Source organism: Canis lupus, chromosome 18 (genome assembly GCF_011100685.1).
Source record: "Canis lupus familiaris isolate Mischka breed German Shepherd chromosome 18, alternate assembly UU_Cfam_GSD_1.0, whole genome shotgun sequence".
NCBI classification, from domain to species: domain Eukaryota; kingdom Metazoa; phylum Chordata; class Mammalia; order Carnivora; family Canidae; genus Canis; species Canis lupus.
Genome location: NC_049239.1, coordinates 33,734,839 through 33,856,734, shown reverse-complemented (window position 1 = coordinate 33,856,734; position 121,896 = coordinate 33,734,839). Strand labels below are relative to the sequence as shown.

The 121,896-nt window shown below is 44.6% G+C and overlaps 2 protein-coding genes and 1 long non-coding RNA gene across 10 annotated transcripts; 1 reads left to right on the top strand and 2 right to left on the bottom strand.

Annotated features, from left to right (window-relative positions):
- Positions 1 to 2,245: 2,245 nt before the first annotated feature.
- Positions 2,246 to 53,344, bottom strand: LOC119864211. Of its 7 annotated transcripts, XR_005373380.1 has the most exons (7): positions 53,289 to 53,344; positions 48,864 to 48,932; positions 38,557 to 38,637; positions 33,646 to 33,737; positions 21,726 to 21,870; positions 17,162 to 18,946; positions 2,246 to 2,817 (listed from the first exon to the last, which is right to left on the bottom strand). It is a non-coding gene; the product is annotated as an uncharacterized LOC119864211 (long non-coding RNA). The 7 variants fall into 7 exon arrangements; XR_005373379.1 differs by lacking the exon at positions 2,246 to 2,817 and having other exon boundaries at positions 16,639 to 18,946; XR_005373383.1 differs by lacking the exon at positions 2,246 to 2,817 and having other exon boundaries at positions 16,639 to 18,946; positions 38,557 to 38,630; positions 53,289 to 53,312.
- On the top strand, positions 36,106 to 76,090 carry CAT (catalase). The gene is given in 13 exon segments (NM_001002984.1): positions 36,106 to 36,177; positions 54,628 to 54,799; positions 55,181 to 55,291; positions 56,434 to 56,564; positions 57,028 to 57,132; positions 57,735 to 57,860; positions 60,627 to 60,818; positions 61,496 to 61,648; positions 64,766 to 64,904; positions 67,718 to 67,848; positions 73,402 to 73,509; positions 74,986 to 75,069; positions 75,394 to 76,090. Coding segments are annotated over 13 exon segments (1,584 nt in total). The 5' UTR covers positions 36,106 to 36,111; the 3' UTR covers positions 75,460 to 76,090.
- A 6,981-nt stretch (positions 76,091 to 83,071) lies between these two features.
- On the bottom strand, positions 83,072 to 116,099 carry ELF5 (E74 like ETS transcription factor 5). 2 transcript variants are annotated; one of them, XM_038563046.1, is made up of 8 exons: positions 115,947 to 116,076; positions 113,567 to 113,696; positions 108,721 to 108,845; positions 98,303 to 98,536; positions 94,786 to 94,836; positions 86,803 to 86,871; positions 84,916 to 85,111; positions 83,072 to 84,457 (listed from the first exon to the last, which is right to left on the bottom strand). In XM_038563046.1, the coding sequence occupies exons 3-8, from the start codon at positions 108,839 to 108,841 to the stop codon at positions 84,361 to 84,363; spliced, it is 768 nt and encodes a 255-aa protein (XP_038418974.1). In that variant the 5' UTR covers positions 108,842 to 108,845; positions 113,567 to 113,696; positions 115,947 to 116,076; the 3' UTR covers positions 83,072 to 84,360. The 2 variants fall into 2 exon arrangements, with proteins under 2 accessions (XP_038418974.1, XP_038418973.1); XM_038563045.1 differs by lacking the exon at positions 113,567 to 113,696 and having other exon boundaries at positions 115,947 to 116,099.
- Positions 116,100 to 121,896: the final 5,797 nt, after the last annotated feature.

The window sequence follows — 121,896 nt, the reverse complement described above, 5'->3', positions numbered from 1 at the left end:
AAAGATGTTCACCAAGAAGACTGGATGAACACATTGCAAACTACAACAAAGAGATGGGAAATATAAGAGAGTAGCAAATAGAAGTCACAGAGCTGAAAAATATAATAAACCAAACTGAAAAATACACTAGAGGGGTTCAATAGTAGACTGGATGAAGCAGAAGAAAGAATCAGTGAACTCAAAGATATAGCAGTGGAACTCAGCCAATCAGAGCAACAAAAAGAAAAAAATAATGAAAAAGTTAAGATAGCTTAAGGGACCTAAGGGACATATCAAACAGATTAACATTCATATCGGAAAGAAGAGTGACAGAAAGTGGCTTATATGAATAAACAATGGCTGAAAGCTTTTCTAACTTGGGGAAGGGAGCAGATATCCTGATCCAGGAGGCCCACAGAGTTGTAAATAGAGAAACCCAAAGAAACCCATACCAAGACACATAATTAAAATACCAAAGTCAAGAACAAGCAGAGAATAGTAAAAGCAGCAAGAGAAAAACAACTTGCTACATACAAGGGAATCTTATAAGACTTTTGACAGATTTTTTTCAACAGAAACTTTGCAGACCAGAAGAGAGTGGTATGAATATTCAAAATGCTTAAGAAAAAAACTTCCAACCAAGAATGACAGCAACATTACCATTCAGAAGTAAAGGAGAGATAAAGAATTTTTCAGACAAGCAAAAACTAAAGGAATTCATCACCACTAAATTGGCCTTAGCAGAAATGTTAACAAGACTTTTTTAAGCTGAAAAGAAAGGGTGCTAAATAGTAACAAATACATGGAAAAATAAATATCATTGGAAAAGTAAATATATAGTAAAGTTAACAGATTAATCTCTTGTAAAACTAGTATAAATGTTAAAAGACAAAAGTAATAAAAATAACCATAATTACAATAATTAGTTAAGGGAGACACAAGATAAGAACGTGTAAAACGTGACATCAAAACCATAAAACGTGTGTGTGTGTGTGTGTGTGTGTGTGTGTGAAAATTATACAGTTGAACCCCTATTTTAAAATTGATAACTTGAAAAGGTGTGGGTGGTTCCTTCCAGCCTAGTCAATTGCCCTCTCGGAACAGCTGATTTCCTAATTCCTAGAACAGTGATATTGCTAACTGGAGAAAGAGTAGATGTTAAGGTCTGTTGGGCAGAGACCATGACTGTTTACTAACTGTTGAACCTGCATTGCCTGCATATGTAGATGTCCAATAAAAGCCTTTAGGCTCCAACAGAGGACAGGCTAGCCAGCAGATTTTGATTTTCAATTCAGAGCTAGCTCTACTTAACAGCACTTAGGCTATGAATTGAAAGGTTCATGACCAGTGTACATTTGGAGAAACTACAAAGAAAACAAAATTTTTGAATAACAGCTTCCATTGGTGTAAGGGGTGAGGATTCTAACACCCCAGCCTAGTATAAAGTGACAGGTTAGGTCACTTTATGACCTACCCAAAGAGCATGACTTACACTGAAAGTTCCATATGTTAAACAAAGGTCTTTTCTCAATGGAACAGATGTGTATTGTATTGATGTTGCCCTATCTAACAAAATCGGACTTCCCCAGTGGATCCTGACATTCTTTCTTCCCCCATCCCCCTGGTATCTACCATCATCCCTCTTTGCATGTGCCAGTGGCAGTTTTCTGTGGGTCCAGATATAAGATCGAACCCCAGGAAAAATTAGGGAAAAGTGGGGATTGTGTTATTGGCACACATTGCTCTCACATTGACAAAGTGCAACCTCAGCTCCACCCCCAGAGATCCAGTTTAACTGGATGTTCCATAACAAGGCTGCTCAATGGGCTGGACACATCCCAGAAAGGGTGGGGAGAGTTACAAAAGCCATCTCTGTCCTTTGTCCAACCCAGGCAGTAAGTAGCAGAGGAGATTGTTTTTCCTGAACTTCGGTTCTTAAAATACGAGAATGTCTACCCTCAGAATTTAATAATATTGTTTTGCCCATAATTACTTTTTTTTTTTTACAGCTTCAAACATTTATGCCAAGTATCTTTGAGGTTGGCCACATGTTTGCCACTTAATTCTTTAAGTTCCTAGTTCATGGGAAGTTGGAAATCATTGTTGTAATTTTTCCAGGACGCTTTAACATGTCTCATCATAACCACATTGTATCTTAAATGATTGTTTGGCAATGTTGAGATTGAGAGTTTCTAATATGCGTTTCTCAACAGAACAAATCTAATTAGATATAAATTTTTTCCTTCTTTATTTTTCTAATCCTGTCTTCAAAAATAAAGCTCAACACCGTGGCACTTGACTTCCATTAACATTTGGATGAACCATACTGACATCTCATTAGGTAACTTCCAAAGTGGCTCAAAGACAGCCAATGTTGCTTTTAGTAAACATTAAATTATAAATTGAAGAATTAAAGAATTTTAGCATTAGTAATATTCTAAGTTCTTCTGTTTGGATGCTTCACTTAGTAGGTGTGGAAACTATGTTTTAAAAAAGTTAAATAATTTCTTGCAGACCACATTGCTAGAAGAAGCCAGAATTATGACCAAAACCTAGGGATCTTGATTCCCAAATCAGTCTATTTCTCTACGCCAGTGATTCTCAAAGTGTGGTTCAGAAAACCCTGTACATTCCTAAGGCCCTTTCAGGGGGTCAATGAGGTAAAAATTATCTTAATAATACTAAGATGTTATTTGCCTTTTTTTCCACTTTCATTCTCTCACGAGTGTACCATGGAGTTTTCCAAGAGTTACATGACATGATATTGCAACAGATGGAATGCCAAGACAGGTATGAGAATCCAATTGTCCTTTGTTATGTCAGACATGAAACGATTCCCTGAAATGTAAAACAATGTCATATTATCCTCACTAATTGTTTTGAAAATATACTTATTTTCATAACACTATCATTTATGTTTAACATATATTGGGCTTATTGTTTTTATTTTAAAATAAATTTCTAAAATTTCTCAGTTGTAATTTTTATCCATATGTATACATGGATATGTGTGTGTATATATACATGTGTATATATATGTATATGTGTGTGTAATATTACAACATTGATAAAATTCTTCAGAATCCTCAATAATTTTTAAGAGTGTAAATGGATTCTAAGTCCAAAATTTTGAGAACTGCTGCCCTATACCATGTTGGTTGGAAATAAATATTAATCAAGATAGGCCTGTAATAGCTCCAGAAACTGTCCCTTAAAATGCGTCACATTATTTTGTTCTTTACAAGTTGTATCAGTCAGGATCACAGCAGGAGACAGCACACTCTGAAGAGATCACTGAGGGAATTTTCATGAAGGGACTGTACAAAAAGCGTGATTAGAGTTAAAGGAAACCAACAGGGGAGAGTGAAGCATTTGTGATTATCAGGTAGGCTTTACCACCCCTGGGGTCAAGACGCAAAGACAAAAGGTGGTTCCTGGAAACAATTTCACCTGTGGCTGTAGGAAAGGGCTGCACTGAGGAACTGTGAGCCTGGTAGGGGTGGGTCCAGATTTTCAGGGGTCTAACATTTACATAATTTGCAGTACCTCATGGGAAAAGAACACAAAACAACCTTTATTTTTTTAAAAGAAATCACAACTTAAAAACTTGAACAATTTAGTAAGTACCATACACATCATAAAGTCCTAGAGAATGGCATATTTTATATGATAATATAAAACATACTTTTGATAATGAAATTTAAAATTTATGAATTGTGAAGCTTGAGGAAAGCAACACCAACTTTCTTTTATATGAGACTTGCAAGATTTCAGGACATTTCAAATTTTCTTGTGTTGTGGCTAATCCCAAATACTCCTTGAAGTGATGATGTGTATTAACCATTCTTGCTGTGACATTGCATTATGAATTTTATATCATCTTCAAATTAGCAAGAAATTAATTAGAACCGAAATGACCGTGATTGGGGAAGACTATTTCAGGCTAAGGGAAGACATGGGCAATACAAGCAAGTTTCAGCAAAGGCAAAAATTCTAGCTTGGTAAAACTACAGCTAAGGCAGTAGTGGGAGATAAGACCCAGTACCAAGACCACAAAAGTGTGCTGGAGTCTGAAGGGAGGTGAGAAAAAGTGTCAAATCTTGGCAAAAGACTGAGGAATCAAAGGCTCGTTAATGATCACCAGACATGGGAAAGGCGATACAGATCCTTAGTATTAGAATCAGACAGAACTCTGCCACTTTCTAGCCTGTGAAACCTTATGAACAATAACTTAACCAAACATGGAAGAGACTATGAACCCCCATAGTTGAATTCCACTAAACCCAACTAAATGAATCTCCAACTCAAGTGTCTCCTTAGCCAGATGCTAAAAATAACCACAGCCACTCCAACGACACCTGATAAAAACATAGTGCGATGGAGGAGAATTCAGAGTGGAAAGAAACAATAGTTATTTTCAATTGTGATTAAAACATCTTACTTTTTCTACTTTGATGGAAAGTACATTACATGTAAACACATTGCGAGGACTCCTCACAGAAGTTTGGCAGGAACAAGCACAGGTGAGGAACTCTCCTCCTTTAAGCTTCGTTAGCTTTAGCTTTGAAGAACATCTCCGCCTTTTCTCCTCCTAACCTCTCAACTCATGCCAACCACCCCATTGGCTGAACCCAACAAGAAGCCAGGGTTATCATGGGGCGAAGTGGATGATGAAGTCAAGATTCCTGAGTATAGATAAAGATAAAGAAGGGTGGAGAGTGGATCTGGAGGAGCAAACAGAGAATGTCTACTTTTCAAGTGAAACAGAGAAGTTAATAGATGACCTGGAGAGATATTGCAATTGATCCCATTCACAGTGGGAACTAGAAAGAATCAAAAGTCCTGCCATTGAACAGCAGAGCCCTGGGAAAACAAGGGGCTTTAAAATAAGGAGACATATGCAGGAGATGAGGATTTGAACGACTGGAGAAACCATTGGATACTTGACAGTTCTTTATGGGCACTGTTTTTCTCTTTCTTCTTTAGGTTCTCGAACAGGTCTGGTGACCACTGTGACTTGGCAAAAATCTCTGGTAGCTTTCATTTACATGAACTTAAAATATTTATTCTCTTGAAAATAACATTATAAATAGTGGTTAGATGTCCAGATCTATCCACAAAAATCCTTTTTCATACAAATATGTCTAAACTAGAACGCTAACAGTATGCCAACATTTCAAAGACCATCTCAAGCACAAATAGTGAGAGACACCGGAAGTAAAAGAGTTAACAGTCCATCTGGAATAAGGTGATCCTTGACCATAGAAGAAGGATGGAAACAACTGAGGAGAAGGGAAGACCCAAAGAATAAATGTGATGCCCTACAAGAGGGAGGCTCACAAAGTGGAAGATCCATAGTATGGCCTGAGTAAGACAAGTTGTAGGAGTGAGACCCCTGTGGAGGTGCAGGTGTCCTCAGCCTTATCATGCCAACAAAATAGTCTCAAAATTTGCAGACCACCTTTCTAGCTGGAGACCAGCAGGTCTTCCTTTCATATTGCTTCTAATCAAGTATCTTGCCATGGGAAAAAGAAAAGTATCTTGCCATGAGTAAAACACCAACTGAAAATTATTTTGCCATAGAACTTGTTTGGATTTTTGAACTCTTTGGCGATTTTCTTCTGGAATATCACAGAACATGTTCAGCCTACTTCACTTAAAATGCACAGCCCAAATCCCTCAAACGTTATCCCTGCTAACTTGTTGAAGACATTTTCGACATTCTATGCCAGCATTTCTATTAATAAGTAGTGGCTTTGAGCATCTTAGTTCTACATCAGAAGCAAGCCAATATCTTGAAGCTTGTTTATATTCTTTCATGGTAGGGAGATTTCATTGAACTTTACTGACTTTTTGTGCTCTGTGCTGACAACATAAAGGTGAAGGAGACTTTCTCATGACATCTATTTATGTTATTGTTTTGGCCAAAAGCTGAAAAGCTTGCAAGGAGCCCAGGAGAAATGAGAGACAACTTGAGGGAGAAAAGGAAAAGTAGAGAAATGAAAAGAGAGGGGCAGACAGCAATAAGGAGCAGTCATTGCATGGATCAGACATTATCAGTGTGTTTTTATGAACAACACTGGGCTCAGGTGGTGGTAAACCAGTGGCAACAGTGGTACAACAGGGCGTAGAACCACTTTGTAACATGAGAACCACTTGAGCCATATATTACACTATAATCCTCCATCATCTATGGTAGTTTAGACTCAAATGGCAGAGCAGAATATTGCCTTCAAGAAACAAATCATCCTGAGAAATGGATTCAAAATTTCCTCTCTCGAAAAGTGAGTCAGGGGATCCCTGGGTGGCTCAGCGGTTTAGTGCCTACCTTCGGCCCAGGGCGTGATCTTGGATTCCCGGGACTGAGTCCCACATTGGGCTCCCTGCATGGAGCCTGCTTCTCCCTCTGCCTGTGTCTCTACCTCTCTCTATATATATCTCTCTCTATCTCTCTGTGTGTGTGTGTCTCATGAATGAATGAATAAAATCTTTTTTTTTAAAGAGAGGTGAGTCAGAAGTATTAAAAATAAAATTTGCGCCAAATCTTAGAAGGCAAAATGTACTTGAAAAAGAAAGCATAGGTCATTCAGTTCATTTGTATTCAACATCACCCTGTCACATAAGACATATCAGTGAATCAAGTATCCCTGGGTTTATGCTACAAGATGATGGGGTTTCAGGACACTTGGGTGGCTCAGAGGTTGAGCCTCTGCCTTCAGCTCAGGGTGTGACCCCGGAGTCCCTAGAACGAGTCACACATCGGAATCGTTGCATGGAAACTGCTTCTCCCTCTGCCTATGTCTCTGCCTCTTTCTGTGTGTCTCTCATGAATAAATATAATCTTTAAAAAAAGATCATGGTGTTCCCCCCCCCCATGTATGCACATTAATGCTACTGATGTTGAAAAGATGGATAAAATGGAATACCTGGTGGGACCAGTGGTGTTTGTTTTTAAGACAGTGAAATGTCATTTAAAAGATGCTACCAGTATCTGTTTTCAGAAGTGAAAATTTTCATTTACTTTGGGGTAAGTGTTTTGGAAAGGTTTATAAAGTCCTTTATATCTTCTTGTCTAAACTGATAGGCGATTAAACCCAATTAAGGACCTGAGACAAAACTACATGAGGACAGGCATGCAGTCTGATTGTCTCTGACTCATACTGGAGAAAAGACCATAGTAAAGACCTGGCTATCTTTGAAAGCTCACCTTACACTGAATAAAAGGTATCCTACATGGAATATTATGAATAACTGACTTTGGGAAATCCACTATGGCTTATTATTGTTTCTTGCCTGAGTCAGAAGTTAGCTTATACTCCTTGTGGGAAGGAGGAAATGACTTTCCCCCTTCAGGAAATATTTTTTTTTCCCACCATTAGTTATCCTGGAGTAGAAAAGGAGCCTTCTGGATCATTAGAAGGAAGAATTTTTCTTCCCTTTTAGGGAAGCTGAGACATCAAGAAGAAAAGAGATAATTCTCATGTAGGTTGAATGGTCTTTTTGATACAGGGAGGACTTTTGGGGTAGTAGGTAGGACCAGTAGGTCTATTTTAGATCTGTGATTCCATCTTGGAGCCATATTTGAAATTACTGTCACCAGTGTATGAACCAGGGTATAATAGTAAAAGCAACGTTGCTTTTGTTTCTCTAATCTAAGGGTAGTCAGTCCCTACTGCTGGATGAAAACTTGAACAGTCAATAGAGATAATAAAATGTTATGGTCGCTTTAAGTTGCAAATTCAGTCTCAAAATAGTATTTAAGTTTTCTCTCTTCTCTCAGCTAGGGCCTACTGCAGATAAGAACATACCATCTGGGAAAGAGAGATATGAGTTTATTCTCTCTTTCTCCCTCCTCTATTCCCCAACTGTTCTATTAACCCTATTTGTATTGAAGCAGGAGGAGTGAGGACGGGTCATGGGGATCAGAAAGGTCTTCCTTGCCAGTACTATTATAAGATTGCTTTGGGCATTCTGGACTTGGCAGATATTTTAATGCAGATCTTTCTCCCATGGATATTTTTATAGGTTCTTCAGGGGCTTGCCTTCTAGATCCCTTTAATTTTTGCTCCATTGACATAGCTATCCCAGATTCCCATCCCGTCCCTAGCATTTATGCAGTCTGCTCTATGGTTGAAGGTGAGTACATTACTCCCCAGACATAGCTTCTGCTCTGTTACCACAGACTGTTTTCTCAAATGTGAGTCAGGTATCTGTGCTTTGTGTCCCTGAACTTGAGGGAACATACATCATGTTCTCTGCTGGGGCCCCCTGGAGTCTCTCTCACAGGCTTTACTTATCTATGGTAATCCTCCCCAGCCCTCCTCCTCTCTCATTACTTAGTATGCACTTTAAAAAATATATTTATTTATTTATCTTAGAGAAATAGAGAGAAAGTGCAGGGGGTAGGGGCAGAGGGAGAGGGATGGAGAAAATCCCAAGCAGACTCCCTGCTAAGTGTGGAGCCTGATGCGGGGCTCGATCTCATGACCCCAAGATCATAATCTGAGTTGAAATCAAAAGAGTTGGATGCTCAACTGACTAAGCCACCCAGGCACCCCACTTAATATGTACTTTAAAAAAAAAAGATTTTATTTATTTATTCATGAGAGACACAGAGAGAGGCAGAGACATAGGCAGAGGGAGAAGCGGGCCCCCTGTGGGGAGCCTGATGCAGGACTTCATCACAGGACCCGAGGATCACGACCTGAGCCAAAGGCAGCCGCTCAACCAATGAGCCACTCAGGTACCCCTAATATGCACTTAAAAAAAAAATCTAAAAACTAACATTTTTCTTCCATTATTGACCCTTTACCATTCTCTCTATTCCATCCTATTTCTAAAGCCTGAAAAATGTGTATTAAAGCCTTTAATCTAGCCTCTATGTCTCTTAGTTTTCCATTCGTGTTTTAATACCATTATTGGTCTGTGTTATACTGTCAGTTGAATTCTTGTACTAGCTTCCAATATTCGTGAATTCTTTCTTTGACTTTGTCTGCCTAGGGTCTAGGCCATCATTACCTTGCATGATAGCATGTTAAGAAATCTGTGCATATCTGTGTCCTCAATGATCATAGAATGGTGCAAGGACACAGTTCTGATGTGCATGAGTTGGGATAATTCTACATTGTGCAAAGTGAAGACTGCCTGTATATCCAGTTCACCATGTTTTTATTTCCAGGACTATATTTTTTATCTGCAGAATTTCTAGTTGGTTCTTTTCCATACACACTGGTTCTTAGTTTAAGCTCTTTTTCCTTATATTTTCTGTCTTTTTTATTTTTTAAATGATTTGAATTTATTTATTCATGAGAGACACATAGAGAGAGGCAGAGACACAAGCTGAGGGAGAAGCAGGCTCCATGCAGGGAGCCCGATGTGGGACTCAATCCTGGGACTCCAGGATCATGCCCTGTGCTGAAAGGCGGACACTTAACCCCTGAGCTACCCAGGTGTCCCAACATTCTCTGTTTTTTTTAAAGCACATTATTGCTTAATTTATTTCCTTGAATTTCTGAAATGTATTTAAAAAAAGATTTTATTTATTTATTTGAGAGAGAGAGAGAGAGCACAAGCAGGCAGAGGGGCAAAGGGAGAGAGGGAAACAGACTCCCCATGGAGCAGAAAGCCTGATATGGGACGTGATTCCACTCTGCAATCATGACCTGAGCATCAGGGAGATGCTTAACTGATTGAACCACTCAGGCACCCCTGAAATGTGCTTATTTCAAAGTAATTTTGAGGGCAGTATACCAATTGCATTTTGTGAGCAGTGAAATAAATTCTCCATTATTGAGCTCATTGGCTGGTTATTTCTGTTCATTTTCATTATATGCCTGAAAATTTTATTTGACTATTTATCTTGAGTGGAAGTTTCTTCTCTCTTATGCTCTGTCCTAAGTCTATCTTGCACAGGCATTTTTGAAATGCTTTCCACCCATTTCAGGACCTGTAATCAAGAACTAGGTGTGCAACTGTATGTTGAGGCTCCTGTCCTATAGTGATATTGGAGACAACAGATTCAAACTTAAGAGACCATCAACTTATTATAGACTGTTTTCTACACAAAAACAGCAGTAAAACAATAAAATAGCAGTAATATGTACCTACTAATAATTATTTTGAATGTAAATGAACTAAACACTCCAACCAAAAGACATGGGGTGGGATGTATGGGTGGCTCAGTAGTTGAGCATCTGCCTTTGGCTCAGGGCATGATGCTGGGGTTGGGATCGAGTCCCACACTGGGCTCCTTGCTGGGAGCCTGCTTCTCCCTCTCTCTGTGTCTCTGCCTATATCTCTCTGTGTCTATCATTGATAAATAAATAAAATCTTTAAAAAACAAAAAGACATGGGGTAATGGCATGGATAAAAAAGCAAAGCCCATCTATTTGCTGCCTGTAAGAGATATGTTTCAGACCTGAAGACACATGAAGATTGAAAGTGAAGGAATGGGAAAATATTTATCATGAATATGGAGGTGAAAAGAAATCCAGGGTAGCAATACTTATGTTGGACAAAATAGACTTTATAACAAACACTGTAACAAGAGACAAAGAAGGATACAACATAATCACAAAGAGAACAATCCAATAAGAAGATATAACTGTAAAAATTTATGTGCCTGACATTGGAGCACCCAATACATAAAACACCTACTAACAAACATAAACAAAGTAAATGATGGTATAACAATAACAGTAGGGAACATAAACAACCCCCTTACATCAATGGATAGATCCTCCAAACAGAAAATCAGTAAGGAAATAGTGGCTTTGAATGACATGTTGGACTAGGTGCATCTAACAGACATATTCAGAACATTCCAACCTGAAACAGCAGAATATGCATTCTTTTCAAGTGCATATGGAATATTCTCTAGAATAGATCATACATTAGGCCACAAAACAAGTCTCAACAAATTAAAAAAGACCAGAGTCATACCATGCATCTTTTCTGACCACAGCACTATGAAACTAGAAATCAACCACAAAAATAGAATCTGAAAAGAACACAAATACACGGAGCTTAAATAATATGCTACTAAACAAGGAATGGGCCAACCAAGAAATCAAAGAGGAAATTAAAAAAATACATGGAGACAAGTGAAAATGAAAGCACACACACAAAAAAATAAAAATAAAAAAAAGAAAGCACAACTGTCCAAAATCTTTGGGATGCTGCAAAAGCTGATTTAAGAGGGAAATTTATAGCATACATGCCTACCTCAAGAAACAAGGAAAATCTCAAATAAAGAACATAACTTTATACCTAAAGGAGCTAAAAAAAGAACAAACAAAACCCCAAACCAGTAGAAGGAATGAAATAATAAATATTAGAGCAGAAATACAAAATAGTTACTAAAAAAATAACAGAACAGATCAATGAAACCAGGAGCTGGGTCTTTGAAAACCAATAAAATTCATAAACTTTTATCCAGACTCATAAAAGAAAAAGAGAGGGGGCACCTGGGTGGCTTAGTTGATTAAGAGTCTGACTCTTGATTTCAGTTCAGGTCATGATCTCAGGGTCGTGAGATTGAGATGAGAAGGGCTCCACACTCAGTGCAATCTGCTTGGGATTCTCTTTCTCCCTCTTCCAGACCCCTGCTCACACTCTCTCACTAAAATAAATAAATAAATAAATAAATAAATAAATAAATAAATAAATAAATAAATAAATAAAGTCTTTAAATAAAAAGGTAAAAGGATTCAAAATAAAATAAAAAATGGAGGCGAAATAACAATGGACACCTCAGAAAGACACCTCAGAAATATACAAAGAGAATATTATGAAAAATTATATGTCAAAAAATTGGACAATCTAGAAGACAAATGGATAAATTCCTAGAAACATATAACCTCCCAAAGCTGAATCAGGAAAAAAAAAAAAAAGAAAAATTGAACAGACCAATTACTGGCAATGTAATTGAATCAGTAATAAAAAAATTCCCAACAAACAAAAGTCCAAGACCAGATGGCTTCACAGGTGAGTTCTACCAAATATTTATTTATTATTTTTTTTAAAGATTTATTTACTTGAGAGAGAAAGAGAGAGAGAGCATGTGCACATGAGAGTGCGGGGAGCAGGGGCAGGGGGCCCGCAAAGTGAGAGGGAGAAGCAGACTCCCTGCTGAGCAGGGAGCCTGATGCAGGCCTCAATCCCAGGACCTTGAGATCATGACCTGAGTTGAAGGCAAATGCTTAGCTGACTGAGCCACCCAGATGCCCTGAATTCTACCAAACATTTAAAGAAGAGTTAATACCTATTCTTCTCAAACTATTCCAAAAAACAAGACAAAGGAAAGCCCACAAATTCATTCTAGGAAGCCGCCACTACCCTAATACCAAAACCAGGTAAAGACACTACAGAAAAGAGAGAACTACAGGCCAATATTTCTGATGAACATAGATGCAAAAATCCTCGACAAAGTATTAGCAAACCAAATCCAACAATACATTAAAAAAAAACCCATTCAGGGATGCTTGGGTGGCTCAACAGTTGATCATCTGCCTTCGGCTCAGTCGTGATCTCTAAGTCCCAGGATGGAGTCCCACAGGACTCCCAGCAGGGAGCCTGCTTCTCCCTCTACCTGTGACTCTGCCTCTCTCTGTCTCTCATGAAAAAAATAAATAAAAACTTAAAAAAAAAAAAAAACACCCATTTACCATGATCAAGTAGGATTTATTCCTGGGATGTAAGTGTGGCTCAGTATTTGAAAATCAATGTGAGGCATCACATCAACAAGAGAAAGGATAAAAATCATATGATCATTTCAATAGATGCAAAAAAAGCATTTGACAAAGTATAACATCCATTCATGATAAAAATCCACAACAAGGGAGGTTTAGAAGGACATAACTCAACATAATAAAGACCAGATACAAAAAGCCCAGGGCTAATGTCACCCTTAATGATGAAAAACTGAAAGCGTTTCCCCAAAGATCTGGAACAAGACAAGGATGTCCTTTCTCACCACTTTCATTCAGCATAGTACTGGAAGGCCTAGCCTCAGCAACAAGATAAGAAAAAGAAAAGCATCTAAATTGGCAAGGAAGAAGCAACACTTTCACTATTTGCAGATGGCATGATACCATATATAGAAAGCCCTAATGACCCCACCAAAAACCTACTAGAACTGACTCTCGCTTTTTGTGCATTTTTATTTTGTTGCATCCTGTTTTATAAGAAAGACAAAGACTTGTACTCTGAAAACAATAAAATACTGATGAAAGAAATTATAGGTGACACAAACAAATGGAAAGGTATTCCTTGCTCATGAATTGGGAGAGCAAATACTATTTAAATGTCCATACTACCCAAAACAATTGACAAATTTAATGCAATCTCTATCAAAATACCAATAGCATTTTTCTCAGAACTAGAACATTAAATCCTGAAATTTGTATGGAACCACAAAAGACCCCAAATAGCAAATAAATCTTGAAAAAGAAAAAAAACTGGAGGTATCACAGATTTCAAGATATACTACAAAGCTGTAGCAATCAAAACAATATGGTACTGGCACAAAAATAGACAACACAGATCAAGAGAACAGAATAGATAGCTTAGAAATAAACCCACGATCATTTCATCAACTAATCTTCAACAAAGGAGGCAAGAATATGCAATGGGAAAAAGACAGTCTCTTCAACAAATGGTATTGGGGAAACTGGACAGCCTACATGCAAAAGAATAAAACTGAGCCACTTTCTTATACCATCCACAAAAATTAAGTCAGAATGGATTAAAGACCTAAATGTGAGACCTGAAGCCATAAAAATCTCAGAAAAGACCATAGGCAGTCATGTCTCTGACATTAGCCATAACAACATTTTTCTAGATATGTCTTCTGAGGCAAGGGAAACAGAAGCAAAAATAAATTATTGGGACTACATGAGAATGAAAAGGTTCTGCACAGCAAAGGAAATCATTGACAAGACAAAAAGATGGCCTACGGAATGGCAGAAAATATTTGCAAATGATATATCCAGTAAGTGGTTACTATCTAAAATATATAAAGAACTTACACAACTCAACACCAAAAAGCCAAATAAACCAATTAAACAATGGGCAGGAACCATGAACCGACATTTCTCCAAAGAAGACATACAGATGGCCAACAGACACACGAAAAGATGCTCAAAATCACTAATCATCAGAGAAATGCAAATCAAAACCACAATGAGATATCACCTCACATCTGTCAGAAGAGCTAAAATAAAAAACACAAGAAACAGTAAGTGTTGGTGAAGAGATGGAGAAAAAAAACTCTTGTGCGCTGTTGGTGGCAATGCAAACTGGTAACAGCCATTGTGAAAAACAGTATGGAGGTTCCTCAAAAAATTAAAAATAAAATTACCACATAATCCGGTAATTCCACTACTGGGTATTCACCCAAAGAATATAAAAACACGAATTTGAAAAGGTATATACACTTCTATATTTATTGCAGCATTATTTACAATAGCTGAAGTATAGGAGGAACCCAAATGTCCACTGATAGATGAATACAGAAGATGTGGAGTATTACATAGATATTGGCATATTATTCAGCCATAAAAAGAACAAAATCTTTCCATTTGCAACAACATGAATAGATCTAGAGGGTAAACATCAATTGAGATAAGTCAGTCGGAGAAAGACAAATACCATACAATTTCACTCATATGTGGAAACAAAACAAATGAACAACAACAAAAAAGAGGCAAAAAAACAGACTTTCAAATATAGAGAACAAACTGGTGGTTGCCAGAGGGGAGGTGGGTGGGGGGTTGGGTGAAACAGATAAAAGGGATTAAGAGTACACTTATGATGAGCACTGAGTAATGTATAGAATTGCTGAATAACTATATTGTACATCTGAAACTAATATAGCACTGTACCTTAATTATACTGGAATTAATAATAATAAATTTTTAAAATATTAAAAAAATAAAAGGGCTTCAGGGAGAAAGCTCTTGGCCTATATTAATTACAAGATCATTTTATAGCTCATGGGTTTGAGAGCCTCTGGATTGTCTTAATGGCTAAATAATCACAGGCTCTTACTGTTTGCGAGGCATGAATTTCTCTGGAAATACACATTTCTTAAAAAAATAAGTTCTAATCTATTTCCATTTGCTTAACTCAAAGGTCAAGTAACCAAAGATTAATCATTCTTCAACATTATGAGCCAGTCTGAGAATTTCTTTTTCCTTTTTTTTTTTAAAGATTTATTTATTTATTTATCATAGACAGAGAGAGAGAGGGAACAGGAGGAGGGAGAGGCAGGCTCCATGCCGGAAGCCCGACACGGGACTCGATCCCAGGACTCCAGGATCGCGCGCTGGGCCAAAGGCAGGCACCAAACCGCTGAGCCACCCAGGGATCCCTGAATTTCTTTTTCCTAAAAATAGGTGGTGCTTTGCCCATCCCTCAGTCCTCAGTTGAACTTGGGTTCCGCCTTCATGTTCTATCACATGTTGTAAGGAGTAAAGGACTTTTAGAGACTAAGTTGTATTTTACTCAGTCTCTGCTGTCCAACCCAGCAGAAACAATGATTTTCTCTTCTTATTCTAGCGAGGGGGTGCACTTGTGCAAGGAGGTCACCTAACCACTTGTCTGGAGAGAATGGTCTGGAGTAAGACTATGACCAAGTTTCTCAAAGACTGAAAGAAACGTGAGCTTCGGAGTAAGGGTGACCTGTCTCAGAACCCTAGACCTCACTCACTAGGTGGGTAAGTCACCTCATCATTGCTGAGCCCCTGTCATAACCTCTACCCCTCCCAGGATGGTTGTGGGGATTAAATGACATGTGGTTTGCAAAGGAACCTTGCAACATGCATTGCCAACGGTCGGCACCAGCCTGTCTGCTTCTCCTTGCACAAGTTGCCTAATGAAGGAGCTATTAGTTAGAAAAGAGAATCTACTAAAATATTTAGAAATTCTTTCTACCCAGCACTGAGACAAGGAGTCAAAACTAAGAACGAAGTCCCCATTAGGGGACTCTAAGAATATGTTCAGTCTACTTTATGACCTCAGAGTACCCACTTTCTTATCCATTATTTCTCAGTAGGCTCTTTTTCAGACTAAGCTTGTTCTATATTTATGACACTAATTTTTGCTTCTTATTGCTTGGCCGAATCCCCTGAGCATAAAACAAATGGTTTGTCTCCAGTGGCTAGTGGCAGTGTGTAGATGAAAGTTGGGAATGGATGCGAGTGGGGGAGGAGAGACAGTGGATGCCTGACTTTGAAGGCTGGTGTGACGGATATTTGGCTAGTGCAGGAGTGTTGTGGATAGGAGAGAGGGGTTTTGTCATCCAGCTTCTAAGAATTCATCCTACAGGAAGACTTATCAAGGTATACAAAACTGTACAGTCAAGTACAGATTTATGACACTATTGTTTGTAAAAATGAACATTGGAGACTACCTAATGTCTGTTACTGGGAGAGTGGTTACACACCTCACGGTGTGCACATCCTATAGAACATCACGTAGGGATCTGAAGGAACAAGGTGTAGTTACGTATGTTAACAGGAAAGCATAGTCTTAAGGTATTTTTCAGTAACATAAGCAATTTTCAGATCAGTTTGTACCGAATGATGAGAGAAAGGGAGAGGGAGAGAGAGAAGACAAGCTTGGCATTAAGAGTGGGTCATGATGGGGAAGGACTCTCGCTTTTTGTGCATTTTTATTTTGTTGCATCCTGTTTTATAAGAAGCATGGGTTGTTCTTCTAAAACACCCAAGTAAACAAACAAACAAACAAACAAACAACAAACAAAAAACCCTCTTGGCTAAAGTATAAATGTATTACTCTTAAAGTTCAAAGAAGTTAAAAGAGTTGTCCCCTCCTCCACCTTGCCACACGCTCTTCATACTCACACATGATAATCATGGGACACAGGTTAGGGGGCGCTGGATTGGCAAGTGGGCATGAGCCATTCAGTTAAGATTCAATGGTTTCTTTTCAACAGAAGAGGAGTCGCTGGAATGGGGTCATTACTGGAGAGGCCACTTTCTCCTTCATCTCTTTTGGAATCACTTAGAATAGACCAATCAATGTATAAATCATTTTCTCTAAACTGGGGACACAATCTTTTCAAAACAGAGCTCATGGCTCTCTTGTTAGGAAAATGCTAGGCCTGCCCTTCACTTGTAGCCTCCTGTGTCACAGCCAGCACATAAAATAGTGTCCTTACCTGCAGCGCTGTGGGACAGTGGTCCTGACCGCAGATTATGTCTGGTAGGCATGTGAGCAGAGACCCACCTGAGACCTCACTCAAAGCCCCAACATGCGCAATCTGGATGGAGACAGGACACTTGAAGTCTGGCTTCTCAGATTCTTTAGAATAAAGCACAGCATAATTTTCAGATTTCTCTTCACACGACCAGGCTAACAATCTGAAGGTCTGGAAAATGACATGCTCATCTCTCTCCTTCTAAGATGTTTGTTCTTTTAAATAAATAAAAAGGGGGAAATATAGGATATATGTGAAGAATATGTGTATGTGTTAGAGCTGTCGTACTGTAGTTACAGCAACACTGACAATTCCACAGTGACATATTTTCTAGGTATCCTTGTGGCTTTACATCCAAAGGCATTAAACTTCAGCAAGTTTCATACATAGTTGACTTGCATAGTATAGCATGATTTGCAAACATCACTTAATGATGTGTCGGGTGAAGTGCCCAGGCCTCATCAATTCTACCTCACAGTTGCTCTAGAATCTGTCCCATGGCCACTATTCTTCAATTTATCCAGACTCTTCTTATGACTGCTTTTCCGATCTCCACTTTCTCCATTTTATGACCTCTTTTTATCTTGCTGACCAATTGATATTCCTAAAACACAGTGTTGAGCATGCCACTGTGTGTTAAAACATTTTCAGCAGGACTCAGTAAGCCTTAGCAGTCTACACCCCTTAGCTTGGCTTTCCAGGTCCCAAAGAACTTGAGAGAAACCTAGTTTTCCAGACATCCTCCAGTAACTTCCAGAGATCCTAAGTTCCAGGCAAACTGAATTGTCCCTGGATTCCCCACGCGGTACCCTACTTCTACCTGGGATTACCTGCTAACGTGGTTATAACTTGAAATTTCCTCAGACCTCACCAGCCTGAGGATGAATAGGAGGCACATTAGCATCAGTACCCCAATTTCACTAGCTTCTCAGACACAGGAAGTCCAAGCCCTTACCAACTTTTCTTTCAAATATTTTGAGAATTTCAGTAGAGTGTCCCCATATATTGAAATGATATCTGAGTTGACAGCCAGGCACGCTGCTACTCCACCCTGCTAGGTGTCAGGGAAGATGTCTGTGTTTCTGGTGGTGCCAGTGGCTTCACCATGTCCTCCTGCCAGTGCATCTTAAGCCCTCCTGAGGCCAAGGTTGACCTTGGCAGAGTGAGGAAGAAGGACTCTCTCCCCTTTAGGTTCCAGTCTGTTGATGGCATGTTAAAGCAGTGTTGTCTGGGCTCTAGTGTGTTAAGAATACACAGAAAGAATAATCTTTTATTTTGCAGTACTGTTGGAATTAAATTTGCACTCCAAATCTGCATCACAGCTCCCAGGGTGCATTTAGAATCACTTCTCTTTGGTAATTTAGGTTTTGTTCTGGATCCCGAAGTTGATGCCTGGATTTTCTTCTTGTAGGATGGGTTGTTCTGTAGTAGGTTGCATTGTTTCTTGCTACCAGTTTAGTAGACTTGTCCAGGAAACTCTTATTTCCTTTTTTTTGGCTGATGTTTGATAGTGCACTTTAAGTTCTTAATAGGAGACATTTTGGCCTTCAGGCAGGGAGACTTTTCTTTGGCCTTCCCCATTACTTCATCAGACATATCCACACACCCTACCTCCTACAGATGGACTCTGCTGAGGCAGATTTCATGTTTACAAAAGAACAAACAATGTGATAGCATTTACGTGAAGGTCAAAAATATGTAGACTTTGTTCTCCAAATATTTATAGAACATTTGTGTTTGGCTGACCTATAAAGGCAGGCAAGAGGGAGAGAGGAAAGTGTCAGGGAGGGATACATAAAAGACATTACCTATATTAGTAATGTTTAATTTTTTAGGCTGAGTGGTGTGTCCATGGTGTTTGATTTTATTATTACTTATAATAGACGTATACTCATTACATATATATGAATTACATCACATCCAAAATTTTAAATATGAAATGTGTCATAATTAGAAGTTTTTTTCCGATTTAAGAAAACACAGTTTTCTTAATTTTATTTATTTATTCATGAGAGACACAGAGAGAGAGAGAGGGGGGCAGAGGGAGAAGCAGGCTCCATGCAGGAAGCCTGACATGGGACTCGATCCCAGGTCTCCAGGATCACTCTCCAGGCTGAAGGCGGCACCAAACTGCTGAGCCACTGGGGCTGCCCAAAAACACGTAAGTATTGATTTGTACTTTGCTCTGCTTTCTGAAACCTTTGCTTTTTAGTGCTCTTCCTCTTTATTGTTTACTGTAATCTTCAAGTTCTGGAGAGTCCTTTTCATATTTGCCTTCTTTTTCTTATCTTAGGGGCTGTCCTGTGTTCCTTTTTGGTTTTTACCTCTGCTCCCTTCATGACTGCTAGCTTCTTTAGCTCTTGTAAATTTGTCTTTCACCTCCCAGGCTTATACTGCCAGTAGTCAGCAACTGAGCTCCTTTTGCCTCTTTTTGTTTTCAGGAATGGTTTTCTGTGTACATTGCAGATGCACTGTCTATTAGACCAGACCTTTGGGTTTTCTATTTCCTTTTTTTTTGGCTGATGTTTGATAAAGATGCACTTTTAGATATTTTATTTTATTTTATTTTATTTTATTTTATTTTTATTTTATGGACACTCTGTAAACTTTTTTGGGAATTGCAGTTAGGGCAGATTTTTAAGAGGTGCCAACACTGTGATGAATGGAGATAGACCCTAAGAAAAATGCTTTCTTAACAGTTTCTCCTTGGGAAGTTTCTGCTGCCCTTACTTCCAGTAAAGAACACTTAGTGTAAACATCTGCAGGATACCATACAGCCATTAAAAATTATCATGTGAGTTATTATTTATTGATATGGAAAGATGTGCATGATATATTAATAAATGAAAAGGTATATAGTATGCATATATGCACAATATTTATACATAATGTATATATTATATGATTTTATTTTTATTTAAAGCCTTCTATATCTAAGAACATATATATGCATAGATAAAACTAGAAGGACAAGGATCCCTGGGTGGCTCAGCGGTTTGGCGCCTGCCTTCGGCCCAGGGCATGGTCCTGAGGTCCCAGGATGGAGTTCCACATCGGGCTCCCTGCATGGAGCCTGCTTCTCCCTCTGCCTCTCTCTCTCTCTCTCTCTCTCTCTCTCTCTCTCTGTGTCTCTCATGAATAAATAAGATCTTTAAAAAAAACTAGAAGGACATACACAATATTGGTTTTATCTAATTGATAAAAAATATTAACAGTGGTTATCTTGGAATGGTAGGATTTGGGATATTTTTGGTTAAGTTTATATGATTTTCTCTGTTTTCTAAAGCACTTGAAATAAGCATATGTGGCTTTTATAAAAGCTAGCAAATTGGGGTGCCTGGTTGGCATAGTCAGTTAAGTACCTGCCTTTGGTTCAGGTCATGATCCCAGGATTCTGAGATTGAGCCCCAGGTCAGGCTCTTTGCTCAGTGGGGAGCCTGCTTCTCCCTCTCCCTCTGCCTGCCGCTACCCCTGCTTGTGCTCTCCCTCTGTCAAATAAATAAACAAGAATTTTTTTTTTAAACCAGCAAATTAATTTCCATTTTGATTAAAAAAAAGTTTTTGGTGAGATTAAGAAATTTCTCCTCAAAAGATTTCAGAGTTTTTTTTGGGAGAAAAAAAAATCTGCAAGTATACTTATCTGGAAGTATCCCTTACCTTTTAGCATTTAGCATAACATATTAGCAGATTTTAAAGTAAAAAAAAAATGGGAGAAATCCACACAGTATCTCACTGCACACATATTAAAAATCACAGTAAATTATAAATACGGGCCATATCGCTGTGGTGGTGAGGGTAGGTCCTCCCCTAAGATAAAAGCATTGGGGAGAGTGGGATGGACACAGAGTGTCACAGGGTGGACTGCAGAGAGGAAATGCAGCTTCCTAGGGTTGCTTAGTTCCATCTAAGGAAATGGAGGTGTGTGAGTTTCTCCAGGGTATCCAGTGGAGTGCCCTCAAGGCAGAGGAAAAAGCAATCTCAGTAGTTTTTCTTAGGACATGAGCATGCTTTTGATTCCACTGTCCCCACCTTGAATTCTAAGACACAGGTCAGCAGTGACAGTTGTAACCACTGTGGTGGCAGGATGCCAGTCTCTTCTGGTTTGCCTGGCACTTTACCATTTTAGCACTGAAAAGTCCTATATCCCTGGAAGCCCCTCAGTCTCAGACAAAATTGGATGTTGGTCTTCCTTATATGATGGGCACATCAGCAGGGGCCAGGAGAGGTACTTGGCTGAGCAGTAAAAGATTGTTGAAGGCCATGCCTATCAAACAAGAGGAGGTGGCAGTTACCCTGGTGACTGCGATAGGGTCTACTAGAAGCAATGCCAAGATATGGCCCTGCTGTTGGCAGCAGGGATCTGAGTTGTAAGAGAAGAGCTGTGTTGACAGCTCCAGCAGGAAGGGAGGGGTTTCCAGTTGTCCACTGTTGTGATAATGAGGAAACCAAAGGCGTTGGGATGGAGGTGCAGGACCAGCAGGGGTGGCAAGGATCCAAGAACTGCACTGACAAAGACCACACTTACCATTCTCTTCAGTCGCCCTGCCCCCACATCAGAACTAGGAAACATGAGCGGGTTCTTTTTCAGACTTCATCCAGTTTTGGGGACGAGAGTCACCTTTAGCTCATTTACACATCAGTACTTAATCATTCTTGTTCACATTCCTCAGCTAAAAAAACAACAACAACAACAAAAAAAAACAACAGTGCTTAAATAAAGTCAAGTATTTCTTAACTCACCAGGCAAGGGAATGTAGATCACAGAGGAAATTTACTGAGTGGTTTTGCCAAGGGGAAAAAGTCCAGAGTTGTTCACTGCTCCAAATCAAGGACTGAAAACTAACACTTGGATAGGAAAGGACAAGTCCACAAACCTGTGTGCTGGTTAAACAGGACCTGCAGTCCATTGGTCAAGAAATACTTCGAAGTTCGATTCCCTGAGGTCAGGCATGCCTGGGGTGCTCAGGGTTTACAGTCCTAACCAGTTGCAGCTGCTAAGAACCAGTTATGATGAAACACAATGTTTTCCTCTGCGGTCTCCTAGGCAAGTGCTGCTCTAAGTAGGAAGTTTTCTAAGTGGAAAGGTCTCTTGTAGCCAGACTTTGCTTCCTCCACCTCTCTATTTTGATCCCTGCATCAGCCACTATTCCCTGGACTTCGCTGGAGCAAATTCCATCTTTTTATTCCGGACAAATAGAACTTTCCTTAACGTTTTCAAGTTGAGTTTTGATCACTGTTTATTTACCCACATTTTCTTTCTTCCCCTCTCCCTCCCTTCCTTCCTTTATTTTTTCTCTGATGAGGGCAGACGATTTACTCTCCATCAACTCAACCTTATCTCTTTAGTTCCTCCAAAGCCTTCCTTTGCAGCCAGGTTCCCACAGCTACATTTGTCCTCAGTCCAACTGTGTGGCTTGGGCTCCCAGGGAGGCACTAGCTTTGACCCCCAGGTCATCTTTCTTTTAGATCCACAAGAGCATTAAATAATAGCACATCTGCATTTAATTATGATTCAGGCTTCCTGGCCCCACGACCACAAATTTCTAATGCTTTGGAGGGAAGGAGTGTTTGCTATAGTTATTGGCTGTAGTGACATTGTATTCGATCTACCTTTCATTTCCTAGATGTAGTCATGAATACATAGAAAGAGTGGCTAAAATGGTTTGGAGTGGAGTGTTTGGATGATCTGACATGGTTTATTTATTTTTTTAATTTTTTAAAAGATTTATTTATTTATTCGTGATAGACATAGAGAGAGAGAGAGAGAGAGAGAGAGAGAGAGAGAGAAAGGCAGAGACACAGGAGGAGGGAGAAGCAGGTTCCATGCCGGGAGCCTGACGTGGGACTGGATCCCGGGACTCCAGGATCACACCCTGGGCCAAAGGCAGACGCTAAACCGCTGAGCCACCCAGGGATCCCCTCTGACATGGTTTAGATGGGGTTCCTCACATGGCTGCACATGCAATACTTTGTTTTTTTAGTTTCTTTCTTTACAAATATGCTTCCCATCTTGATCCCCTCCCCCTTTTCCCTTAAACACTGGTATAGAACTGTAACTTTGACTTTGGTTTCACAATTTATGTGGCTGATTTCATAGACTGTTGTGTTTCAGGTTATATCTCTGACAGTTATAAATACTTTTTTTTTTTTTCACTTTAGAGCATAGGGCTTTCGTATTGGTAGTTTGGAAGGGACAAAAAGTAATAACAACAGAATTCATTATAAGGAGGACATATACTTTTCTTAGTACAAACCACATACCTCCTCTGTCCCTAGCCCAGTGCAATGCTTCTGTCCATAGTTGATGTTGAATTCCCCATCCACGCAGCCTGTGGTTAGCCACTGCTAGACATTTCTTTCAAATGTGATGCTCCCTGTGGAATTCACTGTGGCATGAAGAGGAGCCTTGGTGACTGACATTTTTGGCACCTTTTGCTTGCTGTGGGCTTCAGGTGCCTTAACCCCTTTCCAATATCATGATATTTTCCTTTGCTCAAGATTTACTTTATGGTTGATTTTTACTATGGACACCTGGACATCAGAAGTTAGACTGTTTAAGGAATGCATGTTGTCATAAGTAGGGTGAGTCTCCCACACTTAAGACATCAGGGTTTGTATCATCAGGGTTCCTGTTAATGGGATAGTATGCAGAAAAATCTCTAAACCTGACAGTATGATCGATCACATAGCAATACAGGTCATATTCTTTTTTTTTTTTTTTTTAACGATTTTATTTATTTATTCATGAGAGACACAGAGAGAGAGAGGCAGAGACACAGGCAGAGGGAGAAGCAGGCTCCATACAGGGAGCCCGATGTGGGACTCGATCCGGGGTCTCCAGGATCATACCCCAGGCCACAGGCGGCGCCAAACTGCTGCACCACCGGGGCTGCCCAATACAGGTCATATTCTAAACACTACCAAAGGGGCCCATAAGATCAGGACCTGTTTTGAAGATAATAGGTGATATTTACTAAACTAATCAACTAATTATACAGTAATGAAGGGTAACAAACAAATGCTCATTGGCAAGTAATTCCTTCCTTATCTCAGGATAATAATACAAGGTTAGCTTATCATACTTTTGGTCAGATGACCTCAGGTTTAAGTATTAATACATTATATAATAATATATATAAGAATTAAGAAAATCATATGGTCATTTGTCTATGTAGCCTAATTGTGTTTATATTTTCTTCCTTTTTTAATTATTTATTTATTTTTTATTTATTTTCTTCCTTTTTAACTTATGTCTTTGTGTATTAAATTGTTGCTACAAACACAATAAAAAAAAAAAATCACTAGGTCCAAGGAAAAATGTGACATAGGTAAAGTTTGAATTCAATGGCTTCCACTTCCTTCTCATTTTCCTTTCTCTTGCTACTTTTTTCTCTTCTACTCTTGCTACTTCTCTTGCTACTTCTTCACTCCCACATAAGGCCTAAACTGGACCTCATTTTGGGTCTCAATCAGCTACTACACAATTTATAATTAAGGTATTACCTGAGGAAATATTTATATATGACCTCTGTATTTATATTTTTTTGGTAAATGTTTACTTTGCTATGTTAAAATTGCAGAAAGTTACAAAGATAATACAAATAACCCCAGTTTACCCTTTACCCAGATTCAGTAATTGTTTACATTTCCCCTATTTGTTTTATCATTTGCTTGCTCCCTTCATTTGTAGGTATATATGTATTTTTTTCTGAACCATTTGATAGTGAGTTGCAGACAACATGCCTCCTTACCATTAAATACTTCAATATGTATTTTCTAAGAACAAAATATCCTCTTATATAACCACAGTGGAATGATCAAGACCAGGAAATTTAACACTGATTCATATTAAATTTATAGTCTATATTAAATTTCATAAGTTATCCCAATAATATTCTTTAAACCTTTCCCCTCATTCTAGATCCAATCCAGGAACACACATTATACTTAGTTGTCATGTTTCTTTAGTCTCCTTTTTTTTTTTTTTTTAAGATTTTATATATTTATTAGAGAGAGAAGAGAAAGCATGACCTGGGTGTGGGGGGGGAAGGGCAGAGGTACATGGAGAAGCAGACTCCCCACTGAGCAGGGAGCCCTATATAGGGCTGGATCCCAGGACCTTAAGATCATGACCTGAGTCGAAGGCAGATGCTTAACCAACTGAACCACCCAGGCACCCCTCTTTAGTCTTTTTAGAATTGGGACAGTTCTTTCGTCTTTTTCATTTTCCTGATACTTAAAAAAAAGTGCTGGCCACTGATTTTGCAGAACATCCTTAAGTTTGAGTTCGTCTGATGTTTCCTCATGATGAGATTCAGGTTATGCATGTTTGATAGAAATGCCACAGAAGTGATGTGTTCTTTTTGGTACAGCATATTAGAAGGCTCACGATGGTTGGAATACATTACTTTTTTATTTTTTATTTTATTTTTTTTAAAGATTTTATTTATTCATGAGAGACAGAGAGAGAGAGAGACAGAGAGAGAGGCAGAGACACAGGCAGAGGGAGAAGCAGGCTCCATGCAGGGAGCCTCACGTGGGACTCGATCCCGGGTCTCCAGGATGACACCCTGGGCTGAAGGCAGCGCTAAACTGCTGAGCCACCCGGGCTGCCCTCATTACTGTTTTAAAACAGCACTCAAATATGAGAAAGCTTTCATGTCCTAAAGGAAAATATATTTAAAAATGAAATGAGAGGGCATAATGTATTTCAATAATACATCTTATCAAATCCCTTAAGGGATTTTGTTTGTCACATGGTATGTCCTACTATTATTAGTTCACCCATTAATTCATTTATTTGTTCATTTATTTAGTCCATGTTGGTCAAACACCTATTGAGTGGTAGAATACCACTCCAGGTGCTGAGGATAAGCAGAAAGAACAAAAACAAAACCACATCTTCCTCCTGAAGCCTCTATATTCTAGGGTGGAGAAATACATATTGAACAATTTAGGTTGTTACATAGTATGTTAGGAGGTAAGAAGTGCTGTGGGGAAGATATAAAGCAGGAAGGTATGATTGGGAACACTGCAGGAGGCTGTAACACTAAGAGAGGTGATGAGGAAGGCCTTCCTGAGAAGGGAACCTTCTGGCCCAGTGGTTGAGCAATGTGACTTCTTTACATGCAGTGAAAGAACTGTACCTCTGAAAATTTTATTAGTGAATTATCTATAATTTATCCATCAAGTAGTTGAAATGTCAGAGGCTGGGGAGGAGGCAAGTAACAGTGACTACTGTTCACTGGAATTTAGAATATTGTGTGAGTTGGAACTGGGAAAGATGTAATCCTGGTACAAGGTTTCAGAGAATTAACCTAGTTGCTGCTAAGTGGAATAATAAAAGATAAGGCAAGGGACAAAGATGGAGGGCTAAGGGGGATAAATGGGGCAAAATTTGAATAAGAGCTGGCACAAAGTAAGCTAGACAATAACGTACAATGCATATATTATATGCTGTATTTTAAGATATTGTATTCTAATAAAGTAAATAGACTCAGAAAGTCTATTTCTAATTCTAAGAAAGTAAATTTGTTTTCAGATTGCATGAAGCAATGTTTTTGACACTTGAGACCATAGGAAGAATTTTGCTTAATTATACAATGTCTCAGAAATGAATCTGCTTACGTCCACATAGCCTACAGTGAGAGTTTCATGTAAGCGATAATACAGGTCAATGGATCCTCTTGCCTGGTGGAAAGGGAGTCTTTTAATGAATATGTTTTCTCAGTGAATGTCCATTCTACTATCTTCAAAGTTTGAGGTTCCAGCTGCTGTTTGCTGTTGGGATGGGGAGATGCCTAAGGGTCTTCCTTCTCCCCTTTCATCTCACTGTTCCTATAAGTCCCATCTTCTCTGCTGCTCTTTTCACCTCCTTTGGCTACCCCTCAATCCCATATGGTTCCCCAGGCCTGTAATGCTCTTGATCACAACTACTTCCCATTCTTTCTTTCAAAGACACTCTGTAATGTCATTCTCTTGTGGTCTTTCTCAATTATGTGGGGTTCACAATTGGTTTTCATCAGTGTGCTTCTCAGAAAGCAAGGTCTGCAAGTGGGCAGGAGGTGGTATGATGATTCAGTTGTGTTCTAAGAATGTGGGACACTTACTCCAGAGCTTCCTGTATTCCTGCTTGCTATGTGGCAGACAGGACAGTGTCGAAGTTGAGATGTGACCTCCGGGGCCTGGTTTCAATTTTGGCCTCACCACTAACGAGCTATGTGACTTTGGGAGGTTAGTTTATCTTTCTGTGTCTCAGGATCTTCATATGTAGAATGAAGATAATAAGAGTTCATACTTCATGGGGTTGTGGTAAGGTTAGATAGGTTAATATTGGGAAATGCTTTTTAGAATAGAGCCTGAGCCATAGTGGGAATGGTATAAATGCTGATTAAATAAATATTAAAATAGGTTTGAGGTGACTGTTGTGTGGAACAGGAAGGTCTGGTTTAGGGCAGTGGCTGGTCCTTGTTCACCATAACAAGGACTCGGAGCTATACTTGCAGTAGCCAGAGGCAGTCTCTTCACTCCAGCACATTCTATAAGGGTAGTTGTAATATAATACCCTATGCCAGGTTTGCTGTGTTTTCTCAACAGCTGTATCAGTTCATGAAAGAGCTGTGTGTGGCTCAAGAGCAATACCGGGAAATGCTAGTCACTAAGGCCTACTGTGTGCTCCACCTCTCTTGATTCTCCCAACAACCCAACAACATCAGTGTGGCAGATGCTGCCAGTTGACCATCAATATCCATTTTCCCTTTCTTCTTTTATTACAGAATGCCTGGGTATTGCCGAGCACATGGTTGCACAGCTAGTGACTATATTCCCCAGCCTCCTATACAGCTGGGGGCATGGCCATGTGACCAAGTTCCGGCCAAAGGAATGTGAGCAGAAATCAAGTGTGCCATTTCCAGGTTGTGCCTTCAAAAGGAACAAATGTATGCTCCCTTTGCTCCTTTGTCCCCTTGTCATTGGTTGGCATGCAGTTACGGCCAAGGGAGGGGGAACAGCCATCTTGGACTCAGAGACGAAAGCCTCATATTGAGGCTGGCTGAACTGGACAGTCAAGCCACCTAGCTCTGAGGTGTTTTGTGTGAAAGAAATAAATTTTTATATTGTTTAAGTCATGGTATTTTGGGGGGCTTCTTTTCATTATAGCAGCTTAGATTATGGATAATGTGGAAGATATTAATATCTCTATCTTACAAAAGAGAAATGGAAGCTTAGAAAGATTAAGTAACTTGCCAGAGGTCACAAAGTTCATAAGAAGCCATAGTGGGATTCAAACCCAGGTGCTCTGATGCTGGAGCTGAGACTTTTTTTTTTTTTAATTTTTATTTATTTATGATAGAGAGAGAGAGAGAGGCAGAGACACAGGCAGAGGGAGAAGCAGGCTCCATGCACCAGGAGCCCGACGTGGGATTCGATCCCGGGTCTCCAGGATCACACCCTGGGCCAAAGGCAGGTGCCAAACCGCTGCGCCACCCAGAGATCCCCTGGAGCTGAGACTTTTAACTGGGCATCATGTTATGTTGTTTTGCCCCTTGAAGCCCTGCTGGTCTATGATCTGGGTTTATGGGAAAGAAAGGGGGAAAGAGATACCTGTGCCAGTCCTCCTGGTCTACATCCTCAGCTACAACAACCGATACTTCTACTCAGCGTGTATAATTTATAGCGATTTGTTTCTTCACAGGTACATAATTGTGTGGTCTCAATCCATATTGAATGTATTAATTTATTTATGGGTTTTTGTCATTTTTTTGAATTGTCAGTGTTTAAGGATCTAAGTCTGGTTTCTGCACACAGGTTTATTAAGCCCAGAGTCAATCACAAATGCAACACTTAACAGCATACTCAAAGGAGACCATCAAAATACCTCAAAGACAGCAGCCTTGGAAAACAACTCAAGCCAGGCAGAGCAATCCCAGTAGATAACAAGACAAACTTGCAGAGGCCTTGCGAGATCCCAGATGAGGAGGCAAAGTAGGTGAACAGCAGGAGCCAAAGCCAGTCTGAGTCAGATACAGGGGCAAACTTGATAAAGGCTGAACTCCAGCCGCAAATGTTTGCTTGCTCTTCTTGTCCTACTCAAGGTATCACAATACCATCACTGATGAAGTCAGACTTTCATGAAAGAATGGAAGAAATCTCTTCAGATTTCTGTGGCCACAGTGGGGCTAACATAATGCCTGTTCTTGGCACTATTCCTAACACTTGTTCATCCTTCAAGATTCATTTGGCCATTGTTTCCTGAAGGAAGCCTCCCATGGCCTTTCAAGTTCAGGTTAGGTGACTTTCTTTGGTACCACTGTGGCAGCTGTACTTCCTTTCTCAGAACGTTCTTCACACTGTGTCATTTCCTGGTGGGTTTTTTTTTTTTTGTTGCTGTTGTTTTGTTTTTTGGCCTATACCCATCTCCATTGGTGCTCTGTTCCGAAAGACAAGTATACAAACCACAGAGGACAGTATAGACATCTACTGGATGGATGGAATGAATCCCATGGGGGGGTGCATAATAGTTGAAAATAACATGAGAACTGTTGTTCTTTTTGAACAATCTAATAAGACATGCAATTTGTAGGCATCTAGAATCCAACTCTTTACCTATCTTTAAAATTTTATTTCCAGTCCTCACTCTCAAGCATTGATGAGTGTCAACTGGCTCAAGTTTTGCAGAAAATAAAAAAAAAAAAAAAAAAAAAAAAAAAAGGTTTTGCAGAAAATGATTGACAATATGTCACAAGGGACTTCAAATGTTCATATGATTTGATCTAAAAATTATTTCTAGAAATAGGTCCTAAGGAATAAATACAAATACCGAAGAAGGATGTTCACTATACTGTTTTTTATACTGGAAAAAAAATTAAATGTTTCCAGGAAGGGAATGTGTAAATAAGGGATTAGTTCTTTCATTGCACATTGTGTAACCATGAGAAAAAAAATTACACTTTCGAAGAATTTTTAATAACTCAGGGAGAATTTCATCTCATAAGATTAAGTAAAAAATAGCAGGACATAGGACAGGGTTGTCATGCCATGGTGCCAGAGAGGCTGGCAGCAAGGTGGCAGACAGGGAGTTTTGGGATGCATGGCAAAGGAGTTTCTGATCAGATTCAGGAATAAGAAATTTAAACAAAAGATGTGGTGACCTAACAATTTTGGGGGAGACCTAACCATTTTGTTCTTGATGGGCATGCTTTGCATTTCAAGAAAGCGGAAGATTCAGCAAAATTACAAGAGGTTGCTATGGAAGGAAAAGAAGGTTCAAACCTTATAGGAATCCCTATTCAAAGATGGATGACCTGATAATTTGCTGAAAAGGAAAGGCTCAGGAAGCAATTTTGAAAAGTTAACTAGCCTTTGTCGGAAGAAGAAGTTGTTCAGCCATTGCCAGAAGAACAAGATAGCACTGACCAGATTTCATCTGAAGGACACTGCAGAGTTGACCAGCCTCAGCCAGCGCAGTGTAGCAAAGTGTAAACTTCATTACTATTCCAAAGAAATATAAATCATCGGGTGAAAAAGCACAAGGAAAATGTGAACGAGTAAAAGCTAAGTGTACTGCTAAGAAACAAGAATCTGAATGGAGAAAATGAGAGAGACAAAGCTCTACAAAATGAAAAAAATGGAAGCACTCAAAAGTTGGGCAAAAAGCCTAAAAAAAAGGACCAACCAAACTTGAATTCACCAATGGAGCATCTTTTAAAATATATATATATTAAAAAACTGTCAGATGTTTTGTCCTTAATCTAGGGTTAAACGATCTGCTGTCTATTGAGTTCTTTTGTACGTGTGATGTACCTCCCAACAATTAACTAGATTTCTCAACATAAACTGCAATGCTAAGCTATACTAAATATCACATGTCTAAATATTTTTGTCCTTGTAAGGGAACATTTTCCATACATGATCTACAGAATATGATTTTTTTTCTTATTTATTTGCCTCTGAGGAAAGTTGGCCTAAAGAATGGAAAGAGCCTTTTGTTTGGGTGACAGGTTTAAGCAGGTAATACTTTTGTGTCATGTGAAATTCAGGTGAAATGAAATTTTTTGAAAGTTTAAAAAAAAAAGCAGCTTGTGGGCAAAGGCAGTGCCATTTTTGTGGTCCTGCAAATTTCCATTGTGGCCTAGCGGGTGGGTTGGTGGGGGTCTTCACACCAAAGATGTCTTGACTCTGCTCCTTGCCCGTTAGCCACTCCACCCTCTCCCCAAACAACTCAGCTTTCTGTGTCCAGGCCAGTGAGGGGAGGGCCCTCCCCTAGCATTAGGAAGGAGAGGTCCTCTTTGCCACGGTCTTTTGCGGGGAGGGGGTGGCAGTTACACTTCAAGTCTCATCTCCCTCAGGGGCAAGGTGGTGGAGGAGCACCCAGGGTCTTCTCTGCGTGTGGGGAAGGGCTCTGAGTGCTTGCAGTGCCTCCCTGTCTCTGATGCTGTGTCAGACTGTTGTAAACTGTTGTTCTGTATGAGCAAAACTGTCTCTACTAAACAGATTTAACAGTTGAAAAAAAAAGCGGCACACAAAATTATATATTCTGTATGACCCATTGCTAGTGTCTCTCTCTCACACACACAAACACACACATTACATATATAAGAGAAAATATTAGTAAGAAAGATATCTATTTATTACCACCCATGGATAATTGTTTATTTTACATATTTTTAGTATTTCCAAGCCCCCATTAGTAGGCATTCGTTACTTTTAAAATCAGAAAAAAGGAGTTAGGGTAATAACAAATTCCAAATCCTCACTTCTGTGTTTCCTTTTTCACAAACACCCAGATCAATACATGGAACATGTGGCCTGGAGGAGAAAAAGCATATGGATTTTTTTTTTCTCCCTTAGGACAGTTCCAACGATGGCCATTACCAGACGCCAAGGGACATGTGGGCCACCTCCTTCTAAGTAATTGTTCTTATTAAAGCAGGCATAAGGTGTGGCAAAACAAAATAGGCAGAGTAGAGGGTACATGACACTACCACATATAAAACCACTGGCACTTTTTCAAATTCTGCTTCCTTCTCCTGTCTTGCAGGCCTAGCCCACAGCGGACTGGAAACATACAGCTGTGGTAGTGTTCACCGTCCTTCCCTCTCAGGGCATTCTGGATTGCAACACACCTCTTTTCTTTTATACCCTGTTCCTTTTTTCTACCCCTCTCTCAATCCCCAAGTGACTCCAAAAGGCCACTGTGAAAAGAATGAAAAAAAAAAAAATACGTGGAACATTCTCAGCCCCTCAGAGGGTGGGTGGAATCAGAACAGAAATAACTGGGGATCCCTGGGTGGCTCAGTGGCTTAGTGCTTGCCTTCGGCCCAGGGCATGATCCTGGAGACCCGGGATCGAGCCCTGCATGGAGCCTGCTTCTCCCTCTGCCTGTATCTCTGCCTCTCATTCTCTCTCTCTGTGTCTCTCATGAATAGATAAATAAAATCTTTTTTTTTAATTTTATTTATTTATTTATTCATAGAGATGCAGAGAGAGAGAGAGACAGAGACACAGGCAGAGGGAGAAGCAGGCTCCATGCAGAGAGCCTGACGTGGGACTCGATCCCGGGACTCCAGGATCATGCCCTCGGCTGCAGGCGGCGCTAAACCGCTGCGCCACCGGGGCTGCCCTTTTTTTTTTTTTAAAGAAAGAAATAATTATCTCGGTTTCTCATTACTGCTCATGCTGCTCTGTATACATGTCATCCAACAAAACAGAATTCATCCTCTCCATTCTTTTCTTTCAAATAGTGATGAAAGAAAATTTGGTCAATAAAGGTTCCTTGTCGAGTGCCCAGATTTTTCTCTTCAGCATTAATTGTATGGCCTACTTTGTATGGTCGGTTGTGGGTTTGGTGACATCAGGATTCATGACACTATATTTTGTGCCAGTACATTTAACTTCATTGGGTTCTGAATAATCAGAGAATAGCATTTTCTAAATAACAATTTTATTCAATACCAATGAAAATACTCATGTGTTTATATCAATAAAATATAAAAATCTGGGACCAAATTTGTTTACTGAAGCAATCTCCTGGAGTTACCTTTAGGAATCAGATAGATAGATAGATAGATTTATTTATTTATTTATTTATTTATTTATTTATTTATTTATTCATTCATTCATTCATTCATTCATTCATTCGAGACAGAGAGACAGAGAGAGGCAGAGACACAGGCAGAGGGAGAAGCAGGCTCCATGCAGGAAGCCCGATGGGGGACTCGATCCCGGGACTCCAGGATCATGCCCTGGGCTGAACGAAGGCAGGTGCTAAACCGCTGAGCCACCCAGAGATCCCCGTATCAGATAGATTTAATGTGTTTTTTAACTAGGGCTGATTTTTAGAAGTGTTTTCACTTAAACTATAATAAAATTATAGTTATGAAGTCAATGAATATAATATTACATACGTAGTCAATATAAATTCATTGTCATTACTTGTAAGCACATACCTTATTTTAATGTACAAGATATGACATGATCTGAAGTGTCTTGTTTCTCCATTTCTATTTCACTGGAAATTCCTTAGGTATCCAAACCAACACTGAAGGAAACATAGAAAAAAAGAAACAGGACAATGTTCATGTAAAGGACAAAGGTTAACACATGACACCAGGTCTTTTTTTATTTACTTCGTTGAAATTTACCTTAGTCGATGAAAAAAATGATTAGTTTGAGTTTTTCAACATTTATTTATTCAATAGGCCATGAGCTCGGGAGATGGTCAGGGCTAGAATCCTGGCTCTATGCCTTAATAATGGTGTAATCTTGGAAAAGTTACTTATTTAACCTCTCTATGCCTCAGTTTCCTAATCTGTAAAATGAGGATAATATTAGTACCTGTACTAATATTAACTCATAGGGTTATTGGGAGGGTCAACTAAGAAACTACATGCAATAAACTTTTTATTTTTTTTTTGTACACAAAAATCTTAGAATACTCCTTGGCACAGAGTAAATACTCAATAATTCTAGGTGCACCAGATCCAACACAGAGCAAATCAAATATGGCCCTTGCCCTCATGGAGTTTACACTCTAGTGGCAGTATGGATGGAGTGGGTAGCAAAAAACATCACACAAATCACACAGCTAATAGCATCTTCACAGCTGTGTTAAGTGAAATGAAGCAAAAATACAGGGCACTGAAGATCAATTTTGGGGCTGCTTTCTCAATGAACTGCAAAAGAGAAACTTTTATGACTTTGAGTCCTGATAGCACACTTTTGTAAAATTAAGAACACCTGAAATTTTTTATTGTCATATGTCTGCCCATTATTTGTAGCTTTATTGGAAAAAGTAAAATTTAAAAGTTGAGCACTCTTATTTTGAAGATCATGCTATGTTTATATGTATTAAGTAAGGTGTTTAAAGGGAAATCCTAGCACCTCAAGGAGGAAAATCATTCGGTCCATTTGATTACGACAAACCAATCCATGACTTACTAAACATTTAATTTTCCAACATGACTCTTGAAAAACAGAGTTCCAAAAGTTTTAGAATTTTTCAAAATTCTTATTCTGAGAGAGGTAGGATGGCACAGTGGCACAGGGCCCAGGGTTTGAAATCAGAAGGCCAAGGATCTAGGCTCTGACATTTTGCTAGTTTTTAAGCTTAAGGCAAGTTCCTCCACCTCTCTTCAGCCTCAGATTCTTCATATTTAAAGTGGGGAATTCAAACAAAGGATTGCAGAAGGGGAAGTAGGTTGGGGATGGGGTAACCGAGTGACGGGCATCAAGGAGGGCACATGATGAGATGAGCACTGAGTGTTATACTATCGGCAAATTTAATTTAAATAAAATAAAAAAAATAAAGTGGGGGGACAACCAACCTTCCACCACGCATTGTAAAGATTAAATGCTATTGTCTGGCAAACATCTAGCAGCATCTAGCACAAGGTAGACACTCTGAAGAGGGGAGCTGCTAACCAAAAGGGAACCTAAAAGACTGAACGTCCTTCATTATGGGTTTGAGACTCTTAAGATCATTAAGAACCTGTCAATGTTTCACTGTCTTGTTTTTATTTTTTTATTATTTGTTTTTTAAAGGTTTATTTATTTATTCGTGAGAGACCCACATAGAGAGAGAGAGGCAGAGACACAGGCAGAGGGAGAAGCAGGCTCCATGGAGGGAGCCCGACGTGGGATTTGAACCCAGGCCTCCAGGATCACGCCCTGGGCTGAAGGCGGAGCTAAACCGCTGGGCCACCCGGGCGGCCCATCCTCATTTTTTTTTTTTTTAAAGGCAGTTTTCCTGTGTATGTAGTCTACGATCCGATTAAACTAACATGACATTTGAGAATAAACTAACGCGTTAAAAGCTTAGCTGTTTGCATTTATTGCAACTTCCCATCAATCCCTCAGCTGCAAAGGACACTAACATTAGGGTATGTCAAAAATCCATTTTGCACCGAGGAATTCAAGCCAGGATTTCTGACTTCTTGAGAGCGGAGATCGCGTTTAGGGTGCAAAGCCCCACCCAGCAGCACCTTAGCTTTCCTTCTGCAAAACCGGCAGCCCCTCCCCCGCCCCCCCAACCCCGACCTTCGCGTCTGGGCGGGTTCCAGAAGGATGCACTGGAGGCGGGAGGGAGTCAGGGCCCGGAAGGCGGGGCCCAGACCTGAGTTCAGAAATCGCGGGGTTTGGGGGGCAGAGGGGCGGGGCTCCCCCTCCCCCGACACACCTCCTTCCCCGCAGCCCTCCCGCCTCTCCCAGCCTCCCCGGGGCCGCAGCGCCTCGCCCCTCTCCTCCAATCCCATCCTGCCTGGCGCCCGGGCGGCCAATCAGGAGGCGGCCTTCCGCGGGGGGCGGGGCGAGGGGCGGGGCTGACCGGCGCAGGCCGAGGTCGCCTACTTGAGCCGCGCGGCGGAACACGGGCTGGGCGGCGGCGGTGGGGACGCGGGGCCGGCGGGGCGGGCACCATGGCGGACAGCCGGGACCCAGCCAGCGACCAGATGAAGCTCTGGAAGGAGCAGCGCGCCGCGCAGGTAGAGCCCGAAGCTTGGCGCAGGGCGCTGGGCGTCGGCGAGTAACGGCCCGGGCATCGCCTGCGCTGCGGCGCCCCGGGGGTGGGGGTGCGGTGGGGGCGGGGAGGGCGCTGCCTCTGTGCCCGGGGAGGGGGGGAGTCTGTCCTGCGGGTCGCAGCCCGGGGAGGGCGCTGCCTCTGTGCCCGGGGAGGGGGGGAGTCTGTCCTGCAGGTCGCAGCCCGGGGAGGGCGCTGCCTCTGTGCCCGGGGCGGGGGGGGGGAGTCTGTCCTGCAGGTCGCAGCCCGGGGAGGGCGCTGCCTCTGTGCCCGGGGCGGGGGGGGGGGGGGGGGCGGGAGTCTGTCCTGCAGGTCGCAGCCCGGGGAGGGCGCTGCCTCTGTGCCCGGGGCGGTGGGGGGGGGGGGAGTCTGTCCTGCAGGTCGCAGCCCGGGGGGGGCGCTGCCTCTGTGCCCGGGGCGGGGGGGGGGGGGGGGAGTCTGTCCTGCAGGTCGCAGCCCGGGGAGGGCGCTGCCTCTGTGCCCGGGGCGGGGGGGGGGAGTCTGTCCTGCAGGTCGCAGCCCGGGGAGGGCGCTGCCTCTGTGCCCGGGGCGGTGGGGGGGGGGGGGAGTCTGTCCTGCAGGTCGCAGCCCGGGGAGGGCGCTGCCTCTGTGCCCGGGGCGGTGGGGGGGGGGGGGGGGTCTGTCCTGCAGGTCGCAGCCCGGGGAGGGCGCTGCCTCTGTGCCCGGGGCGGGGGGGGGGGGAGTCTGTCCTGCAGGTCGCAGCCCGGGGAGGGCGCTGCCTCTGTGCCCAGGGGGCGGGGGGGGGGGGAGGGGGGCTGTCCTGCAGATCGCGGGCCGGGTGGGAGCTGCCTCTGTGCGGGGTGGGGGGGGCGCTGTCCTGCAGGTCGCAGCCGGGGGTGGGCGCTGCCTCTGTGCCCCGGGGGTGGGCGCTGCCTCTGTGCCCGGGGGGTGGGGGGGTGGGGGGGGTGCTGTCCTGCAGATCGCGGGCGGGGTAGGCGCTGCCTCTGTGCCCCGGGCGGGGGGCAGGGGGTGCTGTCCCGGCCGGAGCGCCCTCCTGCAGGTTTACTTTCGGCCGCCGCGGGCGTGGGTGGTTGGCTCCCAATTCTGCAGTTTTGCCAGCTGGGACAGAGGTCGCAGCTCCAGGGAGCAAGGAAGGCTCCTTCGGAAAGAGGCAGAGAGCTGCAGCTGCAGAAAAGGAAGTTGTGGGGGGGGGGGGTGCGGGGGAAGTGGCAACGGGGCTCTAGCCTGGGCCTTGCTCAAGCATTAACTACAAGCTTCCATTTTTGCGGGGTGACAATGCTGTATCATCTCGGGGTCCCCCAGCACCAGTCGCGAGGACGGATCGCCGAAATAAAGAAGTTTCACATCCGTGATGCCATTTGCATTTAAACCCCCCCTTCCTGGGGGTCCCTGGGTGGCGCAGAGGTTTGGCGCCTGCCTTTGGCCCAGGGCGCCATCCTGGAGACCCGGGATCCAGTCCCACGTCGGGCTGCCTCTCTCTCTCTCTCTCTCTCTCTGTGACTATCATAAACAAACAAACAAACAAACAAACAAGAAAAACCCTGCCTGACATTGGAGAGCTAGGAACCCTGGTAGGGACAGGCTACAGCGTTTATTCACAGGTTGGCGCTGAGGGCCTGACCTGCTGGCCGTGCTGGTCGCTGTGCTGAGTACCAGGTGTACACCTGCCAGGAACTGCGGCGTTGAGAAGCGCAAAGGCTAGGCAGGGAGACAACATGAGTAAACAGGTGATCACCCTGATCACCCTGCAGCAGGGTGAGGGCTCTAATGTAGGTTATCTGTAAGGTGTAAAGGGAGTGATGGGACTTGGCTGGAAAGCTGCCCAAAGCACATGACAGCTGAACAAGAACTTTAAAGGTGAGAAAGGAGCTCAGCTCGGTGGTGGTGGTGGTGGGTGAGGCGTTCTTGCCCTGTAATCCTGGGATGCAGAGCCTTAAAGAGCATCCTTGAGCAGGTTGGATTAGTTGAGAGTGCTTCTGATCTGAGTCTTCTTTTGTCATCTTGGCCCAGAGAGTCTTGAGGGACTTGGCCTGTTCCCATGGCAGCTGGTTAGTGGCAGAGAGAGGACGAGAGCTACGCTTTTCCTCGTCTTAATGCTCTTTCTCAAAACTGGGTTAGTATTCATGAACTGGAGTATTAATGCTAAGTGTCCGTGGGTTACTTAATAGTTCCCTGCTCTTGAGAAGGCTGTCATGCCACCACCCTATGGCCCTGGCGCATCTCTCTTCTCGTTGTGTCCTTTAATATAGGCCAGGAGGGTTAGTTCAGTTTTTCATGAATTCCTAAAGTGAACCAGAGCGACACGGAGTCTTTAATCAAGGACAGGCAACTCGTGAGTGGCAGAGTCAAGATGAGAACTTACCAGTTGGGGCCCAGGATTCTTCCCATATCCAGTAGTTGCCAAATCCTGATTCACATTGAAGTTCTCATGATACCCTGTGAACTGCAAACAATACACATACTGTAGTGAGTTTTGCATAAACCACAATTAATTCATTTTTAAATGACCACCCCTCCCCCACACTTTGTTCTGAGACTAGCTTGCCTCTTCATTTTGAGAATCAGTAACTGTTGTTAAATCATTACAGTGCTAGTGGTGATTTACCCTCCATGGTTGCCTGCTCACCAAAACACATCTATAGTTGGGGGGGACTCGTAGTGGCAATACTGTCGTCTCCTCTGCCTCTGGCAGGTCTTTGCACTGTGTACATGGTCCTGATTGGCAGTCACTTTAATGTCTTGTTGTTCTTCATTTTTACCTGCTCTCAGTAAACCTGCTCATTTCTTTGAGGTGACCACTCCCTCCCATGCCCAGTCCTCCAAAAGGAATTTTGCATATGTCTCATAGGCCTTATAATTTTCCAGTGAAATTTCAAACATTCAGAAAAGTTGAAAGAATTATGCATTCAATACTTATATATTCACTACATTTTGCTATGTATTTTTTATTACATGTTATTCTATGTCCATCACTTCGTATATCCATTAACCTCCCCTTTTCTCACAGCTACTTTTCAGTTCAGTGTTTGATTATGTGTTTAAGATAATAGGGCAGTGAAATACACAAATATGACGTGTACCATCCCATGATATTTTGACACCTGTGAATCCTATTCCCTTATCAAGATATATAGACAATTAGTGTCGCCCTGGAAAGTTCCCTCATGCTGTTTCCACCACTGTTTTGCTATCTTTTTAACCATTGACCTACGTACTTTTTTGTGTTAACACTTCTTTCATACAGCAAAAATGTTTTAAGACTTAAAAAAAGTTTTAAAGGGATGCCTGGGTGGCTCAGTGGTTAAAGCGCCTGCCTTTGGCTCGGGGCATGATCCTGGGGTCCCGGGATCGAGTCCCACATCGGGCTCCCTGCGTGGAGGCTGCTTCTCCCTCTGCCTGGGTCTCTGCCTCTCTCTCTCTCTCTCTGTGTCTCTCATCAATAAATAAATAAAAATCTTTAAAAAAAAGTTTTAAGATTCCTTCATGATGTTGTTTGTATCAGCAGTTTATTATTTTTATTGCTGCGTAACAGTCCATTGAATGAATACAGCACCATGTGTGTATCTCGTTGCCGGACATGTGGGCTATTTGCGTGATTTGGCTGTTCTGAATAAAGCTGCAATGATAAGTCTTACACAAGTATTTTCGTGCACAAATGCTTTCATTTCTCTTAGGAAATACCTAGCAGTAGAATTGCTGGGTACAAGTGAATATTTTATGAGAAACTGCTAAACCTTTTTCCTAAGTTTTGTTTGTTTGTTTGTTTTTACCATTTTACACTTCCATCAACATTATATGAGAGTTCCATTGCTCCACATTCTGTCAACCTTGCTGTTGTCATTTAATTTTAGCCATTCTTGTGGGTATGAAGTGATGGTCTCACTGATAATTTGCATTGATCTGATGACCAGTGGGAACTGAGCATCTTTTCACATGCTTATTGACATTGGTATATGTTCTTTGACATATCTGTTCAAGTCTTTTGTGCTTTAAAATATTAGATTGTCTTTTTATTATTGATTTGTATGGCTCATATTTTAAATCATATGTGGGCTAAGTGCTGTAATAATTCCAAAATATGTAATAGGATAAACATATTAGAAATTTATTTCTCTCTTACATGATGGGCCAAAGTTTGGGTGAGTACTCTACTGCCCATAGTTATTGAGGGCTCCAGGCAGACAGAGGCTCCCCCTTTGACAACACTTACCTCTAAAGGTTGTCCTGGGTATCACCATCCAGCCATAGGAGGTTAAGAACGTGGAGGAGGGTGTGTGGGATGTTTAGGGACCAGGCTGGAAGTGATGTGGGTCACCTCTGCTCATCTTCCATTGACTACATTGGCTCCAATGGGCCACACCTAACAGTAAGGGCAGTTGGGAAATGCAGTCTTCTCCTTTCCAGGTAGCTGACCCTACTATGCTGTCCAAACCATATGATCCATAGGAAAATCTGCTTAGCCATTTCTTGTAATGTGGGGATGGGCAAACAGATACAGTCTTCTTTAAAAAGATTGTGTCATTTTGGGCAGCCCAGGTGGCTCAGCGGTTTGGCACTGCCTTCAGTCCAGGGCGTGATCCCGGAGACCCAGAATCGAGTCCCATGTCGGGCTCCCTGCATGGAGCCTGCTTCTCCCTCTGCCTGTGTCTCTGCCTCTTTCTCTCTCTCTCTGTCTCTATGAATAAATAAATAAAATCTTAAAAAAAAAAGATATCATTTTTACTTTCTGTTACTAAAATATTCTTTCTGTTAGAAAATTATGATAATGATGATGATGATGTGTGTGCGGGTGTATTTTGTTTTTTTAAATCTCCCTGTACTTGGCAAATGCCTCCATATAAATGGGCAACTCTGTATCAACATCCTCCCTCTTATTCTCTGGGTTTTTCTTCCCTTTTTCCTCCCTCCCTCCCTCCCTCCCTCCCTCCCTCCCTCCCTCCCTCCCTCCCTTCCTTCCTCCTTCCTTCCTTCCTTCCTTCCTTCCTGTCTCTCTGTCTTTTTTTCTTAGAGCCCAATGCAGGGCCCATACTCACAATCCTGAAATCAAGACCCAAGTTGAGATCGAGAGTCGAATGCTCAACTGACTGAGCCACCAGGTGTGCCTTTATTTTTAATTTTAGTTTTTTAAAGTAGTCACCATGCCCAGAGTGGAGCCCAACACTGGGCTTGAACTCAAGACCTGAGGGTAAATTAAGAGTTGGACACTTAAACTATTGAGCCATCCAGGTGCCCCCTGGTTTTTACATCTATTGCTAGACTGTGAGAACTTTCTGGAACTACTATAGGAGGGCACCCTGTTGTCTCCTTCCTCAAGCACCAGGTGCAGAATGCCAAGCTAGGTGTATCCTTTGGAGCCAGGATGTCAACCAATGTAAAAGCAGTTTTTTGAGAATCTCTCCTGTAGTCAGAGTTTGTTGCTGGCAAGTGAATTGGGAGCTTTGTAAATTTTAATAAGCGATCATTGAATCAAATATGTTCATAGGTATGACTTAGATCTTCTGAAAAATCTTTCTCTTTCTCTCGAAATACACTGAAGGGAAGGAATTAGTTCTCCAGCTATTCCCAGTCACGTTGGATGGAACTTAAATAGGAACATTCTTGCTCATCAGTTAGAATGCTCTTCCTTTTGGATGCTTAGGCTTAGTTATTAGCCTCTGATCCCTTAAAAATTAGAGAATTTGAACACTTCAAGCTTCTTGTTTTTTTTAACAGTTCCTTTATTACCTGGGAGAGAGATTGGGTCTTGGTCCATCCATTCCCGTCACTGAGTCATAAGACAGAACACATGAGGATTTATGTATCTTTTAGGGTGATTTGATAATACCTGCGTTGTTATCATACTGCCAACATTTGGGATGGAGAAGGGGTGACTGGGAGCTCCTTATGAACATATGCCTTTTTTTTTTTTTTCACTTGGGGACTACCTGGGTCATAGTGTGGCAATGAGAGAGACAGAGAAGTGGAATCAAAATTTCTAAACTTTCATTTGTTTTAGCCAATATTTAGACCACTCCGTATTTTTCTCTAGATAAAAAAGATCAGGCTGATTGCAAAATGTAAAAGCAGATCTTTATTTTTGTTTACTTTCTTCTTGTTTTTATTCTTTACTTTCTTCCTGAGTACTGTGATTGCTGTAGTTTCTAATAAAAAGAGCCAAGGAATCTTTCACATTTGTGGATCTACTGTCCTTCATATTTTGAGTCTTTCTTTCTCATTTCCTCTTATTCCCTACTGTTTAAAGATTTTATTTATTTATTTATTCATGAGAGACACAGAGAGAGAGGCAGAGACACAGGCAGAGGGAGAAGCAGGGTCCATGCAGGGAGCCCGATGTGGGACTCGCTCCCAGGTCTCCAGGATCAGGCCCTGAGCTAAAGGCGGTGCTAAACTGCTGAGCCACCTGGGCTGCCCCTATTCCCTACTGTTTTGAAAGATTGAAGGACTAGGCTAATTCTCAGTCCTCCCAGACTTATTTAAGATCATTTCAAGGCAGAGAAAACCTCTTGCAATAGCTATTATTTTGTGTATTTTAAAGGTTTTATTCATGATAGGATTGTTCTAAATATTTACTAACGATTGAATACCATTCCACCGTTCGCAATGTTTTGATCATTTCTTGCCAGAAGCATTGATAGCTCACCAAGAAGGGAGAAGAAAACATTAGAATTGTGCCACTTTTCCTATTAACACATACTAACGTGAAACAGCCTGGCTTGGAAAGCAAACATTTCCCATTTGGGTGAAGGAGGAGGTGTGCTCAGTTTGTGTGTGCTCAGAGATCCCACCATGTGGCCTTTAAGTCTGACATTTATCTTTTTTGTAAAAGGCAACTTTTATTTTTTCTCTGATATTAAAACCACCCACTAGTTCTCTTTCTTGGGATTTTTAATTTTCTTGTGTCATTTGCATGATTGTCATTGCATTTCCTGTCCCCCACTGTGTGAAACACACAGGACAGGCAATTCTTTGTGTGCCTGATAGATCTTATTGTTCCTTGCTCAATGGGCTGTGGTTTGTCTAAGACCATAAAGGTTGCACGTATGGTAGCAGTTAGCACACTGCTGAAGTGGTCTCTCTAGAAGCTTTCAATATACCTTGTTTCGTACCAACAGGATCCATTTGTGTTGTTTATTAAGAACAGAGTTTGGGGCAGCCTGGATGGCTCAGTGGTTTAGCGTTGCCTTCAGCCCAGGATGTGGTCCTGGAGACCGGGGATCGAGTCCCACGTCAGGCTCCCTGCATGGAGCCTGCTTCTCCCTCTGCCTGTGTTTGTGCCCCTCTCTCTCTCTCTCTGTGTGTCTCTCATGAATAAATAAATCTTTTAAAAAAAAAAAAAGAACAGAGTTTGAATATTATAGTAATGCTGCAGGGTGGCAGATGGTGACTGCACTTACCATGGTGAGCACTGAGTAATGTATAGAATTGTAGACTCAATATGTTGTATGTGCGCATTCATCATACTTTAAAAAAAAGGCTTGATTTTTTTTACTTACCCTTTTTGAAAAGATTTCACATTTTCCATGATTACGTTATGAAATATGTGTGATATTTTTTTGAGTGGCCATACCTTAGGTGGAGGGTACTGGATAACGTTCACAATGAGTAAAGTGAAATGAAAATCAGTCTTCCTTCTTGAGCTGAGAATGACCTACTGGTATTGACTTCTACAAGGCACTTGGTGGCTTGACCAGGATGGTCCACTTAGAAGACAAAGCACGTCCTGATGATGAAGTCTCCACGTATAGCCCAGGAAGCATAGTTTTTGGTCATTAAGGCAATCAGAAACATTTCCCAATGTTACCACTTCATGTATTTTAATCTTGTGAATCACCCTGGTGTGATGTGGCCTTAAGGTGGGGCACCTTCTGATGCTGAGGATGTCTTGAGGTTTAAAAAAAAAAAAAAAAAAACAAGCAAAGCCCATCAGACAGCATCTGGAATTTAGGATTAAATGGCCTATGTGGTAGTTAGGGTTTTCCCCATCTTCTAGTGATGATAAGCCCTCTCTGGGCAGGAGCCGGTATTAACCATCTGGTCAGTTGTCTAGTGTGTATTTTGTGTGTGGTGCTGAATTATGCCCTTTGTCTTGATGGAACGAGTTGCCAAAGGAAAGGATTCAGTATGGAGCGAGGTCAGAATGAGCAGAGTTCTTGAGGCAGCTCTTCCTTCCTCTCACTTCACCTCCTCTTATTTCTTTTATTAGACAGTTCTCCTTGATTCTTGATATGAGAAAACCCAGAACCTTTCTTTATATTGTGGAAAGTTTCAAGCCAGAACTGAGGTAGAGAGGGTTGTGCAATGAACCTTCCAAGTGCCTGTATCGCCAGAAGATGAGGACTTTAAGAATAGCATTGTCACATCTAGAACGGGAGCAGTGATGTCTACCTTCCTCAGCTGGCCAGTGTGTTCACTTTCCCTGATTGTCTCTGTGCAGAAATGATTTCATCTACAGACCTGAGACGACTGTCTTTGCAGAGGCCTCCGTGCAAGGGTAGCCAGCCCTTGGCTGGTGTCTGGAAGTTGCATTTCAGGAGGGCTCCTCCCACCTGAGCTGATAAGAGCAGCTGACTGTGCAAGAGCCGTGCAAACAGTGTGGTGTTTACTGAACGTGTGCTTTCCTGCTGGGAGCCAGAGGCCACCTCCACCGTCAGCTCCTTGTGTAAACCCTGCGCGCTGAGTCTCTAATGAGCTTCCCTGCTAGACCATATTTCACACGTGTTACCACAATTCGCTGGGGGATTAATCGTGTCCTGCGTGATCCCCCCTGGGAGAGGACTCTGGAGGCTTGTGCTAGTTTTCTGGACTTCACTCCACATGCCTTTCTCCTTGCTGGGGTTCTGCTTTGTATTAAAATGCTATAATATGAGTATGACTCATGACCCCCTGACTGTGACTAGGTGCTGAGTCTCCTAACTCCTCCTAGGGAATCACCTGGAGGTGGGTGGTCTTGGGGACCCTTGACACATCTGTCTGTCTCCTTTGTAATGCTTTGTTCAAGCCCAAATCTGAAAAGGTTCACACATTGCGATGGTTGGTGTGTCTTTTAAGCTCCTCTTTATCTTCTGGTGGTTATCAACACAGTTTATAGTGGTTTAGTGAAGCAATGAAGGGTCAGGGTTTATACTCAGATAGGATTCAAATTGTGGCTTGACTACTGGGCAGGTACTTCACCTTTCTCCCCCTTGGTTTCTCCATATTAAAAATGGGATAACAGTTCTTATCTTGAAGGACTGTTGAGGACTCATTTATGTAATATACATTTATAAATTAATGTAGGTCGATCACCTAGCGTATAGAATGTGTACAGGACATGCTAGCTCTGTTGTTCTAAGGAATGCGTTAGTGTTGTGGTTAAGGAGTTTGGGTTTTTGAGCTAGTTTGCTTGGGTTCAAATTCTGATTCTGACTTTTTTTGAGTGAATGACCTGGTGCAAGTTGCATAACCTCCCTGTGGCTCTTCTGTGTAACAGGGATTATACTATTACTTACTTCAGACAGTTGGATTAAATGTGATAACCCAAGTAGAGTTTAGAACAGTACCTACTTACCGAGCTGTTATTATTGTTGTTTTGAGATAAGTAAGACCTCTCATACACACTCCATTCCCAAGCTGAATCAAGAGTGAGTGGGATGAGGGAGTGCCAAGTGTTACCTTTAATACTGGTAGAGGCTTGATTGGAGGAAGCAGCTTAGGTGTTTTGGCCAAGAGAGCTTGCTGAGATTGCACCCCTGTGTTGAATTTACTCCCTTGCATCTAGGCAGTGGAGATTACCAGGCCTGCCCCTGGGAGAGCGGGATGTGCGCTGAAGGACGCGTACTGCCTGTGGCCACTGGCTTGCAAGGTGAAGAAGGGTGGGTGCCCTGTGCAGGCTTGGGTTCTTTTCCCAAACTGCCCGGTCTCCCCCTTGGAATGAGCCAGGAGGCCTGGAGCACTCTGGTTTCTCCTCTCTCCCCCAAAGAAATTTGAGGGCCATGACAGTGCTTGGTTTTCTGTACATGAATGTGCACATTGTAGGTACTTGATGAATCTTGTTGAATAAATGTAAAGTGTTAAGCAATAACTTGATAGAAAATGTCAGGTATATTCTGTATTGATCTCTGAGAATGAGAAGCTGTCATTATGACTCTTTGGGATTGAAAGTTAGGGACGGGCTGTATTACCAATCTTTGTCAATTAAAAAATGGAAGAATGATGTTTGATAAGTTCTTGGAGCTCCTGTAAGCAGAGGACACTAGTAGAAGTGGAAACTGTTGATAGAATATTTTATCAGAGAAAGCCAACCTTATTCCTCCCAGGAAAATTTCTTCGTTCGTGTCTTAACTCCAGCCAAAAAATAGAAAGAGCAAAGCCAAAATGGAATTTTACTTTGAGTCTGTCCTTTGAATCATGATGTCAGTTTTTAGCCAAGCCAAAATATTCCTTTGCCAATTTCTGCAGCAGTTTTCATAAACATTTGTCTAAAGGTGTTTGATCAGAATTTGAAGTTATAATTTAAGATATTTCCCATTTATTTTTGGGAATGGAGATACAGGAAGACGGATAGACTTGTTGCTTCCTCCTCCTACTTAGAAATAATCTTTCTTGGCCATTTTGTGTTGGTCCATAGTTTAATTTATTCACATGTTGAATCCACAAGCATTTTTTAAAAGAGATTTTATGTATTTGAGAGAGAGAGAGAGAGAGTACAAGGAGAGGAGCAGAGGGAGAGGGACAAGCAGACTCCGTGCTAAGCATGGAACCTGAAGCAGGGCTTGATCCCATAACCCCAAGATCATGACCTGCCTGAGCCAAAATCAAGAGTCGGATGCTTAACCGACACAGCCATGCAGGCATCCCACAGAAGCATTTTTGTGTGTACTTGTAGATAACGGCATCATGTCAGATGTCAGGGTTATAGATCTATAATGAGTATATCACCTAGAGAGGAAAACAGTGAAGCATATAGGAAATTATAAATATTTTGTTCTGTGGAGTGCAAGAAGATGCCCAGCTCGAGGGATGGCACGGGGCAGGGGCAGGAAGAGCCGTTCAGGTGGAGCATGTATGAATGTTGTGGGTAGTTGTCAGCCAGAAAGATGTAAACGAATGCCGCTTTTCCTGAGAGGGAGAGTGTGTGCTCTTAGAATTTTCCAGCAATAAAAAGCTTTTCTGTCATTAAAAAATTCTAGTTCTAAAATGATCTGAGTTTAAAAATAACAATAACATAATAATCAGCAAGTTGGAGGAAATCTCTTGGCCCATCATATTTGTTATTTATAACAAGCAAACCTGTGCCCCAATATTGAAATCTGTGTAAAATCAGCAAAATTCTCTGATCATACAGCCATCACCCATTGAATGGGAATAATCACATGTGTCTTCCTGGATTATTGGAGGCTTAAGTGAGGTGACTTATGTCAAGGTAGCCAGGAGAAAGCCTTGGATATGGCAGGTGCTTCAGAAATGGTAGTCATGAAGGGAAATTGGAAATCCTGTACAGCTTTGTCAACTGCACTGATCCTCTGTCCTTGGTTAGCTCTGGACCAGAACAGCCACCCTCCATCCTATTACTAGAGAAAGCTCAGAGCTGGCATCCTGGGATGTTGTTTCTTTGGTCTGGTGCTTGCAAGGACCAAGGGCACCGATGGCAGGGCCTGGCTCTGGTTTGGCCCACCTCCGTCCGCCGGGCCCTCTGGCCTCCCTCCTCCAGGACCTGCAGCCTGTCCCGTTTGTGCGGAACATAGAGGCTCCCCTTGCGGGGCAGGCTGTGGTCCGTGGGGGTGGGAGGAGGGGAGGGGACGATGCCAGTGGAATGAATGAATGAGTGTTGAACTGAGTGTGACCGAGGGGCCCGTGTTCTTAATGCTGCGCCCTCCGGATGGCATCACGAGGGGTCCAGGTTGGGATGGCTGAGCTTCTCTGATGTGACCAGGTGCCCTGTGGCTGCTTTTTGTGTCCTCGACCCGCAGACAAGCCCTGACTTCCTTCCGCCTCCTGCCGTGTCTCCCTAGCACCTGTACAAAGCCTGCCACCCTGTGCTCCCCTCAACCTTCTCAGATGGCTGCAGGGGGCCCTGCCACTGGTGGGCTTCGTGTTCCCCCTCCCTCTCTCCTGTCGTCCTCTGCTGACCCTCTGCCCCTCTCAGCTGGTGCAGGGGGTGGCTTCAGCTGACTGTGCTCAGCTAATCAGGCCCCCTCTTCCAAGCCTGGCTGTTTTTGTGGTGGTTTGTAGCCCTGGCTGGCTTTCGCTGCTCTGCACCTGCTAGTTCGAAAGTCTTCTAAAGGGGATGCCTGGGAGGGCTCAGTGGTTGAGCGCCTGCCTTCGGCCCAGGGCCTGATCCTGGAGTCCCGGGATCGAGTCCCACATCGGGCTCCCTGCATGGAGCCTGCTTCTGCCTCTGCCTCTACCTGTCTCTCTCTGTCTCTCATGAATAAATAAAACCTTTAAAAAAACAAACAACAACAAAAACCTCCCCAAACCCAAAAGTCTTCTAAATGCTGGAGCCTGCTGGAAGTTTGCCCTTAAACCAGCACAAAATCAAACTATACTTACAGTGGGGTGGGTCACAGAGCCCAGCACACGGCGCTGACCGTGGAACTGGACACGGGGCGCCCACTGCCTTCTTTCTGAGGCACCACCTCTCCCCCCTTCCTTTTCTCCCCGCCGTGCTGGGGACGCTGCATTCCTCACCTCCGCTTCCTTCCTTCCTCTGCATTCGTTGGCCTGCTCCATGGAACGTGGGCCTCCAGCGTCACTGACCTGCAGCCAAACACAATGGTCACAATCCCTTATTATATTTACCCACTAAATATAGCTGCTTTGGGGTGCCGGGGTGTCTCAGTTGGTTAAGCATCTGCCTTCGGCTCATGTCCTGATCCCGGGGTTCTGGGATCGAGCCCCGCATCAGGTTCCCTGCTCAATGGGGAGTCTACTTCTCCCTCTCTCTCTCTACCCCTACCCCCTGCTTGTGCTCTCTCTCCCTCTCTCTCTCTCTCTCTCGGATAAATAAATAAATAACATCTTAAACAAAATAAAAATAGCTGCTTTTGAGTTGGATTTTAAGACCACACTTTCCCAGCTTTGAGCGAACATCTATTTTCATTGAATCTGAGATGCTGTGTACCGTGAAATGTGCCAGTATTCTATACACTACTTAGGAAGACAAAAAACCTCGCCTGTCCCAACCCGGACTCATTGCTAAGATGCCACAGATAGCAAGACATACCCCAGTTTTAAAGATCTTAAAACTATTAAAAAATTGCGTATGTTTATCATTAATGCACTAACAGTAGTTAACATTAAAGAGCCTGTGCTCAGCAGCAGCCCATTCTCTGAGTTATCATTATTTCTCTGGAGAAAGAAACTGGAGAAGAGGAGTCTTCTTTAGGGACTTTCCTCATAAAAATGATTTGCATCTATCATGTTTCCTTGTTTTTAGAAGTAGTTATTTTAAGCTGATGATGTGGTACGTTAACTCCAAATGAAAATTTCAGTTTTTAAATTTTACCCGAGCAAGTGAAAACTAAGCATAATTTAAGGACTTTTTAGAAAGTAATTAGAAAGGTGATTAGAAGTGGATACTTGTGGTGATACAGTCCCTTCATTAAAAATGTTTTTTATGACGTGAAGGTGTATCACATTGCCTTCATTAAGTCAATACAAAATGTAGATAATTTGAAAAACTTCTGATATTTGATTAGATGTAGGCAAGGAATTTCTGACTTAAAAATTAATTTAGGAAAGAAAAAAGAAATCTAAAGAAAATTTAAATGACCTGTAATTATATCCCCTAAATTCTACGATCATTTCACTGTTATTGAAGTTTTTCTGTGGGTAAAATTCTTAATGGTGGCATAATATTTCATTAATTAACCCTTCCTTTATTTTTACATATTTAAGCTACCCATCAGCTTTTGCTGCAGTAAATAATATAACATTTAACACCGCCGTAGACTGTGAGCTCCACGAGAGCAGGAATGTTGATGTTTGCTGCTGTAATGTAATCCCCAGCACCTAACACAGGGTAGGGACTCCCTAAACACTTTTGGAATGCTGTTGGGTGAATTTACTCTAAATCTTAATGTGCACATTTTTCCTGACTCTAAATCCACCTGGAGAATAGAAAAGGGAAGCTAGAGTGGTGATTTAATTTCTTATTTTGTAGTATTTTTGAAGATGTAGTTGGAATATAGCATCCCTCAAGGTAAGCACATGCATTAAATAACTGCTTTTCATTCCTTTTTGTCTTGGGTTCTGTGAGAGGGGACCCTTAACTTCAGGTTGTCCATTTTTACTTCCCTATGACATAAAGATGAGAAAAGAGGGCATTATGAGGTAAGACCGCTGCTTACACCAAGATATTATCTTCTAGATTTCCCTAAAGCCTTGCACTTTTTTTTCCCCCAGAAATTATGTTTAAAAATTTGCTTTCCATGTTCCATTCCCCCACTCTTCGTTTTATTTAATACAGCTTCATTGCATTAACTTTTTTCTTCTCAGCAAATATATGACATTCTTCTCCTCACCTTCTAATAAATACTCTCTTCTGTTTGGTTCACGTGGGTTTCTCTCATCAAATGTTGCCCTAAACAGCCCTTGAAGTTGGGGATCTTTTTATTCTAGTCTTTGTCCTCCTGTTGGACTCCCGTGTTGCTCACCCTGTTGAAGCTCTTCCTGCCATACTTGTTTTGAAGGCAGATCACATGTACATTAGTGTGTATGAGGAAGGCTGTTAAAAATTAGGACTGTTGATCTGTTAGAGCAAGGAGGAGAGGCCGGATGCTACATTTGTAAGGTAGAAAGCCAGGTTCACCTAATGGAGGACATTCTTGTGTTGGGTGGGAGGGAGGCCCCATGACGGCATAATTCCAGCATTCTCACTCCCAACTTTCCTGGAGTCCGGCCCATGAGGTGAGACCACTTCATTCTTTAGTTCTCCACCCAGCCATTTTCGTCTACCTTGCTGCGCATGTGCCTTCTCTGGGCATGGTTTTTATTCTTGACCATACCACTCTGACCTGGTCGTGCGGAGAGGGCATGTGATATGCTTTTATTGCTTTCCTGAGTGATGTAAATGATCACTCTGACCTGTTTACCTTTCCTTCTCCCAAACTTCTTGGTATCCTGTGTCCTACTTCTCTCCTTTATGCGATGTCTTATCTATCTATCTATCTATCTATCTATCTATCTATCTATCTATCTATCTATCTATTTATTTCCTCTAGTGCTGTGTTAATATGTTCAAAAAGGGCATGGTAAGGTGTGGACAGATTGTTTGCTCAGACTCTTTTATTCTAATTGTGGATCATTCCAAAGCTTTAAGTCAGTTGCACTTAATCCTGGCTTCACTTAGGAATCACCTGGGGAGCTCAAAAAAATCCCAATGCCCAGGCCTCACCCAGACTAATTGTATTGGAAATCTCCAGGGGGATGACCCAGCTAAGTCTATGAATTAAAAAGCTCCTCCGGTGATTCCAGTGACAGCCAACATGGAAACTCAAGGTTTTAGGTTTAAACTAAAAGGGAAGTTCTACAATTTTCTCTTTCCTTATTCTGATTCATTTTCTCCTTTTTTTAAAAATAAATTTATTTTTTATTGGTGTTCAATTTACCAACATACAGAATAACACCCAGTGCTCATCCCGTCAAGTGCCCCCCTCAGTGCCCGTCACCCATTCACCCCCACCCCCCGCCCCCCTCCCCTTCCACCACCCCTAGTTCGTTTCCCAGAGTTAGGAGTCTCTCATGTTCTGTCTCCCTCTCTGATATTTCCCACTCATTTTTCTCCTTTCTCCTTTATTCCCTTTCACTATTTTTATATTCCCCAAATGAATGAGACCATATGATGTTTGTCCTTCTCCGATTGACTTACTTCACTCAGCATAATACCCTCCAGTTCCATCCACGTCGAAGCAAATGGTGGGTATTTGTCGTTTCTAATGGCTGAGGAATATTCCATTGTATACGTAAACCACATCTTCTTTATCCATTGACACCGAGGCTCCTTCCACAGTTTGGCTATTGTGGACATTGCTGCTATAAACATTGGGGTGCAGGTGTCCGGGCGTTTCACTGCATCTGTATCTTTGGGGTAAATCCCCAGCAGAGCAATTGCTGGGTCGTAGGGCAGATCTAGTTTTAACTCTTTAAGGAACCTCCACACTGCATTCCAGAGTGGCTGCACCAGTTCCCATTCCCACCAACAGTGTAAGAGGGTTCCCCTTTCTCCACATCTCTCCAACATTTGCTGTTTCCTGTCTTGTTAATTTTCCCCATTCTCACTGGTGTGAGGTGGTATCTCATTGTGGTTTTGATTTATATTTCCCTGATGGCCAGTGATGTGGAGCATTTTCTCATGTGCATGTTGGCCATGTCTGTGTCTTCCTCTGTGAGATTTCTGTTCATGTCTTTTGCCCATTTCATGATTGGATTGTTTCTTTGCTGTTGAGTTTCATAAGTTCTTTATAGATCTTGGATACTAGCCCTTTATCTGATACGTCATTTGCAAATATCTTCTCCCATTCTGGAGGTTGTCTTTTAGTTTTGTTGACTGTTTCTTTTGCTGTGCAAAAGCTTCTTATCTTGATGAAGTCCCAATAGTTCATTTTTGCTTTTGTTTCTCTTGCCTTCATGGATGTATCTTGCAAGAGGTTACTGTGGCCGAGTTCAAAAAGGGTGTTGCCTGTGTTCTCCTCTAGGATTTTGATGGATTCTTGTCTCACAGTTAGATCTTTCATCCATTTTGAGTTTATCTTTGTGTATGGTGAAAGAGAGTGGTCTAGTTTCATTCTTCTGCATGTGGATGTCCAATTTTCCCAGCACCATTTATTGAAGAGACTGTCTTTTTTCCAGTGGATAGTCTTTCCTCCTTTGTCAAGTATTAGTTGACCATAAAGTTGAGGGTCCACTTCTGGATTCTCTATTCTGTTCCATTGATCTATGTGTCTGTTTTTGTGCCAGTACCACACTGTCTTGATGACCAAGCCACGTATTAATTCTGAGAGATAGTTGTTTCTGGTCTATTTTGCAGATGAAGAATTGAGATTCAGAAATAGTAAGTAATATTGATTGGCAGAGCTCTAAGTCAGACCCAGGCTCTGGGATGCCAGCACTCACGGTTTCTCTGAGGTTCCATGTTGGCCTCTTCTCATTTCAATGTGAACAGAACTCTAGTGGGTGGGGGGAGGGGTTCCTACTGTGTGTAGGAATCTTATTTATTCATTCTGAAGATTCCAAGATCTCTTTTCAGTGCCTTTTCCCAAAGAGCTCATGGTATTTTTATAGTTTTTAAAGTGATCCCCTCCTATCAATATCCCCTTCTAGGGAAGAAGAGATAAGTATTGACTTTATTTTAATATTCAGAACAGGTGTACCTGGAGAGGAAGAGTTAACACTCCGTTCCAAGTTTGTGAAACTTCCGTGCATAATCCTTTTCTGGGCACATGTGAAGTTAGACTTTCATCACTAGACCTTTTTGAGTTGTTCTCCCAGAATGGAGCTATCTTAGCTTTGCTTCACCCACACATCTCCCTTAGGTTTCCCAGTAGCCAGGGGAAGACATTGGAGAGGCAGTTGTCCCTGGTCACGAGTAGAGGGTATGACCAAGATAATGAGCCAAGATCATGTGAAAGGCTGCTTAGGATCATTAATTTAAAAATGTTGCTGCTCCCATCCTAGAGAAGGGACAGCTGATAGGCTGATACTAGAGAATTGGGTGGATTAAAAAACTAATTCTTTGTTACAGTAAAATAACCTATCCCATTTCAGGGACATTTGACATCTTTAGAAAGTTAATACTATAATCCATTTTACCAGTAACTATTTTCAGTGACAATAAAAGCTATTGACTTTTTCGGTTTTTTTTTTTTGTTGTTGTTGTTATTTGTTTGTTTTGTTTTGCAATTGGAAAGAGATGTTGCAAATGCAAAGAGCTGGCATATGCTGCTTGAGAGAAATGAACATGCCATATGGGATGACTCCCTTGAACATCTGTATCAGTCAGAAAGCATCTGCAAGTTCCAAATAAAGCCTTAAGCAGCATGGCTTCTCCAGAGACCATCTTCTCACCATCAGTTTGGACATTCAGTGTGTTAAGCACATAGGATCCCTTTGGGTGGGGGGTTCCCTCTCTGGGGATTTCCTGTGTGGAGCCCAGTGGCTGCATCTAGAGCAGGGCTGAGCAAGTTGGCAGGTTATTTAGCCATCTTTCTGCTCTTCAGAGCAGATTTCTTAGCAGTTGGTGTTGAGATTTTTCAAGGATTTCTGAGACTGGACTCTGAATTTCAGGCGGTGGCATATCTTGGCAGTATTTCAGCACTTCGGACACAGGAAATTTAAAAAGAGTGATCAGAGGGTATAAAAATTGGAAAACAGTGTGCCCTCTGACAATGTAAATAACGGTTTGATTATACTGACTCTTCCACACTCTTTGTCCTTTTGTGTTTTATCCACTCAGAAACCTGATGTCCTGACCACCGGGGGCGGTAATCCAATAGGAGACAAACTTAATGTGATGACAGCAGGGCCTCGGGGGCCCCTTCTTGTTCAGGATGTGGTTTTCACTGATGAAATGGCTCACTTTGACCGGGAGAGAATCCCTGAGAGAGTCGTGCACGCTAAAGGAGCAGGTGAGAGCCTTGTTTATTTGCTGTAAAAGGATTGTTTCATAACACCTGGGTTAAAAATTACTTCTCACAGAGTTGAAGCTCCTTTAGCAGAAGTGGCAAGTCTCCATTCTTGGGGGAAAGGAGAAAAAAAAAATCCACTGAGGGAATTCATAATTAAATGATGGTTATTTCTCCAGATTGAATGGTGTAGCACTGAGGGCTTTGCATTTTGACCCCATCATTTTGTGTTTGGACATCTAGCTCCCCTTTTTCCTGTCCTCTTGGAAGCTCCCAAAAGGCCAGTGCTACCCTATCAGTTTCTCTTGTCACCTAGATGCTCATTGAGGGCCCAGTGGTCTGCGATGGTCTCACGCGTGAGGACTTCTGTGTCTTTCTCATTAGGGGCTTTTGGCTACTTCGAGGTCACACATGACATTACCAAATACTCCAAAGCAAAGGTGTTTGAGCATATTGGAAAGAGGACCCCCATTGCAGTTCGATTCTCCACTGTTGGTAAGTCCGTCTGTTTACGTGACTGGCATTGCATAACTCAACCCTGTATCTTACTTGGGGCATTTATTTTTATTGATTGATTGATTTTTAATCTTATTTTATTTAAATTCAATGAACTAACATGTAGTGTATCATTAGTTTCAGATCAGTGATTCATCAGTTGCATACAACACCCAGTGCTCATTACATCATGTGCCCTCCTTAATGTCCATCACCCAGTTACCCCATCCCCCAACCTATTTGGGGTATTTACACATACATTTCAAGGAAAGCCTATTAGAAGATAGAATAAATCATTTCTCCAAATGATAGCCAGGTTTTACAGTAGAAAAAATATTTTGAGACAGGCAGGAAGTTACTTTTAATTGTTTGCTGAGGTCTTAGGAAATCACACTTAGGCAGAGGCCACCACTGCAATTCTGTGAATTTGGAAAGAGCTTTCCTACAAGTGCTTGCCTCAGATGGAAATGTGGAGTGGGGGCATTTATTCAGCAACCACAACAGCTGACCTTTCTTGGGAATTAACTCTGTGCCATCCATGGTCAGACGCTTTACAGACATTAGCTATAACCTCATCTGTAGATTCACTTTGCAAGGTGGCGTTATTTCTATTTCAGAGGTGAAGTGATTTTTTTCAGTAGTGTTAGTACGAACTAGATCTATCATGCTACATCTCAACACAGCACCATGCAGGATTAATTCTGTTTCTCCTTTAGTCTATGTTTCTAGATTCTTAAGAATCTATATTTTCATTCATTTTCTTAATATTAGTCTCATAATTTTGACAACTCACTTATTCTCCTTATTTACTACCTTAATCTTTATAATTATTTTCTTCCTTTATCTTAATTAAAAATTTAATTACCTGTTTGGACAAAGCTATCTTATGTGAAATGGATAATCTTTTCAGCTTTTACAGTTATGTACTCTCTTATTACTTGCAATTAATTCTGTTGTTTAATTTGTGGACTGAATTAGCTGGTAGGTGGTAGAGATAATAACCCAGGTACTTAAATACCTAGTTTCCTTTGAGGAAGTAGAGTGGAAAGGATAGATCCCAATGTTTCTTTGTGATGTTAGGTTTGTTGGATGCCAAGTACTCTTGGCTTATGCTTAATTTTCTTCCCATTTGAATTTTCTAGCTGGAGAATCAGGCTCGGCTGACACAGTTCGTGACCCTCGTGGGTTTGCAGTGAAATTTTACACAGAGGATGGTAATTGGGATCTTGTTGGAAATAACACCCCCATTTTCTTCATCAGAGATGCCATATTGGTAGGTGATAAAGTATCTTGCACTCTACAAATGTTTGATTTAAATTGATTTCAAACACCTTACATTGACTGGCATTTGAGGAGAAGCCCTGAGAAAAGCAGAAAAAAGAATTTGGGTTGGCTGGATTGCCTTTTTAAGCACATTTTTCTGTATTTAATATCCTTCTTATAAAATCAAATAACAGTTACTGTTGGTCTTCAGTTTGGCATTTCAAGATTCACTGACTTCGTGGGAATTGGCCCAGTTTTCCTTGTAGAGTCTGGAAGATCAGTACAAAGAAACACTTTGTCCTGGAAGTGTATAGAGGGTAAATTTCATTTTAGGGTTTGGCACTGTAAAATTCTAGGATTATCTTGTTCAGAGTTTTAATCCCTAAGCCTACCAATAGGCAATGTATAATGTAAGATGATAATTCCTATAAACTTAATTTTGGGATTTTTACCCCCTCTTTTTCTGTTTATAGTTTCCGTCCTTTATCCATAGTCAAAAGAGAAACCCTCAAACACACCTGAAGGATCCGGACATGGTCTGGGACTTCTGGAGCCTGCGCCCTGAGTCTCTGCACCAGGTGGGAACTCTTCTTTTCCATTCTATTATAATGCTTTACCGGCAATAGAACTGTTAATTTTGCTTCATCATGTGTTTCTCCAGTTTTGGCTATCTCATTGGACTTGGTTTCTACTTTCTTTTTGGGAGGCTTGCTCAGATTTCTTGACCCTGAAGAGTGTTATGACTGATTTTATTAATCTTCCCCCACTCATAGACCTTAAGGGATGCTAGAAACATTGTCAACTGATATTTAACAATATTAAGGATTAAAGTCTCTAGTACAAAGTAGAGCTCTTTGTATTAGGGAAAGACGGGAAAAGTGTTGCCAAACATATTTACTGTTAAAATTGATTTCGAATGACAAGTTAGGCTACCTTTCAGATTTGTTTTTGCTATTCCTTATTGAATTTTGAGCCATGAGGCTAATGATTTACATATCATTCTGCTTTAAAATTCTTATTATTTTGTATAAATGATACTAATGATAACCTTTTTTATGGGAACTTGGTTAGCGTGTTCCATGTCATTAAGAGATTCTTTGGAAACTTAGGAATATCTTAAAAATCTAGGATATTTTGATTGAAATGGAAAGATTTAAGGCATTATTTTTCTGTTCCTTAGGTTTCCTTCTTGTTCAGTGATCGAGGGATTCCAGATGGACACAGGCACATGAATGGATATGGATCACATACTTTTAAGCTGGTTAATGCAGCGGGAGAGGCGGTTTATTGCAAATTCCATTATAAGGTACATAATGCCTTTGGGGCAGAGGGTACAAGGCTCCTATCACCCACATCTCTTTACTTCTCATGAGGATTGGGCAAAGATCAAGGCTCCTCCCCCCTTTCCCCTACCTCCACTCCAAAGGCTGAGAGTTGGCTGAGAGTTGACTGATCCAGTTGACTAGGACCATGACTCTTCTTTTGGCTCCGCCCAAGTGAACAGATGCACACTGCCCAGTTAGGGGAGCTCTGTGGGCTCTCTTTGGTCTCCTCTTTCCATATGACCAGAGGGTAGGAGTACACAGCTGCTGGCAGTGGTCAAGCTTTCTTCTCCTTCTGAGCCCTGGAGCAATGCATAAATATTTGGGAAAATGCTCATTTAATGCTGGTTCTCTGGTTTAATGTTTTTAGTGCTGGCAGGTGAATATCCATTCTTCCTGAGAGGGAAGACCTAAGGTTTGGTTTTGGGCTCAAATGTAAGGAGATAATATATAGGCCTCCAGGCTATGTGAAAGGAGATTTCTACCAGGTTTAGTCTAGCTTCTAGACTTCTTTGTTGGGGTTTAGAGTCAAGCCTTAGCAAACAGTAAAGTATTCTGTGGCTTTGCCTTTTGTAGCCTTGACTCATCTTGCTGAGCATAGGTATCTTTGGTGGTCCAGGGAGGGGGCTGTGGCAGAAATGGGGCATTCCTGTCTGTAATTCCAATCTCACCGTGACTTTCAATGTCTGAGACTACCTTTACAGAAGCATTTCTCATAACTTTTTAACTCCTCCATCCATTTGTTTAAGTAGTGTTTATCAAAAGTATGTTATGAACAGGCAAAAAAAGTAAATCAATTACAAATGTAAGAAAATAAAAATTGTTTTTTTTTCATTTATTTTCATATAATCATATCAAACAAGTTAACTTTGGGGGAAGCCTTAAGAACATTTTAATTAACTGAAGTGTTTTAAAGGGCTCTCTCTTATTATGATCTTGGCATTTGTTATAGTAAGCAGTATTCTCAGAGAACTCTAGAAGGTTATATTTAAAAAAAAAAAAAAAAACAAAACACCTCTGGTTGCCTAAGAAAATGTTTCCAAATGCTACTGCTAAAATAAGCGCATACCAGAAGTGGACTCAGGACAAATATAGTCTCCTTCTTAGTGGTGTCTACCCAAGACCTGTTTTCCTGTCTTGTCTTAATCTTTTCTGAACAACTTATGTAAGTATCTCAAACAGGAAAACTATCTCCCCTCTTTATACTTGTAACTTGGGTGTATAATCTTTGGCCAGGAACAGTTTTAAGCAAGAGTTGCCTCATTGGCTTGTAACTGCCAAAGGGAGCAGTGTTGTGTCACCAAGAACAGGCTAAATGACTGTGTCTGAGGGACCCGCGTGGTGGTGGCTTTAATAATGTGACTTGGTCACTTTATTAAAAGTTCTCTGTGCTCCAGCTTTGTCACTGTAAAATTGGGATAATAATAGCAGCTGTCCCTGATCCTGGAAGGATTGGATTGCTTATGGGTCTGTTTGGCAGAGAGTCCTGGGGGAGCCTGAGACCTATTTGGATGTATCAGTCTGGAATTATTCTGATCTATGATTAGTCTTTCCTAAGCCCAAGGGATTCAGTTAAAATCAGAAAAGTATTGCAATATTATTGCACAATTTAATGTATTAGCTCTCCAGTGATCTGCAGATGGTGATCTCCATTTTTAAATCTGGAAGGTGACTGTATTTCTGGTCTGATAGTGAGAAGGGTTCAAATCTTGCCCCTGGATAGAAAGACTTGAGATTTCTGTGGTAGAGTTTCATAGTTGACTTTGCTGAGGCAGTCTTTTCCATGCTTGGCTTGTGAGGGTCTTTCAGAATTAAGATACAGGTGAGAATCAGTTGAAAGGCAATAGGGTGTGATAGTAGGAGCGCTAGTGGCAGTGACTAACTTAGTTAATGGCTTGCTTGGGAAGTCAAAATAAGAATTTTGCCTGCTCATAGTCAGAGAAGTAGTTCAGAGCAGCTCTACTGAAGTTCTTTTCAGCTGTATGAACTGTGATTCTATGACTTCTCAAAAAAAATAAAAGGAAGAGAATGGGAGTGGAGGTATGGTAGCTAGCACAATCTCATTAATTGATTTGAGCTCTTACAAAACAACTGAAAAATTATGCAGAAAAATAATTATGTGCCTATTTTAAAAATACCTTTTGACTTTTTTTTCCTGATTTGGAAAGTACCATAATTCTAAAACTTCAAATAATAACCACTCTGAAGAACCATTTTTAGTTATTCAAGAAATTAGATGTAGAGTTACTGTATGACCTGGCAACTTTATTTCAAGACTTTCAAGACTAAAAAAATCCACTAAAAAAAAAATAAATAAAAAATAAAATAAATCCACCAAATTGGACACTTTAAAATGGTACATTTGATGTTATATATGTTTTATTCCTAATTTTTTTCGCTTTTCTGAAGACAGTAGTACAGCATTCTTTACATGGGTGAGAAATTGAAAATAAAATATATGTTAACAATTAAAAAATTTCAAGTAATATAGGCTACAGAAAGGGAAAGATAGGACAAATTATAAATATGAAATGTATATACAGATGCCCTGGACATTTGAAAGAATCAAGATAACCAAGTAGAATTTCTTGTTGATGAATTCCTCTCTATCAGATTTAAACAGTGGAATTGTTACAAGGAAAATCCAGTCTTTGAGTTGTGTTGCTCATCATCCTTCAGTGCATAACTGATTAAAGGTCCGTAACTTTGCCAATGCATTTCAGTTTGAGCTGCTTTCTCTCATTCTGTAGACTGACCAGGGCATCAAAAACCTATCTGTTGAAGATGCAGCAAGACTTTCTCATGAAGATCCTGACTACGGCCTCCGGGATCTTTTCAATGCCATTGCCACAGGCAACTACCCCTCCTGGACATTTTATATCCAAGTCATGACTTTTAGTCAGGCAGAAACTTTTCCATTCAATCCATTTGATCTTACCAAGGTAAGTCCCTTAGCAACCAAATTTTCTTTTTTAAGTCTCTTTGTACCTAATTTGACAAATTCCAGTCAAGTATTCATAACGATAGAGAAGTCCTGTACAAAATGCAGTAGGGCCGCTTTGGATTTTCCTGGCCTGTGCATCTCACTTCTAGTTCGCGTTTGCTAAGTTCATTGAGTTCCTTGAAGTGGCTTGATATATCATTATTAGCAGGGAACAGATCTTGCAAAGCTAATGTCCATTTTGCCCAGGGAAGATGTCAGTATTTACTGTTTAGTGTTGTGAAAGATTCAACTGGTGTACTACCTGAAGTTCTTTTTCACTTTACTGGATTAACAAATTATTTTCACTTATTATCATTATATTGTATTAGAAAGTTGGTATTTCATTATATTATATGGCTTCACTATATTAGAAAGGTAGTATTTTTAAAAATATTTTATTTATTTATTTGAGCAAGCACAAGCAAGGTGGGAAGGGCAGAGGGAGGAAAAGGAGGCTCCCCACTGAATGGGGAGCCCGGGGCTCTATCCCAGGATCCAAGGATCATAACCTGAGATGAAGGCAGATGCTGAACTGGTTGAGCCATGCAGGTGCCCCCAAATCTGTCATTTTTAATGAGTGCTTTAATTTCCTTTAGTTGGTTGTCTGATAATTGTGAATATGACATTTATTTTTAGATTTGGCCTCACCAAGACTACCCTCTTATCCCAGTTGGTAAACTGGTCTTAAACCGGAATCCAGTTAATTACTTCGCTGAGGTTGAACAGATGGCATTTGACCCAAGCAACATGCCACCTGGCATTGAGCCCAGCCCTGACAAAATGCTTCAGGTAAACCTGGTGGATTGAGATGTTCTGAGGCAGGAGTGCAGGAGTGGACACAGGCGAATGCGTGCGTGCCTGTGCACACACACACATACACGTGCTGTAATTTGGCATGACCTTTATAAAAAGAATTAACTAGAACACCACTTAAATTTAATTAATCTTGCGGGTCTACCTAAGCATCCTGACATTATAAAATTACAGTATAAAGAGGATTTCATAGTATGTTAAGACTTTGACATTTAGTCTCTTAATTTAAAAGAAGTGACATCAGAAATGCCTCCGGTATTTGTAGAGTAAAGCACTCTTTGTTCAGTCTGTCATTGATGGGAGAGAATATTGTTAATTGGCCAGTATAACTTGATTCATTTCCCCTCCCATGGTGATGCTTGAATTTTTCCATCTGTAAAAAGAGACTGGAGATGCTTTTTATGAGCTGAACGTATGTCACCAGTGATTGAAAGCAGCAGGTCAGTCTAACCATTTGTTTCAGTCATGTTCCTACACAGTCACTATTTTTTCATCACTCCACTAGGCTCTTTCAGGAGTAGAAAGAGTGAAAAATACTTTTTTTGGACCAGAAATCAGTAGGCAAAGAATTGGCTTAATAATTATTGAATAAATCAATCTCTTGTGTTTTTGGACTCTGACCTCGAAACAAAGGTTAAAGATTATTATGCTAGATCGGACCACGGCTCCTTCTTATGTAAGCGTTGGACTCCCTATGGAGACAAGCTACGATTCTGTTTTTTTTTTTTTTTTTTTTAATAGTAGCATTTTTGCTTTGACATTGGGAACATTTAAGACTTTTATAGAAAATAAGTTTTTCATTAGCTTTTAGTTCAATTTAACTTATTTATTTATTTAAGAGAGAGAGAGAGAGAGATCACCCAAATGCAAGTGAGTAGGGGCAGAGGGTAAGGGAGAGAAAGAATCTTAAGCAGGCTCTACACCCAGCATGGGGCCGATGTGGGGCTCAGTCTCACAACCTTGAGATTGTGACCTGAACTGGAATCAAGAGTTGGATGCTTAACTGACTGAGCCACCCAGGGGCCGCTTAACTAATATAAATTGAACACCCCTGTGTGTATAATAGATTACTCTGGCTGCTGTAACAGAAGAACACAAGATAACTAGAATATAAGGCAGATTGCCATTTGAATCAGGAGAAATCTTATTAGGAGGATAATGACAAGCTTTTAAGAATGAGGTAGTGTTTGAGATGGCTTTTGAAGAATGGCTAGGATTTCAGTTTTCAATAGAGATAAAATGGGGCAGGAGAGAGACCTGAATATAGGTATGATGGACCATGTTGAGTATATTTAAACTGTAAACAGCCACTTCTTAGAGTAGAAGGAATAAGGTGGGGGTACACTGAGCATCTGTCAGGGAGGGACTTCAGTGCTTGAGTAGAGGTCTGTACAATTGTCCCTTTTAGGAAAAGAAGGTTTCTTCAGTTTTGAGAAATGTAGAACCATTCTATCAAGTAGAACCCATCCAGTTGGTGACACACAGAACAAGAGAGAACTGGAGGTTAGGGACTAAAGAAGGAAAGCCAAACAGATCATAGAGCACAAGTAGAAGTGCTTGTGTTGAAAGGAGTAAAGGAAGCCAAGCCCTGGGACTCTGGGCACCCAACCTTCCCTTGGGGTGGGAAGGGAGCTGAACCATGTGAAGGAGGTTACTGGGATTTGCCAAGGCATGAACTTGTTCCCTGGTATTGCGGGAACAGGTTAAAGAACAAATACCATCCAAATTCTTTTCCTAATCCAGGTTAACTGTGGGTCCATGGTGAGACATAGAGACAGCTAACAACACTGCGTCATACAGTTAGAAGAGCAGTGAAGCATTGGATAGAGGCCTAGGCCCAGGGAAAAGGACCACAAGTCAAATCCGTGTTCTCTGCAACAACAAATAGCAAATGTTAAAGACATTCCATTGAAACTTTTGGGAAAAAAGTCCTGAGGAAAGATGATAACTGAAATCATGCAATTCTATTAGTGAATTGAATTGTATGAATGAATCTTATAATTTCTGTCAGTATTAATTTTGGGTATGGCAAACATATTTTAAACTTAATGTGATATCTTCTTGTTTTTTTTGTTTTGTTTTGTGAAGTGTGTTTAAAAAGTAAAAGGGCTTTATTTAGTAGGTACAGTCAAGATTCTGCCCAATCTTTCTACAACTTCTCAAGCTCAGTTTGCTGTGAGTTCTAATGCCACGGGGGCGTGTGAGGAGCCATCCAGCAGGGAAGGACAGCTGTGCTTAGTTAGCCATTTGGAGACCAGTGAGGAAACTTTTAAAGTTTTTTGTTTTAAAGATTTTATTTATTTATTCATGAGAGACACAGAGACATAGGGAGAGGACGAAGCAGGCTGCCTACGGGGAAGCCTGATGTGGGACTCGATCCTGAGACTCCAGGATCGTGCCCTGAGCCCAAGGCAGATGCTTAACCACTGAGCCACCCAGGCATCCCTAAAGTATTTTGAGCAGATAGTGATGTGATCTGCGTGGGGCCTGGGGCTGATTCTTTTGGCAGGAGTGCGTAGGACGATGATGGCGGAGGACAAGCTAGAAGTGGAGAGCCAGATAGGGGGGACTTCGAAATTGCTCTGATGGGTGCTAATGAGCATCTGGAGGTGGCAGTAGTCGTGTGGTAATGAACAGTGGTCTCAGTTACCTTTCGACCAGATCATGTTGATGAACTTTAGAGTGTTATCCAAAGCGGTAAGCCGGATCACAGTGAACAGGACGTAGATTCCAGTTAGTTGGGTTCTAACAAACATATTTTACAATGTGATACATCCTTGAGAGTAGGAAGCAATATGAGACAGAGCAGTAACTTGTTATTTGAGGGGGAAAAGGGAGTTCTTATCTAGAACAGGTGTGAAGATTTGTGGTTGTTTGGCTGTATGACGCAGAAGATTAAGGACTGTTGGGTTAGGGACAACTCATTTCATGAGAGAAGGAAACTTTGCTCTTTTGGCTGGGGTGGGGTGGGGGGAATGGGCAGGGTTTGGTGGTAAACACAGTGCTTTGTGCTTGAAATTTTAGAATAAAGTTTATAGACTTGTGTTTTGTGTGTGACGGCACACTCAGTGCCTTTTTAATTATAACTTGTAGGGTCGTCTTTTTGCCTATCCTGACACTCACCGCCACCGCCTGGGACCCAACTATCTTCAGATACCTGTGAACTGTCCTTTCCGGGCTCGAGTGGCCAACTACCAACGGGATGGCCCCATGTGCATGCTCGACAATCAGGGTAGGTCTCAGACATTCCGCTCCCCCAGGGAGGCTAGAGGGTACTGCTGGGCAAGAGGACAGAGGATGTCATACCAGGCCAGTGGTTGTCAGTCTCCTGCTCTTGAAGAGTTCCCAGGGGACCTTCTGCTCTCTGAAGCAAAGAAGGTTTAAACTGCCTGAAGACCCTTTATGCCTTTATCTCTTTGATGTTTTATTGAGAGTTCCCATCTCAGATTTGACTTGCTGCCCATCTGATAAGGAAGGATGGGGGAGAAAGATCTTTTACACTGGCTGTCGTAGAGTAGCATTCAACTTAGGGGTTAGGTTTTAAAGACTCTTCACAAAGTGGGCAGCTCCTTAAATCACTCTTAAATCATGAGGACTTAGACTCTTGGAAGTGCAAAAGCCAAGAGTTCATGTTTCTTGTTTTTCATTGCCCTTTGTTGGGGTCATGGAGGAACATGTGGCTGGAGTTTTAGATGGACTGGGGCAGGTTAGAATAAGGGAGACAGTAAATCAAGGGATTCGCCTTCACTTTTTTTATTTTTTACTAAATGAATGTAGTTGAATCCATGTAAATCAACTGATGAGATGAGGCTCTACTGCATTTTGTTATTTGGAGCTCATTTACCAAATTTATGATTTTTTTCTTTGAACTATTATTTTTGGTGCCATGTACAAATAGCCTCTATTTTTGATTGCTTGTTCAAATTAGAGAATGTTTAATTTTTTTCCTTCTAAGTCTCCTTAGTTTAATACAGATCTTAATTTCTTTTTCTATTTAGGACACACTTGTCTTAGTAATAGGCTGCACATTAATCCCTTCAGAAATTTTACTGATGATTTATATTTATAGCCATCGATGTCTATATTCAAAAAAAAAGTTTATTTTTCTCTGATACAAATAACACATGTGCCCTAAAGAAAATTTGGAAAATAGAAGAGAAGGAAGAGGAGGGAGAAGAAAAACCTACTTACAGCCCCAACACTCACAGGCCACAACTGTTGCATTTTGCTGTATTTTTTGCCAGTTTTTTCTGGGACTATTTTATACAGACTTAAGGTTATTTTGTTTATATAATTTTGTGCCTTGCATTTGTTACCATTATGACTAAGCCTTCTTTTTGTATTTAATGAGTTTACTTGCTCACCAGCTGATTATATTAGGTGTTGCAATCCTTATGCTCTCTGAGGTTTATAGAGCTAATGGGGTGTGCCATTGCCCAAAGTAACTGATATTTCCTGTGTCTGTCTTCTGCATTTTTATTCTAAAGTTATTTTTTCCTTTCATATTTGTCAGTCCTTTTGTTATTGAGACTGGCTTTATCAGAGAGAGGCTCATGTATGTTCTGGAACTTCTTTATTAAGCACCTGCTTCATGTTTATCATTCTTGTTTACCATTATAGTGGCACATGTGTGAAAAAACTACTTAAGGATATATTTTGACACACCCTTTGCCTACTTTTAAAAGCCAAGCATTTGGGTTGTGCTCTTTAAGTTTCATGAAAGCTTAATTGTTCCCAGTAGTCAATGACTTGAAGACAACTCCCACTTTGAGTAAAGGTCAGAACTCATTTGGAGATAGCATTTTAGAAGTCCTCAAATAGGCACATTTCAAAGAGCTAATTCTTAGTGCAGAAGACCACTGTGGTGACTGATTGTTGGAGCACTTTGCCTTAGATATAGATGAGGCTGACCTAGAATGAATCCCAAGGGCTAATAATTGGGCTCCATAATAGTATGGTGTCCTCCTCCTTCCTATATGTCCTTGGTAACCTTGATTGGTGTGATGTACAGGTACCTCTAGATTATCCAGTCCGCATAATTTACTCTGGCAGTGAGCTGGTTAAAATTCCAACCTCAGACTGGTTTATTCAAAACACTTAATATGTTTCTAGGCCACTCCTGCTTAGGCAGCATGTGCTCAGGTAATTCAGCCTTCAGCCAACATCAGCTGAAGCGGTTAGGAAAATAAATATGCCAAAATGAAAAAAAAAAAAAAAGCCTTTTAATTTATTCCAGAAGTCAGAAAATATGTTTTGAATGCAGTTGTCATTTTTTTCTGTAAGTGCTGATATCCTAGAAATATCAACCTAAAAAACAATCCTTTTTTATTTATCTGTAGAGGGAAGTAAAAGTGAAGCTAGAATTGTGTAAAGTCATAGTCAATGAAAAGAAGATTCTCCGAGAATCTTAAAAACCTTGAAGGAATAGTGAAGTAGAGTTTTGTAATACGAATATAGTCTGCGCTGGATGGATGGAAGACACAAAACAGATCCCAGATCCCAGTTCTACTAGTAACTATCATGTGATCTTGCAGCAGGCAGTTAACATGTCAGGGCTCAGTTATGTGTCTGTAGATTAAAGGAGCAGGGCTAGAACTTTCAGTTGCTCCCAAGAATTCTGTGATTCAGTGTTGGAATTGAGCCCAAGCCCAAATGAAACTCTTAAATTTGCAGTGTATCTTTGGGTCTCCTTTTCTCTGGAGGCCAGATCAAACATACACATATATATAAGCATATATAGAGAGAGAAGAGTTTAAAGATCAGATCACTTGAAGTATTCAAGAAAACTTGAGATTTCTTTATTAAAACTCAGAGTGAGACTGCCCATGAGAACATTTGGAAGGTGGCATTATTCTTTAAGAAGCTGAGGTCCTGCCTATAGCTAAATAGGAGACATTAATATGTACAAGGCATACATATGTATTATATATGTGTGTGTATATACATGATCTATAGTTACCACTTGAATTATATCTTATTACATTGACTGTAGATTTACTTCATTTTTCATCTCCCTAAGTGAATCTGTATGGTTTTCTTTTGAAGGTGGTGCTCCAAATTACTACCCCAATAGCTTTAGTGCTCCTGAACAACAGCGTTGTGTCCTAGAGCATAGCAGCCAATGTTCGCCAGATGTGCAGCGCTTCAACAGTGCCAATGAAGATAATGTCACTCAGGTAATGGCTTCTTGGGCTTCTGTGGGAGTCATTTGATCAGTTTCCTTGTCAATGTCTATATGTCCCCCTCTTTATTTTTTTCAAGATTTTATTTATTTAGAGAAAGAGCACACGTGAACGAGGCAAGGAGCAGAGAGAGATGGAGAGAAAGGATCCCAGGCAGGCTGATGCTGAGCATAGAGCCCAATGAAGGGCCGGATCTCACAACCCTGAGATCATGACCTGAGCCAAAATCAAGAGGCAGACGCTTAACCAACTGAGCCACCCAGGCACCCCCAACTCCCCCCACCTTAAAGTGTCTAATATATCTTAAATTGAATTCATGAAAGACATCTCTAATCATAAGTCAGACCCTTTATTAGATGGAGTTGAAGAGTTGTGTTACTGTGCTTTTTCAGTACAAGGTATGGAGACTCATTTCAGTTCCCCCAATTTTTATTGAAGGGATTATGGGTGGGGGCCATTGGGGAAGCAGTGACGCATAGAAATGTAAGAAGCAGGCAAATAAAGGTTAAGTATAATTACATTTAAGAAGGTAGGCAGACAGATTTAAGGGACTAGAACAGGATTCCCAGTAGCCCTTGGAGCCTCAGTAGTGAGAGCGTGGGTGTTTCTACTGTAGGACACACTGTTCACATGACTCCACTGCTTTCCACTTGTTGGCTTCTATTTTTCAGTACTGATTGCTTATCCTTGACATGTCTCCCTGAGTTTCTCCTCATTATCTCTTAGCCTCTGTTTTAACATTGCTGTGGCTTTGCTATGATGGTGGCCTAACTCTATGGCTTCTTTCTCCACCTATTACTTTTTTTTGGACCCTTTTGACACACATTCTATATCAGATTCTAGAGAGAGGGAGTCAAATTGATTTGATCTTTTCACTCTAGGCCGCATCATTGACCTTTGGCCAGCTTGTAGTTAATTGCCCTGGGTCAAGTGCCCACCCTCTTTCCAATCACGTGTGGCTGCTGAGTGCTGTTCTCTCAGTGGACGCACTGAAAGAGACCTTTTGACTTTGAAGAGCAGCCTTCTCATTAATTAAGTATAGCTTATACCTCACACAAAGAGAAGAATGAAATTAAAAAGTCTAGTTGTCCTGGAGTTCTGTTCAGGGAGTTGGTGTTAAACTTTTTAAATTAGAATAAGAACTATATTCTAGTTTCTCAATTTATAAATGTGGGTTCCAAGTAAAAGATATTTAAATACATGAATTAATTCACTACAAATATATTATTTGAAAGGCACACATATGTATATGTAAGTACGTGTATATAAAAAATTATAGTAGGGTGTAAACCATATTTAGATGAAATTAAACATCTTCTAAAATCCTTTTGTAGTAACCTCATTATTCTTGGTGATGTGGGTGATACCAAGTATATTACAATGTGATCCCTGCCTCTCAAAGAATTTTGCCTGCATGAGGCCAATTCTGGTATTAACTACCTCTGCAAAAATTAATTTAGATAATGCATGGCTTATAGAGTGAGAGAATATATTTGAAGTTCATCTAAAACTCATGTCCAGAATATGTGAAGATCTACAGAGCAGTGAGAAGGACGAAGGAGTAGAAGCTGGGCAAAAACCTGAACGGGTCCTTCACAAAAGAGATCTAAATGACTGTAAAACATACAGAAAGGGGGTCTATCTCCGTAGTCACCAGGGATGTGCACAGTAAAACCCCAAAGAGGTAGCACTGTATTTGCACCAGAGTAGCTAGAGTGAAAACGACTGGCCATACCAAGTGTTGAGAGAAAAAGAAACAACTCTCCTGTGAGTGTAAGTTAGTTCAGCTGTTTTGGAGAACTGTGTATCAGTATCCATTAAAGCTAAACACGTGCGTGTCTTCTGGCCCTAGTAAAGGACACTGCTGTGTAGGAACCTAATAGAAATGTGTACATATGAGCACCAGAAGCTGCTCATGTTACCCAGATGTTCAACTAGAGTTGGATAAGCACATTTGGCAAAACACATTTAAATATTAGACGTCAAAAGAATTGCCTTTGGGGAGGCAGTTGGAGAAAAAGGGGATAATGACGAGGAGGAGGGACTCTGGTGGGGAGATGTCAGAGGTGTGAATGATGTTCTTTCATGACCTGGGTGGTGATTGCGTCGTGTGTTCCCTGAAAAATCATTGAACTTCATGCCTGTGGCTGGTACCCTTTACTGTTGGGCTGTTACACTTAAATAAAAAATCATTCTATTTGTATATACTAGTAAAAATATCACGTTTCCTTTAAAAGGAATTTGGTCCTGCTATCAAAGGTCTATGGTTAGAGTGTTGGAGCTGATAAAGCCATTCAGACTCTTTATCTGGCTAATAAAATTGAATGGCCAGCCCATGTGTGGGTCCATGCCCCCCGTGTAGTGAGCAGCTGAGCTGTATGTACAGATGGTGGTTGCTAGCCAGGTGCAAGGATATGCAGATAAGAGCACCCTGGAGACTTCTTTAGTTTGACTTCCAAGCCCCACCTGCCTTTTGTCTGAGCAGCGTGACTGCTGAAGCGAGGCTCAGATGGGTAAGGGTTCCATGCTGTTTATATTGCAATCATCTTGTCCACACACTGAGATAGGAGTGCTGTTTATCTTTGTGTGTGTCTGTGTGGTTTTTTTTTTTTTTTTAACCTCTTGGAGCTAGATTAACCAGATCTGCAGGAGAGCAAATATTTTATATGGGTTTTATTGAGAGGTGTGTTGATAAATACTAACAGTTATGTGCAGAAAGGAAAAGTCCTGGTTTATAGTGTTTGTCAATTTTTTTTTTTTTAAGATTTTATTTATCTGAGAGAGAGAGAGAGAAAGTGCATGTATAAATGGGAGAAGGGGCAGAAGGAGAGGGAAGAGCACACCATTCCTTGGCTAGTGCAGAGCCTGATGCAGGGCTCAATCCCAGGACCCTTGAGATCATGACCTGAGCCAAAGGCAGCTGCTTAACCAATGAGCCGTCCAGGTGCCCTATAGTGTTTGTCAGTTTTCTTTTTTTTTTTTTTTAATTTTTATTTATTTATGATAGTCACACAGAGAGAGAGAGAGGCAGAGACACAGGCAGAGGGAGAAGCAGGCTCCATGCACTGGGAGCCCGACGTGGGATTCGATCCCGGGTCCCCAGGATCGCGCCCTGGGCCAAAGGCAGGCCCTAAACCGCTGCGCCACCCAGGGATCCCTGTTTGTCAGTTTTCTTGATGAAAATGTTCCCTAGAGCTGATATCAAGCTAGCAACATGGTGTGACTGAATCTGTGGCACTGGGACGTGATGTTCAGTATTACACTATTATGTAATAATTTCTACCGTGAGATAGAGTAGACACAAATAACACAAATATGTAATAATTGGGAAATCATACATTTTGAAAGGTTTATTATTTTTGTTTGCAATATAATTTAATTGTAAATTTATATAATTGAGTTTTTAATAACAGCCATGTTTAACAATGCACAAAATTCTTAAAAAGATGACAGTGCTCTCATGAGTAAGTAGGCTCCAGCACACTGCTGAAATTGCAGGACCAATTTCTTTTTAGTTTGATGGTAGATAGATCGATGGGATGTAGGAGGCCTTACTTCTATTTGTCATACACAGACATGCTAGATTAAAATATTTTTTTAATAGTTGAGCTAACAAAATTAAATATCTTGGTGAACATTGAAGGTATATATATCATGGTGGGAAACCAGACCCTATTTATATCTTACTTTGATTTTATGACTCCAAGGGGGCTAGGAGTTTAGGCTGCAGGCTCCATGTGTTGTAGAGAGCTAGAACTGGGCTCTTGACATAATGACATAATGATGAGAGCCAGGAACCAGTACTTTGTGGGAAAAACTATGTACCAGACTGAGGCTGCATGCAGCTTGCCAGCATGTGGGCTCTAGATTTCCTGAGAAATTGGGAGTCCCTTTCCTGTGCTCTTCTCCTCTCAAGTGAGATCTCTGCATTCTTCTACACTTTGAATCACATCAAAGTCCTGAACTGAGAAACAATGAGTCAGTGAACCCTTCTAGGCCTTTGCAGAGATGGTGAAAAAGACACCTTCACAATTTGTACACAGGTGGTGGTTCTGCAGAAGATAACTCCTGTTGGAGATGAGTCCCGGGGAAAAATTACAATACAATCCAGTGCCCCGAGAAATTGCACATGCACTTGATGGAAGAGTTGTGTATGTGATAGAATAATCTCAAAGGGCTTTAAAATAAGCATATATATCATATTCGAGGAGATAGGGAAAGGAATATGATCTACAAGATAAAAATAGGATATGGGAAAACAAAAAAAAAACTGATTTAAGAAAGAACCAGATATATGTTTTTAGCAACAAAAAGTACAATCTCTCAAATAAAATTTCAGCAGACATAGTGACTCAGTGGATGGTGAAGCAGTGTGTTAGATATAGCTGAAGAGAGAATTAGTGAATTGGGGGGATAGATCTGAGAAAATCCCCATAATGCAGTACTGTGATTGGATTGTGTTCATGTCAAAACCTGATTTTTTTTAAAACTTTGGTATCAAATATAAACTTTGCTCAAATTTAAATATTTTTATGTCTCGATATTTAATAACACAGAAGAGCCATGAACATTTTGCCATTTTATGAGTTTGATACTTTGGAGAATTGGTTATTGTTGGACTTTATAAACAGTAATAGAACAACATAGAACAGTGTCTGGTACATTATAGGTACTTCATAAATAAGTATTGACTGAATGAAGGAAGGAGTGAAATGTTAGAATAAAATCATAGCTGTTACTTAGAAATGGTTGATTTCAGAAGTGAGCAAAGCCCTTAGGACTCATACTTTACTACTTAGCTCCTATTTTTCATTTTTTTTAAATAAAGATTTTATTTATTTATTCATGAGAGATAGAGAGAGAGGCAGAGGGAGAAGCAGGCTCCATGCAGGGAGCCCGACGTGGGACTCGATCCCGGGTCTCCGGATCACGCCCCAGGCTGAAGGCAGCGTTAAACCCCTGAGCCACCCAGGCTGCCCCTATTTTTCATTTTAATCTGTTAGTAGTCATTTTGGAGGTAATCACATAAAGTATCACTATTAACATGTGTCTTTTCCAGGAAAGCTTGGCTTCTGAAAAACTAAGAGTATAGATTAATGAATTAGGGGTTTTTCCTCCATGGTTCTAGGTGAATTGAACAAAGATTGTATTATGCTAAGTTTCCATCTGATGACAGCTTGCCCACTCTGGACTGGTCAGTAGAAGGTGGGTGGGATTCTTAACTGTAGGCTATACTGTGTCTTTTGTTTATAAGAGACATGCAAGCCCTGACTAGATGGGACATTACTAAGATGCAGTTATGAGCTATTATCAACCAAATTCTTCCTGTCTTGCTTAAAAAAAAAAAAAAAAAAAAAAAAGCGAGGAACACCACACAAATGAGAGTTTTCACTACAATTTTAAATTATTCTTAAATTCAAAAACTTTTTCAGTCTCACACCATTGAGAAGTCTCACTTTCTCATTTCAAAAGTGGGCAGGTTGGGTGAATTTTGTTCATGACGGACTGGTTATTTGACTCTCTGCACCGTGCATTTTCCCTGAGCAGGTGCGGACCTTCTATTTGAAGGTACTTGGTGAAGAGGAGAGGAAACGCCTGTGCGAGAACATTGCTGGCCATCTGAAGGACGCACAACTTTTCATCCAGAAGAAAGCGGTGAGTGATACTTCGTAAGCTGACGGTGACATCTGCTGGCCGGAGAAGAGAGCACAGCTGGTTTAAAAAGAAGTGTGTTCTTTTTAACAAAAGTCCCTTGTGTTCTACGTGAATCTAATCAGACTTAAAAAAAAATCGTACTAATCCCCAACCCACCTCCAATTCTTTTCTTTGCATGTTGTATCTCGAGTGAATGTGGCCTATACCTATGAATCCTTTAGCTCCTTGGCCAGTGTATATAATAAGTGAATTGAATTCAGGGAGAATTTTGTCCTATGCTCTTCATTGACTGCAGCCAAGTTCTGTGCCAGAGTCATGTCCAATATAAGAGGTGTCTCCTGCCACAATTTTGCTTTGACTTTAGAAGATAAGAAATACAGATTTGCATTTTTGTCTTGGGAAGCCTGTCTAACCACTTGTGTCATGAGACCTAACCCTCCTTCAGAAGCAACTAGAAACTTGCACGCTGTCTGGGGAGAACTGAGCTTCTTCCAAACTCAGGCTGAACTGAGCTGAGGTGCCAGAGTATTTCTAATGGCAGCTCACTGTGCTACGTGGAGGCTTCTCACTTGGCAGTTTTGGGGCCTGCCACAGGAGTTAGCTTCTTGGAAATTGAGGCAACCCCACAGTTTCCTTGTCTCTTGGTTGCTGCTTCTCTGTTCAAAGGGGCAGCTGGGCCAGCAGCTCTCTGGGATGTGTTCAAAGGCCTGGAGACCAGTACCAGCAGGCCGGGTGCTTTCTCTGTAGGCAAAGTCCTATGTCTTTCACAAATGCGTGTATGAAAAATAAACTTTTAAATTGCCGTTTGCAGCACATAGCTGGACAGTTGCTCTGTGACGTAGGTGAGGGCAGGTCTTATCTGACCGGTAAGAACGACTGAGACTGTGTAGGTCGCAGAACTGGGCTTGAACCCTTGGCATCCTTGTCTTGCTGGTGCTGGAGCTGTAAGGCTTTGTGTGGGTTCACGATGCCCCCCTCCTGCTGTCTGCCTCGGACCAGCCCACGGTCAGGAATTCCTGCTTGAAGTATGTGGGGTTGCCCAGCAGGTGCCAGTGTCTTTGTATATATACGTCACTTTAAATTCAGGCAGTGCCTGGGCCCATCTCTTCATACAAATCATCATGACTAAAAAAAAAAAAAAACAAATCATCATGACTTGTTGGGCCTCTCTGAGGTCAGCTCGTTAACATGCTGTCAGTGCCGCTCCCCTCCTGTTTTTCTTGCAGTATTCTATGAGGTAGGTTTAATTATTTTGCTCATTTTATGGGGAGTGGACACTGAAGCTCAGAGGGATGGCTTATCCAAGGTTGCTCAGCCAGTATGTGCCAGGGTTTTCCCCCGGACCCCCCAAATCTTATTTAGTGGTGTTAAGCACCGTGTTGCTCTACCTTCAGGGTAAACACTGGGAAACACACACTGGGGACTGGCCTCGTAGGAGTCTAAGGTCATATTTACATTCTTTTCATCTGGTTTCAGGTCAAGAACTTCAGTGATGTCCACCCTGACTACGGGGCCCGCATTCAGGCTCTTTTGGACAAATACAATGCTGAGAAACCTAAGGTGAGCCCAGAGCAGCCTGGCCGTGGAAGAGGGTGTCCTGAATCAGAATGGATCAGATGGTTTGGTTTCCTGTTATGAGGATTCTTCTCAGGGACAACTATTAGATTTTTTTTAAGCTGTTCGGATACTCATTTGATAGGCAAAGAACTCACCCGCAAAGCACATACGCTTCACTTCAGCTCTGGCCCACATAAGGTCGTGGAAGTAAATACAATTCTCACTGGTTATTATTTTCATTCGAGCACAAATTAAAGCTAAGATAAATACCAAGTTGTTGCTGCTGAGCGAGTTAATTAACCTGCTGGTCTTGTTCTTTTAAAACAGAACGCGATTCACACCTTTATGCAGCATGGGTCTCACCTGGCTGCCAGGGAAAAAGCCAATCTGTGAGAGTCGTGCCCCAGGTTGCTCTCCACCTGTGAAGCAAAGCGTGGTGTTCGCACACGTACCCACCCTTCGCTGGATAGAAGATTCTCCTGTGCTAGGTGCGCAGATGCAAGCTTACGCCTTTAAAATAAGCCAGGTTTCTATCGCAAGTAATGTAGCAGTGGCTTTTAATGCTATTTCCCTAGGGGGAAGTAAGGGTAGGGCTTAACAATGATATAAAAGAAAATGTATTTGCTTTTGGCGGTGGGTTGGATTATTCACTTAAAATGACTAGAATGAAAGTTTCTGGCAGAAATATGATTTTATTTGATAAGATAAAGTCTTGGTGAAATTAGTATGTTTATATATATCATCTCATGGCCTTATTAAATAAAAGTGTGGCTGTAATTATGTAAGAAGAAAAGATGATCTACCCAGAAATTTAAATTTTTCTCAGTTCCATATGGGAAAAACACATTTAATGCATTGATGTCTTTTGAAAATAACTTCAGTGACATCATAGCTTAATGCTTATTCCTGCCTGGAATTGATCAGATTTTTTTAAAACCTGGAATTACATTCATGCTAATATAGCATTGATTTTACAACAGACTGATTTGTAACTGCTACATTTTTACAATAAAATAATCTGTACATAAGAAGAATGGTACTTTCTTTCGGCCCCATATATAAGTTGGACTTTTAATGTGAATGTCATGTGTTATCAGATGCTTCCCCTTAAAATTGAAAATCACAAAGATACTATATTATTTGTTTAAACCAGTAACCTTTAGACACAGCCTTCTGAGACACCGGACACCAGAATTTTAAATTCTGTTGGGAAAACAGCAAATTTCTTAACTTCGAAAATTACTGAGTTCTCTTTTCCACTAGCTCACTTCTTTGTCTAATTATGAATTTTTAAAATAAGAAGCTCCAGTTCTTTTTTCTTTTTTTTTTATATATCTTTTTTTTAAATTTATGATAGTTACACACACACAGAGAGAGAGAGAGGCAGAGACATAGGCAGAGGGAGAAGCAGGCTCCATGCACCAGGAGCCCGACGTGGGATTCGATCCTGGGTCTCCAGGATCGCGCCCTAGGACAAAGGCAGGCACCAAACCGCTGCGCCACCCAGGGATCCCCAGTTCTTTTTTTCTTTAACTCATCCTTATCATGCTTAAAATTGATTGGAGTGTTTTAAAGGTGAACTCTTGAGTATAAAAACCTGTTTTCTTTGAAAATCCTTATCCTCATCACCTCAGATCTTCAAAACCAGTTTTTACTTACTCTCAGGAATTCCTTGAGATCTTGGGCTTCAGGAAACCATTGGACCCCTAGTAGACACAAACTTGCAATCTTTTGGTTCAGACTATTTCCCCCACCCTGCCAAATTCTCCTGCCCAAATCCTTCCTGTATCTGAGTGTGCTTGGAGACTGTTACATCTGTCAACATAGAAAGTAAAATTTTCCAGCCCTGCCTAGTGGTGAATACTCTTCAATATAGTGACTTCACTACCGTTCTGGCTTTTTACAGTATTAAATATATATGATAAGCTTATAAAAATTAATGTTACTCAATAATGGGGACGGAGCTTATTTAGAAATTGGTTATAAACACAAAGATGGAGTTTTAAGATAATTCTCTGCTTTGGTCTATTTTGTCGTCTAGAAGTAAGTCACTAGCTAGAAATCACATGTATCTAACATGTTTCCTGTATATAAAGATCTGACACCTGGAAGTGTCTCCAGTTTTGCCCTGAGACCTCTTACTGTAATTTTCAAAGACAAATATTGATGAGGTTAACTTATCCAGTTAGGTTTTACATCTTGGGTGATAGTATCGAATTATATTCCTTTTTTTTAAAAAAGATTATGTATTTGAGAGATGGCGAAGGAAAGAGAAAGAGAGCGTGAGCAGGGGGAGGGGCAGAGGCAGAGGGAGAAGCAGGCTCCCCGCTGAGCAAGGGGGCCCAATGTGGGGCCTGACCCCAGGATCACGACCTGAGCCAAAGGCAGGCGTTTAACCGACTAAGCCACCCAAGTGCCCCGAATTATATTCCTTTTAAATGGCATTAAGATACATCCTAAGAGTTTCTGAGCCAAATTTATAAGGAGAATAAAATTCGTAAGAGGTGATGTGTCACATGGCTTTGGGACAACATGGACCAGGATTTAAATCCATGCTCTCCGTTTTCTACCTATGGATATTTGAGCACGTTGCTTCCCCTCTCTGAGTATTAGTTCCCTCATCTCTAAGTGGGAACAATTAGGATCGTATGGTGATTATTCAAAAATTCAACTTTGACCACCCCTTCTTTCCAGTGCAGCACCCCTAGGACTCTCTCTTGGTCAGCTTCTGCTTTGTAAAAAACCACCTCAAAACTCAGTGACTTAAAACAACCATCATGTATCACTCATGTGTCCAGGTCAGCTAGGGCTCGGCTGACCTAGGCTGGGTTCAGCTGCGGTAGTTGTTGATGTGGCTCGGTGTCACATGTCTGTCATCCTTCTGGGGAGCATGGTGATGGCTAGTCCCTAGTGATGGCAGAAGCGTGAGGATGCAAGAAAAGGAAACCTACTGTTTTTCCTTTCTCAGGAAGCTGATATTGCAAGAGGAAAATCCCAACTGCGCAAGTGTTTTTCAAGCCTTTGTGTCATGCCCACTGATAGTTCACTGGCCAAAGCAAATCATATGGCTAAGCCCAAAATCCAAGGGTGAGGAATTGTGCTCCACCCATGGAGGTGACTCTGTGTGTGTGTCTGTGTGACACGTCTCTGAACATTAATTTACTATAAACTCCCCCCCGCCCCCATAAGTTCTTCAACATGACTAGAACTTTCAATCATTCTCAGTGGTCATCACCTTATTCGTGTCCTTATTTCCCTCGTTACTTTGTTTAGATCTTATCTGGTTCTAAATGATAACTACTCCAGAACCTAGCCTTGGTCAAGGACGCCTCTCAGTGACTCAGTTCCTGCCCTGGAAATGACCATGACCGGAGCAAGCCACAACCCTGTTGACTGGGCTTTTTAAAATTTGACCACAAACCTCAAGTGGGCCCTCGGCATGGCTTGGAAATCCGTCTTTCCCTCCTCAGTAAACTCTCCCACATGGCTCCCCCTCTCCCTTCAGCTCCTTATTTCACCAAGGACACAATACCTTCCTTTATCTTTTCTCCACTGAGGTCTTCCAACTTGCTGGCATTGACATCCACATGCTCTCCTGTTGACAGAGGTTGAGCTCTGCTCCTGAAGGCCAGACCTTGCGTGCACACTGACCCCATCCCTTCCCTCCTGCTCTTGGCTACCCCTGCCCTTTTCTGCATCATCCCTGTTAGCATGCAGGCCTGCTGTTTCAAGTCTCCTCAAATCCTCTTTTGCCCTCATAAGGCTCTCCTGCTATTGCCCCCTTCGTTAAAAAATATCTTAAAAAAGAATTGCCTTTTCTTGCTGTCCCCACTATCATCTGTCCTCTCTTGAACCTACTCCAATCAGGCTGCCCTTGTCCGGGTCACCAGTGGCTTCCATGTTGCTAAAATCTGATGGCCCCATCCAGCAATGCCTCTTCTGGGTAAATACCCCAAAGAAGTGAAAGCAGTGACTGGAAGTGGTATGTGTGCACCCCATGTTCATGGCATTACTCACCAAGTCTAAAAGGTGGGAAAAACCCAAGTGTCCATTGATGGATGAATGAATAAACACAATTTGGTATATCCAGACAATGGAAATTTATTCAGGCTTAACAAGGGAGGAAATTCTAACACATGCTAGAACATGGATGACCCTTGAAGACATGATGCGAGCCAGATGCAGATGGACAAATATGGTGTCATTCCACTTATATGAGGTCCCTTTGGTGGTTCCCAGGGCTGGGGGACGGGAAACGGGGAGTTCGTGTTTAATGGTTACAGAGTTTCAGTTTGGCGACAGGAATAAGTTCTGGAGATGGATGGTGGTGATGGTTGCAAAACAGAGTGAATATATTTAATGCCACTGAATTGTACACTTAAAAATTGTTAAAATAGGGACGCCTGGGTGGCTTAGTCGGTTAAGCAACTAACTCTTGGTATCAACTCAGGTCATGATCTTAAGGTCTTGAGAGTGAGCCCTGTGTCGGGCTCCGTGCTTAGCGCAGAGTCTGCTTGGGACTTTCTCTCCCTCTCCTTCTGCCCCTACCCCCTGCTCTTTCTCTCAAATAAATAAATAAATAAATCTTTTTAAAAAAGGTTAAGATACAGGCAGCCCCGGTGGCACAGTGGTTTAGTGCTGCCTGCAGCCCGGGGCGTGATCCTGGAGACCTGGGATCGAGTCCCACGTCAGGCTCCCTGCATGGATCCTGCTTCTCCCTCTGCCTGTATCTCTGCCTCTCTCTTTCTGTGTCTCTATGAATAAATAAAATAAAAAATATTTTTAAAAAAGGTTAAAATACTAAATTTTGTTATATATATTTTAGCACAATGAAAAAATCCAGTGGTCCATTCTTATTCTTTACTCACATGGACTCTTAGTGTTTGACACAGTGGATCATTGGAATCTCTTTTATTTTTTAAATAATAGTTTTTTTGAGATATGATTTACATACCATAGAATTCGAACAATTAAAGTATACAATTCGGTGGTCTCGAGTATATATACACAAGGTTGTGTAATTAGCACAATTGATTTTAGGACATTTTTGGCACTTCCCTGCCCCCCCCAGAAGCTCTGTACCATCAGCAGTCACTCACTGTTCCCCCAACTGACTCCTGCCCCAACCCGTGCCCATCACCAAGTCCACCTGCTGTGTTAGACATGCCTACTCTGCACATTTCACTTAAATGGAGTCCTTTAATAGATGGTCTTTTTGACTGGCTTCTCGCACTTAGCATGTTTTCAAGGTTCTTACATGTTGCAGCATGCGTGAGTCCTTCACTTCCTTTTATTGCCAAATAATATCCCATTGTATGGATATGCTATGTTTTATTTGCCCATTCATCTGTTAGTAGACACATGGGTGTCTCCAGCTGTCGGCTGCTATGAATAATGCTGCTGAGAACGTTCACGTACATGCTTTTGTGTGGACACATGTTTTCATTTCTTATATTCTTACCTTAAAAGGCATTTTCACTTAACCTCTGGCGCACCTGTCTAAAGATCAGCTCCTGGGATTTGATTTATTTATTTATTTATAAATATTTATGTGAGAGACAGAGCACGAGTAGGAGGGGCAGAGGGAGAGGGAGAGAGAAACTTCAGCAGACTCTGCACTGAGCACTGAGCTGACGATGTGTGGCTCGATCCCATGCCCCCGAGGTCATGACCGGAGCCGAACCCAAGAGTGGGACTCTCAACCGCCACCAGGCGCCCCTCCACTCCTGGTATCTTAAATCACTTGCTCTTCTGAAAGGAAGACTTGGTCTGGGCTTTTAAGCTCTGGAAAAGATCTCCCTGTTCTTTTCAACTTCAGTGTCAGAATTTTGGCTTAAAAATACATTACTTTTGTATTTTCCTGCTAAAGGAATATCACTTTAACTTACCTACTCGAGAAATGAGTTTTAAGATCTCAGCATGTTCTTTTCTGAAAGAAGAGTAGGCAGACTGCTTGGGCATTTCTTTGCCTCTTAGTTCATGATACCATAAAGCAAATGGCCAAATTCCATTTTAAATGTCCCGATAAGACAAACTGAAGGCTTTAAAATCCTTATCAGAGCTTTTAAAGATGTGAAAGGTTATACAGGTGAACTTTAAAAAGTTCTGTATACTTTTGAATTTTGGACAATGTTGAACAATCCCATATGAATATACTGAAAGTTTTCTATGGAAAGCTCTCTTGCAATCTTTTTTTTTTTTTTTTAAGGATCGTATTCCCTCACTTGACTGTTTGATAAGTGAATTTTACATTGTTTTGTAGTAGGTTTTTGACTTGCTTTGGTATCTTTTGCTTAAGGTGTGGTATTTTAAGCGGCTCTTTGTATTTTCCATTCTTTAATGGATTGTATCACGAAGCTATATGTTTAAGTAAAGTTCATGTTTTGAAGAATATAGTGGGTTGAATGATGTCCTGCGATAGGATATGCCTGTGTCCCAACCTCCAGAACCTCTGGAGGTGACCTTATTTGGAAAAGAGTTTGCAGGTGTCATTAAGCTAAGGGTCTCAAGATACGATCACCTTGGATTATCCAGATGGTTCCTACATCCAGTGATGAGGATTCTTCTTAGAGACGAAAGGGGAGAAGGAGGGGCAGGCCACATGCAGATGGAGGCAAAGATTTGAATTGGAATTGGAAGCCATAAGCAAAGGAGGCCTGGAGCCACTAGAATCTGAAGAAGGCAAGGAGAGATTCTTTCCTAGAGCCTAGGGAGGGGTCATGGCTCTGCCAACACCTTGATTTCAGGCTTCCAGCTTCCAGAACTGGGAGAGAGTGAATTCCTCTTGTTTTAAGCCACTAAATTTGGTAATTTTTCATGGACAGCTCTGGGAACCTAATACAAAGAAGAGGCTGGTTTAATGGTTTTGTAAAGAAAAAACTTCTTGAGTGGCAGACAGATACTGTTACTTCCTGTTAGCACATTTCCAATTTTCTAGACTCTTCTTTTGTGGGTCTGTTCGTTGACATGGTACTTACCTCTTCAGATGGCCAGGATGGGGGTCCCAAATTCAAAACGTACAAGCATTCTGGGTGTATGAAGAAAAGAACAAAAGCGAAACCAAAACAAAGCACAATAATGCAAGAACAAAGCTGAATGTGTGGAAGGAGGTATGAAGTGACCAAATGCTCTGCCCAAAGGGGCAGTTTCTCCTTAGCTCCAGGCGATAATTACTGCCACAAAGCATTGAAAAACTAGTGTTGCCCAATCTGATTTTTTAACAGAAGCTAGAAATCTGGATTTATTTTTTTGTAAATCCCCTGACTTTTTTTATTTTATTATTTTTAAAAAGATTTATTTATTCATGAGAAACACACAGAGAGAGGCAGAGACACAGGAGTGAGAGAAGCAGGCTCCATGCAGGGAGCCCGATGTGGGACTCGATCCCGGGACTCTGAGATCACGCCCTGAGTCAAAGGCAGATGCTCAACTGCTGAGCCACCCAGGTGTCCCAATCCCCTGATTTTTAGATAAGGTAACTAATTCATAGTAAGAAACAAAACAAAACCTCAAAACAGCTGCCTCAGAAAAAGTGTGTGTGTGTGTGTGTGTGTGTGTGTGTGTGTGTGATTTGTGATATAACAAAAGCATATCTGTAGGCCCCACTGGCCCATAGATTTCATTTTGCAAAGGGGACCCTCTGTCTTAGGATGTAGGTGGTGGGTAGGATCGTTGCATCTATTTCTTGCATCATTTGGGGCTCTTTAAAAATCTCATCTCAGGGCACCTGGTGGCTTAGTTAAGCATTTGCCTTTGGCTCAGGTCATGATCCCAGGGTCCCACGGTGGACTCCCTGCTCAGTGGGGAGCCTGCTTCTTTCTCTCTCTCCTCTGCTCCAACCCCCTACTCGTACTCTCTCTCTCTCAAATAAGTAAAATCTAAAAAAAAAAAAAAAAAACAAAAACTCCATCTCCAAAATGCTAAGAAATGGAAGTCTCAGCAAAGGTCTTACAGGCCGCTAATGCTTTCCCGAGTCTGCCTTGCCCAACTTAACAATACAGAGACATTTTAACGTGTTAAATATTTTATTCACATTGTTTATAAACTATATCCACCTGGAAAACACAGGAATCCAAAAATAGATTATTTTACAGTAATTCACATTTTTTAGAACAAGTTGCATTTGAAGTGAAGCTCTAAGCACGGAGGTCCTTGTCCTGTATGGTGGTTCAGTGCCTGGTCGCATGAAGCAGGAAGCTTTGCTGGAGCAGCAGTCCTCGGGGCCTGCCACCTGGTCGTGGGTCACCGATGGCTTCCCTACCCCACCCGAGAGCCACGAGAAGACGTCAGTGCAGACCTTAACCCGTCAGCATTTACTGCTATCAATTCACTGTCCGTCCTTTTGCCAAGGAGATGTGTCTTAGAGCTTTTGGGTACATGCCAGGAAGACAAAGCCAAGGAGCCTTATAATGGAATCGGCCGTTACGGAGGTGTCAGGACAGGGCCAGCTCCAAGGTTTAACGTCTTGGCCACAGAATCAACAAGCTACAACCTTGTGGTGCTGACACCTTGGATCAGAAACAGCAGTGATTTGGAAATGGGGCGCAAGTCCCTGCTGACTAACTCTGCTGCCCCCCACCACCAGGAGGAGAAGAGGGGGCGTTAACTCGGCAGGAATTAATTATGTGCCTAACTTTCAGTGTGTTGCTCTAGGATGGCCGTGGGAGTTTTGCTGAGTGGCCCACACGACGCTCTGGTTCAGAAACATACCATTCACCTCTGCTAAATCCAATCCTGTCCCAGCTCGATGCAGCCGCTCTCTTATTTAATTGAGACGCTTTTTCTATGGCATCTGACTCGCACGATTTAAAAGCTACAGTATGTTTGCCTTACCCACCTGTCACCCCCTCCTACTCTACTAGCTACCAAATAGTCACTTTTCCTTTGCGAGCTGCCGCAGTTAAATAAAGGCTCAAGCTTCTGAGCCTTTCCAATGGGAGCACTGGGTGAGTCTCTAAGGGCAGAGGTGGATCCTTTTGCTCAGAGTAGCACCAATAGCTCGGGCTATTGTGTTTCTGCAACTCTTGATTAGGGAAAGGATGTTTGATCGGGCTCATTCCTTCCTTCCCTTGGGTAAAAAAAAAAAAAAAAAAAAGGAATTTCTTAAAGGGTTGCTGTCACCGTGGGAACAGACAACAACAACTCTGAATCCACATGGAAGCTGAGAGGTGGAGAAACTTTATCAGCACACTTGCAGGTTAACAACAACAGCAAAAAAAGACTTTCAAATGTCTATTGCAATCCGATGGCCTAGAAGACAAGACATCTGTAAGAGGAGCTCGGTGCTGGAGCAGATCATAGCTTGTCTTCCTGCCACCCGTGTGCATTTTTTCCAAATTTGTACACTAGCCTTCGGTCGACCCGTTCCAAAATTCCCGTTTTGTAGTAGTACCTGGGAAAGACAGCAGAAGGAGAAATGTGGGGAGGCCTGCACCCCAGGAAGACAACAGAACATAAACATGCTCCTCGTCCGCCCAGGTGACCCGGCTGGTCTTTGGTCGGTCGCCCTGGTATTTTCACACCCTGTGATCACCTTACACTGAAACCTTTCCCAGACGTCTTGAGGACTAAGCCTTGCCACACTCAGATCAGAACCGGGTTCTGCGTGTGTATGTGTGGGGCGTCCTGCGTTCAGAGCCCCCCCCCACCTCCCGGGGGCCACCGCCAAGGATGGAGAGGACGGCGGGCCGCTTACTGACCCTAATCCCACTTGTAACTAAGCACCGGGGTGCTGTCCCATGACCTTGCTACCACCAAGGAAAACACTGCAAAACCCATCCAGTTCTCTGTGGCTGGCCGTTTTACAGAACTCTGCCCGAAGGCTCGGGGCATTTCGTGCTGTGAACTCACCTCAGGGCTCTGCTCAACTTTTCATACGTCATTCTGTCATTTTTCTTCCTTTGTCCCCACATCTTTGCCAGGGCTTCTGATTTTACCACCCGAAAAATACCTTGTTCCCTATCTTCCCATTCCAGGATGCCACAGTTTTCTTCGGGAGATAGAAGCAGGTCTCGCACAAATTCCCATAGATGAGAACTTTGGAGGCCTTTGGAAAAGGCAAAAAGAAAAAAAAAAAAAGAAGTTACTTAAAAAAAAAATTCTAAGAGCTATACAACTTCTCATTAACTCGGGACACCTGGGTGCCTTAGCGGTTGAGTGCCTGCCTTTACCCCAGGTCGTGATCCTTGGGTCCTGGGATTGAGTCCCGCATCGGTTTCCCTGCATGGAGCCTGCTTCTCCCTCTGCCTGTGTCTCTGCCTCTCTCTCTCTCTCTCTCTCTCTCTCATGAATAAATAAATAGAATCTTTAACCCCCTCCCCCCCCAAAAAAAACCCTTCTAATTAACTCATGAGAATTGCTGCCTTTTTAATGGGGTTATTTTCCCTATTATGACTGAGTGTTCTCCTTGGACCCTCACTGAGCTGTGAAATGTCTGGCTTCCATTAAAGCAATCATAAAATGCACACATAGGGACACCAAATTTACACTGACTTAGGAACACCATGGCTCACAGACTGTCTTTGCTCGGTGGAACAATGGACTAATTCTTAGGAATTAATAAAATGACGGGATGCCTGGGTGGCTCAGTGGTTGAGTGTCTGCTTTCAGCTCAGGGTGTGATCCCGGGGTTCTGGGATCGAGTCCCGCATCGGGCTCCCTTCGGGGAAACTGCTTCTCCCTCTGCCTCTGTCTCTGCCTCTCTCTCTGTGTTTCTCATGAATAAATAAGTAAAATCTTTTTTTTTTTTAAAAAGAATTAACAAGGGATCCCTGGGTGGCGCAGCGGTTTGGCGCCTGCCTTTGGCCCAGGGCGCGATCCTGGAGACCCAGGATCGAATCCCACGTTGGGCTCCCGGTGCATGGAGCCTGCTTCTCCCTCTGCCTATGTCTCTGCCTCTCTCTCTCTCTCTCTGTGACTATCATGAATAAATAAATAAAAATTAAAAAAAAAAAAAAGAATTAACAAAATGACAGTCAAATGACCTTTCCGACAGGTTGCACTAAAATCCCATATCCATACCTGTCTGGGTGGACCAAGCCTACAGTTATGTTTTTCAGTAAAGCTGGTGGTATTTGTCTTGTTCCACTAAGAGTTGTGGTAAAGGCTGGTTCTAGGGTCCAACTCCCTGGGCTTGGGTGCGGAATTCACCTCTTCCTAGCTCTGTAATCGTAATCTCTCCAGTAATCTGTAAAATGTGATCAGAAGAGTACCTACCTTACAGCAGAAGTTGGAGGATTATAATGTAATCCGTATCCAGTGACTGGCACCAAGCCTGGCAGACTTGATTCGGCCCCGGGTAGGTCTGTTTTAGGGCCAGGAAAGGCTAAGAGAACTGCCAACACATGGTGATTTCCCTCCTCTGGTCCCTGAGTACCTTTTTTTTTTTGTATATTTTTTTATTGGAGTTCGATTTGCCAGCATATAGTATAACACCCAGTGCTCATCCGGTCAAGTTGGTCCCTGAGTACTCAGGAGAGAAGGACCCTCAGTAGACCAGGAGAAATAAACCCTTCACTCAGAGATTCGCCACGGTTAGAAAACTTCCTTGCCTCCTCACTTGCATTCTTGGACACCATGTCCACGTGAAAAGAAGTGGAATTTTGATTACAAATCTGCTGTCTTCTTTGGGAAACAAGCGGTGCCACTCAAGCCCTCAGTGTCCAAGCTTATCAGAGTACCTCGTCTCCTGAATGGTCTTAGGGAATGGGCAACGAGAAATGGCATCTCTACACTTACTCGTTCGACTCTGACTGTGACAGTCTTGGCTTTTGATGCCACTTGTTTTCAAGCAATTAGAATCAGCATCTGCAATAGAATGATGGATAGCAGTGGGAATGGGTCGGACCTCAAATCACCGCAGGGTGAGCACCTGTGACCTGGACACCCCTGAGGTCAAAGACCCCACCCTGTGAGGTGCTCTGGGGGGTAAATTAGCGGGGGGGAGGTGTTTGCCTTCAGAGGGCATTTGTATCCAAGCACCAGGGACCTGCTGGGTGCCAGGTGCTGGGATCCATGCCGGGAATAAGAGAGAACAAGACCTCCCCGCTCCCTGTGCACGTGGAGTTTCAGGACTCCTGGGCGAGGTGCAATACGTGTCACACAAACAAGTCAGCCCTCGTGGGTGTTATGAAGGAAGCAAGATAGAGAATGAAGGGTGGGGCGGAGTGCCCACTTGAGATGGGGCGGCGGGCGGTGGGTGGGGAGGCCTGTGTGCAGGAGGCATCTACGCGGATGTGAGGAGGTGAGAGTCTCCCCGAGGGAAGCAGCACGCGTGACGCCCAGCAGAGAGAGAGAGAGCCAGTGAGGCAGGCTCGCGGTGTGCCCAGGGGAGGGGAAGCCGGCTGCTGGCACAGCCCACGGGCCCGTCCTGGCAGGCCCATCGTACGGACTTGGGGTTTTATTCAAAGAGTAAAGTGAAAACAAAAACAAAAGCAAAAAACAAACAAACAAAAAAACAAAGAGTAAAGTGAAGACTTTGCAGTTTGACAAGATCCACATTTTAAGAACACTCCTCTGACGAGTGTGTGGAGAACGGCCTAGAAGGGGCACAAGGAAAAGCCATGAGACCAGAGCTTAGCGAGTAGCAGAAAGCAAGGCACTAACTCAATACGAGCCCCGTTAGGACTCGTGCTATAAGTAACAGTCTGAGACCCGTGCATTGTTTCAAAGGAGTATATGATTTAAAAAAAGAAAGAAAGAAAGAAAAAAGGCGATGCCAGATCTCACACACTCCTGCCGCTCCCCTGGCTGCCTGTGCTCCAGCCTACAGGCCTCCCCGCTCTTTCTGAAACTCCCCTGCACCTTCCACCCTGGGGCCTTTGCACTTGCCCTCCCTCTGCCGCGAGTGTTCTTTCCTTGGCCATCCACGGGTTCAGGCCCTCCTCTCAGTCTTTGCTCAAAGCCACCTTCTCAGTAGAATCATACTCGCTCACTCCTGCCCAGCATTCTAGATACACTTCTCTTATTTTTTTTTTTTTGCCACAATATTCATCACCATTGAACATAGCGTATTGTGTATTTATTTACTTAGTTCCCTCTCTGTTCCCATCAGAAGTCAGGGATTTATGTTTCCAGATGTATCCCCCCAACACCTAGCCCAGGGTCTGGCATACAGCAGGTGCTCAGGAAGTAGTATTGAGCAGCCACTGTACCAGATGCTGTTGGACACTAACCATGCTTACTGTACAGTCCAGGAGGTACACTACGCCTTAACCCCCGGAGGGAAGAACAAGTGCGCTGTCAAGGCAGGGAATGGCGTCCCGCGTACCGCACTGCTGCCCAGGGCAATCCGTCTCGGTGCCCCTGGCCCCTGGCACGCCCTGGTTTACCAGCCTGCAGCGGTTCCCTGTTGTCTCCAGGATGAAGGCCACCAAGTTTGTCAGGCCTTGCACAGACTGACCTCCACTCAGCAGTCTAGCCTTTTCTTTTTTTCTTTTTTTTTGTTTTTGTTTTTTGTTTTAGTTTTTTTTTATAAATTTATTTTTTATTGGTGTTCAATTTGCCAACATACAGAATAACACCCAGTGCTCATCCCATCAAGTGCCCCCCTCAGTGCCAGTCACCCAGTCACCCCCACCCCCCGCCCATCTCCCTTTCCACCACCCCTAGTTCGTTTCCCCGAGTTAGGAGTCTCTCATGTTCTGTCTCCCTCCCTGATATTTCCCACTCATTTTTTCTCCTTTCCTTTTATTCCCTTTCACTATTTCTTATATTCCCCGTATTAGACCATATGATGTTTGTCCTTCTCCGATTGACTTATTTCACTCAGCATAATACCCTCCAGTTCCCTCCACATCGAAGCAAATGGTGGGTATTTGTCGTTTCTAATGGCTGAGGAATATTCCATTGTATACATAGACCACATCTTCTTTATCCATTCACCTTTCGATGGACACCGAGGCTCCTTCTACAGTTTGGCTATTGTGGACATTAGTCTAGCCTTTTCTGTTGCTGTTCCCCCAATGTCTTCCCTTTTCTTGGGTCAGAGAGTCCCAGTGCTGCTTGGCTTTGTCCTGCCGCGGGGCCTTTGCATAGCTCCCTGCTCCCCACTTCCACGCAGCTGACCCACACTCTCCAGCCCTCTTCGGAAAGTCTTCTCTGAACTTACCCTCTGGGTTAGATACCCTCCCTGTTGCACAGCACCCGTGTGCTCCCGAGCACCTTGGCACCAGTCCATCCACGGTAAGGACTGATCTGGTCTCTTTTCTGCTCTGCTATGGAGCACTTACTAACTGCCAAGTGCTGCTAATGTGCTTCGCAGGCCCTGAATCACTGTCTGATTCAATCCCTGCAACCACCCGGTGTGGTCCTAGTGCTATTTCCATTTTGTAGAGAGAGAAGTCGGAGCCCAGAGAGTTTAAGAAGAGCTTCACCCAGAGTGGTGGAGGCGAGGCTTGAACCCGGAGCGGGCCCGTTCCGAAGCTACTGTTCAGAACTACTGCTTCATCTTGTCTTTCATAGTGGGTGTTCAAAAAACACCACGTGAATAATTATTGGCTGAGTGTGTCGAGTGTTGGGTATTGCCAGGCCCTCAGTCTCACGCCGTGTTGTGGTGAACGTCTATTCCCATCTCCGTTTTACACAGAAGTACATGGAAGCACTGCGAGGTCGGGGAGCTCACTGCAGGCCACTCGCTCATTCATTCATGAGCCCTGAGCCACGCGTGCCCGCTGTCCGACGCCCCGGAGGCCCTGGGCCATGTCTCTCCTCCTGGGGACTCACATCCAAGTGGATAAGAGCATCTAACGAGGGCCACCTGGGGGGCTCGGTGGTTGAGCATCTGCCTTTGGCCCAGGGTGTGATCCTGGGGACCCAGGATCAAGTCCCTATCGGGCTCCCTGCATGAAGCCTGCTTCTCCCTCTGCCTGTGTCTCTGCTTCTCTCTCTCACTCTATGTCTATCATGAATAAATAAATAGAATCTTAAAAAAAAAAAAAAAAGAACATCTAATGAACAAGCAAATGTGGGCGATCTCGGTGCGTGATCAACGCTGAGAATATTGAAGCGGCTGGGGCGGGGAAACAGTGGCGAAGCAGGGGTGGGGAGCAGCAGTGCCCTATTCAATTAGAGCCAGCAGAGGGGACTCCCTGATGCGGGGCCACCGGCGGGCAAGCAGTGAGCCCCGGGGAGTCTGGGGGGCTCGGTTCGGGTCCCGGGCCCGGCCAGCGTGGAGCCCAGCTCCCGGCAGGCCGACCTCAGGGCCTCGGCTCTAGCAGTGACAGTGCCTGTCATCTGGAAAGAACGATGAGATCAACACCGTCTTCGGCCTGCGGGGTCCCCCCACCCCCCGCCCCAGCCGAGCTAGCCTGGCACCGCGCTGCTGCCGAAAGGTGGGCCCCGCGCCGGGCGGTAGGTGCGGACCCCAGAGGACCACGCGGGCCGCAGAGGGGACCTGACGTTGCTCGAAGCCGATCTTCCAAGAAGGGAGAAAGCAAGTGAGGGGGAGACACACCAGGTGGATCACGAACCTGTGAGCAGCCGGCAAGCTTGCAAGAAGGCGGAGGGAGGAGGCGACCCTTGGAGCCCCCGCGACCCCCCGGGCACTGCAGATCAGGGGTCTTGGCTCAGGGTCCTGCCCGAGGCATCCCTGTGATTCCTGTGGCCTCTGCCCCCAGGTCCCCACCGTGGCTTTGGTGCTGCTTGTGGTCCTGGGTGGGGGTGGCCTTTGCTCGGCGGGGGGGTGGCCGCGGGGTGGCCGCGGTGCCTCGGGGGGCCAGGGGACAGCCCCCCTGGACTCAGAACTGTCTTCCCCTGGGATGTGGCCCCGCGGCCGGGCTGTGCCCGAGACTCCCCGCCGCGTGTGGCTGTGGGGTTCCCTCGGGACCAGATGCTGCTGAGGTGTGCCAGTCGTCGGCCGCGGCCGGAGGGTCCCAAGGCCTCTCGTCGCCCCCCGAGCCGGTGCTGCCACGGGCCTCGCTCCCCGCGGGAGGAGGGTGCAGGGCGGGAGGTGACCTGGGCCTGCAGGCTGCGTGGTCTGGCATTTCTGGGGGGGGTGGGTGGGAAGGGGTGGCCGCAGCGTGGCCGGCGTGTGTCGCGGGGTGCCCGACAGCTTCGGAGCTGGCTGGGCCCGTGCCCCTTCGGCGGGTCCTACGCGCCCGTCATCTTGTTGTCTGGCTCACTGCGGAGCTGGACCCAGACCCGGCCGAGCCGTGGGCCTTGGGGCCCAGCTGAGGGGGCAGCAGAACGAAAAGGAGGGTCCGGGGTCCGTGCACCCGCGTGTGTGTGCGTGTACATGGTCTCATGCACGCAGGTGTGTGGTGCATGGCCAATGCCTACGAGCACGGACATCGGGAAAACGAGTTGGGATCCCACCCGTGTGCTTCCTTGCACGTTATTGCTCTTCTGGTTTCCTCAGATGCAAATGGGGGCAACGGTACTACCGAATGGAGTTACGATGGGGCTTAAATGGGTTAAAGTACGGAAAGCGCTCCGCCTGGCACCGCGCTGGGCACAGTGTTGCACGGGCGGGCAGGACAGATGTTAATCTGCACTGCAGGCTGATGGCAGCGTTGCCTGCCACCCCAGGATGTCTCGCTGGCCAGGCTTTGGCCTCTGGCTGGCACATCTCACTCCCGTGTTGGGGGGTGTCTGAGATTGTGCCGTGTCACCTGGGCCATAGGCATCGTGATCAGATGCCCTGGATTTCTAGAACGGGCTCACTGATTGTATAGTCAGTCCGTTGTCCTCAAGCTTATTAAACTACATGCTAGGGTTTCTGTTTCAGGAGAGCTGGGGGAGAGCCGGGGGGTAGGGGGCGCACGGGCCTGGCAGGAAGGCCACGGGTTCCTGGCTGTGGCAGTGGAGGCGCAATTTGGCAGAGCCGTGGAGCTGCTTTCCGGTGTACTCACCGGACCCCTTGACCTCGAGTTCAGTCTAGAAATTGTGCCTCCTCATTGGAGAAGGCAGGGCCGGGGCTGCCCTGGTAAAGCCTGGGGCGGCGGCCGTGGCGCAGGGTTAGTCTCTAGAGATGCCAGCTGAGAACCCCTGTCTTACCACCACCTCTGCCTCCAGAAACATCTCTCCATCCTTCCCACCACCTGGTCGGGGCCACCACCACCTGGACAGCAGCCCCCAGCTGGGCTCCCTCGGGACCCAGACTCGCACGGCCATCCAGGGGATCTTCTTAAAATGCTGACGGGGCCTTACTGTTTCCTCCCAGCCTGCTCAGGATGAAGTCCACACCCAAACGCTGTGACCTGCTCCTGTCCTGCTCTTGATCTCCGCCCCCACCCCTCCCTCGGCTGACCTTGCCCATGACCTACCAAGTCGCCGTCCAAAAGAACTTACTATGATGATGGAAATCTGAGCCATCCTACGTGGTGGCCACTAGCTACCTGCTGCTATCGAGCACTTGGAAGGTGGCTAGTGTGACTCAGCAGCTGAATTTTAACTTCATCTAGTTTTAATTGACCTTAACGGCCCCATGCGGCTGCTGGTTACTGCACTGAGCCTCCCAGTGTTAGTTTTTTGCTTCTTTCTCCCGGGCTCCCAAACTGTTCCCACCTCAGGGCCTTTGCACTTGTCACTCATTCCCTGTACCCTTTTCTTCCCTCTTCCTGGCTAACTTCTGCTCATCCTTTAGGCTTAGTTTAAATAGCTCTTCCTCCAGGAAGTCTCCCCTCAACCCTAATTGAAAGGCAACCTGTTGTCCTTCCCCCACACACAGCACCCTGTCCTTTTCCTTCGTGGTATCATCATCCTTAGCCATTACACATTTATTACGGGGATTATTTGCTTAATCTCTCTCTCCCTCCCTTGCTTTATGAGGGAAACACCAGAGTGGTGCTCATCACTGCGGCCATGGCGCGGAGCAGGTGCCTGGGCCTGGCGCATGGTAGGTGTTCGAAGAATGTTTGTGGAATGAATGAATGAGTGAGTGAATGAATCAATGAAAACGGAAGAAAAAGGAATGGATGAGAGGAGGAAAGAGTTAAGACACACCTGAGTTATCTGTCACCTTCCTAACCTTGTCCCCTTTAACCTCTAAGCTTTAGTTCTTATGGGGTACGAGGTCTTATAGGGTTTTGGGGAAGATTACCTGAATGAAGGTTAGTAAGGATTCTAGCACAGGGCCTGGCTCGTGGTAGGTGCTCAGGAAACGCTAGAGGCCATTATTATTATTATTATTATTACTATTATTATTATTATAGCAAGGAGTCTCATAGGGCCTGGTTCTATACTCAGGTAACCACTTCGTCTACAGAACCTCTGGGTCACGCTATCTCTTCCTAGCCGTGAGGGAGGCAGGCGGGCAGAAGGACCCATTCATAGGTGGAGACACTCACTGAGAACAGTTTGGGCAGGTCAGACTCACTGCTGCTTAGGAGGACGGCAAACGCCTGCCCTGGGTTCAAGCCTTTAGACAGTAATGCAACCCCCGTCCTCCCGCCGGGCCTCAGTGGGCTCGTTTCTTCGGGGGGCTTTGCCTGGACTGGGCTGGGTGGACACAGCAGGGTTCGTACCCCGCAGACTGCTGTGGATGGAGGGGAGGGGATGAAGGCAGAGCCAGGAAGCTCGATGGGAGCACTGCTCACGGGCAGGAGAGGCCCTACCCCGCGGCCGCAGTGTGTGGGGACCCTCATGGGAGGCAGAGCCGCTCCTGGGGCCGCCGCTGGGGTCTAGGGGGCACACGGGCCTCTGCGAGCCTGCCCTGTGTGCTTTATGGATGCAGCGCTTCCTGTGCTGAAACCCTGGGCGAATAAACCTTCGTTAACCAAATAACCTGAACCCTCAGTTGATTGCTGGGACTTTCAGGACCGAAAAAATAAGTCCTAAGAAACTATCCATCTAAAAAAATAAAATTAAATTAAAAAAAAGAAACCAGCCATCTGTGTCTGCCCCTCAGAGGCCTCGGGAGCCCCACATGCCCTGTCCTCCCTCTGTGGATGAAGGGGTGAAGCCCATGGAGGGCGGGGCCTGCCTAGGACCTGTGTCTCCTGCTGGTCCCCAGGCCAGGCCATCGTGTGGCACTCAGTAATGAAAAGCAACAATCGGGGATCCCTGGGTGGCGCAGCGGTTTGGCGCCTGCCTTTGGCCCAGGGCGCGATCCTGGAGATCCGGGATCAAATCCCACATCAGGCTCCCGGTGCATGGAGCCTGCTTCTCCCTCTGCCTGTGTCTCTGCCTCTCTCTCTCTCTCTGTGACTATCATAAATGAATAAAAAATTAAAAAAAAAAAGAAAAGAAAAGCAACAATCGTCATCATCTTTAAAAAAAAAAAAAAAAAGGAAAACTCTAAAGTTCCATTTCCTAAACCTTCTCTATCTGCCAAAGTGAGACGGCGTTAACTCTCAAAATCAGCAGGGTCGCCAGAGCTCCTCCATCACCTTATAATTAAAAAGGTTGGTGAGCTCGGATCTTCGGAGACACTTCTCAGCGGCAGGGCCCGGGGGTTAGTAATCACCACTACTGTTGCTCACGCGTGGCAGCGTTTGGCGCATCCACGTCGCCAGCTTCAGGTGCGCAGTTTCTCCAATGCGCCGCAACCGGCGAGGGTGGCTCCATTTTACAGATGGGGAAACTGAGTCTGGGCGGAGGACGAGGAAGCCACAGACCCAAGCCCCATGCTCTCTGCCCACCCATTTCTCCCTGCTGCCTGCTCCTGGTCCGTGACCGCTCTCGGTCATCAACTTGTCAGTCGTGGTCAAAACAGAACCATCAAGCCCGTGCGCCCACCGGCAGCCTTGGCGCACCTTGGGCCGCTCGCACCTGGTTACTTACAGTCTTTGATGGCAGCCTTGGTCTCCTCGGTGTCGGTGAAGAAGGAGTAACCTGGGAAGGAAAAATGAGTCCACAAACCGCACCACGCTGTCCTGGTTTCCCTGGCCGGAGGAGGGGGTGCGGGGAGAAGGGGGGCAACCGTCCCCTCTGCGGGGAAGTTTAATTCAGAAAGAAGTTTGCATGGGGCACCTGGGTGGCTCAGTGGTTTGAGTGTCTGTCTTCAGCTCAGGTCGTGATCCCGGGGTCCTGGGATCGAGTCCCACATCTGGCTCCCTGCATGGAGCCTGCTTCTCCCTCTGCCTGTGTCTCTGCCTCTCTCTCTCTCTCCGTGTCTCTCATGAATAAATAAATACAATCTTTATAAAAAAAAAAAAAGAACCTTGGAGGCCACCTGACTTACTGGGCCACCTGAAGCCACCTTTGAGAGATGACCATCTCCTGGTTTTTAAAGGCCTCCCGGAGAGGGCCCCAGGGCCAGGCATCCCAGCAGCCTCAAGACTTTCCAAGTGGGCCTGGGCCCTGAGCTGGGCTGCGTCACTGACCCCAGTGTGACCTTGCCAGTTGCTCAGTCTCTGGGCTCCTGTTCCTTACTGGCGACAGGTGACAAAAGTACCACCGAGAGAGTTCCCCTTGGGCTCGCAGGGTCTGTGATCTGCGATGGGGCCTCTCATCCTTTGGGGACCGGAATGCCTATGACCCGCTGATCAAAGGGGGAGATGCACGTAGGAGGCCAAGAGGAAAGCAGGGCCCGCTGAGAGGCTGTAATAAGGGTTTGGGAGACTGTGTCGGGGCCTCGGTTTACTCCTCTGAAGAATGGGGTGGGCTGGGGGTGAACTGAGAGTTTCCGATCAAGTTCCCACGTAGCAGCACAGGCCAAGGGACACCTGTTTGCAGGCTCGGTGTCCGGTGTGGGGACTAATTTCCAGTGACTGAGGAGCCTGGAACAGGGCACATCTGTAACAGCTCACGCCCACTGATCGGTCCTGGTCTGCTCGGCGCGCTCTGCCCAGAAGGCCACCCGAGAACGGAAAAGACTGGCCCGCGAGGGACCCACTCCACCCCGACTGTGGAAGCCACCCATGGCCCCTGCCCTCCCCCTGCCCTCCCCTTCCCCTTCCAGCGACCAGTGTCCCTGCGTTCCTGGGCCCCTTGGATCCCTCTGAAATACCTTCTGGGCCAGACGGCTCACTGGGCCCTACACTGCCCTGTAGCTGTCCCTGCTGCCCAGACTTACTGTCCTGTGTCCTGTCCTGCCAGAGTCCTGATCAATCCTAGGCGGTCCTAGAAGGCCTGCACTAGGCAGTGGCCGGAGCTCCAGATAGTTCCCTGTACAAATGCAGCCGCTTTGGAGAACAAAACCTAGCGCTAAGAATAATGAGTCTGCGGTAACAGGTGCAAACAGCGTGTCCTGGGCACGTTGGGACACGGTAAACTCTGGTCATAGTACGTGTGTTTCGATACACGACACGCAGTGAACATCCCTGCTTGACGACCACTTCAGGGGGAACTGCAGCGTGGGCGGTTTTACTGCTTAAAACGGTAAGGAGCCGGAAACCGGACCCCTGGAGTTGGCTTTGTGACCCCAGGGGTCCCTCAGGATAGCAAGCATGTTTGGGGGCAGTCCCGGTGGCCCAGCGGTTTAGTGCCACCTTCGGCCCAGGGCCTGATCCTGGAGACCCAGGATCGAATCCCATGTCGGGCTCCCTGCATGGAGCCTGCTTCTCCCTCTGCCTGTGTCTCTGCCTCTCTCTCTCTCTCTCTCTCATAAATAAATCAATTCTAAAAAAAAAAACAAAACAAAAAAAGAAAAAAACCCAAGCGTGTTTGGCATGTTTTGCACAGACCCTGAGGGAACGGAATAGGGCCAGGAACAGGGCCTCGGGGAGGTGCCAGGTACCCGGGAGGGGAGGCGCCCACGCGAGGGACCCCAGCACAACTTGACGGATGCGATGTTTGGAGAAGCCTGGCCACACCAGGCCGCATCCTCTTCCAGGACGGACGACCTCCCTCTCCGGGGCCCCGGGGTCCAGAGGCGAAGCGGCTCCCTCAGAGGGTCTGAAAGGAGCCGGAGCTCCTCCCTGAGCTGCCCTGCTGCCCTCGGACTGTCCCCTGCAGGAGCAGCAGGGAGGGCCGCTGCTCCCGGCACGGTGCTGTCCCTGGCTGTCACGAGGCCAAGACTGTCCAACAACGGACGGCAGGCCTGTTTGTCCCTCCCTCGTCCCTGGTGGGTCGTGGTCCCCAGGGCAGAAGCTGAGAAGGGCCCCAGGACCAGCCTCCATGGCTTTCCCACCCTCAGGACTATGAGGGGGAAGAACAACATATCTTAGGGCTGGACTGTCCTCTGCCCCAAGCAGGAATCCCTGCCACGGCATCCCCATCCGTCAGGGGGCTAGTCGACTGCTTGATTATCTCCAGGGATGGGGAGCTTCCTACCTTTAGTACCTTCTGAACCAGTCTTCCCACCCCCCCACCCCCAAAATGGTGCTAACTTTTGGAAAAGTCTTTCTTCACATTGAACTGAGACGTGTTTCCTTTATTTTTAAAAACCGTCTCCCCCCTGGGTTATATTCATAATGACAAAAACAGCTGCCATTTACGGCATTTGGATCTTTGTGTGCTGCTCCAGGTCATGTTTCCTGGAATCCTGTCACCTGCCAAGGTGCGCGCTATTATCCCAATGTACGGACGAGGCGGTGGAGGTTGGGAGAGGGCAAGCCCTTTGCCAGAGCACCTGAGGCTCCGGAGTGTTGGAGTCCAGGCTGGAGCACAGGGCTGGCTGAACTCAAAGCCCTTGCTTTGTGCGGACTCTCCACCAATCAGCCCTGTGTGCCGTGTGACCTTTATCTGGTCTCAAAATTGAATTATATGGTCTCAAAAACCAAAAAACAAACAAACAAAAAAAACCCCCAAAAAACCCCAAAAAACAAAAACCAAAAAAAACCCCAGAAAACCAAAAAACCCTTCCTGCTCTGAGAACACCTGTTCCTCAGCACTGGGGCTCGGGCAGGTTGAGACGTTACATAATGCCACTGGCGCCACCTTCCGGCCGCTTGCTCCTGGGCCGTCAGGAAAGCGCTAATGCTCCTTAATCAGACTCTTCTGGAAACAGGAAGGCAAAGGGTCTAGTTAATTTTCTTCTCCTTCTGCTTAATGGAAAGTCAAGCAGAAACCCCTTTTTTTCCATGCCTCCTGCTGGCAGGTCTTAATTACCATCACACATTCCTTTGCTGCATCTGCCTGGTTCCTGAAGATCTTTTTAGGTTTTCTCTCCCGGTGTAAAAAAGTACTCAGCTGGCTTCCTTGCAACTCGCTCCCTTTGGCCTCCAAGCTCTAATTCTAGCAAAGGAGAACTTCCAGGGATTGTAGAGATTTGGGAGAAGGGGATCTCGGTTAATAGAGAGTCCCAGTGCCTGAGGTGGGTTGGTTGGTTTGTTGCTGCGTGAGTCACACGGCAGGTTCATCGGGTCCCAACCCTGGGGCCCCCCCGCGGAGGCCCGCCCCTCCCCCCCACACTGACCTTGCGAGCGGATGTTCTGGAGGATGAAGTAGAGGTACTCCCCGCAGATGCCGGCCGCCTCGACGAACTCCTCCTGCGTCATGCTGCACAGCTGCAGGCCGCTGACGTTGAAGTGGCAGAAAGAGATGCAGTTGGCATCCAGCTTGTACTGGTCGCAGCAGAACTGGAGCCATTCCCAGACGTGGCGCTTGGTCCAGTACTCGGGGTGGACGGACGTCCAGTAGGAGTCACAGGCTGCGTCCGAAGAGAGAGAAGTGAGGGCCCCCGGAAGGCCTCCAGAGGCGCCCCAGAGGGAGGCCCCCGTTCTATCAGCATCCACATCCCTCGCCTGTGAGTCATAAGTGCCTCTGGTTTGGGGTGTGTTCTCTGGGGGCCCAGGTTATCCTATTCCACCATAAAAACCACAGGAGACTGGATCTTCTGGGTGGGCCTCGGGGCAGGCGAGAGGAGGAATGGCGAGGAACCCCGCCATGGCTCGGGCATGCCCGGGGCCTAGGTTTGGTGCTTGGAAAGCGGGAGATTAGAGGAGAAAGGGAAGGATGGGGCCCTGCAGGGGTTCGGTTTCAGACAACAGGGTATCAAGAACACAGCCTTTGGAGCCGGCCAAGCCTGGGCTCAAACCCGAGTTTGCCTGCTTTTGACCTGGGCAGGGTCCACAGACAGTTAAGCCTCAGTTTCCTCATCTGTAAAATAGGTATTTTTACAGGGCTGTCATGCAGTTTGGAGTTAATGGGTATAGGCTGCGGAGTGCCCTGAGTACTATCAACCAATTCAATAGTTACTAAATGCCTGTTATGGGGCCCCTGGCAGAGCTTAAGGGTTGAGCGTCTGCCTTTGGCCCAGGTCGTGATCCTGGGGTCCTGGGATCGAGTCCCGCATCGGGCTCCCCGCATGGAGCCTGCTTCTCCCTCTGCCTGTGTCTCTGCCTCTCTCTGTGTGTCTCTCATGAATAAATAAATAAAATCTTTAAAAAAAATGCCTATTGTGTGCCAGGCACAGTCTGAGGCTGACTTGACTCCCTCTGCTCTCACGGACAGTTGCCAACACCAGCTACTGGTCGGTGCGCTGCCTCTCGTCATCCTGTGCCGAGGGCCTCAAACTGGTGAGACGTTGCCCAGAGGCCAGCAGAGCTTGGATCGCCACAGCGGCCTCCTCTGAGGAAGAGAGCAGTGGGAAGGGGGGTTGGTTGTGCTGTTGCTGTTGTGGTTGTGATGATGCTTTGAGGGATTTCCATGCTGAGGCCCGAGCCCCTTCACGCCTTCAGAGGAGCCCCACACAAACCCGGACGGAGGTGTGGGCACCACCTTGTCTGGGAGGCTGGGAAGTGGCCAAGCCCGGCTTGGAACAGAGACGGGGTGCTCAACAGCTCTGTCCCCAGAGCCAGGAGAAGCAGAAAGAGTGGCAGATGAAGGGGTTGGTGAGGTACTGGGTCAGGCTCTTTGACACAAGCCTCATGGCTGCCATGGTGTTCACTCATTCACTCACTCATTCATTCATTCATTCAATAAATGAGCCTCAGTTTCCTCATTGGCAAAATGGAGATAACGATAGCACCTCTGTCACAGAGTCGTTCTGTGGGTTGAGCGAGCTACTACCTACAAAAGCACTTAGAACCTGGAAGATTCTGACGCTATTATTAAGGTTCTCATTGAACACCTGTTAGGTGTGAAGCAACAAAGCGTGTGCTAAGGATCCCTGGTAAGAGGTTTGGTCCTTGTCCCCTAGAAGGTAACGGATTATGAACCTAAGGGGCACAGGGGACTTGCCCCAAGTCCCACGGCCAGCGTGCGGCTGAGCTGGCATCTAAGCCCTAGTCGGAGCTTGAGGGCCATCGCTCTTCTCGTTCCGTCCTACTGATCCCCAGAGCGTCAGCACAGAGAAGAGCAGAAACAGGGAGAGAGGCAGAGGCAGGCGGAGAGCGGGACGGAGTGAAAAGGCCTGAGGAGGACGGCAGAGTAGAGCGTGGCTCGGGCCGCGTGGACGACAGAAGGGGCCACACGCGAGTTAGACTCCGCAGCACACGTCACCGAGGCTGTTCTGATTCCCCGTGAGCGTCGCACCTGGTGCCGCTGTCCCCCGTGAATCTGTGGGGCTTCGGGTCCTAGGCAGGAGACACGTCCTCCGCCCCGTCAGGGGTACGGCTCCCTGGGGAGCTCCTCAGGCAGGCACTTGCTTCTCGGGTTCCTCAAATCCTCCCAGACAGGCAGGATTTCACAGAGGCGGGAACGGAGGCTCCCCCGACAACCCAGAGCCCTTCCAGGAACCTTGCCCCACCGTGGAGAGGATTGAGGGGTGATCAACGTAAACAATGGATTTGTTTGAATTTGTTTTAAATTTGTAGTCAGAATTTTATATGCATGTGGGTAGAGGGTCGATACTCGGCCAGGATGGTTGAGGTCAATGTCGTCGCCTCTACCTGGTGCGCGAGAACAAGGGGCCTGCCTCTCCTTTCACTTGCTGGGCGCTGGCCCACTAGCCCGTGGGGGACCCCGTTGTGGCCAGTAGGGTCTCCTGGGAAAGTGGGACGGCCAGTCTCCCGTCCGGTCTGGGCTCTCCTCTATTGATTTCTGGGGCCTTTGACATTCCTGGTGTTCTGATGAGGGATGTTTATGAGCCTTGAAATTCTTCCGTCCTTGGTCCTGAGCCGAGCCCCCAACAGAGATGGCTATCGGTGCGCCGCAGTCGGACGACGTAGTTTATTTCTTTTCATGGAAAGGTTTCGCCAAGTCTCCATTCCCTCCTCTCTCCACTTCCACCCCCTTGTTATTTTCTTTGGCACGTGAAGAGGGCCGTGTTGTTTCTGGAAGCCAAAGGGCCTAGAGGATTCGGAGAAACGCCCGGGTGGGGGTGGGCACTGACATGAGGAGGTGTTGCTGGCAGGCTCCCTTCCCCTCAGCTCTTTCCTTTGAAGCTCACCCACAGAGCAGGCTTTGTGTGCGGCTCCCTCTGGAGGGAAGCCAGAGCCAGAGCCAAGCATGGCGGGCTCTCCTCACCAGGAAAGGCCTTCCCACAGCCCTGGGAGCTGAGAGGAGTATGGCTGTTCTCGTGACATGGAGGCCAAAGAGGGCCAGCATCATGGGGTGCTTTCTGGTTGCGGGTGTGTTTCTATGGTCCTGTCCTCACTAGAAGGGTGCAGAGGTGAGGCTGACAGAGGTGAGGAAGGCCGGCTTCATCTGGCCCCTCCTCTTGCCTCCCCTGTTGCTCCCTCAGGATTGCTCCTGGCCCAGAACGAAGTCTCCATCTACCTTCTCCTAACTCATTCCCACTCATCCTTAAGACCACAGCTCACTCCTCCATCTCAGGGAGACTGCCCTGCACAGCCCCCTCAGGTGTCCTTCTCAGAAAGACTCACGCCTCACCCTCCTCCCCAAACCTTGAACTCCACATGGCTGGCCAGCTCGGCTTTGCTCACCCCGAGTGGTGGGCCTGGCCTAGCCCACTGTGGGTGCCCAGTGAGTATAACCGACTGGCCAAATGACCAAGGCTTATTATCCTCACTTTATAGGTGAGGAAAAGGAGGTTCTGGGAGATTACATGACTCTACTAAGGCCACATGGCTGGTCACTAAGGGAGTTAGATCCACATCAACTCTTCCATCTTTAAATGTGGGAATTTTGTGTCACGTCGTGCCTTACTGTTCTTGGTTGAGGAGGACCATGTTGGACACACCTCTCCAATATTGACTGAAAAAGATTTGGGTGGAGGCATATACACACAGACTCACAGATATATATATTTTCTAACCTAAATTTATATATATATTCAATATATATTAAATTAATTAATAGTCACATTAATACAATTTACATTATATTAATATAATATAATAAAACATAATAATATAATTAGTAATTAATATATTAAATTAATATAATTATATATACTATATATTAGATATTAGGTTAGGATTTAGGTTAGAAAATTTTAAAAATCAGAAAAAGGATGAGAAACCAATGATGACATTTGTAACCTCTATGAATGACATGACGGAGGCCTTGCTACTTGGAAGAGGTGAACTCAGGGCAAATAAAAGAAAGGGTAATGCACCCACAGAACATGTTATCTTTAACATGTTGATTGTATTGCCTGGAAATACAAAACGTTTTTCCCAGTGCATCTAGCATTTGTGAAATAATCAAAACTCTTGGGAGAAGCTGAGCATTAAGGCCCTTCTGCCTATGTATCTGGGTTGGGGGACAAACTCCATGCCCTGCCCCGTAGGCTGCATCTAAATGTTAACAGGCCACTATTAAGCAACAGTCTCAGCCAGCTCCTTTGAAGTTGAAAGTAGGTCAGGACATTTGTTGAAGGGCCAGCTACAGTGGGAAGAAGAATTGATCGGCTATTCTGGGGGATTTCCCACAAGTGATGCTATAATGGGACGTGTTTCAAGTCAGAGGGAGGACTTAAGCTTGTAGAGCTGGGCTGGCACACTCAGATGCCCCTACGGTCAGCAGGGAGTGTCCATGGAAGGTGCTCAGAACACAGGCAGGCATGTAGCAAGTGCTCATTAAATACCATCCATTTATATGTATTAATATTGGGGTTACCATACAACTACTTTACATTTTCTCAAATACTTCTGATATGTTGTGCGTGTATGTGTGTGTGCACGCGTGGTATTCCTTTCCAGAGATTTGGGTTATTTTCTTTTTGAAAACTGAGGAAGTTATATTATAAACCAAGCTACTTTGTCCTTGATGTGCCCGCATGAGTTAGGTGGTCTATGCTGTTCAAAATGTGGGGACCCTGGCGAGTCTGTGATTTTATAAAATGCTTGATGTTCAGGACACACACAAGACCCATGCTTCTGACACTGAGGTGGAGGGGCAGGGGCTAAATCCCCCCCCCACCAGAGTGAACAGAAGGTACCAAGGGTAACTGAACCCACGTGATTAATGCCTGTGCATCTCCGGTGGAAATGCCAGCGAGTGGGTCCATTAATCCATGACTTCCATTCTTTATCACAGACATCTGCTGTCTTCTCAATCTCATGCAAAGAGCTCTTAAAAAAAAATTCTAGGTGAGTCCCTTCACTATTCATTTCAAATACATTGCTGCCCCTAAGCCCTTCTTACATGGAAATTCTGGAGTCAAGACTGTTCAAAGCAAAGATTTGAGGGGGGGGATATTTTGACTTTTCTAATCAAGACAAAATAGACATGCAGCAGAATGCAAAATCTGGAGACTGTGAAAGTGTGAGCTTAGTGCTTTGAGTTATGTTCCCAGACCCTTTGCAGGAGCACTTGACTTAAATTCCTGTGCTGATCGGGGAGCCTCGATGAGAAACTGTGTGAAGCTAAATGAACCTGCCAGCTACCCGAATTCAATCAGACTCCTGTTCCCACCCTCCATTCTATGATTCCATCGACTGACGTGAATTGGAGAGGACCTGCAGGAAGGGACTGGAAGGGACTTGAGGATCGTGGAGTTAACTGAGTGTGGGCTATGGAATGGACCTTCCTGATTTGCAGTCCTGCCTGGCTCTTCAACATCTTAGCTGTGCAATCCTAACAGGGTTTCCTAACCTCTCTGGACCTCAGTTTCCTCCTGTAAGACAAGAATAATAACAGTGCCTACCACGTAGGAAGTTTGCTGTGAGAAGAGAAGGAAAAGCAATGGTACCTGTAAAGGGCTTAGCCCAGCTATCTCGGCGACAGTAAGCCTTCAATAGAAGTCACCTGTAATTCGTTACTATTTCGGGACGGCGTTTGTTCTCAGGGAAATGAGGTCTTCCCCACCGGAGCCCCGGTCTAGCTGAGGGACAAGCAGAACAAAGCCAGCCCAGGGCTCGGCGTGGGGAGGCAGACAGTCTGGGTCAGAGGAGGCCCGAGTTAGACAGCCTGGACCGTAATTAGTATGATTTATTAGCATAGGGAGTTGGGAAAGTTTTTTGCCTGGGGCCGCACTGAAGAGAGCCTGTGAGTGGCCTCGGTAGCACGGGGCACCATCAATTGTGGCTTTGTCACCGAAAGGAAGGACTTTATGGGGAGGGGGGGGGAACACCTGAAATGAAAAATTGTTTCCAGGCTTCCACCCAGAGATGGTCGAGCTCCATCCAACAGCCCTTCTTGGCATTCCTTCCAAGCCTGTGGAATGATTTAGCCCATGAGATGGTGGTGAAATGGGAGGGAAGCCCGGACCAGCGTAAGGAACTGGATGGAGAAAAGACTGGAAGGGCTGGTGGGTACAGCAAAGAGCGATGGCCTGAGGCGTGTGGGGTTGGGAAGGTGCTGGGAGCGCCAGGCCCTGCGTGGTCCTGAGGCCACAGCTGCCCAGAAGGCTCAGGCGTGTGTGGGGTGGGCTGGCGGTAGTGAACAGTGAGGTCTCTCCCTGGGGGTGCTCCTGGGATGCGACCGCTGCCACGGGCTCACCTCACACTCTTCAAGGACTTTCTTTCTTTTATCTGGTTTTGATTTAGAAATTCTTCGACTCTCTTGCATGTGCTCCCAGATTTCTATACCCAGCACACGAATCTTTCTCAGAAAATCCCACGTGGGACTCAAATGCCTCTCTCCCTAATCTTCTGGATGTTGATACCCCAAAGGTTTTGCACCTTTTCAAATAAAGTGCTTTATTTGAATAAAATTTTCCATGGTGCAGCAGTAGCTGATGTCTTGGCGGAGCGCCTGGGATGGAGTGGATGCTGCACGCTGTGCTCATGTCATCCCCCATGCAGTGCCACTAGGTCCTGTGGGTAAGTGGCAGAGCCAAGAGTAGGTCCTTTGGGGGTATTTTAGCTGCTGCAGCCATGCCCTAGTGACCACTGCACTGTACTGTCTTCAAGATGCAAGAGACTTGCGTGAGGATGAGGATGGAGAGGTCCCCAGGTACCAGGTCCCCAGGTTCCTTTATGGGACCTCTCAGGAGCCCCTAGAACTGCCCCGAGCTAGCCGCCTCTGCCGCAGACATTTTACAAACCAGAATCCAAAGCAAAGGGGGCACCACAGGTTGGCATGGTCACCTTGGCCAACGGGGGAGGGATGTGTGGGCATGTGGAGGTTCAGGGTGGAGTGCCAGGAACAAGGTGTGAGGCCGGGATACTCCATGCCTTGTCAGAACTTGAGTCGAGGAATATAATCTTCACAAAGTATCATACGCTTGTAAACTATAGGCGGCCTGCCCTGCACACTTGGGTAAAAGTTTCCAGGATTTGCAATTCTTTGTTTTGGGAGAGCAGAAGGGAACCCCAGGATGAGTTTATGAAATTCTGGAGTATTTTGCAGCCTGTGGCCGTCCACTCCCCGCAGAAGTCCTGCTCAAAGGGCAGGTCAGATCCGTTGTGGGTAGCGCGTGGCGGGCACAGATTCAGCGGCTGTCCGCTAAAGGCGTTTGAAAAGGTTGTGAAAACAGCTAGTTCTCCTGACTACGTGGATATTTCTCCCTGCCATGTTGGACACGTCGTTTGTCTAGTGGGCACAGCATTTCTTTCTCCCCTCCTTTCCCCTTGGTCTCAAAGTAGCTGAGCTGTCCAGCTCTGAAATGGAAAGGAGGAGACGGGGACCTTTGTGGCTTTTGTTCGATATGAAAAATGACAAGAGGAGAGAGTGTGAGCTGTTTTTCCACTAACTGGGAGTCACGAGGTGTTCCTGGCAACGGTGAGCGCCTACTAAGTGCCTGGCATTTGGCGGAACACTTTGTGTGTGGAATATCAGTCCTCCCAACCCTAGGAGGCAAATACTGTTCCCGTTGGGAAAGTGTATGTCAGGGACTAGGAAAAGCCTGCCAAGGTCACGGTGTCAGTGGCTTAGTGGCAACGCCAGCCCTGGAACCCACACTGGGACAGGAGGCTCCCACTGGGACAGCTGTGGCTTCAAGATGGGATCTGCCGTGTGGGGCGGAGGAGATGTCTCACTGGCCACAGAGCCTGGGGGGTGTGCAGAGGTGGACCTGGCTGTCCCCCGTGGCATCCCTCTCAGAGGGGACTGTGCGAACACAGATGGAAGGATCACCTCTCAGAAAATACACGGGCACTCCCCTCACTGGCGGGGCTCCGAGGAGAGCCGGGGCCCACAGGGCCCACCCAGTGCCCAGGCAGCTCTCAACCACCTTTTCACGTCCAACTTCTCTGACCTCCTCAGGAGGTCAGAGCTCCTCAGCTCCTTGGAACCCAGAGAGCCAAGTGGCAAGTCAAAAGCCAGGTTCCTCCTCCCTTAGGGAGTGCTCCTTCTGCAGGATATTTTTTCTTCATCGGCCCCACACCTTGGTGGGACTTTGTATTCTCTCAGTGGGTGGTGGGAGAAGAAGGCTTTATCTGAGATGCAGGAATCAGAGAAGCTTCTGGAAAGCGTCCTAGCAATGACGGGGCCCAGCCTCTCCTTACACTGGTGGAAATGTAGAGGCCGCGGGCAGGAGAAAGCTGTGTCAGATATCAACCCCTACAGGTGATGGCTTCTGTTAACCCTTCGTTGTTGGTTTTTTTTTTTTTTTTAATTGTGGTAAAATAGACATCAATTTTGCCATTTAATCCTTTTTAAGTATACAGTTGAGTGGCATTAAGTCCATTCACATTATTGCGCAACCATCACCTCTGTCCGTCTCCGGGACTTTTGCACCTTCCCAGGCTGAAATTAGTCCTTGTCCTATGCCTGACTGTGTCCCCAACGCTTCCCTCGTATTAACAAACCACCCCTATAACCATTCTATCAGGTAGGCATTACTGCTATCTCCATTTTACAGATGAGAAAATTAAGGCACGAGAAGTTACGATGGCATGGTTACTAAATATCAAAGCCAGACTTTGCATTTAGGATGGCCGGCTCCAAAGTCTGAGCTCTCCATGACTACAGGAGCTGCTCCAATGCCTGAAACGCTCCCCTGGGGCAGGCAGGCCATCCCTTTCCTGCCATCACACCAACTGCCCCCTGGCAGTGTAGGCAGGAAGAGGCGACGTCCAGGATGGCAGGTCTGGGTCACGCATGCATGGAGAAAAGACCTTTGCTCTGGGCCCTGCCATCACGGGACATATGGGCAAAGAGTGGGGACACAAGAGCCTTCACTTTCCTCCTTCAAACTGAGCCTCAACCAAATATAGAGGGGCAGAGATAGAGGACATCCTTCATCATCTTTCTGGGAATCAAAGTGTTTCTTAGGCCTAAAGGAGAAATGGAGTATGTTTCTGGCTGACTCAGGACCCTGCAGATAGGGTGAGAGAAGTCATGGTGTGTGAGTGTAGGCATGTGTTGGTGGCGGGAGCAGGTGCAGGACTGGGTATAGAGGTGAGCTGAGCAGACCTGGTCTCCCGCCTGGAGGCAGGGGCTTCCTTCTGGTGGGGGACACTTTGCAACATCCTCAGAGGCTTGGCCTCTCCTGGACCCACCTGCCTCCTGCCCGTGAGTGTGGACCATGCCAATCTGGGATGCATGGGGTTAAGGGCCCGTGAGGACTGACAGCTTGATTAGGACTTGCATCACCAGCCTTGGGCGGGGCGTGCACCTGCTGCTCTAGCAGTCTGCCAGGCTTGCCGTGATGTGCAGTCGCCGGAGCACCTGGGGACACAGGCCCTCAGAGAGATTCTGGGGCAATCTCTCCTTTGGCATGGGATTTGCACAAGGCCCCACGCTTCCTTTTTTAGGTGGAGAAGGCCGGCCGAGAGAGGAGGAAGGGAGGGAGGCCTGGTGGACAGTGCAGGGACTCGTGTTTCCTGAGCACTTGCTTTGGGCCAAGCTATATATTTTTCACAGTTTGGCTCCCTTAATCCTCACAGTGATTCTCATCATCCCTGCTTTAGGGATAAGGAGATAGAAACTCAGAGAAAAACAGTCATATTAACCAACACCAATAGCCCTGTGACCACAGGGTAACCTCATTTATAAGATGACCATGTAGGATAGTTAGGAGTACCGATGCTCACGTCAAGTTGCATGAAACTTAACTAACCATGAGACCCTGGAAAAGTCACTTAACCTCTCTGTGCCTCAGTTTCTTCATCCATAAAGTGGAAATAATAATTATCCATTTCTCATAGGGCTTCTGTAAGGATGGGATGGGTGCTTGGCACAGGGCCCGAACCACAGCTAGCATTCAGCAAATGTTAGCTAAAATCACAATGGCCAAGCAATCATGGCATACTGGGCTAAGGTAGGTTCTGGGCTAAGGTTTCTTTCCACTACCTTGTGTAAGTATAATAACTCCCAGAGATTGGTATTATCATCTGTTAGCAAAATGAGGCTTGAAGACGTTAGTGGAGTCCCCCAAGGCCACAGGGCTGGGAGGAGGTCGGAATGAGGATTTTGGGGCTTTAGCCTCTGCAGAAGCTGCCTTTCTGCTACCCAGGCCTCCTCCCATCCTCTGCCCTGAACACCGGCGAGAGTTGGCATTTTCAGGCTCCCAGAGTGGCCTTGGTGCCTCCTGGAGGCCCGAGCCACCTCCTGCTCCAGCTCTTCCAAGCTCAGATGGGTTTGCCTGGATGTACGCACCTGTCTGATGCTCAAATGCAGGGTAATACTCTTCATTGCTGAACAGATCAGTCCACGACATCAGGGGGTCACAGAAGGACGTGTTGGGCAGGAAGGTACTGTGTGTCACTGAGTCCAACATCACCCTACAATGGCAGGAGAGGACTGTGAGGAGGTAGATAAGGGCCACACCTCAGGAGCCCCCAGGGGGGCACGCTTGGCTTTTAATAGCAATCATGAAGCTTCCTAGGAGCCAGGCACCCCTCTAAGTGCTTGACACAATGACGTTATTCAATCCTTGCCACATCCCATAAGGTATGTACATCTGTCCCTGTTTTATATACAAGAAAACCTAGACCGTGCAGTTGAGACAGTTGCCCACGCAGCACGGCCAGTAAGTGGCAAAGCTCAGGGTTTGACATGGAGGCTCTTACAATGCAATACTGCCTCTTTCTTTACTTTTCCTACTGGCTCACATCTGACCCCTGAACTCTGGCTTATAACGTTTAACCACATGCTTCTGAGGGCTGGGCAATACACCCCAAACCCTTACCCACGATTCTGAAGTCCAAAAGCTCTGAAATCTGTGTTGTGTATTTGCAAACTTATTCCCCGGCAAAAATAAAATGAAACAGAAACCAGTCCTAAATCAATGTTAAATACTTTTATATAGTTACATATATATTCCATATATCTATATACAGGCATGTAAACCATATGCTAAACATATACACACACATATATGTATATGAATGACATATTATACAAATATACATTACAATATGCTATAGTTTTATTTATTCTACTTGATGAATATTCATATGATGCATACAATACATATGATTCCTATGATTCCAAAAAGGAATACCTTGAGAAGAGTATTGTGTATCCTGCAGTATAAATACCGTATAACCATCCTAACAGCAGAAAAATTCTGAATTCTGTGTCTATCTAGCCCCAGGGTTTTGGTTCAGGGAGTGAGGACCTATGATAATTGGAACATATACTTACTACACTCTGGGCTCTGGGCTGAGCACTTTACAACTTTGTGTTCATTATTCATGGTCTCCTCGGAGCAAACTCTGAGACAGGTTCTGGTAGTGCTTATGTTTTAGTGATGAGGATGGATGCTCTAAAATTTTGGGTAATATATCCCAAAGCACCCGGTTGGCAGACGGTGGAGTTTGGGTAACAACTCAGGTTTATCCATTTAGGAAGTCATGATCCAAATTGCAGGGCTCTACTCCCTGCATACACTAGTGAGAAGGAAGATTTGAGAGAAGGTGTCTGGTTGAAGCTGGGAAGAGGGCAAAACGGAATGGGCTTGGGGCCCTCACTCACGTGCATTCTTGCCCATGCTGGTCCCATCTTTCAAGTTTGCTGCTTCTCATATTCCCATAATTCAGGGGAAAAATGAATTCATGTTTGGTAGATTAAAAAAATCTGTTTGCCCAACTTCTCTTTTCTGATTATCACAATAATGTTGATGAGGTAGGGTGCTTCTACCCCCATTTTGCAAAAGGGACCCAGCAGCTCACGATCACACAGCTGGTAGGTTAAATGTCAGAACAGAGACTGGATTCTGGATCTTGGGATATTAAGCATATAGAATTTTTAGATGGCTGGGAGCTTATTAATCATCTAGTTCATTGTTTTGCCAACTTTAGCCTTTTGTCTACCATCCCAATAATTTACTTAATATGCTAAAAAAAAAGGCAACAATTTCCTCTCTGTTTTAACGTAAATACATCTATTTAAAAGAAAAACTTTGTATCACACTAAAGATGGAAAGTCAATCTCCTTCTAACATGGAGAAAAATAAAGACATAGCATTTAAATTAACACGGTTGGGGGACGCCTGGGTGGCTCAGTGTTTGAGCGTCTGCCTTCAGCTCAGGGCTTGATCCTGGAGTTCTAGGATCGAGTCCCACATTAGGCTCCCTGCATGGAGCCTGCTTCTCCCTCTGCCTATGTCTCTGCCTTCTCTCTGTGTCTCTCATGTATAAATAAATAAAATCTTTATAAACAAACAAACAAACATGGTTGTTCTATACACCACCTAAATTAGGGGTTAACAAGCTACAATTTACAAGCCCAATCCAACCTATCGTCTATTTTTGAATAGTCCACAACTAAAAAATGATCTTACATTTGTAAATAGTTACATAGTGAATGGTCATAGAAGTACCCATGTAATATAATCGATTTTGACTTTTGGCCTTTATATCCTAAAATACTATTTGGCCCTTGAAGTAAAAGTTTGCCTACCCTTGGGAGGCTCCCTTGGGAGCATCCCCCTGACCAGATCTATTTCCTGTATCATGAGTGGTGTGAGTGCCTCATGTTGGAAACTCCAGAGTTAGTCCAATTTTTCCCTTCACCCCATCACTGTATAGTTGAGACAATTAAGACCCAGGGAATTTGTGTAGCTCCTTCAAGGTCATACAGCCAATGGGTGTCAACATTATATTGTTGAGAGTTCATAAGGTTTCTGAATTTCGGCCCATCTGCTTCTTTTTCTAGTAACACTCACAGTCACATCTACCTACAGACACATCCCTAACACACTTATACATCAGATGGAATCTCAATACTGAGAAGGGCAGGGATTCCAGAATCAAAGACCAGTTCTTTGGGGGTGCTTGCAAATGTACCATCCTTTTCTTCATCAAACGTGCATGAGAACTGTGCTCCTGACATAGAGAAACAATCAAATTCAAATTCTCACACTCTGGCACCCTTTCTGGGCCATCACTGGAGAGTCACCAGACCCCACGGGAAGCCTCCTTTCTGACGCCCAGAGAGGGTTAACCTGCCTGCTGGATTATCGTGTTCATGGATCTCCCCTTGGGGGCCGTATCAAACAGAAGTCAAGGCTGCCTGAGTTTGGACTTTGATTTTCCCACGGATTGACTGGTTTTATATCCTGAGCTGGAGGTAGGATGAAGAGGGATGGGGATGGAAGGTTATGAGGGAGGGAAGGGGTCCTGAAACCCAAAACTGCCCTCTGCATTCTGGATATGACCTCAGGAAAGCTCCCCTAAGTGAGGGCTAAAGGCAAAGTCGCAGAAAACTGGGGAAGAAGATGGTTTGCCTCTGAAATGGCTTTCATAGGGGGTGGGGGGCTTGGAGAAAGGAGGGGTGTACTCCATATGGAAGAAAATAGAACTGGCCCCAGGTCTTCCCCATCAACTAGAAATCCTCCAGATAAAAAACACAACAGGAGTGAATCTTCCTCACTTACGCCTGACATAAACAGCTTTCAAAAGTCATTTGGTAAATTGAAGTGGGTCACAAAAAAATTAAGAATATTTCTGACCAATAGGCATTTATCTCTTTCAAGGATTTCTTTTCCTCTCTCTCTCTCTCTTCTTTTTTTCCTCTTTACACCAACCTACTCTCTTGTCCTGCAGTCTCCCTACTGCTGTACATAGTGCCGGATCTGATTCCCCTTGGTAATCCCTTCTATGACAAATTATATCCATTATGGTTTCTTAAAGGGCTCTCTCAGGTGCACCAAGGGCTATTTTTTCCCTGTAATTATTTTTTGCTTCTTGGGGGGGAAATGTCTTTTATAAAAGCAGCAGATTTATTTTTTATTTTTTTATTTTCTGCTATTATGGTTGGAGAGGGTATTATTAACTCTGGGCTTCCCACAAAAAGACCTTGGCCACTTAGCCAGAATGCACAAGGCATGAGAGTTCAGAAATAATGGCTGCTTTGTATTCAGTTGCCTAGCTTCCTAGGCCCTTGAAAGTCCTTGCAATAATTGAATATTTAAGCTCTTAAAATTTCTTTACAGTAGGTGGAACAGGGTGAGGGTGGGAGGAAAGAAGAGCTGTTTGGGGCCTCATTTCTTAGCTAGTGCATTGAGGTCCGACAATATATAGACCCAGGCTGGAGGTCTGACCACACGTTTCCAGTGGGGCTGACATTGATCCTAGAGGGGGGAAAATTGGTCTTGGGGGTCAGAAAAAATCTTAGACGTTATTATGTCCCATGACCTTCTAAAGGGCCACAGTACCTAGATGATACACAGTAAGGACATCTATGTGGGGTAATGACTACAGCAGAAGTATCTAAAAAGCCTCCTCAGTTGGGAACGACAATGTAAAAATGGTTGAGACCTCGAGTCAGCAGCAGGACAAGAGGGGAGATCCAGGGAGGGTCCTAGGCCTGCTGTTCTAGGCACATGTTTTTGTTTTTGGAAGGCCTGGCTGGTTTGTCATAGAAGAAAGAGCACGGGGCTGGGAGTCATGATTCTGCGTCTTGTGACTCCGTTCTGCATTTACCTAATGAACACATCGATCAGGGGGACTCTGAGATGTGCTCTGGCTCCAGGATTTTTCGCAGGCACCCACCCGAATGGACCAACACATCGAAACATGCGCACGCATGCACATAGCATACCTGTTGGTTACACTGGGTAGTGTGGTCAAGCAAGCTTATTAAATTGGACTAAAATCCAATCACTACAAACGACGATTAAAGTTTTAGCTCTGCTAAGGTCTCCCGATTTCCTCTTCTCCCTTCCCTCCTAGGTCCACTACTTTCAGCAGTGGGCCCTGGACAAAATTCTTTGCCTGGGCCAGCCAGGTCCCTTAAGCACTTTGGATCCTCACTCGCTGCCCATCAACACACCCCCAGCTGTTAGGATCCATTTCCCCCAACTACCATTGAAGCTGCCTAGGATGTAGGAAAGCCTCAAGCACAATCCACACAAGGAAAAGGAATCAAGTGGGTTCCCTTCACGCACAAGACAGGCTGGCTGCAGGGGCCTTTCAGAAGGAAACAGTGACAACAGGGAAGCTCGGGTCCCCGATGCCGCCACAGGCTTCCTAACCCTTCTGAGAGCCGGCTCACTCACCAGGTGTGCACAGGGAGGGTCCGCACAGTCAGAGGGACAGGCCCACGGGCTTCTTGCCCGCACACGAGTCAGAGGCAGCAATCACAGGTGTGGTGCCCATGGCCTGATCAACCAGGCACCTCTGCTCAGCCTTCCAGAGAGAGAGAGAGGGGAAGGAGCAAATCACTCAGGCTTGGCCAGTTTGCCAGAGGAGGGGAATTCCTTCCTGACCCTGGCAGAGATCATCAACTTCAGCTCTGGGCATGTGACCAAAAATCCACCCAATGAAGCATCTACACATTGGCTGTTTATGCACCAAAACATCACCAGGCATAACGAGGCCATGAGGGTGGAAACCGTGGAATGGGGCAGGGGTGGGGGTGGGGCGTGCCAGGAAGGGTCTTCCCTGATCCCACCATCTGGGCAGCCCATTGGGAAGAAGAAGTCTTTCCTCCTCCGAAGCCTCAGTGATACCCAAGTGCCCACCAGACCCAGAGCCCTGGGGCCAAGGCAGGGTCAATGTCCCACACTTTGGGCCTCCCTAAGGAGGGGCATATGGAGGGGGAATCTCAGTGGATTAGGGTGATGCTTGCAGTTAAAGAATTGGGGTGCTTGAATATTTGTTCTTCTGAGAGAAAGCAGAGCAGCTGCGAGAACGGACTTGCTCAAGTCTTACCGAGGGACTCCTCATTTTCTTCCAGCTTGTTTAGGGAGCTTGCCAGTTCGTTTGTTTTTAGCTGTTTCTCTGAAGGTGTGGCACAGACCCACAGAAGGCAAGCCACACGGTTTACCCCCCCCCCCTCGGTAACCCATGCAGAGTTCATCAGCTTTGGATGAAATCCTTGAGGGGCTAAATCCTATCTCTGCCTCCCACAAGGGCAAAGGACGTGGGACACGTAGGTGCCTTAGCTACTCAGCCTGTCAAAATTCTGTATTTTTGTTTCATATAAGGTGCAGTATATAAAAGTCCATGCTGGGCACCTGGGTGGCTCAGTGGTTGAGCGTCTGTCTGCCTTTGGCCCAGGGCATGATCCTGGGGTCCTGGAATGGAGTCCCGCATTGGGCTCCCTGCATGGAACCTGCTTCTCCCTCTGCCTTCGTCTCCGTGTCTCTCATTAATAAATAAATAAATATCTTTTAAACACCTCCCCCCCCCCAAAAAAAACCCCATGTTCTTCTCTGAGCTCATCTTTACAATGTCTCCTCTCTAACACGGGATTTTCGCATGCCATCCTCAGGATGTCCTGAGGATTTAATAAAATCAGATCATCTATGCAAGAGTCTGGGAGTAATCCATGGAGGCCTGTGCCAGAGGAGGGGGGGCCGTGGGAAGAATCCACGGTCATCAACATATCAAAACGGTTGCTACCCTGGTGACTTCTGAGAAAAAAAAAAAGGACAACCAAACGGTGAAAGTGCCTGCCGAGAACACCTTGAGTCATGAAAAACATTCTCAGAGTGAGGAGGACAAAGATTCAAGCCTCCACTCAGAGGAGCAAACAAGCCCTCTCCCTGGGTCTTTAGCCTAAAACACGAAGCTGCCCCCCCCCCGAATCACTTTGCCTCCTAGGCCCCAGCCTCCTCACCTGTAAAATGAAGAGGTTGTACTTAATGACCTCTGACATCCTTTTCAGTTTGTAAAATTTTTATAGTCCCTCCAAAAGTGGGTCCCCAGCTTGGGGCGGGGGGGGGCGGGGGGGGGGTGTAAAAGGGAGTATGTGCTACCAGCGGCTGCCGGCAGGGGGCAGGTGCACATGAGCCCCCCCCAACACCGCAGAGTCTGCAAAGGTCTGAGAACACAGTGGAAAAAACCCCTACCGGTGGCTTTTCTGGAAGCCCTCTCTTGAGGTGGTGCGAGAGGGCAAAACGGGTTTCTTTTCAGCTGTTATGTACAGACATTCCTGAAAAATGCCCCAAAGTCTAATAAGGCAGCTCTCTTCTCTAGTTCAAGGGGGGCAACCCTGAGCAGGCCACAGGCAAAAGGAAGGTGTTAGCCGGGGGGGGGGGGGGGGGGGGGGTGCTGGAGGGCTTCCCTTGAAGCTGACTGGTTTTGGGGTGCAAAATCGGGCTTCCCTTCCTGAACATAGTTTTCGGAACAGGTAGAGAGAGAATTGGGTGCCTGGCCCTATTCTCTGCTAGTCGCCCTTGGTGTAGTCGAGTGATCCGGAGTGCGCGGGGGGTGCCCAGGAGGACGGGGTGGCTGCGCGGCCCCAGGAAGCAGAAATGGCACTTAAATCCCCATCAAGCAGCTCCCAGGAGGCGTTGTGGCTGGTGGCACTGGCAGGGGAGGCGGGGGCCGGCAATCTGGAGCTGGAGACCGGAGTTGCAGACCCAGGCCCCAGCCCGAGGCTCCCCGACGCCCCTTACAATTCATCCAAAAGAGCAAAGAAAAGGTGCTTACGTGAGGACAGCGGTGACTAGGTCCAAAGAGGAGGCTTTCAGGGCAAGAGAAGGCAGGCGCTCCCACACCAGTGTACGGTGGAAGTAAAGGCACCTGTAGCCTTGTGATATAAGTAACACCTACAGACAGGTCCGTTTGGTTTTTCAGGTTTATGCACAGCCCCTTTGATGACGGTGACATACAGTGTGACACGGCTCCTCGGAGGGGGGGAATGGTTCTCACATGCAGAAAGTTTACCTTTATCCTGTTTTTGTGCCCGGCTCCCCACCCACTCCCCCCGCCCCCTTCCAGGGGACTCAGTAAACAAGCTGAGAATTCTTGCCTCTGGGAGCTTTGCGGGGAGTGCCGTGCGTGCGTCTGCAGGGACTTCTCATCTGTGCACGCTGGAGGGGAAACCCGAAATGCAGCCGGGGGCCTGGCTGGGCCGCCTCCCTCCTGGGCTGGCCGAGTCCTGCACTTGCGGACATCGCGTCATTTCTCTCTTTCTCCCCGGAGCAGGGGCAGGATGGGGCAGTAGCGAGGACCACAGGCTCTGCAGCCTTAGATGGTTTGGGGTTCAAATCCTGGGTCTGTCATTTGCCGGCTGTGTTGCCTTGATGACTTAACCAGCTAGCTCATAACTTAACGAGCTCTCCTGCAAATGGGAGGACCTGTCTGCAGGGCTGCTGGGGGTCACATGAGGTAATTCGAGGGAAGCACTGAGTAAGCCCCTTGTGAGCTGTTTTCCTTGATAGAGCACAGCAGTTAGAACCCCCTCCTCCACCACTTCCCCCGGCCTAGGCCTTGCAACTCGCTGAGGGCGACAGCCCGCTTGCAGCAACGTGTGGCCTTTCTTCTACTTTGTGTCCCCAAGCCATCAGACACATTATCTTGTTTAACTGCTAACATCTTTGGATGCAAGGGGCCCTGTGGAGGCTCCCTCCTCCCTTCCCTTGTGGACAGAGAAACGAAGAGGTTTAGGGGCCCGTTCGGGTGTCCCCAGCTACAAGGCCCGGGGCCGGCTCTCCGGTGTCTCGCTGATGACCTCCTGGCTTTGGAGGACCTCCCTGTCCACCCCAGAGGACACTCGGCCTAGCTTAGGCTGTAAAATGCAGAGTCCCCGGTTGTCCACGGGACAGTGTTTATGAGGCTGTGCCTTTTCGCACAGTGCTTCCAGCTGTCCCGGGCAGCCGAGACCTGTGTCCAAACGGCAGCCTCCAAGCTTTAAAGTGGGAGCCGGGACTTGTTTGTTAGGTTTTCTTGGGAACCCTGGGCACGGGGACAAACACACAAATACAAACACACGTAGTCTGGAGAAACAAAAGGCAGTTCATTGGAGGACTCAGGGTGTCCTGGAAAAAATTGCTGAAGGAAGATAAGGCCACGCTGACCTGCTGTGTAACCTCAGGCAAGTCTAGTAGCTTCTCTGGGCTTCCTTTCCTCCCGTGGTGCAAGGAGGAGCTTGGGTTAGAACCCCTATCTTCAAATTCACTGGGACAATTCTGGGGAAACTCCAGGGGTTCCCGGCAGGCCTTGGGGGGCTGCCGGGGACGGGAGGCTGGAGCCCAGGGGCTCAGGCTCTAGACCTCTCCTCCCTGATTCACTAAGAACACCTCAGCTTTTATATAAATCTCCAGGGTAGGATTTCATTTGAACAAAAGAATCTGACTTAAAAAGGGCTCGCAAAGAACTGGATTAGATGGTCTTTGCGATTCCCTTAAGCTCTAAAATTCTGCGGTTTGCCTCTTGTGTTCCTTGGTGTCTAGGGAACCACGAGGGTCCTACGCACCACATCCCCGGCCCTGGGACACTTCTCACCTTGTCACTGGTTTTGAAAATACTTCTCACGTTTGGATCTGCACATTCACACTCTTTTCAGTAGAGAGGGGTGCAAGAAACGCTTAGAATTCTGCTGTTGTTTCTGAAAAACAGTCTTCTGGAGAAGTAACAACCCCCCCCCGCCCCATGCTGTCTCGGCTCTGCTACTTCAGGGTGAAAACTTTTCTGGCAGTCGATGCCTGTGACAACAAACTGTTTGTCTCGTGGTCCTGAAGGTATAATATAGCATCTCCGAGGGCCCACGTGGGAAATTACAGGCTTCTGGACCAGTGGATGAAAGGGGCGATTAAGATAAAACCAAAATAAAAGAGGAATTTGACTCTAATGAAGTCTAACTATCACATGGAACCTAAATTGGATTGGAGTGAAGATCTTCGACAACCTCAGACCCTAAATGTATTAAAAACTATACTACGAATGTCGAGCACAGGCAAGAGATGGGGGTGCGGGGTGTGGAGGAGGAGGGCAGAAGAAGGTCTGGAGCATTTTAGAAGGCTCGGCCGGTCCTCCTGGTGTCTCAGCTGCGCAGTAATAACACATGACATTTAAGTAGGCTCCTCAGAGCAACACAGTGACAAAGAGCAGATTCTGGAAGGAGACTTCATCTGTTGACTCCCTGCTTTGCCACCTGCCGGCTGGGCGAGCCTGGGAAGCTTATCTGACCTCCTTACCTCCAAGCTCCCTCATCTGTAAACTGGGGAAGGAGAGCGAGTACCTCTCTTACAGGGTCGTTGGGTGGATTAAATGGACTATAACCTGGGGCAGGTGTGCACTCTGTCATCTAGGTGCTGTTAGATTTGTCAAAGTAGCTCAACGGGGAGGCTGTTAGACTCTGGTCGCTCTAGCAAACCGGAACCTCAGCCAGAGTGGACTGTGAATGCACGGGGATCCGAAAAAAACGGAATGTGGGAGCCACCACCAATCACAAACAGCCAAGTAGCCCTTTCCCAAATCGGGCTAAAGCTGGGGCCTATCAGATCACTTCCTTACTTTGCTTCTGTGCATGCTCCAGGAAGGACCTCCCCCCAGCTCCTGTCCGTGGAGTGCCCCTCACCCCTTTCCATTTGGTGATGCCCAACTGGAGTCGTTTGCTCAAACACTTGAAAATTTTGCATATGCCCTCAGCTTATCTTCTCATGCATTCGTGCCATTAAATCCTCCCAGCCCTTTGGTTGAGGGAGGTACTAGTTATCTCCACTTTACAGGTGAGGGAACTGAGGCACAAAGAGGTTAAGTAACTTGCCCACTGTCACACAGCTAGTAAGTGGGAGAGCATGTATTTTAATCCAGGCTGCTGGCCTCCAGACTCTTAACTACCGTCCTCTTAACTACCGCCATAACCAGTTTCTGGGTGCTCCTGGGGTGGTCATGTGGGGCCAGAGAAGAAAGAATTATAGACACATGGGGCATCTGCCAGGTGCCAAGCATTTCTCTAGAATGCTCACCTGCCTTACCTTGATTATTCTTCCCAATAACCCTGGGAATCTGCTATCACGACCCTCTTGCTGGTGTCACCCAGCTGAGTGGTGGCCAAGCTTGGGTTGAATTCAGGCCCGCCTAGTGTCAAAACCACACTGTAGACACAGGAGCTCAGCTCCTCCTGAGTGTCTCTCCTTTTGCTCTGGCCTCAGCATTGCCTTCTGAGGGCATCCTTCCCTCTCTGTTGGTTCAAGGTCCCTGGGTCTTTAACGTCATCGAAGGCATAATCTGTCTCTCACTGTAGAGGGGAAATCCTGGTACCTCACGGACTCCCTGGTACCGAGGTTGGTTCTTGGGGCAAAGAAAACGCTTGACACATGTGTGTACGTACCATGGAAGTGAATTCAAAGACATGTCACTTGACATAAGACCAGAGGCTCCTACCCAATTCTTTTTGCTAGGTAAAATAGGTTCCACGCTTTTCCTAGAAGCTGGCCTCTTTCACCTGGGCCAACATTTCTCTAGTCATATCTTCTCTCCTTCTATGTGCCACCCTCACCACTACCCCGGAAGGCAGCATAGGCTGAAAACACAAAGGAGGAGAGAAACTGCATTTAGGTAAATTCGGAGATGATGCCGTTAGCAAGAGAGATGTACAGGGTAATGGTGGAATGCATGAGTTTGGGATCAGGATCCCTGTCTCCATTATCCTGATATTATTTTTGGGGAAGAGTCTCTTGGAGAAATTCTACTTTTTAATGCTCTGTTGGCTCAAACATTGAAGAATGAAAAAGGTCAGTGAGCGTGTATGACAACAAACTCTTGGAACCTGCCACCTGGAGAACACGAGGTGAGGCATGAACTTTTCACAGCCTCAGGTTCCTCATCTGGAAGTCCTTACTGTGATTTTTGGCGCAAGGTAAGTTCTTGCCACATGGCTGGCTATTGCGGTCTCTAGAGAGAAAGGGGGATGTTGGTTGAGATTGCTGACTTTGAGAGCATTACTATATCGAATAGGATACTGTTGTCCTTCTGCAAGGAATAATGGTAATCACTACCATTTATCAGGCCTTTAGCAGGTGCCAGGAACTGTCTAGGAATACTACATGGATTAAATCACTGAATCCTTATATCATTCCTCCAACACAGACACCATTATTGCTTTCCAAAGTTTTCTAATGAGGAGACAGGCATAGAGAGTTCAAGTAACTTGCCCAATATCACACAGCCAGTGGAGCACTAAGCAGGATTTGAGCCTGAGACAGATGCTCCAGAGTCTACAAGCTTCACCATTGTGTTAGGATTTGGTACCTCTGGAAGAGACAGAGTCTAAGTGGAAGAGACACCAGTTCTCTTAGGCATCCCATGCTGCTGGTAGGATCCTTGAAAGTAAGGACAAGAGGTGCAAACCTATCGTCTCCTAAAACACCCAGCGTGGACTTAAGCACAAGCGGTGCTCAAGGAGTTCTTGTTGGTTGATTGTGTATTTGCTTTACTTCCTCTTGAGGTATCCTTCCCCAGTCCAGTCCCCTATATCCAGCTCTTCCTTCTGCTCTTCATGCTGTCCTGACCAGGAGCCCCAATTCAGTAGATGGCAACACGGAGGTAGCTCCCCTGATAATCCCTCCTTGGCCATGAACCTCATGAAGGCAGTGGATCTTTGTGTGATTTCCAGCACCAAAGGCATTATGGAAGCTTAAACGGTGACAAAGTCAATGGTTGGCAGATGCATAATGACAATTATGATAAAAATATGGATTTTGTTGTTATAAGGTTGAATTATGATAATTCTTATGAAACAGCTGCCACCACTGCATGACTGTATTTCTAGTCTCCCTTTTTTCCTTTAAGGAAAAGCAGGATTTGAGCCTCAGGCAGAGGCTTTAGGCTCAAAGTAATCAAAGTCGCCATGTTCTGGGTCAGCCTGAATGAATCTGAAGCAATAATGGCTTTTTAAGACACGGATCTGAGAGGCCCGGAGAGGGAAGCCCTCTCAAAGGAGGGTTCATGAAGACAGAACTTTCTTCTGTTGTCTTCCTACCAAACATCAGTCCCCTGATAGGCATGAGGGCTTGATTTCTGAAAGAGTTGTTGGGGGTGACAACTTGAGGAATGGGTGACATTGACTGCTATGGCCTGTTTTTGCTGTTGGCTGGAGGACTGCATGGTACTAACAATGCTGCCATTTGAAGTCTTGGGTGTTGAATGGACCAATCCCTCCCTCAATGGCTACTTAGCTTGGTTAATCCAGGAGCCCCACTAATGATTAGATTTCCAGCAGAAAATCAGATCATTCCATCATTAAAGACTAAACTTCCTACAGCTGACACCAGATTTTCTAGGTAAACTTAGGTATTTGAACCACAGTTTCCTTGCCTGTCAGTGAGAACGATCACATTTGTAGTTTGATAATGTGTGTGACCACACTGACTTCCACATCTCCAGATTGGACTCCTTTATGCCAGTTGTCATCCAAAGGCATGTCCTTGGTCAAGGGATGGGGGTCTGGAAAGGGCATGAGGACTGAGAATGGAGGGTGAGGAGGGCTGCTAGGGGAAATTTGTGGTCAGACCCATGCAGCTCTGTCCTCATCAATCAGCCAAATCTTATTTCTAAGATACTGTTGATTATAGTATATGTCATTGATTTAGGTAATCATCTTAGAAAGAAAGCATTATGTTAAATGTGTAGGTAGATTATAAAGCTTATCTTG

Coding starts and splice junctions, on each gene's coding strand:
- ELF5 (XM_038563045.1), bottom strand. CDS start 108,841: ATGTTGGACTCAGTGACACACAGTACCTTCCTGCCCAACACGTCCTTC. Junction 94,837..98,302: donor CCAGAACATCCGCTCGCAAG/GTCAGTGTGGGG, acceptor TTTCCTTCCCAG/GTTACTCCTTCTTCACCGAC. Junction 86,872..94,785: donor CAAGGCTGCCATCAAAGACT/GTAAGTAACCAG, acceptor ATTCTATTGCAG/ATGCTGATTCTAATTGCTTG.